Source organism: Pleurodeles waltl, chromosome 3_1, assembly GCF_031143425.1.
Source record: "Pleurodeles waltl isolate 20211129_DDA chromosome 3_1, aPleWal1.hap1.20221129, whole genome shotgun sequence".
NCBI lineage: Eukaryota > Metazoa > Chordata > Amphibia > Caudata > Salamandridae > Pleurodeles > Pleurodeles waltl.
This window is the reverse complement of record NC_090440.1, coordinates 664,956,815-665,100,993: the sequence shown is the minus strand read 5'-3', so window position 1 is coordinate 665,100,993 and position 144,179 is coordinate 664,956,815. Positions and strand designations below refer to the sequence as shown.

Sequence of the window (144,179 nt, the reverse complement as noted above, 5' to 3'; positions counted from 1 at the left end):
AAAATTAAAATATAAACGATGTTTGTATGTAAGCCTATGGCAAAGACACACTCGATGAATGCACAAAACGACTCTGAGCCACACGAAAAACAACAACAAGGAGCAAGGAGTCATGGCAAACAAAGAACATATGCAAGCCTATGGTGCAGGAACACTGGCTGGATGCACAAAATGGCTGCCAGCCACATGGTCAAACAACAAGAAGGAGCAAGGAGGCATGACAAACAAAAGCAGATGCAAGCCTATGGCAAAGGGACACTGGCTGGATGGACAAAATGGTTGCCAGCCACATGGTCAAACAACAAGAAGGAGCAAGGAGGCATGACAAACAAAAGCAGATGCAAGCCTATGGCAAAGGGACACTGGCTGGATGGACAAAATGGTCGCCAGCCACCTGGTCAAACAACAACAAGAAGGTGGAATGGGAAACAAAGAAAGAACACATGCAAGCCTATGGCAAAGGAATAATGGCTGCATGCACAAAAGGCCCGCCAGCCACACGGACACACAACAACATGGAGCAAGGAGGAATGAGGAACAAAGAAAGAACACGTGCAAGTCTATGACAAAGGAGCACTGGCTGCAAGCACAAAATAGCTGTCAGGCACATGGTCAAACAACAACACCAATGAGGCATGGGGAACAAAGAAAGAACACCTGCAAGCCTATGGCAAAGGAACACTGGTTGCAAGCACAAAATGGCTGCCAGCCGCATGGTCAAACAAAAACAGTAAGGAGGCATTGGGAACAAAGAAAGAAAACATGCAAGCCTATGCCAAAGTAACACTGGTTGCATGCACACAGTGGCTGCCAGCCACTTGGGCAAACAACAACAAGGACCAAGGAGGCATGACAAAAGAAGAACACATGCAAGCCTATGGACATAGACTACACAAAATGGCCCCTGGCCACATGGCATGGAGAACAAAGGCAATTGGTGGATGATGATAAACACACACACATTGGCCATAAGGAGGCATGGTGGTAACACTGAAGAAAATACTAACATTAATTCAGCAATGCAAAACATTTAAATTGACCGAGCTATATAAATTTCACAATAACAGTACACACATTCCGGGGTGTGGCTTGAGCAGCCAACATGGCGGGCATGCTCTAGATGAGCTCCGCACCGCACCCCAGTTTTCCTAACTTTATCCCACAGAGAGCCCAGCATCCGATATCCCAGTTGCCCCTCATTGTGTTTCCTGCCTACTAATTTGCAATTGCAAGAGCCACTGCCTAAACAGTCGCAGAGACGGTGTTGTGAGGCACGACCAAGTGGGTGGAGAGTTGGCCTTGTGTGCCACGAGGAGAGACTGATTGCTCAGACGCACTGGTTTAAGACACAAGTTGGTGGTGGGGCCGGTGAGGACCACTGGTGGCGAGCTGCTGGATGGGGCCGGGGTGCGCCTGTAATCTGCGGTGAGTTGAGGCATGCCATGGCCACCTCTCTGGCAGGTCTAGAAGAAGAGCGCGGCGTGGCTGAGGTAAAAAGTCAGGAAAGGCAGCTCCTGGATTTACGGTTAGCAGACCATCCTGGGGGTTTATCAGTGGTGACACAAAGTGGCTCCTGTGAATTTGGATTGCTGGCAGAACCTACCATGATTGAGATTTGACCTTGCAGACCTTGGGATGCTGTCTATGAGGGGGGTTATTTAGTCGCTGCTTGTGACCATCGGGCCTGGGTCCAAGACTGCTGCTGCTGACGCCCTTGTCACTGAGACGAGGCTGCTGGTACATGAACTTAGTCGGGTGGAGCCTAGAGGGGCTCACTCAACCATAAGCAGGTATATCACCGGGGAGAGGAGACTGTTCTTGGCGCATTATGGGGCATATTACGGTGCACCTATTGGACTACCCAGATCACTGCTGGGACCGGCGGAGTGGCTGCTTGGAAGCCTTTACATTTATTTGCCATGTTAGTACTACACTGACACTGCTGCTGCCCTTTCCTGCTCAGACTACAGGCAACATATATTTGGCCTGCCGTGCTCAATGATGCCAGGGCTGCTCATGCTACTGTGCTTGTGCTCTGGGTGCGGTGTGGGTAAATGGGCCCTCTACTGACTGTGATTCTGTGAACTTGTCACTTGGCGTTCTTTCCTTACGTGGCTGAAGGGGACCACTGAGTCTGCTATATACTGCAGGAGCTGCTTTTGCTGCTGCACTGCGGGAGCAGATATGGGGCACAAATAAGCAGGTACTCTCCTCATCTCATGCGCTGATGGCTGTGGCACTGGAGCTTCAGTGGCCATGCAGAACTCTCCTGCAGGAGGCCAGTCCACCCTCCCATATATGGGGCAACATTGCAGCCAATCTGATTCCTGTGCACTGCAGTAACGACTACACACTTGAAGAATAGAGGCTGCTCATGCTGCCATATTCTTTACCCTACTAGATATTGGCAAGCAGACCGTAGATCGTGGCGAAGAGTTACGCCACATTGGACTCTTGATTGCAGCGTAATGGGACGCCATTGCGCAGGTACACAGGGTGCTCCTCCAAAGTCATCTACTGACCACTGAGAAACGATTACCCTAATAATGGATCCACTCCGCCGTTGTCACTCATTAATAAACTGGATGCTGTACTTGCATTGGTAGACAGATTAGGTACTACATTGGAGACAATGCAGACATCCGTGGAAAACAAATAGATACCGTGACAATAGATCTGACGCTACTACATGCAACTACCACAAAGTGGCGGCCAAGGTGCACACTAGCGAATTGACTGTCAATGACTCATCAGCTTAACTCATCGATGCACCTAATGGTGGAATGTGTGGAGGTCCTGGAGCAACGTATCGGGGATGTGGAGGGTCGCTCACATGCAAAGACATACATGTGGTAGGCCTGCCAGAGGGAACGGAGGGCTCGGACGCAGTCGCTTATGTGGAACAGTGGTTACGTCAATTGCTGCCTCAGGATACTTTTTCAGGTTTCTTCTCAGTTGAGAGTGCCCATCGCGGCCTGCATGCCGACTGCCACCAGGCTCCAGCCCCAGGCCTTTCTTGTTCCGTCTGCTGCCCTACGAAAATAGAGATGCTGTCTTGCATGAGACACACAAACTACAAGAGATATCAGTGGATGACACAAAAATAATGTTTTTCCCAGACTATACACTGTAATAGTGCAGAGACAGTAAAGTTATTTTCTAGCTGTTAAACGCTGGTTCAGCAAACTTGACATTAGATATGCTCTTCTTTTCCCAGCACGACTGAGGGTGGTGGCACGGGGAAAGATGTTCTTTTTCAACTGCCCTAAGGATGCGTGTGACTGGCTGGAAGCCATTCAATGGTGTGTCGTCTGACACAGAGTGGTGCTGGGGTTCATGGCAAGACTGCTGTGCGGTGATGCAGCAGGCGTCACCGACCGCAACGAGCTCCACAGTCACAGGCCATACCTGACGTGGAACAGGTCATTATGGAGAGGGGACAGGCTATACAAGTGGCTGCAATGTTACAAGACAATGGTCGGGGCTCCAAACTGGATGAAGACACAGACAAATCAATGAGTGAAGATGGTTTCTCAACCACCTTGCCCTCTCGAGTGGACTCAGAGGCAGCGCCAGAGATCACTCCCCAAACAGATGAGGCTATTATCTGACTCCTAATGTGCCAAACTGCTCTCTTCTGACACTACTGCAGAGGATACGTTGAGTTGGGATTTTATCCATAATGTATAACACTTTTGACCTTCACTGATTATATGTGGGCACCATATGTACAAAATATTCCTACTATCTAGGCAGGGACACAGGGCACCTGAGATGGGTGACCATTTTGCCTGCGTTTAGGAAATCACGATTACACTGGTATATGCCACTGTCAATTTTAAGTGTAATGGCCACTATTAACAGGGCTCCCATTACTATCTCCTTAATTGTATGGGGTGCCTCCTTAGAGGCTGCCTAGCTTTCCCCCACCAGATACCCAACTGGTTAACCCCTGCTGGGTTTGATTATTTAGCTGTTTGGGCCGAAACAAGTTGTTCCTCTACTCTATTGGTATTTATGTTTTAATGTTATTATTTTATGTTTTTTTTGTTGTGACCCGCGTCTACACTGAACCCGGAATCCCCCTGCCGGCTCCCCTTAACTGCACTAAACATTGACCCATCCGGTCTAGCATTTCCATTATACCCAGGCTGTGGGAGACACCCCATTGTTTATGACACATAATATACTCACATGGAACATGAGGGGCCTGAATACTCCTTTGCATCACTACTCAGTCTATGCATACCTGAAATACCGCTCCACACACATTCCACTACTACAAGAGACTCATTTAATACATGCAGAAAGTGTCAAGCTGCAGCGACGATGGCGCAGACAGGTATTTGCCACCAATTATTCTACTTATGCCGAGGGGGTTCTCATATGGGTCAAGCCTGGGACACCATTTGCGGCAGAGGACACAATTATAGATCCGGAGGGTAGATATGTAATAGTAATGGGCCAACTGGATTCATTCTCTGGGCTCTATAAATGCCCTGAACTCGGAACAGGTCACTTTTTTTCCAAACGTTCTCAATCATGCTCTCAAGATGGACTGGCACACCATGACTCATTGGGATGGACTTTAATAGTGTTTTAAACACCACCCTTTACCGCTCCTTCCCTCCGTTGGCACGCACGGCAGTATCCCCCAACATGCAAATGCTAACAGATTGGCTTCAACAGTTGCAGCAGGTTGACATGTGGAGATGCCAAAACCTGCATACAAGGGTGTATTCTTTCTATTCTATACCTTATCAACTACATGTCTGTATTGTCAGATATGTTGGTTCACAATCAATGCTTCCCTCTATTGCTAACATGGAGTAACCCTCAAATCCTGCAAGTCCAATGGACAATTGATACACCTCCTATCTCTACCTGGCGATTCCAGCCTATGTTACTGGAAGACCCCCTATTCAGAATCTCTCTAGGGACTGAGATCAGAGACTATTTTGAACATAATGCTGTACTGCCCCTAGTAAAACATCCCTAAGATAGAACATAACTTAATGGAGCTAGAACTCAGAGCGGCCAGCGAACCCATTGCTGCAGGGGAGCTGGCAGAGGCAAGGAGGGAACACAGCACACTGTTAGAAAGATTGAGGTGCCTTTGTTAATCAGCTCACTCGGCTCGCACACATGAGTCAGCTGACAGAGCTGGGCGTCTGTTGATGTGGCCTAATCGGCAATACCAGCCACAGTGACCCAGAGTGGCATTGTGTGCTGATACAGGTTTCACACTATACACACAGCACGCTATACATGAGGAACTCACACAACAGTATACGCAGGTATACCAATTAACCACAGACACAGGAGTAGATGTTTCTAACCCCTTTTTCCTCTCGATCTGACAATACTTCACATCACCTCAGACCAACGTACGGCGCTAGAAAACCTTATCACACTGGAAGAAGTTAAGGATGCAATTACAGAGTTAGCTACGGGCATGTCCCCAGGCCCAGATGGTCTACCCGCTGATCTGCACAAATCTTATGCCTCGTAGCTAGCTCCATGAATATTGACAATGTACAAAGACACCCTGGCTATTGCCAGTCTTTCTGCCTCCCAAAAAGAAGCAATAATCATCTCGTTACCTAAACCCAACAAGGGCCCCCCTCTTGGTCAGTTCCTACAGACCACTGGCCCTGCTTAATACCAATTATAAAATTCTGGTGAAGCTATTAGCAGAGCGCCTTGCACCCCTGGTCCCATCATAGGTCCACCCAGATCACAATGGATTTGTCCCCACCGCAACACCTCCTTGAATTTGCATCTTTTTTTTTAGGGTCATGACTTATGCTCAGCGTGAGTGACCTCGGGCTGGATGTCTGGTCTTGGACCTCGAAAAGGCCTTTCATTCTTTGGAATGGAGATACCTCTTTGCTGTATTGTCCCTCTGTGGCTTCGGCCCCCCTTCCTCCGAATTAGTGAAACTGCTATACACTGACCCCCTAATTAGGGTGAAGACAGGGCCCCTTATTTTGGAAGCCGTCTCCATACATAGGAGGACGAAACAGGGCTGCCCACTTTCACCCCTATTGTTTTCACTGGCCATCGAGCCACTAGCACTGGAGATGGAATATATGCGGTATCTTTATTTGCTGATGAAATGCTGCTTTACATAAAGGAAACACATAACATACATGACATGGTTGCTCGCACTCTGGTCCAATTTGCAGACATCTCTGGACTGCACATCAACTGGACAAAATCCGGCCTGTTCTCCTTTGTCCCAGATACTCCCGCCTCCTGCTTTATTATTGACAGGGCACGATAGGATTGGCAAAGACACACATTCAGATAAATAGGGGTTCGCTTCTACCACTCCATGACTGACCTTCTTGAAGATAACATCACTAGGGCGGTAACTTCACTGCACGCACAGATGGCCTTCTGGAGCACCCTGTCACTGGCGGTGATGGAGTGAGTGGCACTGTTGAAGAATGGGAATGGGCTGCTATGCTGGAAGGACTGCAACATGTACCATGAAACACCCGATTTAAGAGTATTCAGCTTTAAAAATACACAATACTTACCTCACACCAACAAACATCAACAGATTTTACCACAGGGAGGATGCAGCTCGCTTACATTGTTCACATGTAGATGCTGACTTACTACATATGCTTTGGTTCTGCCCCCGCTTACACATATATTGGACACACGTTACCTCCAGCTAATCTGCCTGTACTGAACGACTGGACTTACATAAGTGGGAGGTATGCCTCATGGGATTGTACCGCAGGAGAAAGAGACATAGGGTGACCTCTCGTTTCCTAGATCTGGGTTTCATAGTGGCTAAGCGTCTTATTACCTGCAGATGGAAATCCCCGGAGCACCCACCGGTAGCAGCTTCGGAGCCCGCGAAGCTCCACTGGGCGCAAGCAGAAAATATAGCCCTACATAGGGAGTACGCATTGGGGCTGTGAAAATACTCTATAGCAGAGGTCTTCAAACTGGGAGGTGGGCCCCCCTAGGGGGGCCTCAAATGATCCCGGGGGTGGGGGGGTGCCAGACTCTAACCAAAAGAAGCATTAAACATATAACAGGCCTTTGTTTTAAGCAGAAGCATGTTATTGCATTTTTAAAAAGGTAACAGTACTTAACTGCAATGTTTAAATAGGTCTAGCCATATTTAAACATTGCCATCTTTATAAAATAATTGTGAAAAATTCTAAGGAGGGGCCCAATGATTTTTATTTTTCAACAGGGGGCGCAGCATTAAAACGTTTGGAGACCACTGCTCTATAGCTACATATTGGGACAATATTCTATCTGATAAGCTGTCTAACCACTTACTTACCATGGTCGGAAATCATGACACAGTAATGAAGACACTGGACGAGCGGGTGGGGGTCGTCGGCTGGTGTGACTTAAAGTGACCATTGGGATGCCTCTCACGTGCACCCCTAATTTATTGCATTAATGGTGAATGCCTCATACGGCGGTCGGTGGTGGTGGGGGGCAGGGGGAGGAGTGACAAGCAGTTACACTGGGGGGTCTGTTACGGAGTCTTGTTTGGGTTTATTGTTCAATGTTCATCAATTTATATGAATCTCTTCTCATTGACAGATACGAGTGTACAAATGTTTCGCTCGTGTCTGCTCACAGCTACGGGGGTAACTGCACGGACATTAATCCTTTGTGACAAACTATGCAAATTGGTCATATGCCCTAATATGGGAGTTACACTTTAGTATTTCTCAGTAATTGTGACAGATCGGTGGGCACATCCCATTGGGATTCATTAGTATTATTGTCACTACATGTATATCACACTGTGTTGCTAAGACCATATGTTATCATGATTATCTCCACATAAAGTGTCACTTGTCATTTGATATGCCATTGTATTGTACAAAGGAAAAATGTCAATAAACAGATTCAAATAAAAAAACAGTACACATATCCTCCTATGTCATCAAATACTACCACACTACACATACAAGTTTTGCAAAACAATGAAATGCAAAAAATAACCAGCATTTTTAATTTAATCCAATGGCATCCCTGACCTAAATGAAGTTTTATAAACATATATCATTGAAATATTTACTTCAGGTACTGATGACTACTAGTGGTAGGCCTACTGGCTTGATGACCCTTTGGAAGTCTAGGCCCCATAGTAAAATAATATTGCAGAGAAAAGGACAGATACTGAACTGTGCAACAATTTTCCTTTACAAAAGATGAAAAATCATTGAAATGCAAAATAAATTGTTAGGCCCATACTTAAAGTCCATGCCACCCACTGTTCTACATTTTTTAAATCAAATTAAAGTGCAAAGACGTATTGGTTCCTGCCCAAGCAGACAAACAACACCCTTATTCAATAGTATTGGAACTTACTTGTGTGATTTCACAAAAACAAAGTCCTTAAATCCGACGGTATTTCCACGAGACAAAGAGAGTGATCCTTCTACCTCGAAATCTAAGAGAACAGTGACAAGGAGATGGACAAAGCACTGGGAGGAGCCCACTAGACAGGAACAGGAAGTTAGAGTCTCTGGGGCACTTCCTCCATGTTTGAAAAAGAAAAGGCTTCTCAATCTAAAAAAACAACTTGAAGGGTCCATTGGAGAAGAAAATCACTTTTTGACTAGATATAGATGTGTCTGCAGTAGAAAATCCTGTGAGCTGGACTGTTTTGGCCACCTGCACGGCCGAAAGTAGGACAAGTAAACGTGAAGTCTTGCGTGCTCGGCCAGAAACAGTGTGATTGAATGCAAAGTCTTGCAAACGCTCGCTAGCGGCCCGGGAGAATCACAGCACTCACAAGAGAACATCAAAACCCAAACTCTCATGAACGAACAAACTCAGCTCCACACTGGATTGTGGAATTCAGGAACTCTGCATAGCATGAAGTGCCTGAACTGAATTCCGCAAACTTCACCAGCGGAGCGGAGTTCTACACCCGGGCCTACATTTGTCACATCACCACACGGCCACTCTAGTTGTGTTCACCATCTTATAGTCTCTGTCTCCTCCGTTCTCTTAACCTGAAAGATACCATGATTTGAGAACCCCAGGAAAAATGACATTTTGTCTTTCGGGTGCTCGCTTTCCCCTTGTAATAAATTCTTTCTGTTTTTCTCCTTTGGCCATTTGTGGTTGCTCCAGAAACCAGTAGCCGTCAAGGACTTAACACTATCTGGGCAAAGATTTAATCTCATTAGTACAAGAGTAACAGCCAAGTACAGTAATAAGCAACTTGCAGATCACCAGTGAAACTTTGTAAAGGGCCAAACCGGAACACATGGCCGTACATCATGGTCTGTGTCTCCTTCATTTTGTTGACCAGAAAAACATATTTTTAACCAGACACACCATTCCCTCTCACAGCCCCTTTCCTTGGACAAAAATGAAATTAAACAGTTACATGAAATATAGCTGTTGTTCAGTGGATGCAGCTGCTGTTATATGTATTTAATGGTACCTATGTGGTCAATTGGATGGCTGACCCCGGACTCTTTGTTGATTATTTAGTTTTTTAGTTTTTTGTATTACATATCAGGCAATGATTTCAGAACCCTAGAAAAAAATGACATTTTTTATTCGGGTGATTCCTTTCCCCTTGTTTTAAAGTGTTTCTGGTGTTCTCTTTTGTCCATTTGTGGTTGCTCCACAAACCAGTCACCTTCAATGGCTTTACCAGGGACAGCTCCTCCGTTAGGGTGGAGGAGCGTCGCCCCACCGCCAGCAGCGGTAGCTGCAAAACCTGTACAATGAAAACAATAATAAACTGTGTTTATTATCATTTTCTTGTAAAGGGGTGGGGCCATGGGGGTGACGAGCAGTGAGGGGGAATGCACAGCACTCCCCCTCAGTGCGCATGTATATTTGGCCAGCCGTCTCGGGCCCGCTAAACACACATGCGCAGTAGGCTCTCCAGCCTGGCAACACAGGCTGGAGAGAGCATGCACAAGCTCCCAGTCTGCCTGGGAGAGTCCTGGCTGAGCGCTCCCAGTCAATCCTAACGCTGCTCTAAGGAGCATCATGATTGGCCGCAGGGCAGGTTGGGAGCCTGTGTCTGCAGCAGAGGAGCAGCATGGTGGTGTCAGTGGCGGCGGCGGCAATCGAGGTAAGTGGTTTTTTTAAATGAATTTAATGTTTATTCCCCCCTCGCCCCTCTCCCCACCGCAAGCCGCGACTAGGCTTTACACTATCTGGGAAAAGATTTCAAAGCAGATTGTGTTGCTTTTGTCATGCTCTAAAGCATAGTGCATTATAATTGTTATTTTTTTAATTCGCAAAAGATTCCTTTAACAAACAGTACCTGTGTTTAAGACAGCATAGTTTAAGAGTAAATTGCACTTCTACTTAAAGTCAGGCACAAGAAGAGGATTTTTTAAATGGATACTGGAAGCAATTACAGTCCTTTCTACCTAGCTAGGTATTTTACTTTATTACAACCACTCAGGTGTTTGGTGTGATTTTGTTTATGTTACGGGCTATTACTTTTTTTAATTGATTAACACGGAGCATCTAACTTTAAATGTGAACCTAAGCACTTGTTTAAATACGAAAGCCATGTACTGTGGGTCTGTGTTGCATTCAGTTTTTAAGTGCTCTATATCAGTGGTTCCCAACCTTTTGACTTCTGTGGACACTCACTTTAGCATTACTGGAAACCAGGGACGCCCATGAAATCCTTATTGGAATATAGGGTTGTCACTACGGGAAGGCTGGGACCCCGGCCTGAACATTGTCAATGATTTGAAACGCAAAACAATACACAAAAAACACAGAAACAAACATTCATCAAACAAATACACAAATACTAATACATTTTAATTAATTTGAAAATATAGGTAAAAAAAAAAATTAATAGGAAGGTTGGAGCTTTTCTAAATTTAATTGAAGTCACACATCATCCATACTGTGTTCTGTTTGATGCACCTGCACAGCTCCCACAAATCAATCTGAGGATATTAATTTAATTTTTAGCCTCCATTTTCAAATTCCTTTACATTTACAATACATTTTCAAATTTTCAGTTGTACATTTGGCCGCTTTCTTTATATATACTTTATTAATCTGTTAATATTATGTAATTTTCTAAGCAGTCGCGGACCCCCTCAGGAGGCTTTGCGGACCCCCTGGGGTACCCAGATCACAGGTTGGGAACCACTGCTCTATATGAGTGCTTGTGTTTTCAACTATGTATTACGTTTACATACACAAATCAAAATACCTACATATTAGACAATTACAATCAGTCTATAGCACTTCGCTCTATACCACTCCACTCTATACCACCATGCTCTACTGCCCTCTTCATAATTGTATTCAGAATTTAAACTGTCAGCCATGCCTTAAAATAACACAAAGACATATCATAGCAGCCTATAAACAGTTTATAAAAAATTAGTTACAACCACAATGCAGTATAACATAGTTAACAAAATATTCTCACAGAGGCAATACCAATTGGCTTTGCCAATGCTTGTTTTTATAAGCCATTGCACATTGCAAATTGGGCACAGGTCGAATTGGATAATTTGGGGCATTTATCAAATAGAATTGAAATATTAAATGGTCTGCTTCAGGGCTGTGACCTGGCGCCTTAATCTTTTTAGTCTATATGTGTCAGATCTGCCCGTCGCTTTAGAATCAACCCAGTCTTTTTCACCAAAAATTGGTTGCAAAGCCTCCTTTACTTAAACAATCTGTTTCTTCTTGACTATAGGACAATCAACCTTCTGAGGGAACTAGACACATTATCATTATATAGCAAGGAAAACATTCAGAAAATAAGTTATAAAAACAAAGATCATGATCTTTGGAAAAAACATACCAAATTTTGAATAGTCAATGGATATAAATCAAGTTGAAGTGGTGAATTCATATGAAGATTTAGGTTTGATGTTCTTTAAGAACCAGAAATGGGCTGACCATAGCAGGACAGTGACTGCAAGAGTCATGCTGCAAACAGGGTCCCTAGTGAAATTCAGTCAGGTTTATGTTTTTTTTTACTGGTTTCCCTTATGAAAGATTATGAAAGTATAATCCCGCTGTTGGATCTGTATGGTAAGTGCAAAAACAACTGGGTGATGAATGGAATGCTTGAATTAATCTTAGCCACTGGCAATCTCTCAGGCTGTATCTCAATCCATTGTTTTTTGCCCACCTTGCCACCCCAGTTTGGACCCAGCCATATGCAAATCAGTCTTGACCCTGCTCCCTATGGGAATAGTCCAGTCCGAACTGCCAGACCAGATCCTCCCTGGACTGGAAACAAGCATCCTGGAATGGGTTTTGAGGTATAAGCCCTCATCAACAAGGCTAGCTTGAATCCAGTGGCACAGTAAGCCTGGGACCTGCGTCTTGGCATACATGGTGCACTTAAGGCGGCAAATACAAAAACAAACAAGGTGACGGATGGAATGCTTGAATTAATCTCAGCCACTAGCAATCGCTCAAGGCCACATCCCAATTCGCAATTTTTTGCCTACCATGCCACCCCAGTTTGGACACAGCCATATGCAAATGAGGGCCTGATTTAGAGTTTGGCAAACGGGTTACTCCGTCACAAACATGATAGATATGGAGATATTACTATTTCCATAGGATGTAATGGAATCATAAAATTATAATGCAACATGTGGGATATCCGTCATGTTTGTGATGGCGTGACTCCATCTGCCAAACTCTAAATCAGGCCCTTAGTCCAGACTCTGTTCCCCATAGGAACAGTCCACCCCGAACTACCAGGGCAGGTCCTCCATGGACTGAAAACAAACATCCTGGGATCAGTTTTCAGGTATCACTCCTCATCAGCCAGTCTAGCTTGAATCCAGCACCTCAGTGAGCCCCAACCCCACATCTGGGCATACCCGGTGCACTTAGGGCAGAAAGTGCAAAAACAACAATGTGATGGATGGGATGCTTGAATTAATCTCAGCCACTTGCAATCATTTGGGGCCGCATCCCAATCCATCATATTTTTGGCCACCATGCGACACCAGTTTGGACCCAGCCATATGCAAATCAGTCTTGACCCTGCTTTCCATGGGAAAAGTCCAGCTTGAATGGCCAGGCCACGGCTTCCCTGGACAGGAAACAGGCATCCTGGGATGGGTTTGGGGAATCACCCCTCATCAGCCAAGCTAGCTTGAATCCATTGGCACAGTGAGCCCGGGACCCACTTCTGGGCATACCCAGTGGACTTAGGGCAGCAAATATAGAAAAACCAAGGTGATGGATGGAATTTGGGAATTAATCTCAGCCACTGGCAATAGCTTAGGGCTACATCCCAAAGCACCGTTATTTTGCTGACCATGCCACCCCAGTTTGGACCCAGCCGTATGCAAATCATTTTTGACCCTGCTCCCCATAAAAATAGTCTAGCCTGAACTGCCAGGCAAGGTCCTACCTCGACCGGAGACATTCATTGTGGGACGGGCTTTGGGGTATCACCCCTCATCAGCCAGGCTAACTTGAATCGAGTGGCACAGTGAGCCCGGGACCCACTTCTGGGCATACCCGGCACACTTACAACACCAAATGCAAAAACAACAAAGTGATGGATGGATGGATGGAATGCTTGAATGAATCTCAGCCACTGTCAATCGCTCGGGAACACATCCCAATTCAATGTTTTTTTGCTCACTATCCCACACCAGGTGCGACCCAGCCATATGCAAATTAGGGCCTCATTTAGAGTTTGGCAGACAGGTTACTCTATCACCAATGTGATGGCTATCCTCTCTGCTGTATTACAATTTTCATAGGATATAATGGAATCCTAATACGGCAGACAGGATATTCATAGTATTTGTGACCCCTTGGCCAAAGTCTAAATCGGGCCTTTAGTCTTGACCCTGCTCCCCATGGGAACAGTCCAGCCCAAACTGCCTGACCAGACCCTCCCTTGACTGGAAACAGGCATCCTGGGACTAGTTTCAGGGTATAACCCTTTATCGGCAGGCTAGCTTGAATCCAGTATCACAGTGAGCCAGAGACCCACGTCTGGGCATACCCAATGCACTTGGGGGTAAAATGCAAAAACAACCTAGTGATGGGTGGAACGCTTGGATTAATCTGAACCACTGGCAATCGCTTGTGCCACATCCCAATCCATTGTTTTTTGGCCTCCTTGCCACCCTAGTTTGGACCCAGTCATATGCAAATCAGACTTGAATCTGCTCCCCATGGGAACAGTCCAGTCTGAACTGGCAGGCCAGGTCCTCCCTGGACTGAAACAAGCATCCTGGGACTGGTTTTGGGGTATCACCCCTCATTTGCCAGGCTAGCTTGAATCCAGTGGCACAGTGAGCCCGGAACCAACGTCTGAGAATGCACTTAGGGCAGCAAGTGCAAAAACAACAATGTGATGGATGGGATGCTTGAATTAATCTCATCCACAGGCAATCATTTGGGGCCGCATCCCAATCCATCATATTTTTGCCCACCATGCCACTCAAGTTTGGACCCAGCCATATGCAAATCAGTCTTGACCCTGCTTTCCATGGGAAAAGTCCAGCTTGAATGGCCAGGCCACGGCTTCCCTGGACAGGAAACAGGCATCCTGGGATGGGATGGGGAATCACCCCTCACCAGCCAAGCTAGATTGAATCCATTGGCACAGTAAACCCTGGACCCACTTCTGGGCATACCCAGTGGACTTAGGGCAGCAAATGTAGAAAGAACAAGGTGATGGATGGAATTTGGGAATTAATCTCAGCCACTGGCAATAGCCTAGGGCTACATCCCAATGCACTGTTATTTTGCTTACCATGCCACCCCAGTTTGGACCCAGCCGTATGCAAATCATTTTTGACCCTGCTCCCCATAAAAATAGTCTTGCCTGAACTGCCAGGCCAGGTCCTACCTGGAGACATTCATTGTGGGAAGGGCTTTGGGGTATCACCCCTCATCAGCCAGGCTAACTTGAATCCAGTGGCACAGTGAGCCCGGGGCCCACTTCTGGGAATACCCGGCACATTTACGACACCAAATGTGAAAACAACAAAGTGATGGATGGATGGAATGCTTGAATGAATCTCAGCCACTGTCAATCACTCAGGACCACATCCCAATAATTTTTTTTTTTTAGCTCACTATCCCACACTAGGTTCGGCCCAGCCATATGCAAATTAGGGCCTCATTTAGAGTTTGGCAGACAGGTTACTCCATCACCAATGTGATGGATATCCTCTCTGCTGTATTAGAATTTTCATAGGATATAATGGAATCCTAATACGGCAGACAGGATATTCATTATATTTGTGACCCCATAGTCCAAAGTCTAAATTGGGCCTTTTGTCTTGACCCGGCTCCCCGTGGGAACAGTCCAGCCCAAGCTGTCTGACCAGGCCTTCCCTTGACCGGAACCAAGCATCCTAGGACCGGTTTCAGGGTATAACCCTTTATCGGCGAGGAAAGCTTGAATCCAGTGTCACAGTGAGCCAGAGACCCATGTCTGGGCATACCCGGTGCACTCAGGCGAGAAAATGGAAAAACAACTTAGTGATGGATGGAACGCTTGGATTAATCTCAACCACTGGCAATCGCTTGCGCCGCATCCCAATCCATTGTTTTTTGGCCTCCTTGCCACCCTAGTTTGGACCCAGACATACGCAAATCAGACTTGGCCCTGCTCCCCATGGGAACAGTCCAGCCTGAACTGGCGGGCCAGGTCCTCCCTGGACTTAAACAAGCATCCTGGGACCGGTTTTGGAGTATCACCCCTCATTTGCCAGGCTAGCTTGAATCCAGTGGCACAGTGAACCTGGAACCAACATCTGAGAATACCCTGCGTACTTAGGACAGCAAATGCAAAAACAACAAGGTGATGGATGGAAGGCACTGTATGGAGCTGAGGTTCTGCTGTTAGAAAATGAGCACATTTGGGTACCTGTTTAGAATACAGCATTAGAACGTATTCTTGGCCAGCCTAAAGTTACCACGAACCAAAGTATTTGGTGAGAATTAAATCTCACTTTCTGATACCACATGGTAACAATACGACTCTTAAGCTTCCTAAATAAGCTGTTCGTAGGTAAATAGGCTTCAAAACAATCTACACTATGTTGGGAGGAAATTTCCACTAGAGAAAGGATATGGGCCACGGACCTGGTAAAAAAGCATTATTTAATTTAAAGCTATGTACTTAATTCTTTGGGTATGTAGTAACGTGGGTGCCCTTCCAACATAAACGTACTTTGAGAGAATCTGTCCTTCATGTTTCCAAAAGTATGGCTATGGAATATTGACTCAAGAAATCCTATACTGCATTTACAGTTAATACTTTAGGTTAAGTTTATCTTTATTCCTTACATGACTAATTTAAACGATCCCAAACTGTGTATAGTATTACTCAAAATACAGGTTGGTTGTAATCCGATCTTCTCAAGACTCAAATGATGTAAAACTCTCCGGGACAATAATGGTATGTGCCAATGCTTTTTAAAAATGAAATCTTCAGTATGTCATGTTCTTATTGATTGTCCTTTCTATACCCTTGCCAGTAGAACGTTTTTAAAACCAGTTGTTTTAAAATATCAGATGTGCTGAAGATACGAGGTAAATGGCTAAAATGCACCTTTACTTTGTTGCAGTAGGAATCGCACTTTTTTAGCAGTTTTATCAAACGGAATTTCAGATCTAGGCATCCAGAATTTGTAATCTTGTTGTACTACACATAGGTGTTTTGTGTTAGTTTTACACTTTATCTCTCTGTTTAATGGACAAAGTCACAATAATTCAATTGTCTCTCTCTCAGTCTCCCTATCCCCCTCTTTCTCTTAAACAGCTAGTTGCATAGCTGCTGAGAGTTAAGTTGGCTTGTATGTGACTGTTCCCTGTGTTTAGGGTATTTATGTGTGACATTTCAGTTCTTTCTGTGTTATACTTCAAGTGACGCCTTATAGAGAGTGTGAGAAAACAGGGCTGATTGCAGAGGCCCCCTAACTTTTTGCCCCCATTTTCCACTTTTTGCTGGTGTTTTCCTGACTCTGATGGTGCAATCTATATGTGATTTTATGTTGTAATTTCTACCACCAGTATCACAAAATTCTTTCTTGGCCTGCCATGCCCACCTGCACATAGCACAGCTGCCGCACTTATAAAACCCCAAGTTATCTAAACAAAGCCAACTAGGTTGGGTCGTGTCAGATAAGTAAATGGGACTAAGAATGCTACTGAGGGTGTTGCCCCATCTGTACGAAACGTCCGGTTTATTCCCAATATATCTCCTTAATATCAGATCATGGGTAAGTATAGCCCAATGCTTAATCATCAATCTTATCAACTTCTGAGAGTTCTCAGTATAGTCCAAAATAATTTGCACCTTATTATTGGTGTTCACTTCATCCTTCCTCTCTTTTACTCCAACGGACATTAAGGTCTGTGCACGAGAAATGTTTAAAACTTTACGTTTGGACTTTTGTATAACTGCCCCAGCGTAGCCTCTAGCACTAAATCTATGTCCCATGTCCTCAATTGTCTTGAAGAAATCACAATTCGTACTGCAATTCCTTCTCACTCTGACCATCTCTCCTAATGGTATAGCCTCTATTTGATGTTTCGGATGTGCACTTGTAGCATGTAATAAAGTGTTGCATGAGGTTGGCTTGCGGTATAAACTACTCTCTATCTTGTTATTTTCTACAAACAATTCAACATCTAAGAATTCTATACAGGTTGTGCTGTATTCGTGCGTAAATTTAATGTTTACCTCATTATTATTAAGATGACTGCAGAAATTTTCTAATGTCTCTATATCTCCTGTCCATAACATAAAACAGTCATCGATATATCTTCCCCAATAGAGAATATGTGTGTGCCATGCTGCTGCACCCGGACCCCATACCCATTTCTCCTCAAACCACCCCATAAACAGGTTCGCGTATGAGGGGGAAAATCTTGAGCCCATTGCGACTCCTTGTTTTTGTTTATACCAATGACTTTTGAAAAGAAAGTAGTTATTATTCAAAATCAGATCAATCATACATAATATATGGTGTGTTGCATTAAACTAGCTGATCTTCTGTTAAGAATATGTTCAATTGCTTTCATTCCACATTTGTGTTGTATACTGGTATATAGGGCTACAACATCCAAGGTTACCATAATCATCCCTGGTTCCCACTGAATATCTGATAATAGACTCAAAATGTGTTTTGTGTCCCTTATAAATGACAGTAAATTACATACAAAAGGTTGCAGAAATACATCCACAAATTCAGACAGTCTTTCAGTGGGACCCTACGCTTTAGGAATTTGTATTGTGATTTTTTTGGAACACTGACTCTGTTTAAAACATTTGAGATGGAATCTTTCCTTATGGAATAAACGTTTCTTCGATTTATTGAACAAATTATACTTTGGACTATACTTGATGTATATATTTTACATTGTATGTTGTGATTCATACGTGTGCCACTACACATTGTTACACATAAAGAAAGGAACCTGTGAAAAAGTATGCAAGAGCTGTCTAACTTATTTCAGGATGGTTATTAGAACCAACAGAGGGATAATTGCTATGTTACAAAATACTGACAATTTTGCAGAAGTTATTTTTTTCTCCTACCAGCTCTTGGCTTGTCAGGAATAACACAATGTGAACAAATGGCATTTTTTTTTATTCTAAGAAAGTGTATAACACGTTGCAGACAGGAAGACTGCCAACTCATCTCGTACACCCGCCTGAAAGAACAGGCGAACCACAAGACACTGCTTAGTTTTCCTAGTGGGCTGGTCTGCAAGGTGGAACAGGTGGAGGTCCGACCACAACGCCTCCCTAAGGTGGGGACGTGAAGCCACTGGGGGCGGCAAGCCCGCAAAAGAAGGTGCGCACAGGATTGGGCTGGAGTTTGTGAACTCTCCAATCCGGGGGGACCAATCAGGTTAAAAAAGGGGTAACCTGCAGGCACCGCACATTATGGTTACCAACAACTTTGTGGTGTGTGCTGTTGCCACCAGTTGGACTCGATGTGTGAGCTGGACCATTTCCATTGGAGGACACTATCATTGGAGCAGTATTCCCAAAGCCGGCCATACGCAGACACAGCCGCCCGGAGGAATCAGTGCCAGCACTGGAGTTGATGACCAGTAAAAGGAGTAAGGAGACCCACCTCAAGCGAAACCAAGGACACCTTAGGAGCTGGATTGGATGCCCGCTTGACGCGGGAATGTGAGCGGCGGCCTGGGCTGTGCAGTGGCAGTGTGGAAACAAGGTGACTGCAATTCAAAACGAACAGTTGGCCACCCACCAATCACGTGGGCAACGTGGCCAAGCAGATAAGGAGCTGTGTTCAGGTCGCCGCTTCCTCGGATGGCGCAGGTTTAGTTCCCACGCTGGGCAAGGTACCATGTCATGTAGTTAATAGTTAGCGCAGGAAAGTTAGGGCACATTTAACAGCGTCAAAACAAAAGGAATTCAACAGCAGAATCAACCCGCTGGTGACCAGCATTTGGTATTGCAGCCTGAGAAGGGTTGCACAGCTCAAAGAACTGCTGCAGGTGTTTGGTGCTGAACGTTAGAGATTTAGGCCCTCATTACGATCATGGTGGTTTGGCCCACCATGCCGGCAGTGGTGGCTGAAGCCGCCAGCCAGCATGGCGGGCCAAACCGCATAATGGACATGGTGACGGCCACCAGCGGCAGCCGTCACCCACCAACAGGCTCCCGCCGTCAGGGAGCCTGGCGGCGGGTTGAAACACTATCCGCCAGGGTAGCTGCGCTACCCTGCGGATAATGTTTCATTTCCCGCCAGCCTTTTCCTGGCAGGATATCCATGCTGGGGGCCCCTGCACTGCCCATGCATTTTGCATGGGCAGAGCAGGGGCCCCGGTGAAGAGCCCCGTCACGGAGGTCACTGCCATCTGAGCGACGGGTGCAACTGCACCTGCCGCACAGAGGCATTGACGGCGGCTCCATGTGGAGCCGCCGTCAATGTCCCGGCCGAGCCTTTCTGTGAGCCGGCGGGCGGAAACAAGGGTTCCGGGGTCTCTGGCGGTCAGTGTTTTGACTGCCAGCATGAACACGGCGGTTGTTTCCGCCGTGTTCATAATGACCACCTTAATTTCAATTGGTGAGTAACCTTGGAACTGAGCTATAGTTAATGGTGGAGCGGTAGTGACCATTATTACTCCAACTATTGTTGCCTAAGGCAGTAGGGCAAGTCGGTAGAATGAAGCAGTACAAGGCTATGCGGCGGGGAGAGGCAAAGCCCTGCCCACTTCAGAGATGATGGAGAGGACAGACCAACACCGAAAAAACAGGCACTGGTCACAGCCAGCTCAGGGCCTGAGTTGGATGCAGATTTGGAGGAGCTCCTTTCAAAGGCACGCAAATTACTTGCCCAACAAAGAAAGTCACTTTGTTGCTCATCACTAAAGGGCAAGCAGGGAGCTAAGGATGCCTCGCATGGTGCAAAGGTAATGAAAGGTGCCACAAGGAGACAGGTTCCCTACCCCGGGGCACAGGGTGCATGTGGCCAGAACGGCTGCTCCCTCCAATGCTCCGGGGGCCCAGGGCCTGGGATCAAAAAGGAACTCCACCAAGGCGCAGAGGATGGCCAGCGAACCACAGCGATACAGGGAGCAAGGTGGTGACAGGTGTACAATTTTTCTGGACAAAGAGGCTTGGTCTGAGGCTCCGAATGAGGACCACAGGGTGAGACACAGGACCAGCAAGAGAGGTGGGGGCCGCAAAGGGGGGGGAGGGGCAGCTGACAGGAGCATTACCAACTTCAGGACCCAGGTAGGGGTAGTCAACTCAAGACAATAGAATACTGCTGGGTCAGTAAAGGGCACAATCTATCGCAGAACCAGCAAGGGCATCCCTGGTTCAGGGGGGCGGATCCCTGGACCTAGCAACATCCCTCCCTACCCCCATTGGTGGCTAGCCCTTGTTGTGTTTGACTGGGTGCAGCGACTCATCTTGCCTCAGATTACCTGCCACATACGTGGCCTAACATGACACCCTGGGATTCCCCAGTGTTATGGGAAACGCCTGCTAACAAGGCAGATAGGGCAGGACTCTGGGCCAGCTGGGATTACAAGCAGCAAGATGCAGCCGATAGGTAGGAACCAGCCTAAGGAGAATGATGGAATCAGGGAAGAAGGACAATAAGGGCCAAAGGAGAAGGTCCCAGAGGAAGACGCAAAGGAGAAGGGGCAGGCAGCAGCAAATGCCAATATCCTGGAGGGAGGGCCACACCCCACAAAGGCTTGGTCTGCTGGGGTGACACAGAAAGGAGGAGTAGGCAAGCCAGTAAGTGAATATGTCAGGCCATCGCTAAGTGACCCACCCATAATGGTGAGGGAAACAGGCCTCGCTAGCCTGATGCCTCTAGCGGTTAAAGAAAATTTTGATGAAAGGAACTTATTTACATATTTTCACTGCTCGAGGTGTGACAGGCAGGTTTGGGTGGAGAGGTACATAGAAAACTGGTTCAAGGCATTTCACACTTTGACCAGTGAATTTGTAGAAAATTTTCCAGAAAGTACGGTGGTATTGTTCCTCCATGAAAAAAGAATACATGCCGCACAGCTAAAATACCAAGGTGACGCTTGACTGCGCTATGATGAAAGATTCAGGGAGAAGATGCAGACCTGGCCAGTAATTGAGTGGGATCAGCAGGATGTTGATGACTTTACCAACCACATGGTGGCCACCAGGGAAAGCATGGGTGGATGTGACCATAGCTTTCATTTTTCAGGGGGCAGTGGAAAGGCTGAGCGGTTCTCCACATACCAACAGGTCAAAAACATAGGCGGGGAGCAGACAGGGAAAGCCAGGATACACGACAGGCTGGAAACACAACAAGGATGAAAGGATGAGTGCAAGTGGGGACAGGATTGCAAATTTCAACATAGCTGTGGGTGGCACACCCGTCAATCAAATGTAAAAAAAAAAAGCTAAAGGGGCCTCCGAAGGCAAAGGCACAAGCAACAGAAAGTGACACACATGTAATTCAACCTGGTAAGAGGGGAATCCAGTTCCACATCACAGCCATCCCTACTCTTATTCACATAGGTCGACTGTTATGCCTACTGGTTAGTTTCCCCAAGAAGAAAGAAAGACATTTACTGACAGAAGGGATCAGTTACAGCTTCATTATCCCTTACAAAGGCCTCCGGGAGTTCGACTAGTGCAAAAACCTAAACTCAGTGAGGGACACTGAAGCAATCGCCAGGCAGAAAGCGGAGATGTAACTCTCGCTAGGGAGGGTAGCAGGTCCTTTTCCTGAAGCACCAATGGACAATTCTTTTAGTGTTCCCCTGGGGGTGGTCCACAAGCGGGAAGAAGGCAAGTTTAGGTTAATACATCACCTGTCATACCCCCCAGGCGAGCCTGGAGCAAGACAGCTGCTCAGTAGCCTAGCGTAGAGGATGCAGTTGTCACGGTTTCGGGAGGGTTTGATCAGGACTTTGGTTGGGACACCCCTTGAGGTCACCGAATATCCTAAAGAGGTAGTATACTGGGGCAGAAGAGCAGCTAAAGGCATACACGGAAAGGACAGCTATGGATAGACACAGAAAAGTAAAAGCAGAGCAACCCTTGTGTGAACAAACAGGAAACAGATTACTAATGGACAAACACGCTGGGATTGTACACAGAGTAAGGCGCAGAAACTCCCACAGTGACAGGGAATGTCAATGCCTCTGTGCAGTTTGCTCTTACAGATAGTCACCCTGCCAGCCCCATAGAAAGGAGGCAGCAGGAGTGATTCTGTATCTGGACCCTAGAGCACAAACAAGGACAATACTTACATACACAAGACACGCTCTTTTGGGTCCAGCTGGAAACACAGTGGCGATTCCTGGTAAAACAGCAATAGCACCCTGTCACTGTTAGGCACGAAAGACAACGTATAACACTAGACAAGGATGGGGGCTGGAATTGCCTCCTGGAAAACAGGAGCCAACCCCAGTACAAAGGAGGACACTTAAAACTGGTGAAGACTGATAGAACACTTACCAGACACAAATAACCAAGAAGAAATGGAAACAGAAGGGAATAAACTAAGAGGCAGAGGCAAGAACTGGGAACAGGCTCAGGCTGAAGCAAAGGCAGGACTAGGACTGGAAAACAGGGCACAAACTTCTGGCTGGAACAAACAGAGGCAGGACTGGGAAACAGAGAGCAGGCTCTGGCTTGAACAAGCAAGTTCAGGGCTGGAATACAGGGAGTAGGAATAAGCAGAAAACAGGACTGGGAAACAGAGAGCAGGTTCAGGCTGTAACAAGGCAGGAGCAGGACAGAGAAACAGGGAGCAGGCTCTGGAACAAACAAACAGGTACAAGGCTAAGAGGTAGGGAGTAGACTCTGGCTGGAGCAATCAGGAACAGGGCCGAGAAACAGGAAACAGGTTCAAGCTGGAACAGATCAGGAACAGGAACAAAACTGGAACACCATCCGATAAGGGGTCTGTAACACAAAGGAATCAAACTCCAATGCACAACGGGGAACTTGAGGAAATGGCTGTTTATAAGCAGTTCTAAGCTGCAGAAAACCCCAGGTGGAATCACATGACTGTGCTGCACAGGAGAGGTCTCAGGTGTGTGTAGTTTCAGACACACGCAAGTCCTGGAGCAGAGGATCCGGTGAAAAGGAGCAACTGGACTTCTCCCAAAGAAAACAATGGGAAACAGAATCCAGGCTTTCCTGACTACCAGGCTGTGCATTATGGGATTTGTAGTCCCAGGAAGCAAATGTAGTACTACACAAGTATACCATGGCCAAAAGAGAAACAAACCGGAGTCAGCAAGGGACTCTAGATAACTGTTCAAGGTCATTCCCATGCTTCCGACAGTCCCTGTACAGTGCCCCCTAGAGATGGGATGACCAAGTCATAACAGCAGTGGATTGCATCAAGGTAGCAGTGAGGGGAGCATTGTTAGCAAAAACATACATAGATTGTGCCTTTGGCCTACTACCTTATGCACCCAGACAGCTACCACTTGCTGAGTTTTCAATTAGATGGGGCATTCTACTATGAGAGCTGATGGGTTGCACCATCTCCTGGGTGTACTTCGAAACCTTTAGTTAATTTTTGGAATGGGCATTGGGCAAGAAATGTAGGAAGGACTGGACCACTCACTACTTTGCTTCCTGTTCATTGGGAAATAAGGCACCACGGAGTGCACAGAGCTGCTACATGCCTTCAAGGCACTAGCAGAAGATCTGGGGGTACCACTGGCAAGGGAGAAGGCTGATGGCCCAACAACATGGTTTGGGTCACACTCATTCCGAATTGAGGTCACCACAACAACAGAGGTAAACGAGTTGGGGAGGACCACATTAAGAGGCAGGGCGCTACATCCGGCCCACAGGCCCCTAAGTCATCTCGATTCTTCCCTCAGCAGGCTGTGCCAACAATATGTGCAGGGTTTGGCTGGTTGGCCACTCATACATCATGAGGGTGCAAAAGTGGGCAACAGCGCGTACATATTACAGAGGGCTTTGGCTGAAGAACACAGCTGTGACTTGGGTAGGAGGCTCAGCATGAGGTGTGCTCACCTTCTCCCAGACATAGAGCCTCCCATGCGACGAGAGGACAAGCCGGGCACCATGGTGATACACCTGAGGGTGTAACCACTCAGCCCATCTGGGAAGGAAGGACCTGCTCGTAGCGTTAGTGTCAGGTCTTACAACAGTGGCACAGCTGTTGTGCCCTGCTGAGGTCCAGTGGTCTGAGATCATAGCAAGGGAAGAATGAAGAGGGTGAAGAACCAAGGAGTGCTGCAGAGACCAAGAAGGAGGCTGAACATATCTATGGCAGGAATATGCAGGGCAAACGCCTGGGGTTTTGGTAGGCATGGTTTCATCAACCTCAAAATACTTGGGTATCATGGGGCAGACAGAGTGCACCTATCGGGGTGGCCATGGACATGTTTTTGTTAAAAATATAGTAGGAGCCTTGAGCAGTCTGTATTTTCCTAAGGCAAAAAAGGGAGAACACGCGGTTGGGAAACCACATAGCAGCTTGGCAGAGACAGACATGGACAGCCAGAAGCACGGGAGCCTAAAAAGAGGCCTGCTCCAACAGAGTCCTTGGGATGCCCTATGGCAGGGACATGGGGGAGTGGGTGGAGGGGCTGCCAAAGGGTCAGCAGCGGGCAGTCACAGCACTTGTAGCCCAGGGTGTCATAGGGGTCGCCCATCTATAACAAGGGGGAGGCGTCTAGTAGCCACAAACACTGGGTATTTGACCAGGAAGGCCATCATGGGAGGGAGGTAGTGCTCGACCAATGTCCAGAAGGAGGTTGGGACAAACATACAGAGGAGCAGCAAGATGACCTTGAGATAGGATGCGTACATGGGACATGTTTATGACCACTAGATGCAATGTTGGTGTCCCATGTAATGTCACTATAAATGCAATGTATTAAACTGATGATCTCAGCAATCCCAACAAAGGCTCCCTTGCATTTGTGGGGGGGAGGCAAGTGAAGGGATCCTGGAGGATCATGAGTAGTGGAATGTTTGGTGGCATGGATGAGTTGGGAGTCCCTCGCATGTATGAGAGGGCTTTGGTAGCGGGCCGGTCTGCAAGACAGACCAGATGGAGGCCCACACACAATGCCTTCCTAAGGTGGGGGCATGAAGATGCGGGAGGTGTGCCAGCCCATAAAAGAAGGGGCGCATACGGATTGGGCAGTGATTTTTGAACCCACCAATCTGGGGGCACTGAGCAGGGTTAAAAAAGGGTAAGCTGCAGGCACCCCACATTACGGTTACCCGCACCTTTGTCTCACCTACCAACACCACAAGAACGGGACATCGCAGCCACCTGGTGGAATGAGGCGGAGCGAGCAGAGACAGACATGGAGAGCCAGAAGCACGTAAGCATAAAAAGAGGCCTGCTCTAACAGAGTCCTTGGGATGTCTTACGACAGAGACATGGGAGAAGCAGGCGGGGGGCACCAAAGGGTCAGTTGCATGCGGCCACAGCACTTGTAGTCTGGGAGGTCATAGAGGCCGCCCATCGGTAAGAAGGGGGAGGAGCTTAGTAGCCACTAAACGCTGGGAATCTGACCAGGAAGGCCATCATGGAAAGGAGGTAGTATTTGACCAGTGGCCACAAGCAGGTTGGAAAAACCATACAATGGAGCAGCAAGATGACCTTGAGATAGGGCGCATACATGGGACATGTTTACGACCACTAGATGCAATGTTGATGTACCGTTTAACATCACTATAAATGTAATGTAATAAACTGTGGCCATCAGCAATCCCAACAAAGGCTCCCTTGCATTTGTGGGGCAAGGCAAGCAAAGGGATTCTGGAGGATCATGAGTGGTGGGATGTTTGGCTGCATGGATGAGCTGGGAGTTCCTTGCATGTGTGGGAGGAGTTGGAGGGGTGTTTACACTTGAACCTCACTGGAACTCAGTTTTAGGGACCAGGAAATATTTGCCCTCATGAAACTTTTACCTAGAACAAGAGAGAGAAAAATAATAAAGGATGAAAGAAGGAGTAAGACGAAAAACCCATAAACTGTGACAAAATGGAAAATCGGGGGCCTGCAAGATTGAGAGAAAGGGGCTAGGGGAGTGTTTAGTGGTGGATTAAAAGGCTTGAAATAGAATAAAGACTACACAGGACTTCGTATTGGCATGCCAATATTTAATAGCAATGGCTGCTGACTTCTTAGCAAAACCTTGGTCCTTGGCACTTATTCTTTGTTTTTTTCTGTATTTCAAGGCCTTATTTAGAGCGGCTGGGATAATCAGTCACAAACATGGCAGATGTTCCATCCTCCATATCATAAGTGCATTTGTAATATGGCTGGCAAGCTATCCACAGCGCTTTGCTTGAGTATCTTGTCTGACAAACTCCAAGTAAGGCACGAATCTTCCCAACAGGGAGACTCTCAACTCAACCCCTGTACATACCTCAATAAGAGCATCATGTAATAACCCACTGCCTGGACCCACCGAAAGGACAGCATTAACGGCAGTGTCCAGCCTGTCCTTGATGCATGTAAAGCATTAGGGAGACACTCAGCAGAGCACTTACATCTGCATGAAAGGGCTGGGAGACCTACCACAGGTTATCTGCTACCTGAAGAAGAGGACAATTCGGCGTAGCTGCTGAATGTGCCCATAGAAGAGGGAGCCACTGCCTACCTCATGTATTTATTACACAGGAACGAAATGTAGTTTATGGAGTGTAATCGCATGTAATTTTAAGTAATTTGCATTACAATTGCTATGCAAAATGCCCGAGATCATGCCACTGTGCCACATCATGCAATTGAGATTTTATTCAGCAAAGAACATATTGTGGGAGCAGAGGAACAGCGCAAACGTACCAAACACAGGCAACTTGTTGTTCGCTCTCACATGTGATTTTGTGCTCATTTTGACTGCAAAATGCATCCTCGAGCCCAATAGGCAATTAGTCCTCTGCCTTTAAGGGCCAATTTGTAGGTTACTGAGGAGTCTTCTGTCAATCTCAGAAAACGAATACATCTACAAATCTGTTTATTAGCATGTTCATTGTGAAAAAAAAGACACTGACGAATAATCATGTACAACCTATAAGTCAAACACACTTTACATATCTCACAGTAGCCTTGCCACGCAAGCTTGGCAGGCACCTAGGACAAAACAGCCATAAAACTGAAATATACCCTTCCATAACATAGAGATAAAACCAATAGGTCAGTGGCTCAAGAGGACGAAGGGGTAATAAGGATGCTGGATAGACATTCGGAGAAAAAATAGTAAGTTATGTAACAAGAATAAATCCTCTTTTACCCTTCCCACTCTGGAGAGATCATTACAAGGCCCACAACACTGTGAGGTGAACAAAGGTGCCACTGTCCTGGATTACCATGGAGCACTCATGGTTAATGTCTCAACTGAAGCTATTTACAGGGCTTGAGAATGAGCTTTGCAAGATGAACTAAGATGAGCTTAACATGAAACCCAAAGTCTCAGTTCATGTGGATTCACAATGAATGGTGATATCTATGGGCCTGATTTGGAGTTTGCAGACAGGTACTCCGTCAACTCTCTTGGTTCCTGTGCCTCATTTAGAGAGAGAGCACCCATTGACTCCACCAAAGGCTTCCTCCATGTGGCTCACAAGAGCAGGGGCCTTTGGAAGAGGGGCATTACACCACCCATGCTATTTAGGGTGGACGTGTGTCCTTTTTTTCTGTTCGGCACCCAGGAAAAACGTCAGTAAGGGAAACAAAAAGTAATGACAACCCTGCACCCCGACAACCAGAAATAAAGCTTTCAGAGTGTGGGGGTTATTAGTTTTTTTGTTTTTTAACACACTTCTACTATGGGAGTATTTGAAAAACAAGAAATGTTAAAAGTTTGGTGGACATCTTTGAAGTTAACCACAGTGATGGTTGTTCCTTTCAGTGTACAAAGATGACTGCTTTGCAGGTTGCCATCTCTAAAGGTGGCAGACAGTAATTCGTCAGGATGGCAGTGGTAATGTACTTTGCCCTCCCTTATGGACAAAGTACCATCCGCCAAAATCTAAGTCAGGCCCTTTCTATTCAAACTTTTGCATTTATATATTTGTCAAGAAAGTTATATAAATACAATGGAATGTTCAAACTCAGGGCCTCATTTACAAGAGTTCAATGCCACCAGAGCGTCACTTTTTATGATGCTCCAGTGGCACAGGCCTCTCAATCATATCTATGAGGCAACTCAAAGCCAAAGCCACCCTCCGTGGCTCTGCATGGCCTCATAGATAGGGAGTAAGGCAAGTCAGCGCAAAACTCTGCCTTGCCTTACTCTAGGTCAAGGAGGTGTTCCATGGGCATTACAATGGGTTTTCCCACGCAACACCCATGGGTTTTGACACATTCCCAGATTTACAAGGATCTGTAAACCTGGGAATGCGTCAAAACTGAGAGCCTCCCCATGAGAGGTGCAAAGAGGAGACATATCTTTATTTCTCCTCATTTTTATCTCTTTCTGCAGCACACACAGAAAGAGGAAACAACTCCATTGATTGTTTATATTCAGGAAGGTGTCCCTACCTGCGCAAAAACAATTGTGCCAACAATGCAGACACCCTTGCACCACTTTGTGTCCCGGCACAGGTAGAAAGGACAGGAATGCACCGTATGTCATTAATACAGAGCATTCCTGCCCTTTCTTTTTGATGCAGGGCAGCGCAACAAGAAGCCTTGCGACATTGCCCTGCACCAAAAAGTTGTAAATGAGGCCTTCAGCGTTTAGGAAACTCTTTGAGTTAGTGCGACTGTTGAGACTTCACACCAATAGGTAATGGGGAAGTGGAGGTATTTTGAGAAGTGTTAAAATGTGACATGACTTCTCACTGGGATTCATTATGTGCTAACATCAGCGCGCCCTCCCGGCCTGTGAATGGCGTCCCCTTCATGCACCACAAATCGTACCAAACCATGTATTAGAAATTCAAATCGTCTGTAGTTCATTGAGTTAATTACTTATCAATGAAGACTCTTAAGCTTTTATAAAGTTTTCATATCATTTATTTTCTCATGATGATGCATTGATTTCTGTCACTGAATGCATTAAATAGAGATGCATGAAATAGATTTTAGATATCTCTTTTGGTTCCAATAGTGAATGCATTACATTTAATTAATCCCAATCCATTCTCAGGTGGAGCCCTTCATCAGGGGATATTAGTCTAAGAAACAAAACATAACAAGCATTGGCAATGCTGGTAGGTCTTGCCTATGCAAGCGATATTGGCTTTGGCTATGTGTTTTGCCATGTTGTACACCAGTGTGAGTGCTGTCCAGCATGGCTAAAAGCTAGTGACATGGAGTGTCGTGGAGTGGGGGAGTAGAGTATCATAGAGTGGATTTCTACGAGTGTCATAGAGTGAGTAGAGTTTTGTAGACTTGAGTAGAGGGAAGTAGAGTTCAGTGGTTCAGTGGCAGAGGGTTTTGCAGAGTGGAGAGGGGTAAAATATGGCGGAGTGGGCTCCAATGGATTGTGGTAGTGTGGTGAATTGGATTGCAGTAGAGTGGCGTGGATTGAGTGGAATGGGGTGGATTGGTGTTAAATAGATTGGATTGGAATGGGGTGGGGGGATTGAAATGGGGTTAGGTGGATTAGGATGGATTCAAGTGGGGTGGATTAGACTGGATTGGGGTGGGTGGATTAGATTGAAGTGTAGTGGAATGGGATGGATTGGTTTGAATTGGACTAGAGTAGGGTGGACTGGATTGGAGAAGGTGGGGTGGATTGGATTCACTGCATTTGACTGGAGTGGGGTGGACTGGACTGGAGTAGGGTGGGTTAGATTGAAGTGGGGTGGATTGATTGGAATGGGGTGGATTGGAGAGGAGACTGTGATGGATTGGAGTGAGTGTGGTGGATTGGAGTGAGTGGGGTGGATTGGATTGGAGTGAGTGGATTGAAATGGGTTGGAGAGGGGTGAATTTGATTGGGGTGTAGTGGGCTGCAGTGGGATGGACTGGATTGCAGTGGAGTGGGGTGGGGTGGATTAGACTGGAGTGTATGTGTGTAGGATTGAAGTGGATTGTATTGGGGTTGATTGGAGCAGGGTAGATCGAAGTGGGGTGGATTGGATTGGAGTAGGGTGGGCTGGATGGATTGGGGGAGGGTGGGGGAGGGATGGAGTGGGGTTGAGTGGGATAGATTGGATTAGAGTGGGTTGGGGTGGATTGGATTGGTGTAAGGTGTGCTGGATTGTACTGAGGTGGATTGGAGTGGGGTAGATTGGAGTGGGGTGGATAGTATTGCGGTAGGGTGGATTGGAGTGAGGTGAGGTGGGTGGATTGGATTGGTGTGGGGTGGGTTGGACTGAACTGGGAAGGGTGGGATGATTGTAGTGTGGTGGGTTGGATTAGGGTAGATTGAATTGGCATGGGGTGGACTGGACTGGGGTGGAATGAATCGGAGTGGGGTGGATTGGAGTGAAGTAGGTTGGATGGATTGGATTGGAGTGCGGTGGACTAAACTGGAATGGGGTGGGGTGGATTGGATTGGGGTAGAGTGAAGTGGATTGGAGTATAGTGGGTTGTATTAGAATGGGTGGAGTGGAATGGATTGAAATTAGGTGGGGTGGATTGAGGTGGGTGGACTGCAGGGGTGGATTGGAGTGAGGTGGATTTGATTGGGGTGGGGTGGATCGGACTGGGATAGAACAGATTGAGGTGGATTAACTTGGGGTGGGGTAGACTGGAGTGAGGTAAATAGGACTGAAAGTGGTGGACTGGATTGAGGGTGGTTGATTGGATTGAGTGTGGTGAATTAGACTGGGAAGATTGGATAGGGTAGGGTGGGTTGGATTGGATTGGGAGGAATTAGAGTGGATTAGATTGGTTTGGAGTGGAGTGAATTGAGGTGGATTGGACTGGAGTGGATTGGGGTGGATTGGACTGGAGTACGTTTGACTGGATTGTAGTGGGACAGATTGAATAGTAGTGGATTGGTATGGTGTGGATCAATGGGAGAGGTGTGGACTGGATTGGAGTGGTGTAGATTAAGGTGGTTTGGAGTGGGGTGGATTGGACTGGAGTCGGGTAGATTAATGTGGATTGGGGTGGTATAAAGTGAATTGTATTGGAGTGGAATGGATTGGGGTGGTGAGGGTGGATTGGATTGGAGTGTGGTGGATTGGGTAGACGTGATTGGAGTGTGGTGGATTGGAGTGGGTGGATAGGTTAGATTGGATTGGAGTGGTGTGGGTTGTATTGGAGTAGGATAGGTTGGAATGGAGTGGGGAGAGATGAATTGGAGTGGAGTGGATTGGACTGGAGTGGGGTGGTTTGGACAGCAGTGGTGTGTATTGGGGTGGGATGGATTGGAATGGGGTGAGGTATAGTGGATAGGAGTGGGGTAGATTCGACTGGGCTGGATTGGGGTTGACTGGATTGGTGTGGGGTGGATTGGAGTGGGGTGAATGGGGATGGAGTGTGGTGGAGTAGATTGGAGTGGGCAAATTGGAGTGGGGCAAATTGTTTTGAATTGGAGTAGGTAGTTTGGGAGTGGAGTGGGGTAAAGTGGAGTGAGGCAGGTTGGAGTGGGGCAGATTGTTATGGATTAAAGTGGGGCAGATTGGTGAGGGGGAGACTGAAATGGATTGGAGTGGGGCAGATTGGAGTAGGGCAGAGTGGTAGAGATTGTTTTGAATTGGAGTAGGGCAGACTAGAGTGGGGCCGACTGTTTTGGATTGGAGTATGGCATATTGGAGTGGGGTAGATTGGGGTGGGACAGATTGTATTAGGGTGGATTGGAGTGGGGTGGATTGGACTGGAGAAGGGTGGATTGGATTGGGTTGGTGTAGTATAGATTGGATGGGAATGGGGTGGATTGGATAGAAGTGAGGTGGACTGGAATGGGGTGAATAGGGGTGGAGTGGGGTGGAATGGATTGGGGTGAGGTGAATTGGAATGGAGTGGGCCACATTGTTTTGGATTAAAGTGGGGCAGATTTAAGTGAGGAGGATTGGAGTGAGGGGGTGAGGCAGATTGTTTTGAATTGGAGTGGGGCAGATTGTTTTGTATTGCAGTGAGGCAGATTGTTTTGTATTGCAGTGAGGCAGATTGTTTTGAATTGAGTGCAGCAGATTGCAGTGGTGCAGACTGGAGTTGGGCATATTGTTTTCAATTGGAGTATGGCAGATTGGAGTGGGGTAGATTGTTTTGGATTGGAGTGGGCAGATTATTTTGGAGTGGTGTAGATTGTTTTGGATTGGAGTGGAGCGACCTAGAGTGGATTGGATTGGTGTGGGGTGGATTGGTGTGAGGTGGGGTGGATTGCACTGAGGCAAACTGGAGTGGGGTGGATTGGGGTGTACTGCACAACTACGTGTTAAAGCATAATTTAAGAAATTACACATAATAAAGAAACAATGTTGCTTTGCAATATTTAGAACAAGATAATTGTCATCTTTTGAGAATAGCACCCACAAGCAAAAACAAAAAAAACATGAGTGCAAAGTGTGAAAAGGCAACTTGTTAAAATAAAAGAAAGTTAGGTATAAAAAATGAAAGGTTGCAATTATTGTTTGCCCTGTTGGGCACGTTATTGAAAGTCTCACACTTTCTGTTTGCAGGGCACTAGAAGTAAAAAGAACTAAATATTACCTCAATCACATCAGAGCAGCAGATAGGCACTTATTAAGTCAAATCAATCAGTGCTTGGTTCCTGCTCCACACAGGGGAATAGAAATGTTTCCAGGCCTGCAGTAACAAATTATTGGTCTGTAAAGCAGAGTGCCATGCAATCCAACAAATGGTAAGCAACAGCTGGGCCCCAAGCACTTTATTGTACTCACCAGAGAATCGCAAGCAAGACACATGTGCTAGTACATGCACTCGCATACTCAACCCTAAAAAGCAAAGTAAAGTACATTGCTCATCAAGCACATGATCAGAATCATTTACATACAAAACACAGCAAGTATTGTGAACAAGTATATTGGCAATCCACCCTAAGGTCATAGAGTACAGATGTGGAACTGTGACTCAGATGCGCATGGACCCCGGTGTCCCATGCAAACATTATGCTGGAAACAAATGCAAAACATGCACATTTGAATCTGTGTAAGTCACAATTCAGTGAAAACAGTGGTCTGCATTTCAGACAGGCCAGGGTATAGAGGGTGGGCCAGGTGAGCTATGCCCAGCCAAGGAATACCCTGGCCAACACAAGGCCATTTAGAATAGACAATCACGATTTTGTTTTAAATATTCACATCATTAACATAGGCTACTTTTAGGCTTGGGGGCAAATGTGAAGTCGGCAGGGACGGTGCTGTAATAACGCATAAATGAACAGTATAGATATCCTGAACACTCTCACTCATCAAAAAGAGGCTGCAATCACCAAGTAGTTAGGAGATAAAAAATAGCACTATGAAAGAAGCAGCATGGAAAGGATTTTCCTTTTTTCTAGAAAAGTAAATGAAAATGTACATACCATCACTATATAGATGTACTCTAGTTTATTTTATTTTATTCCTGCTGTGAGGCCATTCCTAATTTGCAGCATTATGTGAAAAATAAATTAATGGAGAAAGTTAAAACAAATGTTTCATCCTATCTTTGTCTTAAAGAACAAACATTCTATGCATCATTACATTGATTCGCGCCACATTCATATGTATGGATATAGTTACAAGCAGTGCTTAGTTTGTAAAAGAATGAGTGCTGGTGCCCAAAGCTCTCCTTAGAAGCCCCCGGTCTGCCCTTTATCTCACTCTTGGAGGTACCTCCACCCTGGCCCCTTATACCTCTTTTCATTTTATTTTTCAGCCATGGGCTCTTTCCCGTTTCGGCCAGCCAATCACAGCATTTCTAGTGGAGTTTTCTATCCCTCCTTACACCTGTGTATCCTCTGCTGATTGTGGGGTTGACAGAAGTCGACCATGTCTCAATAGACGCAGCTGGCGTGGTCTCACTACTGGCGTTGTTGCAGGACTCAGTTGTGGATGTCCCTTATACCCCTCTTGTGATGCATGCAGTGGTGAAAAAAACAGCAATGGTGGTGTGGCTATGTGATGTGGAGGCTCCACTATAGATGTGAATTGGGTATTCCTTCTTCCTCATCCATGTGAGTTGCCTCACCTTCCTCTGACTCTGCCCCTTCAGTGTGCTGTACAGATACACTTGTGGTGCAGACAAAATGTAAATGACTTCTTTTGTCTATTTTTGTGAGCCACCTAACAAACATTTGTGGTTTAGTCACAATAACATTTGAAAACAATGTACTATGTTTCATGTACTACATGTCCTATAATGCACTAGTATAACTGTAGTAAGTGTTACCTTAACATGTCTGGATATACAGTTTAGATTAGACAGTACAATGCACATGCTACACTTACTTGGGTTGGGTCCTGGAGTCGAGGTGTCTATTTTGCGAAATCCAGCAACTGCCTGTGGGTCAAGGGTGTCTTCGACCAGTGTTTCATTATTTGTAGGTGGGGGTGTTGTTGAAGGTCCATGGCTCTCCTCTAGGCATTCTTTGGTACTTAGTCTGAAGTCATACCATCTTTTATGAATTTCCTTCATAGAGAGCTGAGTGACTCCAAGAGTGATTATTTTGGCCTGCATGTCAGTCCATATCTTTTTTTTGGAGCCTCCGGAACATTAATGAAAGCTTTACGAAACATCATGCCACGGTGAGTGCAGCATTTATCAGTGAGAATTTCTATCTGATTTTCACTAAATTTATATTTTCTTTTCCTGCCCCCACCTCCCTCTCTCCTTCCTGGCTTGCCATGTTGGTTGGGGCAGAGGGGGTGATTTCTCAAAGGTAACATAGTTTATCAGAGGCAGCCTGCTACACCTTCTCTCTGTCTCTCTCCTTCACTGGCAGCCACTGAGAAGAACTTCCTGGTTCAGTGCTTGAGCCTCAGGGTGTGGCATCTGTACCAGGAAGTGTCTCTCCTATTTTTTGAATTGCATTTGCTATTTGCGAATGCACTTGTAAAATAAGGAATAGCAAATTGCGCTTTCTGAAACTGCGACTTGTATGCTTTGTAAGTCGCAAACTCTTTCGCTGAAGCCTACACATATGCTTAATTGCGATTACCTATTTGCAAAACGCAAAATTTCACAAATAGATAATCGCAGTTCCTACCATATATACATGTGGTCCCTAAATTCCCTTATCAGCTCCACTCAGGTTCTAACCAGGCTCATAGAACGGCAGGGGCTTGCATGCTTTTTCTGGTACTCTGGAGATTGCTGTACTTTGAACAATTACCCAGAGAGCAGGCCCTTGCTGGCCATATCATGCAGTCTGTCTAGGGCAGGTCTTCAACACTGCCTGATGCTTGCTTCAGCACTACTTGCTGTCAGCCTCTTCTGGCTAAAAGCAGCAAAGACATCAACTCGCAGCGTTTTCTTTCACATGCAAAGCTAATTTGCTCCCAGCGACTATCTTAGAACTGTTCTCGCCGGTTCTGTGCTGCTGTTTCTCATTTAAATTCAAGGCTGCTGCTCCTTGAGTAGCCCTTCTTGGGGCTAGCCTACAGGGAGATTTAGCTGTCTTTGGTTAATAATAAACTGAGCAGCTTTTGGACCAGCCCATTGTTAAAACTTGAATGGTTTGATTGTTTAAATAATGAATCAAGGGCTTTCCTGTGTATTATTGTTTTAGTCGCGCACCTGGATCATAGATTCTTTGCCATCATTTGATGGGATGACTAGTTTATTTTCACTTCTGACATCAGGGAGCACTGTATTTTGTTTGTCCTTCAGCACTCTGCTGTGGTTTGGGCACAGACTTGAAAAGGTCATGAAAAATGCTAAGGACAGCCGAGTCAGTCATTTGAAGAAAGCAGCTGTCCTGTCTGGACCTCTGGGATGCTCTAAAAACCAATAAATACCTTCAACTTCAGCATCAATCTTTTGGTGCCTGTTTGTTGGGGAACCTAGGACTTAGCAAGTGGTGACAAGAACTTTGCTAAGGCAGGGACAAGCCTTTAGTTCCATGAATCCCTGGGGTACAAAGACTGAAATAAACTAATTCTATGCAGTGCTTAATAAAAACGTGCCGGTCCCCAAAGCGCTCCTCTGAAACACACGGCTGCTGCATTTTAATGTGTGCGCACAGAATACTGAGGCAGCATAATCCTGAAGCCATCTTGGGCCCTTTTAATCCATTTATAGCCACTCCATGCCCTTTCAGCTCACTCTTGCAGCTTTCTGCTTTCCCCCTTTCTGACGCTTTCTCTTTATTCTGTACCTTGGTCTTTCCAATATGTGTCTTTTGCTCTCAGTAAGTGCCTGAGGCAGAAAAATAAGTGCTGGCCCTCAAAAATAAGTTCTGTTACCAATATGTTGAAGTTACCAACACATAACCAGAACTAAGTTGCCCACCTGCAACGGCTGGCAGCTCATTGGCGGCATTTAAATAAAAAAACAGAGAGGTAACAGATAATTGTGTAAACATAAAAGCTTCATCCAAAATAGAATACAACTAGCAGATCTTTTTCCTGTGTTTATATCTTTTATTCAAATTCTTCATCCAAAAGCACAAGCTCAGCCTTGACAAAGGCTTCTTCAGGGCTGCAAACATTCAAAAGACAGACATATAACAAAATATTTCTGCCAAAGCCAGCGCATATTAATCTAAAAACAGAGAAGTGCAATAAAGACATGATTAAGGATTTCATTGCTTCCACATTAAGAACGTCAATCCATGTGTAATGAGAGCAACATTAAGTATCGCATTTCACCCACATTGCAGCCAAATACATGGACTGCTCCATAAAATTAAACAATCCAGACCCCCATAAATCAAACATATCATCGTTGGTCTAGAGACATATACACATACATTTATACAACTTAAGAGCAATACACCATATACAATCAATAAAATCATTTAAAAAACATTTCACATTCTACAAACCAAAACAACAACAAAATCAATAATCCAAGAAAAAAATTCCAAAAGAATAAAAAAGGAAAGAAGAAACAGAAAAAAGGCCACCACCAACCCGAATGTTTGGAACAATCACAAAGTGCAAAATGAATAAGAAACAAGTGAGGAGATGTGCCAACACGCATCGAGCCCCACATACCATTTTGTGATGATATGGTCAAGAACACTCCTGTGTAACGAATGTTTATAGTTCTTTGGCATCTTAAGTCCCCAAGGAGTATTAGTCAAACCTGACAAACAGCATCACTACGTATACTTTGATGTCCCAGGTATACTATAATATAAGTATGAAAACATAAACACAAACAAACACATTATGATTAAACAAAAAAAAAAAAAGTGCTGGCTAAAAACCATGATTTGAAAGATGTTGTTTCCAAAGTAGAGAGTTTTGAATACAGGAGTGGATTGGTAAATGATATGAGGGCAGATGTATGAATGTAGTATAAGTTGCAAAAGTGAAGGAACATATCAAAGACAACAAGTGTAATGTCACCTGCAGCAACACTAAAGATAATGTGATGGATTTACGTGAAAGCAAATACAGATACTACAGGCGTGGTAGTCTTCTGCATATGTCAAACAGAAATGCCTGTCACAGAAAACATTTATCCTGCAGCAAGAGTGGCAAGAATGGACACTGTGCAAGGGTTTGCAAGGACTTCAGAAATAAAAATCAAATTGGAGGAAATTCAGAAAACAGTTGAGCTGAAAATTTATAATACTGAAAATTGCATGCTTTTGAGATACAGGAACCATCAAACACAGTCATCAGAGACACATATTGGGATATTATCTTTGGCAGTGATAATATATAATTATGTGAACCTGATACTAATCCCAGTGGATGTGGGAGATCCAATATTGGTTACTCGTCAATACAGATTGTTTTCAGCGGTCAAGAAACTGTTGGAAGAGTCTCTGTGGTAAGGAGGGGGTGACAGTCTCCTATGCTGGAGCCATCACTGCTATTTAGGGACAACTTTGAACCTAAATTTCGCTCAACAGGTTGTCATAGCAGCATGTTTGAGAGAAAATGAGGACATAGTTCACAAGATTTCCAAGATTTTCAAAGATAGACTAGGACTTCTTACCAACTTGAAGCATACATTATACCTCCGAAGGCAGTGCTTGAAATGGAAAAATTAAAGTGCCGGTACTCTGTATCAGAGTACCTGCTTGTTTCTAAGAAGTGCCGGTACTCTCCAATTGAAAGTATTACGTTTTTCTTGAGATGTGCCGGTACTCTCCCTCTCAAAATAAAAAAGTGCCGGTACTCAGTACCGGACAGTACCGGCCCATTTAAAGCACTGTCCGAAGGGGGATAAACCTATATTGCAGAAGGTAAGAAAGGTACCCAATTTCATGCTGGAGCCCTTGAAGGTGGACCTGAAGAGGTTGAAGAGCCTGGGTGTGATTAAGGATATTGACAATGAAAAGATGGGATTGAGCTTGTATAGGGGGCATCTGTGTAAAAAGCAGAAAGTGGTACTTTTGTAAGTTCCCCTCACACTGAATGATATTTTCACATCCAATTGCAGGACAGTCACAGCAGCCTTTGTCCTGAAGAGACGTCCAAGAACAGAGGTCGAAACGCATCAACAGCTTTTGGGCCAAGAATCTTGGACTAAAGAATATCTTTTAAAAAACTTTTGTTGGAAGCAAAAGAAAACTGATTAGCTGGACCCTCCTTCGCTTCACTGTCCATATCTCACCCAATATATACATTCATAGAGGTCATTGCTAATGTGGTTGGAACTTGCTCTCACCAGTTATATGAATGGAATGGTGTTTCAACTTATTTTGACTATTGCTTTCAATGTATTTTAAGAATTCACTACTGGCATAGGATTTTATCACTTTTTTGGGATGGATCTACAAGGGTGTTTGTGTTTTTGGTATTTGTCAAAAACAGAATGTGGTGAGTCAAGTCCTTAGCTCAACCCTGAGTAGGTATGGCTTTCAGCAGTCAGGCTTTGTGAAAGGAACATGTGTGCAAAAAAAAAGGAACAAGTGTAAACCATTTAGGAGTACCAAAACAGCAGAATAAGAAAGAGGCACGACACAAAGGAAACCCAACACCAATTTTTAAAAATAGCTCATATTTTTTATAAATGTTTAGACACCAAGAAGAACAAAATCCACCTAAGGGTTCCAGAAATATAAATATCAAGCAAATAATAAATCATTGCTTTTCATTCAAATCACAAACAAGCACTACTGTGGTTAGCAGTTACTGTGAACACTTTTGAAAACTTTTGTGACGTTGTACTCGGGTTCTCCGGCCCCTTCGGCTGACCAACTCCAGCAGGGAGCAAGTCACAAGGTCCAGCGAGGCTTGCAGCCCAGTTACCTTGCAGTCAACGCAGTCTCAGTCCAGTTCCAGGCTCTATGCACAAACTGCCATAAACATTAATTCAGTGGTCCAGTGGGGTACAGGATGCTGAAGATGCTGCAGGATGCTGTGGATGCTGATCTTGTGACAGGGGTCTTCCTGAGGCTACCCCTCGGTCCATGAACACAGAGGGGCATTTTTGGCCACAGAGATCGATGTCCCTTGAAGCCCTGTTGAAGTCCAGCCAGAAACCAGTTGCCCCTGGTCTGCGGGTCTCTGGTTTACAGCAAAACCAATTCCATTTAACTGAAGCTAGTGTCCTTCTTGAGTGACCAAACTGCACTCCGACATTGGTCCCGTTCATACTTTTTCATATATACAGCACCCTGCCTTAAAGCTCGATAGGCCTACTTTAGGGGTGACATATATATTAAAAACCAAAGTTTGGACTCGGTCATTAGTTTAAATGGCAAAATCAAGTTAGCAGTTCGAAACTGCTCTTCAATCCAGAAGTTGCAGGCTGGGAGTCTTACTTTGCTTTGTCACACTCGTGATGGCATAATGAGAGCTGCAGTGCATGAGGGACACTTTAACTTACAAGCCCTGGGTACCCCCTGGTACCACATACATGGGACTTATAAGTAAGTCAACTCATGCCAATTATGAGTGAGCCCGTGAGCCAATCAGACATACACATTTCAAGGGTCAGAGCACTGGCACTGAGGTCCAGTTAGCAGATCTCAATGCTCTTTCAGAGTAAAAAAACAGCTGCATCAGTCCGAAGCTTTGGAAGTGATCATACAAAAAGAGGCATTTTCTTACAACTGCTTTCCAGAAATATTCTAACATATTGAGGTAAGGTAAATAAGGTAATAATTGTACTCTCTTCCTTTCTTGAAGAAAAGGTTGATCCGAGATAATTATGTTTAGGGAACATGAGATAACAGTGACCTTCAACTTGACTATACCAATATAGTATTTCTTATTTGTGTGATTATTTTAAACCATCACAAAAATTCACTAGATTCACAAGTTAAAAAAGATAAAGTACACCTTGACCTTACCACTATTAACCTGCCACAGAGGATCACCCATACTTGTCTTGTCTTCCTGTGCAACATCTGCATTAGATACTACCAGAATGCAATGCTGAGCAATCTCATGTAGACATTGTTCTTGTACCTTATTAATCCGAACATTTTTTGTCCCTTTTTACACACTTTACCAAAATGCCCACCCTTTCTACTTTTACTGCACTGCTTGTTGAAAGCAGGAAAATTGCAAAAGTTTTCAGAATTAAAGATGGATCCGCACAGAGAGTATCCCGTCTGTTTAAAACTTCCCTGATCTGTCTGCCTGTACTCCAGCCACTGTATGGATACTGAAGACACTGTCTGCTCTCAGCCAGGGTCACTACCAGGAGAAAGGATTGCATCTGCATACAACTCTATTCCATAACAAGCAGATGGTGAGTACGACAATGGAGTCCCCAACAGTGTCTTGAGGGCTCTGCGGGCACTTTTGCACATGCATAAAAGTGCCCAACCTTTGGCAAGAAGTGCCCAGCATATTCAAAATGAACCAATTCACAAAAGTATGCAGACATGTAAGAACCAAGGCATTCCCCAAAAGAAGTCATTGAATGCCATTGCACCTTTGACTGAAGAACAACCCAAAGATGAAATGGACAATGACCAAGGGGATGACATTGTGCATATTGTACATACCATTGAGCAGTTTTTGCACAAGAAAGGTCTCCACCCAAATGCTGAGTACTGATAGAGGGTTAACCAGCAACTGTCATTATTGACACTGGGTCCTCCATCATCATCATGGCCCAAGAACTGTACTGGTCCCAAGATGCTTGTTTCTAGTCCAGTCCAGCAGTTCGGGCTAGACTGTTCCCATGGGGAGCAGGTTCAAGACTGATTTGCATATGGTTGGGTCCAAACTGGAATGGCATGGCAAACAACAAAAACCGATGGATTAAATCCATATCTGTGACTGGGGTTGAATGTTTGATTTGTTCTGCATTCTATCCATCATCTGTTCTTTTTGCATTTGTTGGCCTAAGTGGGAAGGGTATGCCCAGATGTGGGTCATGTGCTCCCTATGCCACCAGAGTCAAGCTAGCCTGGCTGATGAGGGATGACACTCCGAAACCAGTCCCAGGATGTTCGTTTCTGGTCCAGGGAGGACATGTCCTGAAAGTTCGGACTGAACTGTTCCCATGGGGAGCAGGGACCAGGCTGATTTGCATATGGCTGCGCCAAACTGGAATGGCATGGTAAACAAAAAAACTGATGGACTGACCTCAGATCTGTGACTGGGGCTGAATGTTTGATTTGTTCTGTATTCTGTCCATCATCTGTTCTTTTTGCGTCTGTCGCCCTAAGTGGGAAGGATATGCCCAGATGTGGGTACTGAGCTCGCTATGCCACCAGCTTCAAGCTAGCCTGGCTGATGAGGGGTGATACCCCAAAACTGGCCCCAGGATGCTTGTTTCTGGTCCAGGGAGGACCTGGCCTGGACGTTTGGACTGAACTGTTCCCATGGGGAGCATGGACAAGGCTGATTTGCATATGACTGGGTCCAAGCTGGAATGGCATGGTGAACAAAAAAACAAATGGATTAAACCCATATCTGTGACTCGGGAAGAATGTTGATTTGTTATGCATTTCGTGCATTAACTTTTTTTTTTGCATTTGCCAAGAAGTGTATGAGACCACAGATGCACCCCCACCTCTTTACTACCAACATGCATGTGTATAACTATGAGCACAATTTGTTTTTTGCAGATATTACCCATAATGGCATGACCACTTAGGCCAAAATATATGTGCCCAAAATAGGGGTTGGCACATTGCTAAGCTGCAACACAACAGACAATCTACAACTAGCCCAGCTTGTGCTTAGCATGCATGCCATGGAACTAGTCAGCATACTAGAAGACATCAGGTAACTATTTCAGGGGATTCGGTGCCTGAAGGGAAAAATGGTGAAGCACCACATTGATCACTTAGTGTAACTTGTGGCCCTCAGGCACTGCAGAGTGGAATTCCATTTACAACTAAATGTGGAAAAACTCCAGAAACTGGATTAGACCAATATCATTGAGCAAAAAGAGGGTCCTACTGCATGCTTGTCACCAATTGTGACCTACAAAATATAAGAACCTCGGGAGGTGAGACTTTGCATAGACATGCACCTCTCACAATGAGCAATCCAAAGGGAGAGACATATCACCCCAGCAGTGTACAACTTGGTAAATGAGATAATGGGGGCTTGCTAGTTCTCAAAAAAAGACTTTTCCACTCATCTCAGCTTCTGCCAATACAAAAGGCTGAACTTTAGAATATCAAGTGCAGCAGAGGTCTTCCAGAACACCATATAGGACATCCTGCTAGGGTTGATGGGAGTAATAATCGTGAGTGGTGACATTTTGGTTCATGTCCCAAAACTAAAGGAGCACAATGCTCATCTTAGAAAAACCTTACAGAGACTCATTCTCTACAAGGAGAAATCTGAATTCCTAATACCCCACATTAACTTCTTTGAATATCAATTCTCCACCGTAAGGGTAGCCACTCATCCTGCCATGTACAGGGCATAAAATCAGATCCTGCCCCATCATCTGTGACTCCTGTGAGAAGTTTTGTGGGTGTGGTCAAATATCGTTGAAGTTTTATCAAATAAATCTGATAGCTCCTACTGCTCCTCTATGAGCGTTCATGTAATCTCCAGCCAGCTGGCTGTGGGAAAGAACATGAGACATCATTTCAAAAGACAAATATTGCCCTGTCAGAAGAGATGACACTGATTTATTTTGATTCAGCAAAGGTGTAGGAAAGTACCATCTTGCCTGGCATGTTACCCCCATATTTCACTGTATATATGTTGTTTTAGTCTATGTGTCACTGGGACCCTGCCAGGCAGGGACCCAGTGCTCATACGTATGTGCTCTGTTTGTGTTCCCTGTGTGATGCCTAACTGTCTCACTGAGGCTCTGCTAACCAGAACCTCAATGGTTATGCTCTCTCTGCTTTCCAAATTTGTCACTAACAGGCTAGTGACTAAATTTACCAATTCACATTGGCATACTGGTACACCCATATAATTCCCTTGTATATGGTACTGAGGTACCCAGAGTATTGGGGTTCCAGGAGATCCCTATGGGCTGCAGCATTTCTTTTGCCACCCATAGGGAGCTCTGACAATTCTTACACAGGCCTGCCACTGCAGCCTGCGTGAAATAACGTCCACGTTATTTCACAGCCATTTACCACTGCACATACGTAACTTATAAGTCACCTATATGTCTAACGTTCCCCTGGTGAAGGTTGGGTGCAAAGTTACTTAGTGTGTGGGCACCCTGGCACCAGCCAAGGTGCCCCCACATCATACAGGGCAAATTCCCCGGACCTTGTGAGTGCGGGGACACCATTACACGCATGCACTATACATAGGTCACTACCTATGTATAGCGTCACAATGGTAACTCCGAACATGGCCATGTAACATGTCTAAGATCATGGAATTGTCACCCCAATACCATTCTGGTATAGGGGGGACAATTCCATGATCCCCCGGGTCTCTAGCACAGAACCCGGGTGCTGCCAAACTGCCTCTCACGGGTCTCCACTGCAGCTGCTGCCAACCCCTCAGACAGGTTTCTGCCCTCCTGGGGTCCAGGCAGCCCTGGCCCAGGAAGGCAGAACAAAGGATTTCCTCTGAGAGAGGGTGTTACACCCTCTCCCTTTGGAAATAGGTGTGAAGGGCTGGGGAGGAGTAGCCTCCCCCAGCCTCTGGAAATGCTTTGATGGGCACATATGGTGCCCATCTCTGGATAAGCCAGTCTACACCGGTGCAAAACTGGACAAAGGAAAGGGGAGTGACCACTCCCCTGACCAGTACCTCCCAGGGGAGGTACCCAGAGCTCCTCCAGTGTGTCCCAGACCTCTGCCATCTTGGAAACAGAGGTGTTGGGGGCACATTGGACTGCTCTGAGTGGCCAGTGCCAGCAGGTGACGTCAGAGGCTCCTTCTGATAGGCTCTTACCTCTCTTGGTAGCCAATCCTCCTAACCTGGTAGCCAAACCTCCTTTTTTGGCTATTTAGGGTCTCTGCTTTGGAGAATTCTTCGGATAACGAATGCAAGAGCTCACCAGAGTTCCTCTGCATCTCCCTCTTCACCTTCTACCAAGGATCGACCGCTGACTGCTCCAGGACGCCTGCAAAACCGCAACAAAGTAGCAAGAGGGCTACCAGCAACAATGTAGCGCCTAATCCTGCCGGCTTACTCGACTGTTTCCTGGTGGTGCATGCTCTGGGGGTAGCCTGCCTTCACCCTGCACCAGAAGCTTCGAAGAAATCTCCCGTGGGCCGACGGAATCTTCCCCCTGCTAACGCAGGCACCAAAAGACTGCAACACTGGTCCTCTGGGTCCCCTCTCATCCTGACGAGCGTGGTCCCTGGAACACAGAAACTCTGTCCAAGTGACTCCCACAGTCCAGTGACTCTTCAGTCCAAGTGAGGTGGAGGTAAGTCCTTGCCTCCCCACGCTAAACTGCAAAGCTGTGTACTACGTGATTTGCAGCTGCTCCGGCTCCTGTGCACTCTTCCAGGATTTCCTTTGTGCACAGCCAAGCCTGGGTCCCCATCACTCTGTCCTGCAGTGCACAACCTTCTGAGTTGTCCTCTGGCATCGTGGGACTCCCTTTTGTGACTTCGAGTGGACTCCGGTTCACTTTTCTTCTAAGTGCCTGTTGGGGTACTTCTGTGGGTGCTACCTGCTTCTGTGAGGGCTCTCTGAGTTGCCGAGTGCCCCCTCTGTCTCCTCCTCCAAAAGGCAACATGGTCCTTCTGGTCCTTCCTGGTCCTCAGCAGCACCCAAAAACCTCTACTGCGACCCTTGCAGCTAGCAAGGCTTGTTTGCAGTCTTTCTGCGTGGGAACACCTCTGCAAGCTTCATCGCGACGCGGGACATCAGTCACCCAAAGGAGAAGTCCCTAGTCCTCTTCTTTCTTGAAGAACCCCCAGCTTCTTCCAACCGGTGGCAGCTTCCTTGCACCTTCAGCTGGGGTTTCCTGGGCTCCTGCCCCCCCCTGGACACTGTCGGGACTATTGGACTTGGTCCCCTTGTCCTACAGGTACTCAGGTCTGGAAATCCGTTGTCAGTGCACTGCTGGTGTTTGTTCTTCCTGCAGAATCCCCCTATCACGACTTCTGTGCTCTCTGGGGTAGTAGGTGTACTTTACTCCTACTTTTCAGGGTCTTGGGGTGGGGTATTTTTCGAACCCTCACTGTTTTCTTACAGTCCCAGCGACCCTCTACAAGCTCACATAGGTCTGGGGTCCATTCGTGGTTCGCATTCTACTTTTGGAGTATATGGGTTTGTGTTGCCCCTATACCTATGTGCTCCTATTGCAACCTACTGTAATTCTACACTGTTTGCATTACTTTTCTTGCTCTTACTTACCTAATTTTGGTTGGTGTACATATAACTTGTGTATAGTACTTACCCTTCTTACTGAGGGTACTCATTGAGATACTTTTAGCATATTGTCATAAAAATAAAGTACCTCTATTTTTAGTAGCTCTATGTATTGTGTTTTCTTATGATATTGTGCATATGATATAAGTGGTATAGTAGGAGCTTTACATGTCTCCTAGTTCAGCCTAAGCTGCTTTGCCATAGCTACCTTCTATCAGGCTAAGCTGCTAGAAACACCTCTTCTACACTAATAAGGGATAACTGGACCTGGCACAAGGTCTGTGTACCTCTGGTACCCACTACAAGCCAGGCCAGCCTCCTACAAAAGGTGTCTAAGCTGTTGTGGATGCCAGGCCAACTGAACTCAGAACGGTACTCTTGAAAAAGCAGGCCTGTGGGGAATGGGTTTCAGTAGCATATATTGGTAGAGCTATCACCCTCACCGAACAACGATACAAATAGAATGAGAAGTGATTGCCATCCACTGTGGGTTCCATCCCTCCCAGCTATATCTGTACCTTTACACTTTTGTGGTCCACACTGACAACCAGCCATTTATACCCCTGTTTCAAGGGTCTGCCTCCAAGCACCCACCACAAATCGAAAAGTTGATGTTGCATATGTAAGAGTACTTGTTCTCTGTGGAGTTCAAGCTGAGTTCTCAGAACTTGGCAGACTATTTATCTCAACATCCCCGGTCGGCCACTAGGGTAGAGGAAGTATAGATCCGTAAGATATATGGTTAGTAATAGAGTGGCCCCGGCCGATGTCACTTGAAGGAATCACAAATGCCATTGAATCAGATGACTGTCTACAGAGTTCCTAAAAGGAAACTGAGTTCTCTGATGTTGCATAAATCTAGAAGGACTCTGGAAGCCCAACAGATGTTCACATCACTGCATAACGTGAAGCACCATAGGAGGCACCATAGGAAGATTGGAAAGGAAGATTGTCGCTCTCATTTTGAAAAAATCCTCTTTGGATCCATCGGTCCTTAGTAACTACAGACCAAATTCACTGTTGCCTTTTCCAATAAAACTACTGGAACTTTAAACTAAGCAAAAAAACTATACCACCATCCAGAACATTACACCCTAACAGAGAAGGAGCAGTTTGGATTTAGACCAGGGCATGATATCAGCTCTACTCACTGCCATGGACGAGCTCCGAATGTTAATCGACAGCAGGCAGTCAGCGATCTTGAGCCTACTTGATCTATCTGCCGCTTTCAACATGGTAAAACACACATTTCTTTTGGACAGACTTGCTTCGTCTGGAGTAGGTGGAACAGCACAGAACTGGGTGCACACCTATATATCAGAGCACAGTCAGGCCATTTCCCTTCCCTCTTTTCTCTCTGCTTTTAAGGAAGTTAAACATGGAGTCCCCCAAGGGTCAGCAGCCCGTAGTCCAATGTTGTTTAATCTCTGTAGGAGGCCACTAGTGACTCTTATCAAAACTCACAACCTCAGATTAGTCAATTATGCTGACAGCACTCAGCTGCTTTTTGTCACTGGATATTGACTATCAGACAGCGGTCAATGTCTTTCACAAATGCATGAAGTACATCGCCTCCTGGCTGAACTGCAACTCCCTTAAATTTATTGGAGACAAAACTGAGTTCTTGTGCTGCTCAGCTAACAAAGTTCCCCTGAGTCTCCCTGGCAACGTTTGGCCACTACCAGCAAAAGATGAGCATTTACCATTTGATTCTGTCCGTATTCTGGGGATTAAGGTCACATCACTAAAGTAGTTGGGACTTGTTTCTTGCTTATCTGACGTCTGCTAAAAACCTCTTCACATGCTGCTGACAAATGCCAAAACGATTGCGCATAGTGTGATCCGGCATAGGCTTGACTATTGCAACTCTCTCCTCTTAGGAGCTCCCAACTTTCTAATAAATGGACTATGTAGAGTTCAAGCTGCATTGGCCAAACTGGCTCTGAATAGGCCTAGATTGTCTGCTTCGGATGCTATGAAGGAACTTCACTATCTACCAGTTAAACAGAAAATAGTCTTTAGATCATTATGCATTGTCTTTAAGGCTCTCCAGGGTGTAGGACCAATCCCCTTACAAAATTGTTTTCGAAGATATTTTTTTGGGAGATGCCTTCATTCTTCTTCTGCGAATCTTATCTTCATTCCTAAATTTAACATGTTGAGATAGGGGAGCATGTCTTCACAGTGAGAGCATCCCAGCTTTGAATCAGCCTACTGCCTCCCTTTGACTCTCAACTGATCTTTTGCATTTTAAAAAGGCTCTGAAAACTCATTAATTCTGGCATTCTCTTTTTACTTTCTGTACAGCTTGTTCTTATCCCATTTGGAGGCAACTAGAACCATGATACCATTTTGGGGATAATGTGCTCTATAAATATAAATAAATAAAAAAAAAAGGAGGCTGCCTGATAAGAGGACATAGATTGGGGGCACCATCAAATCTATCGACGTGGATCATTCACCTTGCCCACAGAGGGCATCAAGGAATGGTTAAAAGAAAGAGCAGGATAAGAAAGAAGGTGTTGTTCCCCCATCAAGATAAAATGGTGTGGCAGGTGGTCAGAGCAGGTGAAATGTGTGAGGCCACCAGGAGCCATTATCCACTGATGACTGTCACTACTGAAGACATTCTAAAATCACCCTAGCCCCAAATCAGTGCTGATTTTAGAAGTTTGATTGATGGTTTGTATATGTTAGTTGTAGTCGATGACTACTCCAAGTATCTGAAAGTTTAGAGTCTGCCCAGCACATCTGCATGGTAAGTGATTTCCCAACTTGAAAAGATAATTGCTCCCCGTGGCTTGGTGCAAGAAATCAGGGCTGAAAACAGGCCCCCGTTCCATGGACAACAGAAAACTGACTAATTTCAATCTCTCAGATTCAAGCATTGGAAAATAATCCTAGTGGCCACAGGCCAATGGCGAAGTGAACTCTGTTGAAGGTGATTAAAATACTCAAACCAGTGATTAGAAGCTTGAATAAACAATGCACTCTTTCCTGCTAGAGTACCAAAGGACTCCTCATGTGAGCACAGTCCATGCCCAAGCCGAGTCTGTATAGGCGAGTGGTGTCAGGTACAATACTACATCACCCTGAGTGGGCTCGAGCTCTGCTAAACAATGAGCTTACACTACAAAGTAGAATACATGGAATGCCACATCAAGCCAGTGTCACAGAGGAAAAGTAAGTGAGCTGCAAGGGTAAGACCTTGTTATTACCAAGTATCTTAATCCGGATAGCATTTTCCGACTACTGTTTAAGCTGGCTCTCTGGAAAGCAGTCCAAGTAGAGGCTACCATGGTGACTGCCTGGAGGGGAAGAAAAGACGTCACCCTGAGCATCTAGGCCCATACTCACAAAGAGCTTGCGCTGCCCGTGTGTCACTTTTATTGATGAACCGGTGGCACTTTCTTTGCTACATATTTACAAAGTGAGGCATCTAGGGCCAGATGTAGGAAAGCTTTATCGACTCGCAAATGGCGAAAAATGCCGTTTGCGAGTCGCTAAAGCCCATCTGGTATGTAGAAATGCATTTTGCGAGTCGGAACCGACTCGCAAAATGCATTTCAGAGTCGCAAATAGGAAGGGGTGTTCCCTTCCTATTTGCGAGTCGCACTGGTATGCAATTCCATTTGCGACCGCGAAAGCGGTCGCAAATGGACTCGCAGTTACCATCCACTTGAAGTGGATGGTAACCCAGTCGCAATGGGACCCCTACCCCTTTGTGACTGGACCATAAAATAATTTTTCAGAGCAGGCAGTGGTCCAATGGACCACTATCTGGCCTGAAAAATACCGAAACAAAAGGTTTCGGTTTATTTTTCAAAGTGTAGCTCGTTTTCCTTTAAGGAAAACGGGTTGCACTTTGAAAAAAAAAAACTCCTTTATTTTAAAGCAGTCACGGACATGGAGGTCTGCTGACTACAGCAGGCTTCCATCCCCGTGAGTGCCCTAACTCGCTATGGGGTCGCAAATTGCGACCCACCTCATTAATATTAATGAGGTGGGTCTTTGCGACCCCATAGCGACTCGCAGAAGGTGTCTGAGACACCTTTCTGCATCCCAAATTGCGACTTGCAGGGACTCGCAAATTGCAAGTCGCAATTTGGGAAGTTGCTACATCTGGCCCTTAGACAGATACGCCACATTTCGTTTGGATGCGTCAGTTAGAATTTATATATGCAAGGTAGACATTCCTTCATACAATCCAACACAGAACAGACACATCCACATTTATACGTTTTCAGGGAAGTGACACATCATTGGCAAATTACACAGAGTCTAAAATACATCAAAATTCCTGCGCCTCCTAAAAATGACGCATTGGGCTTGCAATAGGGATCTGACTAGCTGAAGTCACTTTACACACTGAAATATTTCACTTTCCCTCTACTAGTAGTGGGTCTACATATGTGCCAATCATGTTGTAGGACCCCGTGACCAAGCTGGAACCATGGCACCTGTGACTTCATCATGCACTGCAGCAAGGCTATGTGAGGTTGTGTATTGTTTGCTAGGGACAGGCCAGAATTGTCACTTATCAATGGAGGAATGGGTCAGGTCTGCGTACTCTGAAAGGACAATAGGTAAGTACACACATAAGGTAGGTAATACATGTACTTCCACTACACATTCGTATTCAATATGTGTATTCCCTTACATCACACTATCACTCACTATGTCACACCTACTCAGGTCTCTGCATACACATATGTAGACTATGCCAACTGTAATGAGACACATAGACACCCTGCATGCATACCCTCTTACATCCAGGACCAATGTAAAAGTGTAGATGGTGATGTTCTACTATTTTACAGTCTTACACAGGTCCTAAAACATTAGGCTACTTGCATCAATTAAAACTGTTGCAGTGCCTCTAAATTTTGATGCATCGCTGAAGTTGAGTCAGTTGTGAGACCAACTTCAGAGATGTGCCACTTTTGGAGCAGAATCATAACGGTAAAGTTTCCACATACGTCAGAATTTCTGACGCACCTTGGGTCCTTGCGCCATGGTGCCCCGTATTTTAAATACGGCGCATCCATGGTGTCGTAACAGATTACTGCACATTGTAAATAATTTTGATGGTTTGCTCCCGCAACACAGTGATGCGTCATTTCTTGTAAATTTGATCCCCAGTTATTCAAATGGTTCTGGACTATGGCAGTGACTGCTCAAAGTCAGCAGACCAGGGAATCCCAGAACACATTGAAGAGATCCCTCTCAGTAGCTGTCAAGGATGGCTCAGGGAAAGACCATGGTGCGGCATGAAGAGGACCCTACCTCATAGAATGCAAGCATCCTTTATTCTAAGGTGCCACTAGCGATGCGACTGAGTGACAACCATCCTTAATACAACTTCAAAGAGAATCCTTCTCCATCGCAGAGATATGAGAACTTAGTACAGTGATTTTGAGAATCATTCTTATTTGTAGCAGTGGTAGGGGTGAGGGTTGCAAGTTGGAGTGTGTTTGGGTGTTTGTTATTTTTTGTGTTTTGTGAAGGAATTTTACTGTTTTTCTTGAGCAATAGGCATTCCCAATATGTGGGGCACCCAAACTTTGATTCAGTGGACCAGCTGGTTCAGACCAGATGACGTGCATCGTGAGGGCATTTCCAGTTAGTTATCACATTTAGGAGCTCATTTAAAGTCCTGTGTGCCACTGATACATCACTTTTTGTGACGCACTGGTAACGCATAATGCAGACCCATATCTTTAAGGCCATACAAAGCTACTTTGCATGACTTTATGTGGCCTTGTAGCTATGGTGTAAGACACGCACCGCAAGTCGCTGCGTTGCTTTACACCCATGGGTTTTGATGCATTCCCAGATTGACAAAATCTGTAAAGGCCACACTGCCTGTCCACTTACATCAGCATCCTAACAGTTACTCTTGCCAGCAGCCCCAAAAAGCTCCTAAACCTGGTTGTGTAGGATCACAGGTGGATGAAATTCCTCGCCTCTACAGTTACAAAGTGACCCTGTGAGCAAGATGTACAAAAGATTATCGGTTTATTCCAGTTGTAAGAGTGAACATAGGACTGTGCAACACACCTCTCAGTAGCTTCTGTTTTTCAGCTCCCCAACTCCGAACAGGTTCATAGAACACGTACTCACTGCACTCCATGACATGATAATGTAGCTGCACAATATTATCAAACATCACATCAGATTATAGCTCCAATGTGTCCTCCTGATATAATTAGCAACAGAACCAGGGAACACCTTCACTGGGGTAACAGTACACCTTATAAATAGCATTCATTCATTCATCTTCCCATTCTGACTGCACTGACACAAGGAATTTGAAAGCATGTACCCAATCTTTGGGTTAATCTCCACGTGTCATTCTCTGTTACGTTACCTTCACTTCTATCCTCATCTTCCAACCAGTCAAACCTTTTCTCAAGTGATTCATTAACACCAAGACCAGGGTGGCAACAATGTTTAAAATTTTACAGTAACCATTCCTCACCTTACCACCTCTCTTAACTCTTACCCAGTCATCAACCACCAGCCCAACATCCTGCACACCATGTTTTGTATAATATCTTGAATTACACGTTGACTGAGCACAAGCAATACTTTTCCTGACCACCTCTGGGGACTATTCCACTTGTCTCACTTTTGGAATCTACCCCAGATAATTCTTTAAAAATTGTGTTATTCCTTTCATCAAAACAAACAAACAGTAACCTCTGATCTCACACAATGTAATGCTATGCGCCCACACCATCTCATTTACATCCTTCACCTAACTCAGACTATTACTCTTTGTCAGTTGAATAACACCATTAATTACTCAGATGATCTTCTCTACATTCCCATTTCCTTCTGGGTAGTAAACTTATGTGGTTTTGTGAATTACTCAATTTCTCTTAAAAAACACTCAGGAAACTTTCAGACAAGAAATATGACTCTTTATCACTAACAATACATTTGGGTAGGTCTTTTCTAAGGAATCCTCTGTCAAAAATTTTAACAATTGTTCAGGCATCTGCTTTGTGCATCATGCCAAGTTTAGCCCAGCTAAAGAAATTATCACAATGACATATTTTAATTCACTGTTTTCCTCCACAATGGGAACCAGTTTGTCCATACCAATCCTCTCCCACAGCATGCATGGGATGATAATGGGGCATAAAAAGAATTCTCAATTTTTCTTGAGACTTTTCAGAATTTTCACATTACACACACTTTCGGACTTTCCAGACTATTCATTCCCGACCAAAAGTAAAGGTTTTTAAATCTATTCTTGTTTTTTTAATTCCTAAATGGCCCTCATGGCAGAACCCTTTTCCTAATCCTTCTTGGAGGACACACTTGTTCCTACCTCATCAATAGGTCTTCCTCACTCCTCACTTCGCAAAGTGCATAGAAATTATTAGTAATGCCAGTTTCTTTAGCCAACCTTAAGTCTTATGTTTCATGACGTAACATTTCACAACATACAACCAGTCGTCCACTTCTATCTCTTTTCCCTTTCCAATCTTCAGTGATACCATCTTCTTCTTTGTTCCACAAATTTGCTATACAACAACCATCCCAATCATTTACTGGCATTTCCATGGTCAAAAGCAGGATATGTCTCAAGAAATGAACCACTTCATTGTTTAGCCCAGGTATATATTGTACATCATAGATGTAATGCAGTAATCTGATTTACATCCTTGATAATCTTGGAGATGCATGAGGCATGCCATCAGTTGTATATACCTTGGTGAAGGGCTTGTGATCACACCTCAGAATCACTGGTATTCCCCATACAAATTGGCAAAAGAGTTTGAGTCCTCAGACATGTTAGTTTCTCCCTTTCTATTACAGAATACCTCTGTGAAGTGGGACACAATGAGTAGAATGAAAACACAATACCAACCCTTTACTAATATTTTCAAGCTCTGTCAGAACCAACCCATAACCATTATCACTGCCATCTATAGTAACAACGCCTGTACTCTCTGGGCCTATTTCTTGTAACAGTGGTACAGTGCAGATATCCTTTTTAATATTGTAAAATGCTTTGTACCAATTAGTTAATTTAAATTTTGTTTTGTTTTAACAATTTCCTTTGATCTTCATTGCAAAATGATTTATAAATGTATCATTGAACTCTAAGCCCTAAAAAAGATCTCACATCGTCTTTGCTTTTAGTGATGGTGCATCTCTAAAACTTTTGATCAATTCTTTCTTTGGTTTGATCCCTGCACTTCTTACTTTATGGCCCAAAGTAAGTCACACTCTAGTTCGAGAATTTGCATTTGCTGTCCTCAACTGTGAGTCCTTTGCTCTTCGAAATTTCCAAGACTTCTTTCAACTTTGCATCTTGTTCTGATAAGAAAAACATAACACAGGAGAGAGCTGTATCACATTGGTGGTTTCCCTCGAATCTTGTAGATAATGTTTGTACACCCTTTCATCGGTCCATAGTGGTGTGAGTGGGAAAAGACATAAACATGGAACAAATAAGCATTGCCCAGAGACACCTGGGGAGCTTAAACATATTGCTGCAGAATTCCGAAATAATCTGCACTACTGCAACTCTGTTGATACCCAGCTTTACGTCCTACAAATGAAAGCAATATGTAGACTTCAGCAAAGGGATCCTCCTGCAGGGAATCATATCAGAGAATACAGGCCTGAGATGCTCAGACATAGAAGACATCACAAAGTCCTACAGTCAGGGTTTGAAACCAAAGAAATTGGAGCACAGGAGCCTAGGTCTGGGAGAAATCAGGCTGGAAAAACTAAAAAATTCATGGACTTGGAACAAGCAAGAGAGAGCTAGACTGGTGCCGATTGTAGCTATAGTGGTGCCCTTGTTATGACTCTGCCGTCCCATCTCCAGGGGGTGCTGTAAACAGACTCTCTGTAGCCTGGGATTCATCATTAACACACACCCAGAGTCCTTTTCTGACTCCTGTCTGCTTCCCTTTTCAATATGGCATGCTATAGAAGAACTACATTTGCCCCCATGGACTTCAGGTCCCATAATGTGCTGCCTGGTAGTCAGTAAGACCTGTAATTTTCTGTCCATTGCTTCCTATGGGAAAAGTCCAGTTGTTCCTTTATACTGGATTCTCTCCTCCAGGACTTGTGAGAGACTGAAGCTGCACACACTTGTGACTTCTCTTGTGCAGCCCAGCCATGTGACTCCACCCTGGGCTTGCTGCTGCCTGGAACTGCTTATCAGCTGCCATTTCCTGAAGCTCCTCGTCGTGCATTGGAGTTAGATTCCTTTGTGTTCCAGACCCCTTGTTGGATTGTGTTCCAGTCCTGTTCCTGTTCTGCTTCAGCCTGAACCTACTCTGTTTCCCAGTCCTGTTCCTGCTTGTTCCAGCCAAAGTCTGCTCCTTCTTTCTTAGCCTTCTTCCTGCTTGTTTCAGCCAGAGCCTGCTCCCTGTTTTCCAGTCCTGTTCCTGCCTTTATTCAGCCTGAACCTGCTCTGTGTTTCCCAGTCCTGTTCCTGCTTATTCCAGCCAGAGTCTGCTCCCTGTTTCTTAGCCTTGTTCCTGCTTGTTTCAGCTAGACCCTGCTCCCTGTTTTCCAGTCCTGTTCTTTCCTTGTTTCACCCTGAACCTGCTCTGTTTCCCAGTCCTGTTCCTGCTTGTTCCAGCTCCCTGTATTCCAGTCCTGATCTTGCTTGTTCCAGCCAGAGCCTGCTCTCTGTTTCCCAGTCCTGTTCCTATTTGTTCCAGCCAGAGCCTACTCCCTGTTTTTTCAGCCCTGTTCCTGCCTGTGCTTCAGCCTGAGCCTGTTCCCTGCCCCTTCCTTTGCCTCCTAGTTTGTTCCTTCTGTTTCTGTTTCCTCTTGGATTATCATGTCTGGTAAGTGTACTATCAGTCCTCACCTGTGTATAAGTGTTTTCCTTTGTACTGGGGTTTGCTCCTGGTTTCCAGGAGGCATTTCCAGCCCCCATCCTTTGTCTAGTGCTGTATGTAGTCTTTATAGTCTTTAGTGCCGAACAGTGACAGTGTGCTGTTGCTGATTTCCAAGAATTGCCACTGTGTTTCAAGGTGGACCCACAAGGGCTACTCACTTGTATGTAAGTACAATCCTTGTTTGTGCCCTAAGGGTCCAGAGACAGAATCACTTCTCCTGCCTCCTTTCTATGGGGCGTGCTGGGTGACGATCTGCAAGAGTAATCTGCACAATGGCATTGACGTTCCCTGTTTCAGCTGGGGGAAATTCTGAGCCCTACCCTGTGTACAACCTTAGTGATAACCCCAGCGTGTTTGTCCATTACTGATCCGTTCCTTGTTTGATCACACTAAGGTTGCTCTGCCTTCACATTCCTGTTTTCTCTGCCTTACCATAGCTGTCCTTTCCCCGTGTAAGCCTTTATCTGCTCTTCTGCTTCGGTACACTACCTCCTTGGGAGATGTTCTGTGAACTCAAGGGGTGCCCCAATCAGAGTCCTGACAAGACCCGCCTGAAACTGTGACAGCCCGGTGTGAATTTCTTTTTTGGTGTCACCCCATGAGCTTCTCCACAAATTCCCTCACTACCACTCTCCAACAATGCCCCTCATCTTTCCATAGACCCTCTCTGACATGCCTTTAATTTTTTTATGGTGTTACTCATAGTTCACTCACTGGTACACGTATTTTGCAGCAAACATATTAACCCTCTGCCCTACTTTATGATGAGCCAAAACTGCCACTAGACAAAATACAGATCTCTCACCAATGGGAACATTAATCACAAAGTTATCTTGACATTTTTATTATTGCCCGATAACTGCTGGGCACACAAGGACCTTCATGAAGTTCACATGCTTATAAACCCATAAGTTATTTTTAAACCCAGTGTCCCCTCACCAAAGTCAGCGCCCGATAGAGCTGCACCAGTCGCACCACCCTAAAGCTGGTCCTGGAGTCTTGTCTGTGATAAACTATAGAGTGCTAATGCAAAGTGTAGAAGAAGTTAGACAGCAATGGAGCCAGATGTGAGAGACATCAGAATGATATAGCCAGGTGTTATAGAAATAACGACGTGCTGGGATCGAGCTTGGAATCAGTCACAAAACATGGATCCGCTGGGACACATCACATGAATTTGAAGCTTCGAGTGGTCAAATTGACAGAGTGCTGGATCAAAGTGCTGGATAAATCAAAGAGCATTGCAGGTGACTGTATGAAAAATTGCAGAGTACTAGAGATGGGAAGGAAAGAAATCACAGAGCACTGGCATCAGGTAAGGGCAAAGTCATTGAGCGGTAGTGGAGAAGTGACCACTGTCTGCCTCATTATCACCTGGAATTGAGCCCCAGATGTCACTTTGTTGGCCTTGCTGATGATTTACGCCTGCCATGGCCATTGCCCCCGTGGCTGCCAGGAGAATAATGAGAACCAATGTAAAGAGGCTCAGCACCAAGGCTGTGATGTTCAGGCTCTTTGCAGTGCATCCGTAACTGATGGCACCATCCATGTCGCCCACAAGCTTTCGATCCCGTGCCTGTGAAAGAAGAGGGAAATAATTAGAGAAGCAAATACAAAAAAACAAAGTAAAATGAGAATAGTAGTAATGACAGAAATGAAACAAAAAGAATCCTAGCAAATATGGGACTGGATTTGTGTCTGATTTGCCGGTGTGTGATTTCTGTCACTAGTGTTAGCGCGTCTGACCTTAGTAAGTCAACTTACAAGGGGACGCAAATAGGTTGATGAAGCTTTGGACTTGCAATTAAGATGATCTCACCATAACTCCAGTACATACAGATCAATAATCCATAATCAATCAATAACCAATGATAGTCAATGACATTAGTAATCAATGGAGTCAGTCATTTTCACACACCATGACCTTTCAGTCACGAATAACCACACCTTTAGTAAAAAGTTAGAATATTTATTTCCCTATATTAACAATGCTAATGCATGTAAATTAATCTCAAAATCAAATGATACACATACAGTAACAATATTGGCTGTCAAAATCTGCAAAGGAAGCACAATCTAATCAAAGCTTGAACCAAAACACATTCTAAGTTTACAGTGTAAATTAATAACAAGAACAATTTCGCATACAATATCACATACATTTAGGTTCTGCAAAGAAATTCATCAAACGTTATTCCCGATTGGCAGACTTTTCATTAGTGAGAATCCTTATCTAACATCAGATTAGCATCAGCACTTTGAGCTTCATCCAAAACAATTTAGTAAACATAAATTTGGAAAACATCTAACTATGGCTCTATCAAAACAGTGCGGTTGGTACCTAGAAAGAAAAAGCAAATATGCATAGCATACACATGGGTACAATATTACCTCTCCTCAATTGGATCGGCAAGCTAAGATAGTCCTCAGGACATCAGTCGATCAGCAAGGCATCAGGATTCAGCATCAAAGTTCAGAAATGAAAAGTTTTTAAACAATAAAGTCAAGCACGTCTCTTGTCACAAGAAGCACAAGAAAATAATGACCTTTCAGCCAGCAAGAAAATAGGCAATAGGCAAATGCAGAATGCAGGTTTCTTCTCAGTGCAGTCCCGTTAAGTTAAATTTCCTAAAACTACTTCCCAAGTCCCTATTGGTCAAGGAATCACATGTTCACACTTTGTCCAATAAAACTAAAACTTGAAATCTATGAATTCTACCACTATGCCGTTCACATGTCGCTGTTTGGTTTTTCCCTCAATGTTCTCATCATCCGGCTCGTCAGGTAACAATATTGTTGCAGCTTCTACTCCAGTCAGTATCTCCATTGTTCTCCTCCTGAGAAAGTCAGTCTCACACACATTACACACATAGGGGGTCATTCCGACCCTGGCGGTCCATGACCGCCAGGGCCGGGGACCGTGGAAGCACCGCCAACAGGCTGGCGGTGCTTCCTGGCCAATTCGGACCGCGGCGGTAAAGCCGCGGTCAGAAAAGGGGAACCAGCGGTTTCCCGACGGTTTTCCCCTGGCCAAAGGAATCCTCCATGGCGGGGATTCCGACCCCCTTCCCGCCAGCCTGCTCCTGGCGGTGGGAACGGGTGTCGTGGGGCCCCCTAACAGGGCCCCATAAAGATTTTCAGTGTCTGCTTGGCAGACACTGAAAATCGCGACGGGTGCCACTGCACCCGTCGCACCGCAGCAAATCCGCCGGCTCCATTCGGAGCCGGCTTCATCTTTGCTGGGGCTTTCCCGCTGGGCCGGCGGGCGATCTTTTGCAGATCGCCCGCCGGCCCAGCGGGAAAGTCGGAATGTCCCCCGCGGTCATCTGACCGCCGGGCGGTGTTTGGGCGGTTTCCGCCCGGCGGGCGGTGCCCGCCGCCCGCCGGGGTCAGAATGACCCCCATAATGTTACATTTAGCAAGAGCAGCATCCTCTAGCAATCGGTTCTCATGTGAAAAGATTCTCAGCTACGCACACATTTACACAATACAATAGAAAATCACAGTTTAACTCTCTAGGACAGCCATTTATTAAATGTCAAGAAATACAGCTTGACATGAGGCTGGGCAACTAGGCCAAGACTTTTGCTAAGTTAAGGCCTACAATTAACCCCTTCTCTGCCTTGGACGAGATGATCTCGTCCAAGGCTACAGTTCCCCTGTGCCTTGGACGAGATCAACTCGTCCTAGGCACAGGGGAACTTGGGGGCGCGCTTCCCTTCCCTTGCACCCCCCTTCCCCCCCCAAGTCGGGATGGAAGGGGAAGACCTTCCCCTTCCACCCCTGACCCCCCCCCACCCCCCCCTGTGACGTCAGCGCGCGAGCGCGTGCTGATTTGTCACAGGGGCCTCCGCGATTGAAAAAGAAATGCAAAAGCATTTCTTTTTCAATCACTTGGGAGGCCCGGAGGGGCTTCAAAGGGAAGGAAAAGTATTTCCTTCCCTTTGAAGTCCCTCCGAGGGTTTCAAAAGCCAGATTGCTTGCAATCCGGCTTTTGAAACCCCACTAGACACCAGGGATTTTTTTTTTTTTTATTGAAACACACAAAAGGGAGCGACCCCTTGGGCAAGGGTCGCTCCCAGGGGGGGCATTTTTTTGAGAAGGCCTTTTCTGCCCCCCCTGGGGGCAGAAACCTCTAGGCACCAGGGACCATTTTTTTATTTTTTTATTTTTTTATGTTTCATTTCTTTTTTTTTGGTGGGGAGCGACCCCTTAGGCAAGGGTCGCTCCCCTTGGGGGAAAATTATATTTTGGGCCTATTTTGATGAGGCCAATCTGCCCCCAAGGGGGGTAGAAACCACTAGACACCAGGGAATTTTTTGTTTGCGTGAATTTCACGCAAAGGGAGCGACCCCTTAGGCAAGGGTCGCTCCCTGGGGGGGAGGGCAATTTATTTTAGGCCATTTCTGCCCCCCCTGGGGGCAGATCGGCCTATTATTAGGCCGATCTGCCCCCAGGGGGGGCAGAAACCTCTAGGCGCCAGGGCAATTTTTTTTTTTGTGTTTTGTTTTTTTTTTGTTTCTTTTTTTAGAGATGGGGAGCGACCCATCAGGCAAGGGTCGCTCCCCTGGGGGGCAAATTGTATTTAGACCATTTCTGCCCCCCTGGGGGCAGATTGGCCGATTTTAGGTGGGGGCAGAAACCACTAGGCACCGGGGATTTGTTTTGTGGCGCCAATGTCACGCAGGGGGAGCGACCCCGTAGGCAAGGGTCGCTCCCGGGTGGGGTGGGGGTTAGGGGGGGCAAATTTATTTTAGGCCATTTCTGCCTAATATTAGGCTGATCTGCCCCCGGGGGGGGGCAGAAACCTCTAGGCGCCAGGGCAATTTTTTTTTTGTTTGTTTGTTTGTTTTTTTAGAGATGGGGAGCGACCCATCAGGCAAGGGTCGCTCCCCTGGGGGGCAAATTGTATTTAGGCATTTCTGCCCCCCTGGGGGCAGATTGGCCGATTTTAGGTCAATCTGCCCCCAAGGGGGCAGAAACCACTAGGCACCGGGGATTTGTTTTTTGGCGCCAATGTCACGCAGGGGGAGCGACCCCGTAGGCAAGGGTCGCTCCCGGGGGGGGCTGGGGGGAGGGAATTTATTTGAGGCCATTTCTGCACCCCCTGGGGGCAGATCGGCCTATTATTAGGCCGAACTGCCCCCGGGGGGGGGGGGGGCAGAACCCTCAGGGCACCAGGGCCAATTTTTTTGTTGTGTTTTTTTTTTTGTTTGTTTGTTTTTTTCGAGATGGGGAGCGACCCATCAGGCAAGGGTCGCTCCCCTGGGGGGCAAATTGTATTTAGGCCATTTCTGCCCCCCTTGGGGGCAGATTGGCCAATTTTAGGTCAATCTGCCCCCAAGGGGGCAGAAACCACTAGGCACCGGGGATTTGTTTTTTAGCGCCAATGTCACGCAGGGGGAGCGACCCCGTAGGCAAGGGTCGCTCTCGGGGGGGTGGGGGCTGGGGGGGCAAATGTATTTTAGGCCATTATTAGGCCGAACTGCCTCCAGGGGGGGCAGAACCCTCTAGGCACCAGGGAATTATTTTTTGTTGTGTTGTTTTTTTTTTGTTTGTTTGTTTTTTTCGAGATGGGGAGCGACCCATCAGGCAAGGGTCGCTTCCCTGGGGGGCAAATTGTATTTAGGCCATTTCTGCCCCCCTTGGGGGCAGATTGGCCGATTTTAGGTCAATCTGCCCCCAAGGGGGCAGAAACCACTAGGCACCGGGGATTTGTTTTTTGGCGCCAATGTCACGCAGGGGGAGCGACCCCGTAGGCAAGGGTCGCTCCCGGGGGGGGTGGGGGCTGGGGGGGAAAATTTATTTTAGGCCATTTCTGCCCCCCCTGGGGGCAGATCGGCCTATTATTAGGCCGAACTGCCCCCAGGGGGGGCAGAACCCTCTAGGCACCAGGGCAAATTTTTTTGTTGTGTTTTTTTTTTTGTTTGTTTGTTTTTTTCGAAATGGGGAGCGACCCATCAGGCAAGGGTCGCTCCCCTGGGGGGCAAATTGTATTTAGGCCATTTCTGCCCCCCTTGGGGCAGATTGGCCAATTTTAGGTCAATCTGCCCCCAAGGGGGCAGAAACCACTAGGCACCGGGGATTTGTTTTTTGGCGCCAATGTCACGCAGGGGGAGCGACCCCGTAGGCTAGGGTCGCTCCCGGGGGAGGGTGGGGGCTGGGGGGGGCAAATTTATTTTAGGCCATTTCTGTCCCCCCTGGGGGCAGATCGGCCTATTATTAGGCCGAACTGCCCCCAGGGGGGGGCAGAACCCTGAGGGCACCAGGGCAAATTTTTTTGTTGTGTTTTTTTTTTTGTTTGTTTGTTTTTTTCGAGATGGGGAGCGACCCATCAGGCAAGGGTCGCTCCCCTGGGGGGCAAATTGTATTTAGGCCATTTCTGCCCCCCTTGGGGGCAGATTGGCCGATTTTAGGTCAATCTGCCCCCAAGGGGGCAGAAACCACTAGGCACCGGGGATTTGTTTTTTGGCGCCAATGTCACGCAGGGGGAGCGACCCCGTAGGCAAGGGTCGCTCCCGGGGGGGAGGGGGCTGGGGGGGCAAATTTATTTTAGGCAATTTCTGCCCCCCCTGGGGGCAGATCGGCCTATTATTAGGCCGAACTGCCCCCAGGGGGGGCAGAACCCTCTAGGCACCAGGGAATTTTTTTTTGTTGTGTTGTTTTTTTTTTTTTGTTTTTTTTTTCGAGATGGGGAGCGACCCATCAGGCAAGGGTCGCTCCCCTGGGGGGCAAATTGTATTTAGGCCATTTCTGCCCCCCTTGGGGGCAGATTGGCCGATTTTAGGTCAATCTGCCCCCAAGGGGGCAGAAACCACTAGGCACTGGGGATTTGTTTTTTGGCGCCAATGTCACACAGGGGGAACGACCCCGTAGGCAAGGGTCGCTCCCAGGGGGGGTGGGGGCTGGGGGGGGGAAATTTATTTTAGGGCATTTCTGCCCCCTCCTCCCGGGGCCGGCTGAGCTAGAGGCCAAACTCCACAGGTAGGCACTTTGCAAAAAACACCTCTGTATTCTGTGAAAAAATATGTTCTGTCCACGTTGTGTTTTGGGCCATTTCCTTTCGTGGGCGCTAGGCCTACCCACAGAAGTGAGGTACCATTTTTATTGAGAGACATAGGGGAACGCTGGGTGGAAGGAAATTTGTGGCTCCTCTCAGATTCCAGAACTTTCTGCCACAGAAATGTGAGGAACATGTGTTTTTTTAGCCACATTTTGAGGTTTGCAAAGGATTCTGGGTAACAGAACCTGGTCCGAGCCCTGCAAGTCACCCCATCTTGGATTCCCCTAGGTCTCTAGTTTTCAGAAATGCACAGGTTTGGTAGGTTTCCCTAGGTGCTGGGTGAGCTACAGGCCAAAATCCACAGGTAGGCACTGTTTTCTTTAAAAAAATGGGATGTGTCCACGTTGCGTTTTGGGGCGTTTCCTGTTGCGGGCGCTAGGCCTACCCACGCAAGTGAGGTATCATTTTTATCGGGAGACTTGGGGGAACGCTGGGTGGAAGGAAATTTGTAGCTCCTCTCAGATTCCAGAACTTTCTGCCACAAAAATATGAGGAGCATGTGTTTTTTTAGCCAAATTTTGAGGTTTGCAAAGGATTCTGGGTAACAGAACCTGGTCCGAGCCCCGCAAGTCACCCCTCCTTGGATTCCCCTAGGTCTCTAGTTTTCAGAAATGCACAGGTTTGGTAGGTTTCCCTAGGTGCCGGCTGAGCTAGAGGCCAAAATCTACAGGTAGGCACTTCGCAAAAAACACGTCTGTTTTCTCCCAAAATTTAGGATGTGTCCACGTTGCGCTTTGGGGTGTTTCCTGTCGCCGGCGCTAGGCCTACCCACGCAAGTAAGGTATCATTTTTATCGGGAGACTTGGGGGAACGCTGGGTGGAAGGAAATTTGTAGCTCCTCTCAGATTCCAGAACTTTCTGCCACAGAAATGTGAGAAACATGTGTTTTTTTAGCCAAATTTTGAGGTTTGCAAAGGATTCTGGGTAACAGAACCTGGTCCGAGCCCCGCAAGTCACCCCTCCTTGGATTCCCCTAGGTCTCTAGTTTTAAGAAATGCACAGGTTTGGTAGGTTTACCTAGGTGCCGGCTGAGCTAGAGGCCAAAATCTACAGGTAGGCACTTCGCAAAAAACACCTCTGTTTTTTTCCAAAATTTAGGATGTGTCCACGTTGCGCTTTGGGGTGTTTCCTGTCGCCGCGCTAGGCCTACCCACGCAAGTGAGGTATCATTTTTATCGGGAGACTTGGGGGAACGCTGGGTGGAAGGAAATTTGTAGCTCCTCTCATATTCCAGAACTTTCTGCCACTGAAATGTGAGGGACATGTGTTTTTTTAGCCAAATTTTGAGGTTTGCAAAGGATTCTGGATAACAGAACCTGGTCCGAGCCCCGCAAGTCACCCCTCCTTGGATTCCCCTAGGTCTCTAGTTTTCAGAAATGCACAGGTTTGGTAGGTTTCCCTAGGTGCCGGCTGAGCTAGAGGCCAAAATCTACGGGTAGGCACTTCGCAAAAAACACCTCTGTTTTTATCCCAAATTTAGGATGTGTCCACGTTGCGCTTTGGGGTGTTTCCTGTCGCCGGCGCTAGGCCTACCCACGCAAGTGAGGTATCATTTTTATCGGGAGACTTGGGGGAACACTGGGTGGGAGGAAATTTGTAGCTCCTCTCAGATTCCAGAACTTTCTGCCACAGAAATGTGAGGAACATGTGTTTTTTTAGCCAAATTTTGAGGTTTGCAAAGGATTCTGGGTAACAGAACCTGGTCCGAGCCCCGCAAGTCACCCCTCCTTGGATTCCCCTAGCTCTCTAGTTTTCAGAAATGCACAGGTTTGGTAGGTTTCCCTAGGTGCCGGCTAAGCTAGAGGCCAAAATCTACAGGTAGGCACTTCGCAAAAAACACCTCTGTTTTTTTCCAAAATTTAGGATGTGTCCACGTTGCGCTTTGGGGTGTTTCCTGTCGCCGGCGCTAGGCCTACCCACGCAAGTGAGGTATCATTATTATCGGGAGACTTGGGGGAACGCTGGGTGGAAGGAAATTTGTAGCTCCTCTCAGATTCCAGATCTTTCTGCCACAGAAATGTGAGGAACATGTGTTTTTTTAGCCAAATTTTGAGGTTTGCAAAGGATTCTGGGTAACAGAACCTGGTCCGAGCCCCGCAAGTCACCCCTCCTTGGATTCCCCTAGGTCTCTAGTTTTCAGAAATGCACAGGTTTGGTAGGTTTCCCTAGGTGCCGGCTGAGCTAGAGGCCATGGTCTACAGGTAGGCACTTCGCAAAAAACACCTCTGTTTTTTTCCAAAATTTAGGATGTGTCCACGTTGCGCTTTGGGGTGTTTCCTGTCGCCGGCGCTAGGCCTACCCACGCAAGTGAGGTATCATTTTTATCGGGAGACTTGGGGGAACGCTGGGTGGAAGGGAATTCGTAGTTCCTCTCAGATTCCAGAACTTTCTGCCACAGAAATGTGAGAAACATGTGTTTTTTTAGCCAAATTTTGAGGTTTGCAAAGGATTCTGGGTAACAGAACCTGGTCCGAGCCCCGCAAGTCACCCCTCCTTGGATTCCCCTAGGTCTCTAGTTTTCAGAAATGCACAGGTTTGGTAGGTTTCCCTAGGTGCCGGCTGAGCTAGAGGCCAAAATCTACAGGTAGGCACTTCGCAAAAAACACCTCTGTTTTTTTCCAAAATTTAGGATGTGTCCACGTTGCGCTTTGGGGTGTTTCCTGTCGCCGGCGCTAGGCCTACCCACGCAAGTGAGGTATCATTTTTATCGGGAGACTTGGGGGAACGCTGGGTGGAAGGAAATTCGTAGCTCCTTTCAGATTCCAGAACTTTCTGCCACAGAAATGTGAGGAACATGTGTTTTTTTAGCCAAATTTTGAGGTTTGCAAAGGATTCTGGGTAACAGAACCTGGTCCGAGCCCCGCAAGTCACCCCTCCTTGGATTCCCCTAGGTCTCTAGTTTTCAGAAATCCACAGGTTTGGTAGGTTTCCCTAGGTGCCGGCTGAGCTAGAGGCCAAAATCTACAGGTAGGCACTTCGCAAAAAACACCTCTGTTTTTTTCCAAAATTTAGGATGTGTCCACGTTGCGCTTCGGGGTGTTTCCTGTCGCCGCGCTAGGCCTACCCACGCAAGTGAGGTATCATTTTTATCGGGAGACTTGGGGGAACGCTGGGTGGAAGGAAATTTGTAGCTCCTCTCATATTCCAGAACTTTCTGCCACAGAAATGTGAGGGACATGTGTTTTTTTAGCCAAATTTTGAGGTTTGCAAAGGATTCTGGGTAACAGAACCTGGTCCGAGCCCCGCAAGTCACCCCTCCTTGGATTCCCCTAGGTCTCTAGTTTTCAGAAATGCACAGGTTTGGTAGGTTTCCCTAGGTGCCGGCTGAGCTAGAGGCCAAAATCTACGGGTAGGCACTTCGCAAAAAACACCTCTGTTTTTTTCCCAAATTTAGGATGTGTCCACGTTGCGCTTTGGGGTGTTTCCTGTCGCCGGCGCTAGGCCTACCCACGCAAGTGAGGTATCATTTTTATCGGGAGACTTGGGGGAACACTGGGTGGAAGGAAATTTGTAGCTCCTCTCAGATTCCAGAACTTTCTGCCACAGAAATGTGAGGAACATGTGTTTTTTTAGCCAAATTTTGAGGTTTGCAAAGGATTCTGGGTAACAGAACCTGGTCCGAGCCCCGCAAGTCACCCCTCCTTGGATTCCCCTAGGTCTCTAGTTTTCAGAAATGCACAGGTTTGGTAGGTTTCCCTAGGTGCCGGCTGAGCTAGAGGCCAAAGTCTACAGGTAGGCACTTCGCAAAAAACACCTCTGTTTTTTTCCAAAATTTAGGATGTGTCCACGTTGCGCTTTGGGGTGTTTCCTGTCGCCGGCGCTAGGCCTACCCACGCAAGTGAGGTATCATTTTTATCGGGAGACTTGGGGGAACGCTGGGTGGAAGGAAATTCGTAGCTCCTCTCAGATTCCAGAACTTTCTGCCACAGAAATGTGAGGAACATGTGTTCTTTTAGCCAAATTTTGAGGTTTGCAAAGGATTCTGGGTAACAGAACCTGGTCCGAGCCCCGCAAGTCACCCCTCCTTGGATTCCCCTAGGTCTCTAGTTTTCAGAAATGCACAGGTTTGGTAGGTTTCCCTAGGTGCCGGCTGAGCTAGAGGCCAAAATCTACAGGTAGGCACTTCGCAAAAAACACCTCTGTTTTTTTCCAAAATTTAGGATGTGTCCACGTTGCGCTTTGGGGTGTTTCCTGTCGCCGGCGCTAGGCCTACCCACGCAAGTGAGGTATCATTTTTATCGGGAGACTTGGGGGAACGCTGGGTGGAAGGAAATTTGTAGCTCCTCTCATATTCCAGAACTTTCTGCCACAGAAATGTGAGGGACATGTGTTTTTTAGCCAAATTTTGAGGTTTGCAAAGGATTCTGGGTAACAGAACCTGGTCCGAGCCCCGCAAGTCACCCCTCCTTGGATTCCCCTAGGTCTCTAGTTTTCAGAAATGCACAGGTTTGGTAGGTTTCCCTAGGTGCCGGCTGAGCTAGAGGCCAAAATCTACGGGTAGGCACTTCGCAAAAAACACCTCTGTTTTTTTCCAAAACATAGGATGTGTCCACGTTGCGCTTTGGGGTGTTTCCTGTCGCCGGCGCTAGGCCTACCCACGCAAGTGAGGTATCATTTTTATCGGGAGACTTGGGGGAACGCTGGGTGGAAGGAAATTTGTAGCTCCTCTCAGATTCCAGAACTTTCTGCCACAGAAATGTGAGGAACATGTGTTTTTTTAGCCAAATTTTGAGGTTTGCAAAGGATTCTGGGTAACAGAACCTGGTCCGAGCCCCGCAAGTCACCCCTCTTTGGATTCCCCTAGGTCTCTAGTTTTCAGAAATGCACAGGTTTGGTAGGTTTCCCTAGGTGCCGGCTGAGCTAGAGGCCAAAATCTACAGGTAGGCACTTCGCAAAAAACACCTCTGTTTTCTCCCAAAATTTAGGATGTGTCCACGTTGCGCTTTGGGGTGTTTCCTGTCGCCGGCGCTAGGCCTACCCACGCAAGTGAGGTATCATTTTTATCGGGAGACTTGGGGGAACGCTGGGTGGAAGGAAATTTGTAGCTCCTCTCAGATTCCAGAACTTTCTGCCACAGAAATGTGAGGAACATGTGTTTTTTTAGCCAAATTTTGAGGTTTGCAAAGGATTCTGGGTAACAGAACCTGGTCCGAGCCCCGCAAGTCACCCCTCCTTGGATTCCCCTAGGTCTCTAGTTTTCAGAAATGCACAGGTTTGGTAGGTTTCCCTAGGTGCCGGCTAAGCTAGAGGCCAAAATCTACAGGTAGGCACTTCGCAAAAAACACCTCTGTTTTTTTCCAAAATTTAGGATGTGTCCACGTTGCGCTTTGGGGTGTTTCCTGTCGCCGGCGCTAGGCCTACCCACAGAAGTGAGGTATCATTTTTATCGGGAGACTTGGGGGAACGCTGGGTGGAAGGAAATTTGGAGCTCCTCTCAGATTCCAGAACTTTCTGCCACAGAAATGTGAGGAACATGTGTTTTTTTAGCCAAATTTTGAGGTTTGCAAAGGATTCTGGGTAACAGAACCTGGTCCGAGCCCCGCAAGTCACCCCTCCTTGGATTCCCCTAGGTCTCTAGTTTTCAGAAATGCACAGGTTTGGTAGGTTTCCCTAGGTGCCGGCTGAGCTAGAGGCCAAAATCTACAGGTAGGCACTTCGCAAAAAACACCTCTGTTTTCTCCCAAAATTTAGGATGTGTCCACGTTGCGCTTTGGGGTGTTTCCTGTCGCCGGCGCTAGGCCTACCCACGCAAGTGAGGTATCATTTTTATCGGGAGACTTGGGGGAACGCTGGGTGGAAGGAAATTTGTAGCTCCTCTCATATTCCAGAACTTTCTGCCACAGAAATGTGAGGGACATGTGTTTTTTTAGCCAAATTTTGAGGTTTGCAAAGGATTCTGGGTAACAGAACCTGGTCCGAGCCCCGCAAGTCACCCCTCCTTGGATTCCCCTAGGTCTCTAGTTTTCAGAAATGCACAGGTTTGGTAGGTTTCCCTAGGTGCCGGCTGAGCTAGAGGCCAAAATCTACGGGTAGGCACTTCGCAAAAAACACCTCTGTTTTCTCCCAAAATTTAGGATGTGTCCACGTTGCGCTTTGGGGTGTTTCCTGTCGCCGGCGCTAGGCCTACCCACGCAAGTGAGGTATCATTTTTATCGGGAGACTTGGGGGAACGCTGGGTGGAAGGAAATTTGTAGCTCCTCTCAGATTCCAGAACTTTCTGCCACAGAAATGTGAGGAACATGTGTTTTTTTAGCCAAATTTTGAGGTTTGCAAAGGATTCTGGGTAACAGAACCTGGTCCGAGCCCCGCAAGTCACCCCTCCTTGGATTCCCCTAGGTCTCTAGTTTTCAGAAATGCACAGGTTTGGTAGGTTTCCCTAGGTGCCGGCTAAGCTAGAGGCCAAAATCTACAGGTAGGCACTTCGCAAAAAACACCTCTGTTTTTTTCCAAAATTTAGGATGTGTACACGTTGCGCTTTGGGGTGTTTCCTGTCGCCGGCGCTAGGCCTACCCACAGAAGTGAGGTATCATTTTTATCGGGAGACTTGGGGGAACGCTGGGTGGAAGGAAATTTGTAGCTCCTCTCAGATTCCAGAACTTTCTGCCACAGAAATGTGAGGAACATGTGTTTTTTTAGCCAAATTTTGAGGTTTGCATAGGATTCTGGGTAACAGAACCTGGTCCGAGCCCCGCAAGTCACCCCTCCTTGGATTCCCCTAGGTCTCTAGTTTTCAGAAATGCACAGGTTTGGTAGGTTTCCCTAGGTGCCGGCTGAGCTAGAGGCCAAAATCTACAGGTAGGCACTTCGCAAAAAACACCTCTGTTTTCTCCCAAAATTTAGGATGTGTCCACGTTGCGCTTTGGGGTGTTTCCTGTCGCCGGCGCTAGGCCTACCCACGCAAGTGAGGTATCATTTTTATCGGGAGACTTGGGGGAACGCTGGGTGGAAGGAAATTTGTAGCTCCTCTCAGATTCCAGAACTTTCTGCCACAGAAATGTGAGGAACATGTGTTTTTTTAGCCAAATTTTGAGGTTTGCAAAGGATTCTGGGTAACAGAACCTGGTCCGAGCCCCGCAAGTCACCCCTCCTTGGATTCCCCTAGGTCTCTAGTTTTCAGAAATGCACAGGTTTGGTAGGTTTCCCTAGGTGCCGGCTAAGCTAGAGGCCAAAATCTACAGGTAGGCACTTCGCAAAAAACACCTCTGTTTTTTTCCAAAATTTAGGATGTGTCCACGTTGCGCTTTGGGGTGTTTCCTGTCGCCGGCGCTAGGCCTACCCACGGAAGTGAGGTATCATTTTTATCGGGAGACTTGGGGGAACGCTGGGTGGAAGGAAATTTGTAGCTCCTCTCAGATTCCAGAACTTTCTGCCACAGAAATGTGAGGAACATGTGTTTTTTTAGCCAAATTTTGAGGTTTGCAAAGGATTCTGGGTAACAGAACCTGGTCCGAGCCCCGCAAGTCACCCCTCCTTGGATTCCCCTAGGTCTCTAGTTTTCAGAAATGCACAGGTTTGGTAGGTTTCCCTAGGTGCCGGCTGAGCTAGAGGCCAAAATCTACAGGTAGGCACTTCGCAATAAACACCTCTGTTTTCTCCCAAAATTTAGGATGTGTCCACGTTGCGCTTTGGGGTGTTTCCTGTCGCCGGCGCTAGGCCTACCCACGCAAGTGAGGTATCATTTTTATAGGGAGACTTGGGGGAACGCTGGGTGGAAGGAAATTTGTAGCTCCTCTCAGATTCCAGAACTTTCTGCCACAGAAATGTGAGGAACATGTGTTTTTTTAGCCAAATTTTGAGGTTTGCAAAGAATTCTGGGTAACAGAACCTGGTCCGAGCCCCGCAAGTCACCCCTCCTTGGATTCCCCTAGGTCTCTAGTTTTCAGAAATGCACAGGTTTGGTAGGTTTCCCTAGGTGCCGGCTAAGCTAGAGGCCAAAATCTACAGGTAGGCACTTCGCAAAAAATACCTCTGTTTTTTTCCAAAATTTAGGATGTGTCCACGTTGCGCTTTGGGGTGTTTCCTGTCGCCGGCGCTAGGCCTACCCACGCAAGTGAGGTATCATTTTTATCGGGAGACTTGGGGGAACGCTGGGTGGAAGGAAATTTGTAGCTCCTCTCAGATTCCAGAACTTTCTGCCACAGAAATGTGAGGAACATGTGTTTTTTTTGCCAAATTTTGAGGTTTGCAAAGGATTCTGGGTAACAGAACCTGGTCCGAGCCCCGCAAGTCACCCCTCCTTGGATTCCCCTAGGTCTCTAGTTTTCAGAAATGCACAGGTTTGGTAGGTTTCCCTAGGTGCCGGCTGAGCTAGAGGCCAAAATCTACAGGTAGGCACTTCGCAATAAACACCTCTGTTTTCTCCCAAAATTTAGGATGTGTCCACGTTGCGCTTTGGGGTGTTTCCTGTCGCCGGCGCTAGGCCTACCCACGCAAGTGAGGTATCATTTTTATAGGGAGACTTGGGGGAACGCTGGGTGGAAGGAAATTTGTAGCTCCTCTCAGATTCCAGAACTTTCTGCCACAGAAATGTGAGGAACATGTGTTTTTTTAGCCAAATTTTGAGGTTTGCAAAGAATTCTGGGTAACAGAACCTGGTCCGAGCCCCGCAAGTCACCCCTCCTTGGATTCCCCTAGGTCTCTAGTTTTCAGAAATGCACAGGTTTGGTAGGTTTCCCTAGGTGCCGGCTAAGCTAGAGGCCAAAATCTACAGGTAGGCACTTCGCAAAAAATACCTCTGTTTTTTTCCAAAATTTAGGATGTGTCCACGTTGCGCTTTGGGGTGTTTCCTGTCGCCGGCGCTAGGCCTACCCACGCAAGTGAGGTATCATTTTTATCGGGAGACTTGGGGGAACGCTGGGTGGAAGGAAATTTGTAGCTCCTCTCAGATTCCAGAACTTTCTGCCACAGAAATGTGAGGAACATGTGTTTTTTTTGCCAAATTTTGAGGTTTGCAAAGGATTCTGGGTAACAGAACCTGGTCCGAGCCCCGCAAGTCACCCCTCCTTGGATTCCCCTAGGTCTCTAGTTTTCAGAAATGCACAGGTTTGGTAGGTTTCCCTAGGTGCCGGCTGAGCTAGAGGCCAAAATCTACAGTTAGGCACTTCGCAAAAAACACCTCTGTTTTTTTCCAAAATTTAGGATGTGTCCACGTTGCGCTTTGGGGTGTTTCCTGTCGCCGGCGCTAGGCCTACCCACGCAAGTGAGGTCTCATTTTTATCGGGAGACTTGGGGGAATGCTGGGTGGAAGGAAATTTGTAGCTCCTCTCAGATTCCAGAACTTTCTGCCACAGAAATGTGAGGAACATGTGTTTTTTTAACCAAATTTTGAGGTTTGCAAAGGATTCTGGGTAACAGAACCTGGTCCGAGCCCCGCAAGTCACCCCTCCTTGGATTCCCCTAGGTCTCTAGTTTTCAGAAATGCACAGGTTTGTAGGTTTCCCTAGGTGCCGGCTGAGCTAGAGGACAAAATCTACAGGTAGGCACTTCGCAAAAAACACCTCTGTTTTCTCCCAAAATTTTGGATGTGTCCACGTTGCGCTTTGGGACGTTTCCTGTCGCGGGCGCTAGGCCTACCCACACAAGTGAGGTATCATTTTTATCGGGAGACTTGGGGGAACATAGATTAGCAAAACAAGTGCTATTGCCCCTTGTCTTTCTCTACATTTTTTTCTTCCAAATATAGGAGAGTGTGTAAAAAAAACATCTATTTGAGAAATTCCCTATAATTCACATGCTTGTATGGTCACCCCGGAATTCAGAGATGTGCAAATAACCACTGCTCCTCAGCACCTTATCTTGTGCCCTTTTTGGAAATGCAAAGGTTTTCTTGATAGCAATTTTTTACTCTTTATATTTCAGCAAATGAATTGCTGTATACCCGGTATAGAGTGAAAACGCACTGCAGGGTGCAGCTCATTTATTGGCTCTGGGTTCCTCGGGTTCTTGAGGAACCTACAATCCCTATATATCCCCGCAACCAGAGGAGTCCAGCAGACGTAACAGTATATTGCTTTCCATAATCTGACATTGCAGGGAAAAGTTACAGAGTAAAACGTAGAGAAAAATTGATGTTTTTTTCACCTCAATTTCAATATTTTTCTTTTTCAGCTGTTATTTTCTGTAGGAAACCCTTGTAGGATCTACACAAATGACCCCTTGCTGAATTCAGAATTTTGTCTACTTTTCAGAAATGGTTAGGTTTCTGGGATCCAGCATTGGTTTCATGCCCATTCCTGTCACTGACTGGAAGGAGGCTGAAAGCACAAAAAATTGCAAAAATGGGGTATGCCCCAGTAAAATGCCAAAATTGTGTTGAAAAATTGGGTTTTCTGATTCAAGTCTGCCTGTTCCTGAAAGCTAGGAAGCTGCTGAGTTTAGCACTGCAAACCCTTTGTTGATGCCATTTTCAGGGGGAAATCCACAAGCCTTCTTCTGCAGCCACTTTTTCCAATTTTTTTGAAAAAAACGAAATTTTCACTGTATTTTGGCCAATTTCTTGGCCTCCTTCAAGGGAACCCACAAAGTCTGGGTACCTCTAGAATCCCTAGGATGTTGGAAAAAAAGGACGCAAATTTGGCTTGGTTAGCTTATGTGGACAAAAAGTTATGAGGGCCTAAGCGCGAACTGCCCCAAATAGGCAAAAAAAGGCCTGGCACAGGAGGGGGAAAAGGCCTGGCAGCGAAGGGGTTAATAAAGCTAATACATAATGCATAACCCTTAATATGACATATTACTACATTAGTTCAAACATATATTCAACATTTCATATTAATAACTATTAGTAAGTACACTCCGTGAACATTGGCAGACACACATAGTGATCACAATTTCAAATGTGTGCATTATTTTTCTATGTTATTATATTTTCTACACAAATCCATTACTCATAATACATGAACTCTTGTTAATAATTTTTATTAAAACACCTGCGCTAGCACTAGAACGCAGGTGTCAGTGTATTACTACCACCATCTTGGAGCAAGATAATTGACACATGTATGCTGGATTTTGGGTCCTGGCACTAAAGCCCTAGGGAGTAAATCCTGGCACTCCGAAGTTGAAGCTATGGAGCCTGGTAGGACAGCGCTGGGGAACGTGAAAGATCACATTTGTACTTTGATATTTCTCAGTCTGGAAAACAAATTGCCTAGTACCGTCTGTGGAGAGCTTCTGCTGTCTGAAGGATGGAGCCTAGTGTTATTAAAAATGAACATAGTATCTCATATTTACACATGGGGTAGCTCAGAAATAGTAAGCCTATGCATTTGACCATAAACTGCTAAAGGGCACTCTGTATTCAATTGCTCTGTTTTTCTTCATATTCAGCACCAAACAGATTTTCTGTAACAGATATTTCTATTTTAAAAAAAATCCCACTTCCTGAGCTCAGTTCTAAACAAGATAGTGACACGAGTGTGAAAAATGTGGTGGTGAACTTTATGTAATTGACAAATTGAATAACCAATTATCAGAGGCTCATGTTTAAACTGCTTTAATGGAATGGTTTAGAGCCAATATGTGTTAAAGGTAGGTGGGAGTCAACCTTTTTAACATCTACTGCCTTAGCCAAACAAGAATCACAATGAGCACCCGTTTGTGATGTGATATCCAGGTGTACTTTATGCAAAATGCATAGGTAAAATTCACTGTGGCCGTCTTTACATCTGCTTTGAGCAGGTGTTAAAAGTGGCAAAACAAATTACACAAAGAAAGATTTATTTGCACCATTTTTTCGTCCCCCATAACGGCGGCACGCCTCCTCTGCATACATTATGCTTAGCACAGGTGTAATGAAGCACAAAGAGTTATCAAGTGGCGCAATGCATGCATGGTGCCACTTTGTAAATTTTGCATTGCAATTTTGGCCTCGTTGGGCCACATTAGCATTAAAAAAATGACACTTATGTGGAGCAATAAAGGGGCTAGGGGCTCTTAAATCTGCCCCTGTATATTCAAATGGCTGTGTTCTGACAAGGTCTTTAAGCATTGGATTACCAAATTATCATCTACTGAAAGCTTGACAATAACATACTCATTTACCATTGCAGGTAAAGTATCAAGTTTCTGGGTTAGTAAAACACCACTGAGTACTACAGTCCCAGATGGAATACAGGAAAAGCAACTGCTGCTCTTCAGAATAGGAATTCTTCCGACACTGCTTCTGCGAAAATAGCAACTTAGCCCAGTCTCACGCATTCTATAAAGTGGCCACTTAAAATTTCTACTTTTCTTTATTTTTTCCCAATACATAATATTTCTTGTTTATTGTTTTCCTTGTATGATTACCTTTTTTCAACATTCTTTTAAATATAGGGCATTTTCTATCTTGTCACTGTAAATACTCTATGGTCATGAGTCTGTTTTTACTAGAAATCTGTAAGAAACATGGGGTCAGATTTAAGAAAAGTGGCACTGCACCTAGTGCAGCATCACTTTCCTTGTGCGCCTTAGGACCCCTCTAACCACCACCATGTGTGCACTGTATTTAGAATACGGCACACCATGGTGCAGGGTAGTGGCCAATAGAGTCAGAATTTTTGAAGCTATTGATGTACTGTTCAGGGTTAGCGCCAAACGTTTGGTGCTAACCGTGAACAGTACATAGGGGTCCATTGTAAGTAACGGTGTGCCCCCTTTTAACGCTTGCTCTTTTACATTTCTTTGCGCCATTTTTTCAGCCCCCTGATGGGGGAACACCTCATTGCATATGTTATGTCTGGCGCAGGCATAATGTGGCGCAAAGTGTTACAAAGTGGTGCAATGCATGCATTGCGCCACTCTGTACACCTGGCTTGGTGATTTTGGCCTCGTTGGGCCACATCAGCATAAACAAATGAAGCTAATATGGCGCAAAGAGGCGCTAGGCCCTCTTAAATCTGGGCCAGGGTGTTCTTTTCCAAAGGCACAGATCCTGAGGCCACAGGGCCCGTATCTGAATTAAGGTATGCAGTAAACACAAAGGGAGAATGGATAGGTCCATAGAACGTTTCATCCATTATAACTCTGTGCTTAGAGCCAATTTTCTTTCTGACCAGGGGGTTGAGTAAGTCGTTTATCCCTTCAGAACATAAGACTGAAAATCCGTAAACCAACTGAAGTCCTCGAGGGAAACACTGGTACAGCACTTTAGCTTATTACATGAGTGGAATAAGGGCCTTTGTTGAAACCCAACCACTGCATCTTGTTTTTTTTACATTCCTCAAAGAACTTAGCTTTGGAAGTGTCTTCCATGTCATCATCCTCCTGATAGGGATATGTGTCTAGGGCTAGCAGGAAGATGAGTAGGCATGCAAGGCAGAAGAACTGAAACCTCGGATCCTCAACTACATGTGTAGGACATTGGAGTAGAGTGTGTGCTAGTGATGAAAGGCTCAGGCCACAAATATGAATGAGGGCCTACAACAGGTTCTACTAAGGCCTTAGCACAACTGTCTTGGGAATGCACCCTACCATTTTAACTTTCTAATTGTCCATTCTTACATGCCAGGGAAGCAGAGAATCCCAAGTAGGGGGTATGGACCCATCGGCCAGCAACTTTCTCCAGTCACCTCAGTGTACTGCCTGTCAGCAATGGGGTCTGCAGGGTGTACAGCAATAACTGTAGATCATGTAGAGTGGCACTCCAGAGGAGAGACAGACCACAGCCCCAAAAAGGCTATCTTTAGGACTCTTTCTGATGGAGACATCTGGACTGAGTCCACTTGTCCAAAAACATCGGAAGAGTCTTCTCCTCTGGACTTTGGCATGTGGCTACCCCTTAAGAAAGGATGACATCAAAATAATCTACCCAGAAGAAGATAAGTGATCTACTGTCATGTGATGAGCAAATTGACTCTCAGTGACATCCACTGTGGAAGGCAGAAATGAGGGCCACATCTTGGGAATCTTCTAGGGATGAATACTCGTCTACCATCTGGTCAGAACACAGACTACTGAGTGGGAAAGGGAATTTCAAGCAGAAGAATCAGAAGGCCGAAGACACATGCATGAACTTTGTTTTGCAGTGTCTTTTGACTGATTGCTATGTCTATTACAGACCATTGGGCTGTACTGGGGCCCTTGGCAATTCTGTCTGGTCGAATAAGCCAAGACCCTGATTTTTTAAGTGTATGGAGTGTCTTTTGCTTTAGTATCGCTGGATCCTTTTGATATGTTCCAAGAAAATTACCTTCTTAAGTACCTCAGAAAAATACATTCAACTAGAGTTGGGGTGTTATTTACAGGATGGTGGGAGGTCTGACGGGACAGCAGAGGGCATTGCCTCTGCCTTCACGTGGAAGATTGCCTTCCTTACTTGGAGATTCCTGCCAAGGAGGCGGGGACTATGTTTGATGCATCAATTTTTTTATCTTAAGGAATAAACTCTTAAGCAACAGATTTTTACACAACATAAAAACAATGCCCTCCACACAGGAAACCTTCTCTGTTCTTGCATGGTAGTCCACTTTATGGAAATCTAGTGGCAGTTGCTCACCATAAATAAGAGGTGATGACTCTCAGCATGACAGGCTATCAACAAAGAGGTTTCTGACAGCAGAGCCAACCGTGGCTCCTTTGTCAGAAACCCAACACTCCCTACAACTCTAAATAAAGTGGGGGGGGCACAGGTTTTGCTGTGTGGGACCGATTTATGGTGGGTCTCCTACTGCACAAAACTCTAAATGACACCCAGCCTGTCAGTTCTTGAAGGACAGATAAAGCCAACTATGTTTGTATATGGATTTTATTGTATGACAATTAAGATCTTGCTAATGAATCTCAGGGCTTCTGTTCCTGTGTTTTCTCCCTTCTAGGTGCCTGAAGGTCCAACCTGTTGCTGGTGTTGTCCATGCCCCTTGGAATAACAGAAAGTGCCACAGGTTAGTTATATTGGCTTTTAAGAACCTCCCAAACAAAACTTGTCACCCCTTTTATTAGTTTATGGATAGAAGGGAGAGAGTTGTATTAGCCACTAGTTTTTAGTGTCATCACCACTAGGGTAAGGTACAATACAAGAAAGAAACAAGACAAAAAATAAGAATAGACCCAAATGATAGTGCTGGTTCCCCGAGTGCTCCTGCCCTACTGGGGTCCGAAGGCCTTTGGGTCCTTCACCTCAGTCCCCACCCCAGCCTCGACACGGATCCCTCCCACCGCCAGGACTGTGGGAAGAAACAAGAGCGTACCTGGCTAAGCCACTTTCCTCCTGGAGTATGCCAGAGCAATACTTCGTGCCGGAGGCCTCCTGGCTCTCGATTCACATCAGTGACCTCAGTTTCCAGTGCAGGTTCCACTTAGTGGACGATTTTGGCGTCTTTAACCTGCGACACTTATTCCGATGGCCACGCTCCTGGTTCTTGATCAGCATGGTGATTCTCCATTTGGGATAAAAGCTTTGCTCTCCTCAATCTCGCGTTTCTCCAGTGGCTTCATTTCATGAATCTCGTGTTCCCTGTTTCCACACTCTCCTTTAAAGGGGCCAGGCAGTGATGTTCCACTTACAGGTTCTTCTAATTTCTAGTCAGCATAGAAAGGAAAAACATGACTTCCAGCTGTCCCTGTCGGAAATGCCTGACCTTGGTCCCATGGGGTATCCGCTTCTGCCTGCAAGTAACAAATAGGTTTATGTAGCATTTTGGAAATTTTGTCCATTATTGTCCATGGATTCTCTTCTTGTAACCCCTGCTTACTATCCTCATTCCCTGGACCCCCCTATACACACCTTCAGAACAGGAAGACACTAACCACCAATAAATGTAGGTTGGGTGTGCATATGTAAGGATCAGACAAATTAGGCCACAGAAGTAATTAATTGAAGCTTGCTTTGGCATTAGGTGTGTATATATATATATATATATATATATATATATATATATATATATATATCAGGGTTTTTACTGATGTTACAAATGCCACATGATGAGTGGCTCAATGTCTGCTGACCAATGGGTATGTTTTCAATGTCTGGAAAGAACAAATCTCCGGATCGGGGTCTGTGAAAATAAGGGGCTGCCAGCCTGAAACTAAAAAGTCCTTCTCCTAAAATTTGGTGGAGTGTCCAATCCAAATGTGGACATCCACTGTTAAAGCTTCTTCATAATGACTTTTAGTAGAGAGAATCTGATAGTGTGCAATTACTTCAGGATTGCTAGCCTGAGGAGCACAAGCACAAAACACAATTGACGTTGCATTAAAGTACAGGTATTCCAGAGAATAAAAACGCGATTTGCTCTAGGGTTTATGTATAAAAGATGACAAGGGTATCTAACAAAAATTGAGAGTCGTGAGGAAACAAAAAAGTGATGTGGCCTAAAACCAGATGCAGAATCCCTGTCTAAAAAACACTCATGGAGAGAACAGCAAGGCTCCATATTCATTTTTCAGTTCCACAGAATGCTCCAACCCCTGCAGAAAAAGGTTGTGATTTCTAAAATCAAACATAATCTATAATTCTATGAATATTAAAACAGAAGAAAATAATCCTAGCAAATATATATGAACAAATATAAAGTGGTAGGTTTACCCAAGGATATGCCAGTGTAGCACAAAAGGATAGGAACCTGGGTTTGGAGAAAAACAGATGGGCAGCAGTGATTATAAAGATATTCCTAGATACCAGATAATAGAGTCCATTTAGAGTTTGGATGAGCTGATGAGCAGCAGCCATAAACTGGGTTTTCACATGGCCCACCTATCTTGGGCTCCACCACCCAATTTAGAGGTGGTGGAACTCCGGCATTTATGGTTACAGAGACTAAGCTGATTCCATCCATGGACTGCCTGGTCATAATGCTTGTTAACTCTTCTTATTTATGGCGAGAGACTGTCCCTAGATTTCTCTACTCTGGGCCACCATGGAGGCATGGCTTTCCCAGACAAGATAAATCAGTTAATGGCCCTGATGGCCAGGGAAAAAAACATCTCTGTATGTCAGGTAATTGATTAATAAATTTTCAAAAACAAGTTCCCTCTTTGGGAGTCTCTTTTTGAAAAACACAGAGAAATACTAAGTAGGGGCTAAACAACATGGCACACAATCTTGATTTCCTCAGCCAAACAGATGAGACTTTCTAAATGGAGCAGGTGACCTTTTGCCAGTAGATTAGTGGCCCTGCCATCTACTGAACTTGCAGGCTGGTGGGCCAACTGCCAAGGGCCAAATGAGGGATGCCTTCTAATTTACTAGATTAACCCAGTGCAGGTAGGCTATAAACGTTTGAAAATAGGAGTGACCAGGAGCCTGAGGGCCTCATGTAACTTGCCTGGGTAAACAATACGTTTGAGCAATTATGGATATGACAAAGATCACTTAAAGCTCTGTTCCGGGCCAATAACTATACAAGTTAGAGGTTGGCAATGAGGTTTTTGCTAGGTATGCAATACTAAATTTATCTGTGCTGCCAACGTGCTGGTGTGCAGGTGAGATACAATACAATACAGTGTGAGCAGCTACTGGCTCCGAAGGACAAGCAACGGCTCACAGATCTAATTTATGTGAATAGACAGAAGATCGTTTTTGTTCCATAAGAAAGCAAGATCTACAGATATTTCCCAGGCTACAGAGCACATTTGGTATGTTTAAGCACTGAGTTACACAAATTAAAACATGTATATGATAATGTGCCCGACAACCAAACTGTCCTGACTACCAAGTCTACAATGCATGCAGATGTTAGTTATGTCTATGCTTTGCAATCAATATCCATGATGCTGACCTCCATAACATTTGTCAATAATTTCTACGCTGGCTAACCAAAATATAATACTAGTACTGAGTAGCAAGACTCAACCAGTATTATTATCTGTTTCTAACAAAAAGTCAGAAAAAATTAACCAACACAAACGTGATCAAGCATTCATGTGAGATTCTGGCCGGTCCTCATAATAATAGCTATACCATGTTTTGTGTGTGTGTGTGTGTGTGTGTGCGTGTGTAGCAGTTTGCAGGTTAGAATCCTAACAGGATTGCTTCATATAAGATCATTGTCCATAAGCTGCTTACTGCATATAAAATTGTTTGTTAATTGCAAAAGTATATTTGTTTTTTTCAGTAGTTTTCTTGAATCTTGAATACTTCTACCTCATCTTCTTTTTCAACCTCGTCAATACCGTTAAAGTGGTACGGCATGTCACATAACCAATGTACTCAAAGGCCACATGATCACCTTTGTCTTCTCAGCATCACCAACATTCCACTGCAAACTACCCATACCCCTGGATTTTACTGATCAATTTGCCATCCCCGTCTCCCTACTCAACATCTTACCAACAAACCAAGACCATCACAAAAAAAGACAAACCTTTAGACACTTCAAAGCCTTCCCCACAAACAACTTAAATGCTTGAATTCTCTTAAACTATCAGCTACATGTCCGAAGCCAACACCCTTCTAAACAACTTCAACAAGTTTTTGGAAAAGTATATGAGCATTCACAACCCAGTTACAACATGCAAGTGCAAGCCAAAGGCTTCAGTAACCTGGTACTCTAAATACCTTGTGACAATACAATATCCATCTGCAGACAGGAAAGAAAATGGGAAAAAAACAGAAATCATAAGAACCTTTTGACACTGAGATCCCTCCGCAAGCAGCTCATCACATCATCAAAAGCAAAGTATTATCCCAGCACCATCAGTGAAGCCTCCAGCAGAAGCAGAACACTGTTCAAGGCAAGCAAGTACTGTATCAATCCCATGACCGACGCACCTAATGCTTACTCCACAGGAAAGTGCAGTGCCATCAACCTATTCTTAAAAAATACAGAAGATCTGACAGCACATCAACAATATCAAGCCTGCTTCACTAGTTAAACCCATCTCTTCATCTCGCAATCCTGCAGTGGTCAACCTTCAATGCTCTCTTCTCGCTGGCACACTCCCTAAAATTATCCCTCCCTTCTTCTTATGAATATATATATATATATATATATACATACATGTGAATATATACATATATATATATATATACATATATATATATATATATATATATATATATATATATATATATATATATACACACATATAGGTACATACATGTGAATATATATATATATATATATATATATATATATATATATATATATATATATATATATGTATATATTCACATGTATGTACCTTTAGATATGATACTTTAGTTCCAGTTCTCTCCTCCATTATCTGAATCCCAGTAAGCTATTTATTATTTTCGCTTACCAAGATGCTTGCTCCTCTTATTCACAGGTTGGCTCCACACATACGCATTACTATTTTAGCACTGTCCTAAGACTTCCCTGCTGACTTCTCTGACACCACGTTGTTAAGTTTAGCTCCGTCTCACACTTTAAGTTCAGCCAGTCAGTAACCCAGCCCCCTTTTTCTTAGGGTCCACCTGTTGTCTGTTCACTTGTTCATGCTCACACTGCATTATGTATATTTTTACTCTGTGTGCTTGAAGTTTTGTATATGCAGCATTTCTTTTGTATATGCGTGCCCATGTTTGGACTATATCCCCTTTTGGGTTTTTGCTGTGACAGCACTTAGGGCCAGATGTACGAAGCCGTTTGCATGGTGCAAACTGCGAAAATCGCAGTTTGCGCCACGCAAACGGCCTAGCGCGATGCTCATTCACAAATTGCGAGTCAGTACCGACTTGCAATTTGTGAATGTGACTCGCAAATAGGAAGGGGTGTTCCCTTCCGTTTTGCGACTCGCATCGCAATTCAGAATTGCTTTGTGATGCGAATGCGGTCGCAAAGCAACTCGCAGTTACCACCAGTGTCACACTGGTGGTAACACATTCGCAAAATTCAGAATTGCTTTGTGACCGCGAATGCGGTCGCAAAGCAACTCGCAGTTACCACCAGTGTCACACTGGTGGTAACACATTCGCCATGGGACCCCTTCCCCTTTGTGAATGTCGCCAGAAATATTTTTTCAGAGCAGGCAGTGGTCCTATGGACCACTGCCTGCTCTGAAAAAAGAAACCAAATGGTTTCGGAAGTTTTTTCATTTTGCAACTCATTTTCCTTTAAGGAAAACGGGCTGCAAAATGAAAAAAGAAACTGCTTTATTTAAAAAGCAGTCACAGACATGGAGGTCTGCTGACTTCAGCAGGCCACCATCCCTGTGAGTGCAGGGAATCGCTATGGGGTCGCAAAATGCGACACACCTCATTAAAATTAATGAGGTGGGTCTTTGCGACCCCATAGCGATTCGCAGAAGGTGTCTGAGACACCATTCTGCATATGCTTTTGCGATTCTGAAATTGCGAGTCGCACCGACTCGCAATTTCAGAATCACAAAAGCATATCTTGCTACATCTGGCCCTTCGTAACATATATAACTGCATGGCATATATGGTTCAGGGCAAAAGATGCCAGCTTGTAAGACGTAACACTGGAATGTGCGTCTGCCTTCTGCCTTGGCCTGCCAATAAACCTTGGTACCTCAACAAACATTTCATCTGTTCCGGAGCCTTGCCTGGTGTTTGTGTTTTCTTTGCTTCACTCTGAGGAGGGTTAAAAAAGCAGTTTCTCTAGCAATTATATCTTACCATCATCCTTAAAGTTGTCTCTGGTGATGCTCTTTTGCCCCTACTTATCATTTTCAATGCCTCTCTCACTCAAGAAATTTTCCCAGGCACTCTCAAGACAGGAACGTTTCTAACCTACACCAGACACTGGTAACATCACCAACTACTGTCCCATCACTCACATACCATTCCTTGACAGAATCATTGAAAAGCAGCCGATGTTCAGGTCCAAGATCACATCAGTGGTAATCATCTCCTGCCTGACTACCACTTTGGCTTCAGATAATATTGCAGCACTGAGACCTCTAACTTACACACCACAGATAATTTCCTTTTGACCACAGATAAAGATGACCCCTACCTCCTGACATTGCTGGACCTCTCAACTACCTTTCACACAGTCACCATCTCACTCTTATATGCACCCTTAAGTCTTGAATGTGATATACCGACAATATCCTTCATTGGTTCTACTTTTCCAACCAACACCAGTTTGTTCACATGGGCACCTCCAGGTCACAAAAGATCCCTAGCTCCAGTGGAGTTCCCCAGGGTTCCATACTGTCTCCTTTCATCTTCAACCTTTATGTAGATATGCTTGGTGCCCTACTAACAAATAACAGCATCAAGATTTACGATATGCCGATAATACACAACTCTATTTCATTTAAAAGTCTCTTCTGCTTCAGACATTCATATCCTCAAACACTGCTTGCACATCATACAAATGTCCAGCGCCATAAAATGACCTTATCAGACAGAGCAACATCACTGTTATTCAGCTAAGGTATGTGGAGAAGAGGCCACCTTAGCAACTTATACAGGGCCATTTGGTACTAGACAGCCTAGCTAGGAGCAAGAAGGGAAGGGTTATTTCATGCAAGGAAATTCTGTAAACATCATCAGTGTTGCAATTTGTTTTAATGTGTTTATTAATTGCTTTCATTACCCCTATTTTGTTTATTTTCATATTTACAACTATATACGTTCTGTGCATGTTGATTTCAATAAAATCATAAAATCTATTCATATTGTGTATTCTTGAGTGTGTCTATTCTTAGTGAAAAGAGTTTGGAGCCTACTAACAAAAAATACTCCTGTAAGTCTCATAGGACTGATCAGTGCCCAGAATGCACCATTCTTATGTAATGCTTTGGTGGCTTGCGGGTTACGGTACAGTAGGTTACCTGTCTCAAGCTGGTAAGTTGGTATGGTGCTTGCACTTTGTCAGAGAGTCTAGAAAACCTAATCACCTGATATATTTTGCTTAAAATTTTAAAAATGGATAGTGACGTTTTCAGACATATTTCAAATGCAAAACAGTTATTTTGATGCTTCACTTGAGTGTGGAGTGAAGGTGTGAGAGTCATAGTTATTGTTTCATGTAAACACACAATCCATATTTTGTGAATGGTTGGTAAACTGATAATTTTTACAGTGGTCTATATGGAAACATTTTGGTGTCATGCTCTAAGGAACTTGCTGCTGCACTTAATCATGGAGTGATGTTGAGAGATTTATGAGAGACAGTGTTTGCATACACATCTACTTTGAGTAAAACGTTCTGCAGCTTAGCTTTCTAAGCTCTTGAAATGCTAAGGCATCAGACCTCTGGTAGAGTCCAATGCAAGGATTCCTATTTGTAAAATTGGAGGGTCTGGGATAATACCAACCTGAAAGGGTAAAAAATGGAGAACTGAATTTATTTAAGTAATTTCGGCAGTTTTACGTACCACAAACGTAACCTGCAGGTTTTAAAGCATTTTAAAAAGACCTAACCAAGAGATTACAAAGTGAATAAAAAAGTATTCACAGTCGGTGTGACCTTCAAACAATCAGTTAAATATTGGTGAACATTACAGTATACGAAATATATCCAGTTATGAAAAATAAACCTATGCCAGTTCACTAACTATTCCAGATTGAGCAGGAGATTAGGGGCCAGAAAAAGAAGGGGAGAAAACAGCAGATAAAGAGCAGATGAGAAGAGAATAATGAAGAAATGAGATTAGCTTCAAGAAGAATGGAAGTATCTTTCGAAGAGGAGAAACTTCAGCTCTTTCTTAAATTTCCCAAAGACGGGTGGTGCATAAACTTGAAGGAATAGAATTCCAAGGTTTTGGAACACTACCTGAGACGGACTGTCATATGGTGTGCTACGGTGTTTTTGTTTTTTTAAAAGCCGGTGATTTCATTACAAGACTGCAAGCTATCATTGTGCAAATGTTTTAATGCTACAAACCCGGTGATTTCATTAGAAGACCGCAAGCTATCATTATGCATTAAACATTTTAATGCTACACCTGTTTCACTTTAAAGAACTACATAACATCATAAAAACTTAGCAGTCTAAAATTAGAATCTTCTCAACACACAAATACACCCCTCTTGGAATGCTCTTCCTCTTTTAAATGCTGCCCCTGTGACAGGTAAGTAACATTATTTATACCCTGTGCTGGTTTTCTGAGGGACTTAGTTATATGCAGAATTGTTTTATTTTTAACTTGTTTGTAATTTATGGAAGCAGCATGTGTACATTTGATTTAATATGCTAAATGTAATGTCCTGGTATTTTTTTATAGCGTGCTACAGTGAGAAGATATTTTTTTTAAGATGCTAGTGTGCAGGAGGCACTTTGGAATGTTTTTGTGTTTAGTTTGATAGTCCCATGGAACTGTCTATTTTGTTTCTTGCTTACTGCCCTGGTTCCAGTTTCAAGCTTAAGGATTAGGTCCTGTGAATTCTGTTTAGTTTGTTTGATTGGGCGCTTGTCTGACAACAAAAGATATTTTGGCACATAACATACCTCACACTAAGGGGTTGGTTTGGCTAGCACTCATCTTTTTTTTTCTTGAGTTGAGCGTGCAACAATCTTCTCTCTCGAGCCCTTGGTTAATGTCCCTGGGTGAGGGGCGTAATTGTATGACACGTTCTCTCGTCTTTAATCTCAGCAGCCATTTTGGCTAGGGGTACATCCAAGGCATTGGACATATGGTGACGCATTGTTTCAGTTCGTCTGTTTTGACGGATTCATATGGGAATGATGTATGGAGGTAGAAGTCTGGCAGATAGGAGACAGACTAGTCTTTGTTGCAGTGCATTTCTGTTTGAATAGGGACTGAAGTATTTTTTGTTAAAATATGTCTTCAGATAAGGTTATAGAAGAGTTTTTTGGGGGAAAATTAAATCACAAAATTATAAAGAGACTGATAAAACATCAATGAAAACGTCTGTACAAGAAGCAATTGGGACTATTACAGACAAAAGGAAAGGGGATCTAGGATCTTATAATGATTATTGGTCGTCATCTGATGAAGAGATAGGTTGTAAGGAGAAGAAGACAAAATAGAAAAGAAAGACAAAACATATTGAGAAAAGGCAGTTAAGCTTTAAGGAGAAAGTGGGTCAGAGCACCAATATGGGAAAAGGTGTCTTTAGCGGCAAGCTGGAGAGAGGTGACCTTAGTGGCACGCAAGGCTTGATAGATGATGATTTGGAAGAGGAGTTCTTTTAAAGTGATAACTGAAAGGAAGAAGACCTGAATATAGATGCGTATGTGCTGGATTTACAGTAGGATGATGATTTAGGGGAAGATCCGTTTGATAAGGTTGAGAAAGTGTCATATTCTAAGGAGGTGATTAAAACTTATCTGGGAGAAGAGAGATCTTTATTCCGTACAATTAAAGACATCAAAGAAATGCATCCGGTGGCCCTTTGCACATGTGGTGAGGTTTATTGTTAAAGGTGGATAAGGAAGCCTTTGGAGAAGGAAGTAAGGAGTGTTTTACGACCAGAGTGCTCTAGACCTGTTATAGATGATAAGGTCTGCACTAAGTGGCAGTTTGTACTCTTTGAAAGTGGTGGGGCAAGTGAAGTGCCACACCACCTCTCCAAAAATAAAAATACCCCCCCCCCAAAATCCCAAAGTGAACCACTCCTCCCTCCAAAGGCCCATATAAAACCATAACATTAACTACAAAATAAACACAACCACTACTCTTACATGCATTACATACTTGCATGCATTACACACACACATGCATTACACATTTAAAATGAAAAAAATGGCCCTTGCCCACACGCTGTGCATCCTCCTTGGTGCTATTCTCCGATGCTGGAAGAGCTTCCATAAGCAATCTAGAACTGCTGTCATGCTGTTAACCAGCATGACAGAAGCACCTGGATTGGATGAGTGACCTGGCTGGATGCTCATTCAGGCCCTAGAGTCCTGTGCTTGGTCTCCATCCAGCTGTCTTAAAACAGCCGAGCGGAGAGCTTCTAATTGCGCATGTCACTTTGGCCGGTGCAAAACAGCTTCCAAAGTGACTCGCGCACTTTGGAGCATCCAGTCAAGCAACTACTCCAGTCCCCTACTGCCATTCAGCAGCAGAGGACACATCCAGCATGTCGCTGGGCTGGTGCATGCTGTGCGGTAAAAATAAAATGGCAATGACATTTTTTCATTGCCATTTTATTTTTGCCTGTATGGTTTGCAGCGGGTGGGGTAGCACCACCCCCCGCCTTTTGAGAAAGAACTGCTGCTGGTTACACTCCAAATTTATATCCCAAATTAATAAAATTTTGGTACAAGATGGGAAGAGATCCGCATAAAGGTTTCGAAAGATCTTTTAAGCAATGTCAAGATAAGCTCTTAGATGTTTTGGCCCATTAGAATCTATATTGGATATGGCAGAGTAAGAGTATTTGAAGTGACTTCCAGTGGGTTTGTATATATTGAGGGGATGGAGCCAGAGGGTTTTAGTGCTTTTGGGCAATGCTAATGCTGGGCTGGATGCAAAGAGAAGAAAAGGAGTGCTAATGAAAATACATCCAAAGTTGGGTGACTTGGCTGGGAAAGAGGCAAGTAAGAATCCCAAAGGTTTATTTTTAGGAGAGGATATGGTTGAGTCTGAGTAAATAAGTTTCGATCTTCACTGCCTTAGATAAGACTAAAAATAATATTAGAAGTTTCAACCAAAGGGGATATGAAAGAGGTTTCCAGACTGGAACAGGTTTCTATCCCCAGAGGGAAAGGACTTTGAGGTCTAGAGGAGGACAAGCTAAAGGAAGTCCAGGATTCCAAGGTGAGTACACTTGCCTCTTTCCCAGCTGGGTCACCCAACTTTGGATTTTTTTATTTTTTTACAAAGAAAAGTATGTGGTCATTTAATATGTTTTATCCACCTATGTCAGAGTATTACTCGAAATCCGTGGGTTCTGGAGATGATTCAGGGCTTCAATACAGAATTTCTGGAAGTGCCAAAACAAGTGCGAGAACCAAGAGAATTGATTTTGAGCAGAGATCAGCAATCTGTGGTGGATGGAATGATATAGCTAACGTTGGCGAATGGAGCACTTTTGACACTGGGGGAGGAGAGAAAGGGATTTTTAAGTACCCTGTTTCTGGTGGAGAATAAAGACAAGGGTTGGAGTCTTGTGATACATCTCTGAGAATTGAACAGATTCTTAGTTTACAGGCATTTCAAGATGGAAGGTATCCATCTTTTAAGAGATATATTGTTGAAGGACGATTGACTCGTAAAACTGCATCTAAAAGATGTGTATTTTATGATTTCAATGGAGATAAATCATTTTTTCAGTTCAAATGGCAGAACCAACTATACGAGTTTCAGTGTCTACCCTATGGCCTGTCAACTGCTACATGGTGTTTCACCGAGGTAATCAGGGCAGTAGTGTCTTACTTGAGAGAGAGAGAGGTTTTTGGATGATTATTTACCTGGACAACATGTTAGTGATGTTGCAGTGTATGGAGCAGTTGCAGAAACATTGGGGTTGGTAAGGAATTTATTGGAAAGTCTTGGTTTTGCTGTGAACAAGAAGTGAGTTATAAAGCCGGCTCAGACATTGGAGTTTCTGGGTTTCAGCATAGATACGGTCAATGTAATGTTAATATTACCTAGAAAAAAGGTAAAGAGAATAAAGAAGGAGATAAGGTATATATAAGGGAAGAAATTGTTTATTTTAAGAGATTTATGGGGTTATTACAACCCTGGTGGTTGGTGATAAAGATAATACCGCCAACAGGATGGTGGTAAGTACCGCCAAATTATGACCATGGCGGAGAGAGCTCAGACAGACAGCCACTCTAACACACCTACCACCAGGGTGGAATCAACAGACACCACAGCGGTAACCACCTACAGCCAGGCGGAAGACAATGTTCCGCCCACTGCATTAAGACAGTCCAATCTGCCCCTTTTTCCGGGGCAGTACCAATGACATCAAAAGCCTGGTGGAAACAGAGCCCAGAAGTTAAAGGACTCACCTGTGGAGGCTCAGAGAAGAACCACGCCGCCATGGAGTCCGAGCTGCATATCTTCCCCATGATCTTCTACATGCTGCTCCACAACGAACACCAACGATGGTGAAGACGATGATGGTGAGTGCAGATGCCTAGCACACGGAGGGGGGGAAGGAAAAGGAGAGTGACACGACACGCAACACCCCCAACACCATACACACAAGTAGATGCAGCAACATAACATATGTGCCCGTACTCCTCAGGAATAATGCAAGGACAACTAAATAGATTAAAAAGAGTGTAATAAGATAAAATAGTAGCAATACGCGCATCCAAATAAAAAAGTATATAAATATTTACAAATGTAGGGACACTGCCCAGTCCCCAATGTTCGTGGGCCACAGGGACACATTACAAAGTCCAAGGTCCCACTTTACTCCTGCAACAACACGGAGAGAACACTGCAGGGGCATCAGTTCGAAAATAGGCAGGCACCTCAGGGGGACGGGGAACGGGAGGGCACCTCAGCCGGAAGATGGTACAACGCCACTGGTCCTGGAGGGGGCAACATGCCCTGTGCTTGGTCCTGGGGAGTGCAAGGCCACAGTCTCTCTAGTGGGTGACTTGCGCACATGCTCTGGAGGGGGCAACATGCCCTGTGCTTGGTCCTGGGGAGTGCAAGGCCACAGTCTCTCAAGTGGGTATCTTTCCCTCTGGTTCTGGAGGGGGCATTGTGCCCACTGAGCATCATTCTGGGGAGGATGGGGTGAGTGGATGGCATCTCCACTGGTTCTGGAGGGGCATCGTGCCCAGTGAGCTTCATCCTGGGGAGGATGGGGTGAGTGGAAGGCATCTCCTCTGGTTCTAGAGGGGGCATCGTGCCCAGTGAGCTTTATCCTGGGGAGGATGGGGTGAGTGGATGGCATGTCCACTGGTTCTGGAGGGGGGCATCGTGCCCAGTGAGCTTCATCCTGGGGAGAATAGGGTGTGTGGATGGCATCTCCACTGGTTCTGGAGGGGGCATTGTGCCCTGTGATGCAGATCTTGGGGAGTGCAAGGTCACAGACTCTCAGGTGGCTGCCATACCTACTGGATTTGCAGGGGGCAGGGCGCACAACAGCCCATGGACGCAGGTCTACAGAATGCCCACCGCCGGTGACGGCTGTTCAGTGGTGGCAGTGGTGGTGCTGCTGCTCGTGGGGGAGGCTCCAGCCCATCCCCTGCAGCCTCAGACGGCTGCCCACTGGTGCTGCTGCTGCTGGGTGTAGTGGGGGGAAGCTCCATTCCACCCCTGCAACCTCGGACGGCTGCTCCACCATAGTTGGTGGTGGGGTCCCCAACTGAGTCCCAGCACCAGGCCCCTTGCCCTTCCTTCCTGCAGCTGGGGCTGGCTCCTTGCCTTTCCTTTCTGCAGCTCAGGGTGGCTCCTTGCCCTTCCTTCCTGCAGCACTTGGGGCTGGCTCCTTGCCCTTCCTTCCTGCAGCACTTGGGGCTGGCTTCTTGCCCTTCCTTCCTGCAACACTTGGGGCAGGCACCCTTTCCGTCTGGCTGGCTGGTGGCCAGGATCCTTTCTCATCTGGAGTTGCTGGGGACACTACTGTGCCCGTGGACAGGGTGGCTGAGGTGCACCCTGGCCTGACGTGAAAGACGGGGGCAGGAAGAGGGGTAGGGAAGAGGTCAGTGGTGTAGAGGAAAAGCTTCTTAGGGACATTGGGGCGGGAATAGGGAGATGTTTTGGGAGTGGAGGAAGAGGGAGTGGTTGTAGGAGGTGTCAGTCTGCTGTGTTTGGGTGCAGGTGCATGGGCTGGATGCTGTTGTGAGGTGGATGGCTGTTGGGTGTCTAAGTGCTTGCGGTTGTGTACTTTGGGAGGAGGGGCACAGACACAGTGGGAGAGGACACAGGGGACGTGTGCATGGATGTGGGGGTGGTGACTGCCAGTGAGGTGTCTGTTCTCATAGGTGTGCTGGTGATGGGGGTATTGGATGAGTATGTGGTGCATGCAGCTGTGAGTGTAGACGCAACTTGGAGGGAGGTGGAGGAGCAGGGGGCCACAGTGAAGGAAGTGGATATTGGTATGACTGCATCTGGATTGTATTTGTGTGAGTGCCTGTGGGATGAAGTGTGGTGCTTGTGTTTGCCATGTCCACTCTTGTGTGTTGCCCTGTGTGTATGCTCGTCTTCCTGTGTGCTTGGGATAGGTTGGGGTTGGGGTTGAGGGGAATTGGATTGGGTAGAGGAAGTTGGAGGGGGAGGGTGGAAATAGGGACAATGGCTGCCATCAGAGAGGAGGCCAGAGCCTGAATCGATCTCTGTTGGGCCGCGAAGCTAGTGTGAATGCCCTCCAGAAATGCATTGGACTGTTGCATTTGGGCTGCCAACCCCTGGATGGCATTCACAATGGTTGACTGCCCAACAGAGATGGATCGCAGGAGGTCAATAGCCTCCTCACTCAGGGCAGCAGGGCTAATTGGGGCAGGGCATGAGGTGCCTGGGGCGAAGGAGATGCCCACCCTCCTGGGCGAGCAGGCACGGGAAACTCACTGAGGGGCTGCTGGGAAGGCAGTGCTGGTACGGGGGTGGCGGCTGTACCTGTAGCTGAGGTGGTCACAGAGGTGTCCGCCACCACCAGGGAGCTTCCATCGGAGGAGGTATCTGTGTCCGAACTGTCCCCCCCCAGTCTCCGCCATGGTGCTCCCCTCACCCTCCGTTCCACTGGTGCCCTCACCGTCGGTGGACTCTGCCTCCTGGGTCCTGTGGGATGCAGCTCCCTCCGTTGCTGGTGCCTCCGCTCCTCCGCCAGATGATGCTAATGCACATAAGGACAGGATGACAAAACAAAAAGGGGGGGAGACAAAGGATATACTTGGCAGCACCAACACCACTGTTGACATACACACCACACCCACACACAGGGAACAGCCCTACGCACTAGGCAATGCACTACCAGTTACAATGCTAGTCACCAGGCCATGGGTAGGGACACATACTGCCAACTGCAGCATACCTGAGACCCACACACCCCTGCCCAGTAGTGGATGCCTACTAGCTAGGTTGGAGGAATTTCACATCAGAACCCTGCCCAACATGGGACCTACTCGGCAATTTCAGGCCTCGCCTAGGGGCACCCACAATCCCACATCCCCCACCCGGATACCACCCCACCAGGCATAAGTAGTAATGAAGGGCACTGTACTAACCCCCTTGTTTCTGCTGTGATGCCCCCAAGCACCCATGCAGCTCCGGATAGGCCACCGCCAGTATGTGGGCCATCAGGGGGGGTCAGGGTTTGACAGGCACCCCTTCCTCGTTGGGAAGCCATCCCCAGCTGGGCCTCCACGGTCTTCCGTGCCCAGCATCTCAGGTCCTCCCACCATTTCTGACAGTGGGTGCTCCACCTACCGTAGACCCCTAGGTTCTGCACGTCCTTGGCGATGGCACGTCATATACCCTTCTTTTGATGGGCGCTGACCTCCAGAGAACTACACAGGGGAAGGTATTAGTCAGACCGTCCTGCCTGTTGCACTCATGGCCCACCATGCCCCTTCCATACCCATAAGCACAGGCATGGCCCAGCATACATGCTGCATGCTGCCCAAGGCCCATCCACCAACCCCCCCACACGAGGCCTTCACAGACAGCACTCCATGCATCCATGCCCCATGCATTGTACTCACAGTGTACTCACCTGTTGGTCTGAAGGCCCATACAGCAGTCGGTACTGGGGTAGAACCCCATCCACTAATCGCTCCAACTCTGCCGAGGGGAAGGCAGAGGCCCTTTTCTCAGTCACATGCGCCATGGTAGGTTCCACGCACAGGTCACAGCAGCACATTCAGTGTAGGTCCTCTCCTGTTGAAGGCCAGGTAGCGAGGGAGTAAACAGATAGAAAATGGCGGTCACGTCCGCGGAGGTGCATACCGTCACCGCCGGCATACATCACCATTGGCCACTGTACCCCATAGGGCCCAATGATAACCAATGAGGAGTTGCGCGGCGGTTCCCGACCGCCTCCCGCAAAGGCGCACAACGTCAGCAGGATTACCTTTCCCTCCATACTGGACAGGTGGACGACATTTCGGGGGGGGCATGCCATGGATTCTAACTGCGTCACAGTTCACAATTTTACACACTAGACACATGCCACCAAAATATTGTAAAAATCACAATATGCATTGAACTGTAGTGGTTACAATGTACAGATAATGACCAGCTGCTCACTCTTTTACCCCATAAATTGCAACCTCTGCGGATGAATAGGAGATGGATACATCCCTCCGTGTACAGACCCCTGGTGGATTTGGCAACAATGGAGAACAGGCATATTATCCTCACCTATAGACTTGGCAGGGCCACAATCACCGAGCTGTACCCAATTGGAGCCTGACCTGATATCTGCTCTCTGTCACCCCACTGGGATCCCCCCTCTTGTGCAACTGCTATCAGTGCTCCATTTTTTGGCAACAGGTTCTTTCCAAGTGACAGTGGGCTTGGCAGCAGGAATGTCACAGCCAATGTTCTCAATAGTGCTGACCAGAGTGTTGTCTGCCCTGATTAAACACATGTGCAGCTACATTGTTTTCCCCCAGGTGGAGGATTTGGCCACAGTGAAGGCTGACTTCTATGCAATGGGACATATCCCCAACATCATTGGTGCGATTGATGGAACACATATTGCATTTGTCCCCCCTGGCAAAATGAATAGGTCTTCAGAAATCGTAAAAGTTATCACTCGATGAATGTGCAGATGTTGTGTTTGGCAGACAGGTACATCTCCCATGTCTCCAGGCTCAGTGCATGATGCTTTTATCCTGAGGAATAGCAGCCTTCCAAATGTGATGGCCCAACTCCAGAGGCACAGGGTGTGGCCAATAGGTGAGCCCTGGTTCCCACCCAGTGGATGTTGGTGTATGGGTATGGTGTGGGCCATACGGCATAGTGTGTGGCTAACAGTTGTCCCTCGATATTTGCAGGTGACTGGTTACCCCAACCTTTCATGGCTACTGACCCCTGTGAGGAATCCCAGGACAAGGGCAGAGTTATGTTACAATGCGGCACATAGCGAACAAGAAAGATTATTGAACGTACCTTCGGCCTTCTGAAGGACAGGTTTCGGTGCCTCCATCTAACAGGTGAATCCCTGTGCTATTCCCCCAAGAAAGTCTGCCAGATCATCGTGGCATGCTGTATGTTGCACAACCTTGCCTTGCGACCCCAGGTGCCTTTTCTGCAGGAGGAGGAGGTTGGAGATGGCTCTGTGGCAGCAGTGGACCCTCTGGACAGTGAAGATGAGGAGGCAGAGGATGAGGATGAGGACAACAGAAGTGCAGTCATTCGTTAATACTTCCAATGACACCCAGGTAAGACAGTGTTATTTCACATTTCCTTGACAGTTTGATGTGTGACATTGTCACTGACAGGCTGTGTATTTCTACTTCTATGCTTACTCACTGTACCCATTGGCATCTCTTTTTGCAGATGTTGGTGCCCCACTATTGCTCTAGGTGTGTTCACTGCAGCCAACTACAGGTCTTTCCTATGTAAACATTACTGAACAGTTGAATTGCATTTTTTGAACCTTGTTAAAAGAATACATTTTGAAATCATTTGACATACTCCATATTTTTTCAAAGTGTGTTTATTGCAGTACTCTGAAGAAAAGGGGGAAGTGCAATGGGCTGGGGTGATGATGAAGGAAAGTCCAGGTTAGAGTCCAGTCCATTTGTAGCACATGTGCATTGTCCAAGAAGGCATAGAAAGGGGAGCAATGGCAGTTCAAGGTGGACAGGGTGACAGAGTGGGACACAAGAGTGACAATCAGGAGAGTCTTATTTCTTGGCAGGGGTCTTGGCAATAGTCTCTGGCTTCTGCTTGGATCGCAGGGAACGTTTGCGGGGTGGTTCTCCTTCTGCAGGGGGAGGGGTGCTGGTGGCCTGTTGGTCCTGTGGCAGGGCCTCCTGTCCACTAGCGGCAGCGGAGGTGGAGGGCTGTTCAGTAGTCTGGCTAGTGTCAGGGGCCCGCTGGTGTGCAACTGCCTCCCTCATACAGTTGGCCATGTCTGCCAGCACCCCTGCAATGGAGACCAGGGTGGTGTTACTGGCCTTCAATCCTCCCTGATCCCCAGGTACTGTCCCTCCTGCAGCCGCATCTTCTCCTGCATCTTGTCCAGGATCTGGCCCAGAGTATCATGGGAATGTTGGTATGCTCCCAGGATCACGGTGAGTGCCTCCTGGAGAGTCGGTTCCCTGGGCCTGTCCTCCCCCTGACGCACTGCAGTCCTCCCAGCTTCCCTGTTGTCCTGTGCCCACTGCCACTGACCCCAGGTCCCTGATTGTCCTGGGGTTGTTGTGTGCCCTGGGGTCCCTGTAGTGGTGGACACACTGCTGATTGATGTGTCCTGGGGACAGAGGTATGGGTTCGCTGGGTGGGTGCAGTGGTGGTGTTTCCTGAGGGGAAGGCTCTGTGGTGGTGTGAGACTGTGCCTGGGTAATCGACTGTCCGGAGGTCCCTGATGGGCCAGGTTGGTCATCCAGATCCAGGCGAGCAGAGCAGCTGTCATCACTGTCGGCCTCTTCTGTGGGGGGACTGGATGTTGCTGGCACGTCTTCTTTGGTGACATTGGCTAGGGTACCTATGGGGATGTAAATACAGTGTTCTTGTTTCTGTGTGTGACATATTGTGCATGGGTGGGTTGCCCTCTATGGTTGTTATTGCTCTGGCAGCTTTGCCTTGTGTGAGTTGTTATTTGGTGGGCTAGTTGATTGTCTCTAATGTGCATGCTTTAGTGATAGGTGTCCATGAAGGTCTGTGAGTGGTGTCAAGGCATTGGTATGGCATGCAGGGCTTGGCATTAGGATGAGCGGGTTGTGATGGTGGGGTGTGTGGGAGGTGGTGAATTGATAGGATGAGGGTAAGGGTGGGGGTATGTGATGGCATGCAGGTAGGGGGGGTGATAGTAATAGAGAGTTGACTTACCAGAGTCCAATCCTCCTGCTACTCCTGCCAGTCCCTCAGGATGCATGATTGCAAAGACCTGCTCCTCCCATGTTGTTAGTTGTGGGGGAGGAGGTGGGGGTCCACCGCCAGTCCTCTGTACTGCGAGCTGGTGTCTTGCTGCAATGGACGTACCTTCCCTCGTAGGTCATTCCACCTCTTCCTGATGTCATCCCTTGTTCTGCGGTGCTGTCCCACGGCATTGACCCTGTCCACAATTCTCCGCCATAACTCCATCTTCCTGGCAATGGATATCTGCTGCACCTGTGATCCAAATAGCTGTGGCTCTACCCGGATGATTTTCTCCACCATGACTCTTAGCTCCTCCTCAGAGAATCTGGAGTGTCGTTGTGGTGCCATGGGTGTAGTGTGAGTGGTGTGGGAGAGGATGTGTAGGGTGATGTGTCGGGGTGTGTGATGTAAGGTGCGTGGGTGGTGTATAGGTGATGGTGGTATGTGGCTCTGGTTGTGGGAGTGCTCTTGCTGTCTCTCTCTGCTGGCAATTATTGGTATTCGTAAAGGGTTGTGGGTAGTGTGGGTGTGTGTTTTATAGTGGTGTGGTTGCGTGGGTGTGGTGTGTGTATGGGTGTCAGGTGTGTGTAGTTTAACTGTTCAATGTGGTGTTGTTTTGTTTGTGTGTGTGTATTTTGAGCGCAGCAGAATGTACCGTCAATGGTTTAGCGCCATTGAATGTCCGCAGTGGTGATTTGTGGGTCATAATGTTGTAGGCGTCGTTCTGTTGGCGTAACGGTGTGGGTTTTGATACCGCCAGTTTATCACTGACCTTTGGGCTGGCGGATTTGTGTGTGTGGCTGACTAGTAACGGATTCATGTGTGTGTGTCATAATATGGTTAGCGGATATCTGCTGCGGCGGCGGTATGTTGGCGGCAGTCAGCATGGCGGTAAGTGGGATTTACTACCAATTTCATAATGAGGGCCTTAGTGAGAGTGATAGGATTGTTATCCTCTTCAATACAGACTGTTTTCCAAGATGTTTATATTACTAGGATCTTCAGAGAGGGAAGGTAGAAGCCTTGAGACGAGGCTCATGAGATAAAATAAGTTTAGATCAATAAGCAAAGAAAGAGTTATTTTGGTAGTTGGAGAATCTGTAGGCTTAAAATGGGCGAGCTATTTTTGGATGCGCACCAGATTTTTCATTGGAGGCGGAGGCAAGTTTGTCTGGATGGGGTGCACATTTGGGTGTTTAGGAGACTGGTGGATTGTGCTTAGGCATGGATGGAAATCAGCACATAAATTGTTTAGAGTTGATGGCAGGTCTATATGTGCTTATGAGTTTCAAAGACATTTTGAAAGACAGTGCAGTATTGTTAAAAATGGACAGTGCTTCTCCAGTAGCTTATATAAATCCATTAGGTGGCAGCAGGTCCAGTTGGTTGTCAGAATTGGCAAAGCAGCTTTGGGTATTTTGTTTGGAACACAGAATAAGTCAGAGAGCAGAGTATTTGCCTGGGAAGGAGAATGTTACTGCAGATTGGAATTCGAAGATTTTTAGGAGACTTCAGCAATTGGAAGTTGAATCAGGATTGTTGGGGTCCTCTGGATGGCGATCTTTCTGTGAGCAGACTGACATATCGAACGGAGAGGTAGTACAGTTGGATGCCAGATCTGGGTGCAGTAGCGGTGGATGCTTTTCAAAAGAACTAGAAGGATGGAAGAGCTTTTGCGCTTCCTTTTTTTGCAATGATTCAGAGGGTCTTGCAGAAAGTAAGGAAAGTGAAGTGTCTGGTAGTGTTTCTGACTCGATATTGGGGTCCTCAAACATGGTTTCAAACGGTCATGGAACTGGCTTGTGATGTGCCTTTCTTGATTCCAGCGAGAGAAGGACTATTAAGCAATGGAAATAAAGGAGAACATTTGTTAGTTCTGTCAAGGGAATTGAACCTTCTTGGTTGGAAATTGTCAGGATATCTTCATGCTTCTCAGGTCTTTCAAGGAAGGCTGCTGAGCTACTCAAGGAGCCATGGATGCCATGTAGAAGGTGTAGCTATAGTAGAAATTGAAGAGTTTGGGTATGCTGGTGCATGTAGAGGAGTTTTAACCCGGTGGAGGCTCCTGTTGTAGAGGTAATGAATTTTCTGGTGAAACAATTTGTTGAGAGGACTTAGCTACAGTATTAATAATTGTTATAGGTCTGCAATATCTACAGGTTGCAAAATGTAATAGGCACAACTATGAAAAGTATGAGGTTGAGAAGGCTGCCTAGAGCGAGGTATGATGTGCTGTGGGATGTAAATTTGATTTTGTCTTTGTTGTGTTCCTAGCCAAGTTGTAAATGTTTTAGATTTGAAAATACCTTATGAAGTTTGCTTCTCTGCTGTATTAGATCTCATGTCACATAGTTTTGGATGTGAAAACGGAGTAGGTTTTATGGTATGGACAAGGTGAAGTCTGAGACACAAAAGAGAACAGGGACTAATGGCCTCGTTATGAGTTTGGCAGTCATGAGAGCACCAAAATTGTGGTGGCAGTCGGACCACTGTGGATTTGGCAGTCTGACCTCCAAATTACGACTTTGGCAGTCGGATCACCAAAGGACTGCCACCCCTGTCGGGAACATGGTTCCCGACGGCATGACGGTGGTCAGGCTTGCAACCAGCCATGGTGGGGATGAACTCTGCACCACCTGGCTGATTACAACCCCTCTTTCCACCAGCCTTTTATGGCCATAGCGCACCATGAAAAGGCTGGTGGAAAGGAAGTGCCGGGAGCCACAGGGGGGCCACTGCACTGCCAGGAAAATGTAATGGACAGTGCAGGGGCACCCCTGCCAAGCACCGTCGGAATGCGCACTGTCTGATTTACAGACAGTGCACATTCTGAGGGAGCTGGAGTGTTAGGATTTTGGCCTTAGCTCCCTTAGAGGAGTTGATGCGAATATCTTAACACTTCCTGATGGTCAGCCAGGCGGGAACGAGTATTACAATGTTCCCGCCAGGCAGCTCAGCAGGAACATAATAATACGCTTGTAGGGAATGTCCCAGCTTTGGCGGTGGTGTCCTCCCTATGAGATTGGCGGTCCTGTGGTGGGTCTGCCAAACTCATAATGAGGCCCTATGCCAGAATTGTTTTTTTATCCAAAATTTGACCAATGCAAGAAACTTTGTGTGTTGGATTTATTGAAAGAGTATGAGATCAAAATTGTAGAGTATAGATCGAATTCTGTGAACCAGTTATTGATTTCTTTTGTGTAGCCGTTTAAGGCAGTGACATCTGCAACTACTACAAGATGGATCAGATGGACTAAGGATCACACAGAAATTGACTTAGAAAGGTTTAAGGCTCATTCTATGAGGGGAAGAATGTCAAGCAAGGGTTTTTGGTATTGTGAGAGATTGGAGTCAATTATAAAGGAAACGAACTGGTCGAATTCAAGTGTTTTTGCACAAGATTATTGTAGACCGATTGAGCATAAGGCAAATGTGGTGGTGGGGCACTACCAATCAGCCATAATGATAGACTTCAGTCTTGTAATGCAAGGACAATTCCACAGTTGTAATAAAGAGAGAATCTGGATTTCATTAAAGACACGGAGGCTAGCATTATCTCACTCGCCTCCTCGTCTGGAGGTTGAATTTTGGAGGAATGAATTTATCTTAAAAAGAAAGAAAATAACCAATAGTGATTTGAGATTGTTATAGAGTTGTTTTGGGATGTGTTTTTGTTAAAAAAATACTGTTATGTTTTTCTTGTAGGAAAAAAGGTTATTGTGTTTATAATTTGTTCGAGAGAGTCTTCAGTGATGTTGCAGATATCAGAGTTTGGAATTGCTTCTGGTTTGTAAGAATAAGAAGATGATGAAAGTTAATTGAAGGATGTTGCACTTCTAAGAGGAAGAACATTCCAAGATGGGTGTATTTATTTGCTGAGAAGATTCTAATTCCAGACTGCTGGGTTTTTATTATGTTATGTAGTTCTTTAAGGTACTACAGGAGGAGCATTAAAGGTTTAATGCATAATGCTAGCTTCCATCTCTTTAATGAAATCCAGATTATCTCTTTATTAAAATCGGAGAATAGTCATTTTAAAATAAGTGCTTCCGAACTACCTAGGTATCTGTGACCACCTGAGCATTTGAGTTTCAAAGCTAAGTATTGGGGATGGAAGTGTGTTGTACCTTTTTCACAATACATGCCATCTTTTAGATTTATCTCACATCAATAGGTAGCCACTTTAACATTAGTAGCACTAGCATAATATAGCCAGATTGTACGGAACCTAAATCATGCAGGCCTATTCTATACCATTTTCAGAGTCGTAACGTGAACTCTGGGGGGACCAGTCAGAAAAGAGAAAGCAGTAAGGATTGGACCAGTGTATTAGTGTCTTATTCTTGCAGGGAGTGCTAGATCTCCTGCATTAGTCTGAGTTGCTAGCAAGTACTCTTTGCCATCAGATTGGTTTGTGTATGTAGGTTAAGCCTCTTCTAGGGGATGAGGCCTGGTGATTTAGGCTTGTAGACAATGACAGGTTTACAATCGAGAATTTCACAGGAATGAACCCAGGATTGTACTGGAGGCACTGTGATGAAGAAGTAAGGACAATTTCAGTTTTTAGAGAATTAATGTGAAGAAATAAGGAACATTTCAGTTTTCAGAGAATTACGTTTCAAATGGTGCAACATCTCCCAACCTTGAACTTTTGGCAGAGTTTGTGCAAGAAGTGAGACATCTTTGGCGGAGGAACTCTTAAGACATATCAGGGTATCATCCACATATTGATGGTAAATGAAATTCAGAATGTTTAAGGAAGACACTGAGAGGTTAAATATTGAGGTTGGAAAGATATGGGTCAGTATCAGGCCTTTGGGGACTACAAGGTAAAGCAATTGCATCAGAGAAGCAATCTCCAATTTTGAACTGGATTGTTAGCTAGGTGAGAACCATCTGAGAAATGTCATCCTTTCACATTAATTCCTGGCGGATCCAGATAAGTACTGTACTGTTCACTGAATCTAATACAGCAATTTGATTAAGAGTTACAAGAAGAGAAGAGATTTAAGTGCAGCACCCCTTTCTGATGTCTGACTGGGATTCATCCAGATGGTTGCTATTCGTGGTATGCTATGAAAGTGGTAGAGACACACAGTTTTCAATAACTTTAGCCAGGAAAGACAAACAGGAAAACATGCTTAAATCCTGCAAGTCTGCTGAAGGTGTCTATAGTTGCAAATTAACTTGACTGATTTTGAGGCAATCTAGAAACACAATTTGTTCAAGAGAGGCATTCATTAAATAAGTGTAGTTAGATAATGACTGGTAAGACAAGCCTTTGGCAATATCCCTTCTTTTGGATAGGGTCTTTGAAATGGGATGAAGCTTAGTTTTTAGTAGTGTCATTCAGAACTTTATTTACAGATAGTGTCAAAATCCGGCCAGTTCCTGTTGGATATGTTGAGGACAATTGAGTTATTTTTAGCGTCAGGTTGGAGTGGCACTGAACTTTCAATTGAGTTGACTTTCTCAACAAATAACTTGGCAAATTCTTCTGATTTAACAGCATAATCCTCAAACGTAATGGAGACAGAATGAATGTTCACTGTTCTGACATGTAGAAAATGTTTTCTTTGTACTGTCTTCTAGCTCTATGGGGGTGTACAATGCAATTGTTTTCACTTCTTTTCAAGCCCTTTTCGGGATTTTCTTTCTTCGAAGAGATATTTGGAGAAATAGTGTGCAAAAGGTTTAAGTCTTTTTTCTTCTTTTGAGAGGAGCTATCTCATCAAGAAACTCAGAAACACCGTTATATGTTGTGATATTCACATTGTCATTGGAACTAATGGATGAGAGTTTGCTTATTCCCAGACCAGCAATCTTTTTAAGATCAGCATCTTTTAGGTTTCCAAACCAACTTAGTCCCTTTATAGACTGCCCAATATTTTTGATATTTGAGAAAAACAAGAAAAGAGGATTGGTAATGGTCAGATCTGTCAACGGGTATCTTTTGTAACTATCAGATTTCCTTCAGATATTATAAAATCCAGATTAGAGCCTTTGATAAACGTTGCCATGATGAAGCACGCGCATTTGCTGAGAGAAATGGTATGGCTGTTAAACTGGTGAATTAATGAGATCACTCAAATGGAGATTGAAATCTCCTAAGAAGACGTTCATTTCAGAATGAACAAGTTGGTTAGTTATTTGTTCTAGGCTCTCCTCAATGAAGGTCAGGTTGTCACAGTGGGGTTTGATAGAAAACATTAAATCTAACGGGAGCCGAAAATGATGATGAATGTCAATTCCTGCATCCTATCTCAGGGGCAGAAAATAGTTATTGGGAGCAGTGGTTGATCACACATAAACAAGAGTCAGGAGCTCTCACATGGACAGCTCCAAAAGTGGCAGCATTTTTTACAAAATTATTTTGAAGTCCTATGTTTCAATATTTACAATTCCCAACCTCTTGGGAAGCATGGGAAGCAAGACTCCAGTACTATTCTAGGACAGGATCAAAGATCAGATATATACACAAGAGTACATGGACACAACTGGTCTTCGGACATAGGGATCCTGGAAGCACCACAGTGGAATCTCACAACATTGAGATCGACATTGAATGGAGAAATAGGAGGAGTCAATAAACAGATATCCTTGAGGTGAATAGGATAAGCCATGTTCTGGTTGGGTGATAAACCCAAATCAAAGCGTTAAACAAAAACAAGGTAAGAGCACACTGCTTTGACATCCCAGCACCCAGTTCACTCAGATGCATTCTGTTAAGTGTGGTGCATGGTAACACTTACTGCTATCAAACCATGGTTGGTGCAGCAATGAGGAGTATCTCTAGACATATGGTCATGTTTCGGGATAGCTGTCCTTCATCAGTAGAGAGAAACAGATGCTGTTAGAGGTGCTGGAAATGCTGATTAACAGACTTTTCAGATTACAGCAGCACTCCTTGAACATAGGAGCATTACTCAGAGCGCGTCAGCTGAACCAGCTCACGGGAGCCTTATCAAACAAAAACCACGTTTCATATAATATAATATCAACCTGCCACTATCTCAAGCACTGGCAGAGCCCATAGGTCTGGCCTTGGTAACATGGTGCAATAATTATTTATTTTGTGTATTTGTACGAATATACTACATAAATACAAGGAAGACTAAAGTGGAACACATGTTGCTGCCTAAATGTGGCAGCCATATACTTGCAATAAAAAATGTAAATAGAAAAATAATCATCGAATATATAATTTCAGTAGAACAGTGGGTATACTTGGGTAAGGCACACAACCCTTTTTTGATTTCAGCAAACACATGAAAAAGACGATTCTTGCTGAGAAAAAGAAAATATAAAACTACTTTCAATTACTGTGACCAGAAAATATATTAGAAACTAGGATGACTTAATTAAACAAACATGATAAAGAATAGAAAGATAAAAGAAAAAACGGACAAGGTATTGCATTAACCAACAACATGTCACTGAAGTGCAGTTCTTTTAGGCGGATGAACAAGGGAACCAATCGCTGAAGTGAGCTCATCCGAAAGGAAGCAAAATTTGCATGACAGTCCAACAGACTAATAATGCGTGAAGAGTGATAATCCAAAGTTTCTCAATTTATGTACGTACACATATTTAGTTTCTATTTATGATTTGTTTTTAGAATATGAGGTTGACGAAACAGCTAGAGCATACGTCAGACCTAAAAAGAGCTGCACATGGAAAAAGCATACCAATGTACATGATACACTGCAGATTCCAAAGCTACAGCTATGCCCAGACATGGCCACAGGGAGGCAGCAAAATCCCAGCTATTGGAAATTAACGTTCAATTCGACTGGGGCCGCTGCACAAATAATAAGAAGTGCAATACTGATAAGTATAGCAGCCATACACTACACAATTGTGTTAAAATAAGCACTTTATCAAGAAACAGCTATTACAAAATTAACAAAGCAATACACAATGACCTGCATACAACTACCAAATAAACTAGCTAAAGTACTCATGAACAATCTGAGTAGTCTCTGAGTCTCCCGTAAATGTTCCATTGAGTCTTTCCTCATTGCTGAAACGTGTCTCTTGCGTTTTAGGATACGCTCCACGTGATTGCATCGAACATTCATGTAAAAGGGTACAGTTACACAATATAATATGGAATTTTGTTTTTCTTGGCTCTCGCCAAAAATAGATTACCTAAAGGTGTCCCACTGACTCACTCTCTTCTGCAATACCGATCAGACAACTAACCATAATGTTTCTAAATATTTTTGAAAAGTATTTACCTGTTGACTAGAAACTGGTATTTTCTCACAAAGACCCAACTCTACAGGGATCACACTTTTCCGAACAAAAGTCAATGCTGTGTTCAAAGTACCTACAAAACATTTGACCAATTTTCAAACTAGGTTTTTCAGCTAAATTGCCTGTACAGATAGTGAACTCTTGAATTTAAACTCACACCGAAGATAACCTTCTAGGCCAGGCTTTTCCAACAAGTAGCTCGTGAGCTGCTGGTAGCTCTCCAGCTACCTGAATATAGCTCTCCTGTGTGCAACCCAGCCTACTAAATTAGAAGCATTTGCATGGTTGCATTAATATGTGTAAACCAAAACTGAAAAGTGTGTATGAAGGACAGACATAGATGATGTGTGGAGAAAAATGGTTTGGGTTTTCAAGCTACATTTAAAGTTATTTGAGTGATAAATCAAGCGGTTTGGGGGAAACCTGTTACTAATATTGTTGACGTGGTTCCACTGGCATTACAGCTATGGCTGTGGTATGTTACCCATGTAGAGGCATTCCACATTTCCCATTGAGAATTTTTTTCATGTAATGTTGGCAACCGTGCCTGATGCGCTGAGGTGATTACTGCTGGGACTCATGCAAAATGTGGGCGCTAATGTAATCTTGTTTGATGTGGTCACTATTCCTACTCTAATAAAATTAGTATCTCAGGATGCTTTCTTTGAACATAAGTAGCTCTTATTACTGAAAAGATTGGAGAATCCTGCTCTAGAGACTTTTTAAACAGGCTTACCCTCTGGTTTAAGTGTGAAACAGATGGGCTTGACCACGTAGGAAAAGCGAAACAGGAGGAGGTTGGCAATGTTGTCCAATTTGAATTCCAGCTGGAATTGTAGCTTATCAAATTAGACAATTGAGCTTTTACGTCCAATATGTCATCTCATGAATATGGGCTGTGTAAATCAAAAACATCAGAAATGTACAAAGCATAGTGTTCTCAAAAGTCCACGTTCGTGATTCCATCAGTACTTAACTGCCTATCCCTTTCCTTTTTACCCACTACACATAATGCGGTGCAACTGCATTTCTCAAGAAAGACATTCACCAGAGTGAAGAAAAAAACCATTGCCAAACCCAATTATATTCGCTATTGTGTGGTGAATGATTTTCATGTTTTTTTTTTGTTGGTGCACACAGAACAAGTAAAATATAACCAAAACCATAAAGGCCCCAATTCATAAAGACAAATATGAGTATATCTCACAGTACTCCTATAGTACTACTTCACATACTCTTAAATGCAATCCATATAGGTATGGGCGTAAAGCTTTCTTATGCTGGTCTCTCTTATGTGCAGAGTTCCCACTGGCTATTCGTAAACCTTAGCACACGTCATCCTACATTTTACATGTAACTATGGGAGTAGCCAGGGAGACTGGCTGGAAATGGGGAAGCAAGGGTAGATGAAAGAGAGGCACATGCAAATGCAAAAGCATACTTAAACAAGCATTGCAATGCAGCGGGTCTCGGACTTACTCCAGTTAAAGCTATTAGCGTTGTAAACTCCTAACCGGACTTTTCTTGTCACATAAAATTGAAAAGTAAAATAGTTTCACACAAGCGAGCTGACTGCCGCCATGAGCGTAAAGCAAACACACAAAAGGAAACAAAATTTTGCTCACAGTGAAACATATCAGTAAAAGTGCAATTATCCTTGTAACCGGCAAAAGTGCAATTATCCATGCAACCGGCAAAAGTGCAAATATCCATGTAACAAATTCGATGTCATGCAAAGCGCTCTACTACTGCCCAGAGAGATCACGCTGCCTACGAAATAAAGAGAAAAAATAGTGCAGAAACCATATGGAAAACATGGAGCCTTGTATGTTTTCAGTAGTTGGCCGGTGCGCTCGAGGCGGGCTAAACACTGGAAAAAGTATGACATATGCATGCCTTTCACTAATTAAATCAAGCTAATTTTAAAAGTCAAGCCCACGAACCAACCAAACTGATGGGCTTGACATGCGTGTGGTTACAAGCCCATAGGGAGATTACACCAGGGACAGAGCGCTTTGCGTTCAACCCTAAAAAGGGTATGTCAGCTCCAATACAATAAAGCTGCACCCATATCTACTCCAGTAGTACTCTGGCTTAAACCTACTCCAGCCAAGCCTTGTAGTAAATCACACAACACACATAGCCATTCACAGGTACTGCAAAGGTATCCCATAGAAATCAGTGAAGGTAGGAAATAGCAAAACAAGCACAAAACCCAACACTTAAATGAAAAATGAAATAAAGAAAGAAATGGTCATAAACATTTAGGCATTGCACACAACAATACATATATGTAAAAAATGGTCATGTACTTGTGTATACTATAGTTACCATTACAAATCATATGTAAAATTGCACATTTTAACATTTTAACAAACTAATACAGTGACTCATGTCAATCTAATACTACTTGACACACACTAAAAGACACACTGTACCCACACTGAATGCCCCTAACACACACACATACAAACACACATTCACCCGACACACAGTACAATTACAGCTGAAGTCTTTCTTTGCTATGACTTGAAAACAAGGTGAAGCCCAGTATGTGGCTTCTATTCATGTGTCCCCAGAAGAAATGTTTGTCAGGAAGGTGTAAGTTTTCTCAGGTGATTTCTGCTCAACTACTCTTTTCAACTTGTACTTTTAACAGCGTTAATGGAGATCATCTCCTATGCTTTTAAGCACCACATTTGCTGGATTTATGTCAACTTAATGGATGCATATTCAAATGTTAGGTTGTACCTATCCTAACCCCCTTCTGCAAGCAGGTGGGGCCACATACTCCTACTAATAGGTGTACATTTTCACCTGGAGTTGCTGAATTTCGTTTCGGTGCCGATTTATGCCTACATGTAAATATACATGCCTGGAAATGTATGTCTGTAGATTTACCTTTATGAATTGGGCTCAATGTATCTTTGTTCCTCCTGATGGTTCATAAGTCTGATCACAAGTGATGAAAACCCACAGGACTTCATGTGACATCATACAACCGCTCTACGCGAGGACACAATCTTAAAAAAAGGAATTTCTGGTTATCCTCTAAGTGAGCAATTTGCAGTCGGCCAGTGTCCGGAAGAGGAAAGAAGTCTCACGTGGCCCCAGTCCTGCAAGCAGTTCACCCACTTCAGATGCTGAATGCATACAGGAGCTGCTGCTGTTGACACAGTGTACTGGGACAATTGACTCGAGCTCACCTGGGACCCAGGTCTGATTTAACAACACTTGCTGGAACCAGGATTCAGTCAGTACCCGCTCTCTTCGTAGACAGGGTCAGCAAAGATTCAGCATCTTTCTCTCTTAGTACACCACCAATGCAATTTTTCTTCAGAGCAGAAGCCTTGCAAGCATTATCAATGCTCCGGTCAAAATAGCATTTTGTCTCCTTTGAAGCGCTCCTTGTATGCTGACAAAAAAAAGCCATATTTTGGTCTTTCTTGTAATTCATAAATCGCACAGTGGGAAACAGAAAGGGTGCCCTGCAGACAGGAGTGCAAATAGGATAAGGGAAAAGATCACCCACACTGCATACATACACATCATATACACACAGATACATACAAGAAAGAGAAAGGTAATGCGGATGACATTTGTTTTCTTGGATTAAATATCCATCAGTTGGTTAAAATATTTACTTATTGATCTCAAGAGTTTTAGAAGTTCTTCATGGGATAGCAGAAGGTCTCTGGTCCAAAGCCATGTTGCAGTCAATGAGGTGGTTCTTCCTTCAGCCAAAGACATTTATCCCCAGTCCAATCACCCGGCTAGGTGCTGATTGGCACTACACCAGCTACTTCAGCCTGTACCTACATAAGGGTCTCTAACACTGCTTACATTTAATGTTAGAAATTGACTTAGATTTCTGTTGAAGCTCTTATTAGTGGGTTGTTTGAGTGGCTAGCAGCCTCTGCTCCATGGCCATGTGTCAGTCAGTGAAGTTGTCCCCCCCCTGTCAGCCAGCAACATTAACAGCTAAATCCCTTATCCCTCTGCTAGTCACTCTATGTCAGTGCACCAACACCTAGAGGAACTGATGCGGGCCCCACAAAGGGATCTATAAAACTGTTTCCATGTGTTGTGAACGACTCCTCATTTACTTTCCAGCCAGTGGGTTGACTGAGCAATAGGTTTCTGCTCCATGGTTTTGTTGTATTCTGTGAGACTGTTTCTCTTCCAGCCAGTGGCGTCTATAGCCCTGCTTACCAACACACTGATAGGTGCCTTTAGTTGCACATTGAAGCCCAGAAGGACTGATTCCCATAGGACACACAACCTTCCCATCCAGGATGTCCATCTTCTTGGCCTCTATGAAAGGGCATTGTTTAAATTGTTGATAGAGCTGAGTTAAGTCACCCATCTATCTGTCAGAACATGGCCCGCAACAAAAGTATTAGCCTCCTGAGTCCTAATGCTGAAGGCTGGCTAACAGAAGAAGACCAAAGGCCTCGGTTCGCTCTAATGGATGCCCGGCTGGTCACTAAAAACTTATATTAGAGATCTGGGTCTCTGGCACTCACAGTTAATTCTAAACACTAGATTGCCCACATCCTACAAGCCATATGCAGAACCGTATTAACAGAAAGGATGGTGAGGATGTTTTTTTTTCATTCAAATCAGTTCAAAAGTACTCAAATTATCACGATCCCTACACTTCTTTTGAACATCCGAATATCAGATGTGCTGCTCAAAGCAATTTTCAATGTTTTGCTATGGTATATAGACCATCATAGTAAACACGTCTTCCCTAAAAGATTTCAACAACGTTTGCATTACATTATTACATTTGGCCAATTAATATTCAACTTAATAACAACTACATGCAGCCATCCATCTTTTAGACTTGATCAGGAATTTATTTTCTTTTTATAACCGATTTTAATCTCCATAGTCAATCCATTACACCTCTTTCCTGGATATATTATACCCTGGCAAAATTATTACTTTGTCTTCTTTAGACAAATCAGGACAATTTTCTTTCGGCCAAACAAACAAAATGCAAACCAGAAGCGTTGAATGATGTAATAAGCCTTGTATAGTTCTTAGTCAGTAATCCACTTGACATGAGCAAGTCTGCCATATTAGAGCGTTTTCATGTTAAATGTCAAACAACATAGACACATTAGGCCCGGGAAACCAATTGAACCTACCAAGCACCACACTCTATGGTTCAGTAGTGCATTAATGCAATTGAAACAAAAGTGTCACTAACTGGACAGGCGTTGGCTGAGTCCAGCAAAGATGCTGAAAGACTAGTGATGGTAGAGTGGCCTTTAAAAACACTATTATGTCTAGAAAAGAGGTACAACAGCAGCTTAAAGTTTATTATTATAATGGATGTAATAACGAGCACGTTGTTCCACCAAGAAACCTTTTAAGGTATAGATGTTAATAAATTAACATCCTCTAAGTGTGACATCTTCTGATCTGATTATTTAGGAATTTTGCAATAACCTGAGTCTTTATTTCCAACAAAAAAACTGAAGACGTAAAGGCTACAATTATAACTGAAAAACTGTATTTATATATCCTCTCGTTTAAACGTGAGCAACATATTTCTTAATCACAGGATTATATAAATTTCGTTTTGCTTTCTCCAAGTGATGTTAAATATGTAGTAGCCTCACTGTAATATTGAGGCTCTAATGGAGAGTCTTTCCTGATACACAGATCAAGAAATGCATTGGTTTCTGAGATAAGGATAGTACTAATTTGATTCACGCATTTCTGCAATGGGGGTCTTATCCTTCTAGTGTAAACAAATCCCATGCAACAGAAAAAAACACCCTTGATGCTGCACTGCCAGTAAATTACGTAACAGATGTAGTTCCTCTGTAATAGCCCTATTAGAATTATCCACAGCATTCTATTCCATCCACAAGCTGCTGTGTGAAAGGTTGTAATCAGTTGTGGTTATGAGAGGCAGCGCTTTACAGTGGATCGGCTCTTTCTTGACAGATCAAGTACACTCTGTTGTGATCCTCTGTTTTGCTCCATTACCCGGGATTCTCTTGTGTAGTCCAAAATGCTCTGGTTCGTCGCCCTTCCTCTTTAACATCTCTATGATTCTCTTCACACATCTGATTACAGCCTATATCAAGATCACATAATGTGATCACCCCAGCCCAGGTTGTTAGGGACACTGTTTCAAGTACTGACATTTTCATTTACTAATCACTGATTTCAGGTGTGCTAGTCTAATCAAGTCACTGTAAGCAAAGGAAGACTACAACACCCAGAATGCATTAGGTCAACATGCAAAAGCCAGGACTGGTGGGAGGGAGGTGGTCGCCCTACGATGGCATGCCGAACCTTGTTAGTTTGCATTTAGATTTCCCCTTTGCCGCAGCAGCAATGGCTCATTAAAAAGAGATCGGCCTCTCGATGAATATGAACAAACTTTTTTCGACAGCCCACAGCTTTCCCATTTCTAAGTTCTGTAAGTATAAGATGTTAGTAACAGCCAGTTTATGGTTATAAATTTACCGACCTGTGAAAGATGCTGCATCCTTGAACACAAAGTGTGACATACTAGGTCCCATTGTAATCCTTCATTCATTCCCAGGTCGGTGGCAGAAGGAGATGCTTGGAGCAGTGCACTGCACTCATAGATTGTGAGCAACACTCTCATTTCATCAAATAAATTCATGATCTCCTTGACATTAATTTAGCCCTTTCACCTTACTGGCTTGTTTGTATTCTTCCAATAGTAAAACTTTAATACAAAACTTCAAAATAGAGTGACCAGAGCTCGGGTCCTCGTCTGCAGGTGAAACATAATTCACCACTTACGAAGCACCTCTAATGGCAGCAATAAACTGAAGCCTATGTGTACGTTTCACAAAACACTGCAGATGTCAGGAAAGAGACTTCTCTTTCTATACTAGTACTACTGCACAAAATAAGTAATGGTTTATTCTCCGAGACAGAAACTGTGCTAGCTGTCTCTCTATTCTACCTCAGATACGGACAGGAGGGCAATTCTTCTCTTTTCAAGCCATCTCCGCCTGGTATTTTCAGGCATTCTTCTGAGCCTCTGTCAATCAAGAAATCACTCAATTTGTAGAGAGTGTCAATATCACCCCTGGGGGTATCTGAGCCCTGGGGTGCAAAGTCTATGTCAAAGAGCCAGGTCTTGAGTCTCTTTCTGAAGTCTGCCAGTGAGGGTGCAGTTTGGAGGGAGAGGGGTAGGTCATTCCAGGCCTTGGCAGAGATGTAGGGAAAATAGTGGCTGCTGCCGTGGCTGTGCCAGATTCTGTGTGTGTGTGTGTGTGTGTGTGTGTGAAGGCCAGAGAGGAAGAGAGCAGATGTCTGGTGGGTTGGTGGAAGTGTACACAGTGGTTGATGTAGTCCAGTCCTTGATGGTGTAAGCGTGTGTGAGGAGCCTGAAATGACATCTCTTCTGGATGGGAGCCAGTGGAGGTTTCTGAGGTGGTGATGTGGGTGCACCTGGGAAGGTCCAGGATGAGTTTGGTAGTGGTGTTCTGTATTTCCTGGAGTCTCTTTAGGAGCTTGGAAGACATGCCTGCATAGAGACGTTACCATAGTTGAGGCAGCTGATGATGAGGGCCTGGGTGACGTTTTTCCTGGTGTTGGCTGCGATCCATCTGAAGATTCTGTGGAGCACGTGGAGGGTGTGGAAGCAGGAGGAGGAGACGGCATTGATCTGCTGCTTCATACCCACCTCACTGTCGAGCATGATGCCTAGGTTGTAGGTGTGGTCTGTAGGCTTTTGAGTGAGCGAGTTAGGCTGGCCTCCATCTAAGTCCCACGTGGAGGTGTTTTTCCTGAAGATCAGGACTTCCATCTTGTCAGAGTTGAGCTTCAGGTAGTTAGTTTTCATCCACTTGACTACGTTGGTCATGGCATTGCAGAAGTTGGTTCTGATGGTGGAGGAGTCTTCAGTAGGCAAGAGGACCAGTTGAGTATTATCTATGTAGGAGATGATGTTGAGTCTGTGGGATCTAACGATGTCGGCCAATGGGTCATGTAGGTCACACTTTTAAGCATAATATTGCAGATAGATATCCTAAGTCTCGCAGCTGGAAATGAGAGTAGTTCTGTTAAAACTAACTTTTGTCCAACTAATACTTGTAGGCATCTGGATCCAACAGCCTTTGTGGATGTCACACTTGGGAAAAATACATTTCAGTGTAAGTGTTATTATCTATTACAAAACCCTCCACACGCTCTCATGTGGCCTCTTGGAACTTCAATTCTATATTTATTGTTAAATAATATTTAAAGACAGTCTGTTGAGGATGATATGTTTGGAGAGGATAATTTTTGTTTCACTCTTAAAAATAATATTGAGTGGAAGTCATAAACAAAGATAACTTTGGACCAGGCCGTTGCAGGGCCTCGTTGGTTAGCCATGCATCCTCCACAGCCACACTTTCTCGCTTATGCAGATTCTCGGAATTGGGCAATCTACAGCCTTTATGCCCTGCCTCCAGCACTTTAAGATTCTGACACATGGTAAGGGCCAATTACTGGGCCGAGCATGCTTTTACTGGAGCAGGCACAGGAACAGCGGAAGCAGGGGCAGTGATCAAAGAGCATGGGCTTGCTGTGACAACCACCTGGGTTTAGGGGAAAGCAGATGAGTTACCCGGATGTTTTAGAAGTTGCTGGGACAGACACTGGAGCTAGTACTTTCATGGTCTGCCAAGACTGAGGATTCAGAGCCAGGTACACTATTTATCAAGCAATCCCAGTGGTGAAAGAGGCATGTACAGGGATTGAAGGATGTGTAGGATTGTGTAGTAAGGTAGAGTTCTCTATGTCATTCCATGCACTATGTTCTCTGTATTAATTGGTGGGGTAAGAATGCTGAAAGGGTCTTTGCTAGCTGAGAAGCAGTTGCATCACCTGTGCTACGGCGGTTGGAATAAAAGAAGATAATTTCAAGATCCCAGCTGTTTAGACATTTATTACCACAAATAAATAGTACACGTTGAATGTTGCAAAGAACAGAGGTCACAGTCGGCTGCATTATTCAGCCATCTTTAAAAAGCGCTAATAAAAGGAAGAGGAATAAATAATTTCCAGGGAAATGGGAAACTAAAAAAAGGAAGCCAGGTGAGAGAAAAACACACCTGGAGGATAGAAGAGTGATTGTCAGGTACAAAGAAACAAGACATTCAGCGAGGCGGAAATAAGAGTCAGAAAGGCATAGAGACAAGCACGGAGGCATGGACGGCCATCAATCAGCCAAGAAGAGCCATAGACAGAGACAGAAAATGAGACAATCAAGAAAGTAACTACAGATGGACTACAAATCATACAATAAAACAAATATGAAGGCAGACGGGTTGAGAGACAAATAAGAGGCAGGTAGGCAAGCCAACAGACAAAAGTACACATACTCTGATATGCAGACATGCGTAAAGGTGGGCGACAGAGAGGCAAACATATACAGGAGCAAGTAGTCATGCACAAGCTCAGAACTAGGCTCACCTTGACAGAGAACACCAGCGCCATGAAGCCTAGGCAGCAGAAGTTCATATAGATGGCGCTGAAGAGGGACCAGATGAGGTGGTCCCGAGGTGGGGGCTGGTAGGTGTTCACATTCACTATGGTGGAGGTGACAGCAGGCTGGTGGGGGCGGCGCGGAAAGACCCCAACCTCCATCTCCTCCTTCACAGACTCGTAGGTGCTGATGGTGTACGAGTAGTCCCCGCTATTTGTCATCTGGAGGTCACCGCTATCCATGATCCACCCTTGTCCTCAGATGGGTGGCCTGTCCTCCCTTGGATCCTGAGGTCTGACAGTGCCAGGAGCGCCTAGAATTCTGGTGACACACAAGCTCGAGCAGTCGCTCAGATCCTAACGGGTGTCACACTGTCTCTGCTCAGGTACTGGATTCTCACAGTGCAAGGGTGGACGTCTCAGTCTTAGAGAATGTCAGTGCTGAACAAGAGAGTGAAATCCAAGCTCAGAGAGAGGAGTGGGAGCTGCTTCCAGAAACAGGTGGGGGTTTACCGACAAGGAGTCCTGCCCCCAGAAGAATGGAAGGCAGTGGCTGGGAGCGGCTAACAAGCTGAGAAACAACTGGTAGAGGTGCTTGAGCAGACACAAGCGCCTCTGGCAAGCGAAAGAGGAGCCTGGCAAGGAAGCAAGGTGGAGGGAAAGGTATAGTTGTTGCCCGCCTGTACGTGAGCCTGCGTGGCAGAGGACAATATTTAATTGTAGAACAGAGCAGTATTCAGCAAACAAAAGAAATGAGGACAGCAGCCGTCTCTGGACTTGCTTAACTTGATAGGGCTGGATTGGATCACACCGCGCCTCCAGGCACTGCAGAACGTCAGAAGAAACAAAAGCACAAACGCTTTGTGTTTTTCTAGGATTTTTATTTAAATGTGCGTTACATTACCACCAGGACAAGTGAAGGAGGAGAGAGAACAGAATAGGTTATGCCTTGTTTTGAACATAGGCAACGAAGGGAGCACGGTCATTTAGTGCAGATTAGATTCAAATGTAGTATATGTATGTAGGTACCAGTAAATAATAAAGCAGTCACTTAAATAGTTCACAATACAGATATCATTTTTTTGTCACTGTGTAAGACGTGTTAATTACTGCACAAATCAATGGCACTCCTTTTATCAACCTCAGAAGAATGACCCGCAGGTTACACGAGGCTATCTCCCAAAAAACATTGCAACATTATGCTCTATTTTATTAGGACTCAAGCACGCGGTTTGCAGGTCACACAAATCGCTCTGAAAGATGCATGTTTAGCCCATTTGATATTTTGTAATGATTTAAACGTATGACCAGCTGATAACACACAAATCTCAGTTGCAAGTGCGCTGACGACCTGAGCTACTGCATTATTGTTCCTGAGTTAACAGAGTTATATTCATCTTCGCAACCACCCAAAGGCGTCCTGACGGCATAAACATGTGGCCAGCAGCCATATTAAGCCGATAATTAGTAAGACTGCTCTGTGGTTAATGTCCCTACTGTGGCCACAGAGTCATCGGTCACAACAGCCACTCTTTTCGCTCGACTTCTAATGTTCTTATTTGTGAGTGACACAGAAGGTCTAGTGGTTCCAAAAAGGAAATAAGAGAAATTACCCCACAGGCCTGGAGAAGGCTGTCAGATTGCCGGGGCCATTACTTTATTGTTTTGGAATAACAAACTCGCAGTTGGGAGTTTGTTATTGGAAAAACACAACTTTGCTGAACGGGTATATAAAACTTGGCACCCGCGCAGCAATGCTTCAGTCCTGTCAGCAGCACAGCCACCTCAGGAGCAGCTCCGCTGGAAGCAGAGAGGTCCCCGCACTCCAGGGGGTGATCTCTAAAGACGGTGGGTGGATGGGCTTAAACCAGGAGAGCAGAGGCCCGTGCCCTGATGACCTGGTGGCCGCCGGCCAAAACTGTAAATGATTGCCTAGATTCGTCTGCCAACGTGCATCTAACCAGGATTCCTGCACATGCTCTTTAAATGCCATCCTATATTTCCGATGCAGAAGTTATTAGGGCCCACTCTTGCCAGAGAGTTCTGCAGATCTCCAACAATTTTCAAAATGGAGGTGCTGTCCATTAAAGTCACTTCAGAAAAGGAACGCAGGTTGTAAAAAATTCTACTGCAAGGTAAACAGCGTGTGTGCCAAATGGACCAAACACATTTAACTCCATAGAGGGGGACAGTGGAGAGTCTAATAATGCATTTTGTCTCGCAGAGTCTAATAATGCATTTTGTCATGCATTTTCATAAACATAGATCTAAACGTGGTTTGGCAGGTTAGGTTGAACACATTTTGTATTCATTTTCTGACAAACCTGTCCAACACCCGCCCTCCCTGGAGCCCTCCCTCCCCATCAGAATATCCCCCTCTCTCCCACAGTCGGTCCACAACAGACACGGCGCATCTCTGTCTGCCATATCCTTGCTGCCTATTAAAACAGGTGGCATAGATGTTCACTCAGTCAATTTGGCAGTTCCATAATCATCAGCTTTTGAATAATCCAAGATTTGCAAGGCTTGTAGCCTTTTCAGGCTTGTAAATGCCTTATAGTTGTTTAGCAAATTCTTTAATTACTCCTTTTGCCCCTTTAGAAAGCTTTTCCGTCCCCACAAGCAACCAAAATCGTTCAATCTATTTTGCCTCTGAGAGTTGTGTGATTTGTCCCCAGAGGGCCAGCCACTAGCAGTAATAGGGATACGAGTTGTCCTCTCCTACCCACCAGTGTGTAGCTTTTATCATCCAGATGGCCCAACAGTATCCTCTGGACAGCAAGTCAGCTTTGGCCCCTTAATCTGGTGTATCACAGACAAGACCCCGTCCCAGAATTCCTGGATCTTTGGGCAGGACCGAAGGATGTGAATTAGTGAATATTCCCTCCACCCCCTCCAACACTCTGCACTTTGCTTGTTATTCATCTGGGTCAAACGCAATGGTGCATAGTGCGATCTATACATGAGTTTGGCTGTAATTTCCCTCCTGGCCATAGGTGAAGCCCCTTTCGTCGAGCGCTGAAGTATTTCTTTCCGCTGATCCATGCTAAGGGTAATGGGCCGTTCTCTCTCCCATGCTGTCTGACAAGCGAGTTTGTCTCTATCATGGCATGTATTAAGCTTGCAATACTTTCTAGATATCGCATGGGGGTCACTGGGGGCACAAAAGGTGTCAAGTGTGGTCTCTCCCAGCTTGTCTGCTAACTTGTACAGTCAGGGATGCAGCTGCTAAATTGGAATATTTTCCTCTCTGGGAGCCCATAATCCTTCCTAAGATGGTGAAAGAGTTTGATCTGGGTCCAATCAAACAAATCTCGTAGGGTGTTCTCTGCCCACCTCTGTCAGAGCTGATTCAGCTTTCTGGTGGAGTGTGAATGGAGAGGGGAAAGGCATGAGCCCTGTTACGGGGTAGGCAAATGCTCCTAACTCAAATAACCACGCAGACTCTTCTTGGCAATCCAAAGACAGTATTTACTAACTGTTGCAACAGAGAGAAAAACCCTACAGACTGAACCTCAGCCCTGCGTTTTTTCTCAAAAGCCTGTTGGCAGGCAGGCTTTCTTATACAAATCAATAAAATGCTTCATTACACAGAGTAAATATTAGGTAATTTGCAAGTTACAGATTTAAGATGGAAAAACACTTAAAGTCATGTGACCCCATAACCCTGAATACGTGAACTAAATCATTACACATTCTTCATTATACTTTTGACAATGCTTTATGAGAGGACTTTCTTAGGCCTAAGAATGCGTTGGTGCTTCATCGTAAATGTAATTTTCTTGGAGTGTGTGCTGGCAGCTTTGTGCGCCTGAGGCCTCCTTGTGGTCAGAATTTAGTTTCTTTCCTGCACCTATTCTTTAAACAAGCACTTGTGTGCACTGGGCTAATTTGATTATGAACCCGTTGTCTAATCGGACCACAATCTGTCTGAAGGCATGGAGTGTGTGCTGGGGGACGTGTGTGCAGTTGTTGTAAATGCTTTTGGGTCAGTTAGACATGAGTTGGCCTTTAACTAAGAACCCTATCAAGTTTCCTATTCTACTACACTCTTGAGTGTACTTTTCACCTTATTCGAGTCAGAGTGGGAGTTGGGCCTAAACTGGATTTTAACTATGAACAGCTCTGTGGTTTCTGCTTGGGCTTGATGTTTGCCCAATATTTTTGTGTTTCATATTTTCTATATTGTGTTTATTTTTGACATTTCCTACAAGATTCCCCCTCTCTATCTGATATTTCAACTACTTCATTTAGATCTTGGTCTGTCTTTGGCACCAGGTGATACAGGTTGCCCTGGAAATCGACTACCTGCGTTGGTGTCCTAACTGAAAACATCCCTCCCGCCGTAGCGCGTATTATCTGAAAACATGCAAAAATTACTTGTATGATACAATATATCAGTAACCAGATCACAGTCATTGGTAGCAAAGCCCCCAACATTTCAGACATCCAGGTTGGTAGTGACACAAACCAACCCCTGAACCAAATATCTGGGGCACCTCCTTCACCTATCCTTCGAGTTTCTAAATTATGCAGTGTCTGTAGTGCTTCTGACAAAGTTCCATTTCTGCATCATTTGTTGGAATAAACGTGCAGTTTGTAAATTATGCAGTGTCTGTAGTGCTTCTGACAAAGTTCCATTTCTGCATCATTTGCTGGAATAAACGTGCAGCACACAGTTACTATCTTCCTGCACACCCCGTCTTGCATGGCTGTCATAAGATCCCGTACATAATGATGTTGCAGCACCATCATTCTTAGTGCACGCAGTTCCTCTTTTATGGCATTGAAGACATAATTGGTGATGTTGATGACCTTGAGAAATTCCCATCCTGTGATTTGGAGCCAATGAGCTGTTGCCTTAGCTTGGACAAATGGCAAGATGCCCCCAAAGAAAAGTTCAGCATTGTTGAACAGGTGATACTCTTGGGGAACTTCATTCCAGGTGCTTGTGCCATGATACTCTGCGGTTCTCTTCCTTCGGCTGTGATGTAGTAAGGTTGTTGGACGGCTCATGGGGTGTTTATGCAAAGCATATATGTTTACTCCAGGGATCAGCAAAACTGGAGTGTGCAAAGCCACTACAGAACAGATCCCTCCCCAACTGGGTGGTAACTCTGCATACAGCAGTTCTCCACAATGCCAGAAGAAATCCATAAGGCCGGAGGGGCTGCCCTGCATGTCGGCATGGAAGACTGTGACCTTGCAATCAATATTTCGACCTGTATAAATGGGGCCATTTCCCCTGAAACATAAGGAAACAGAAGTTAGTTTCATGACAGTCTGGAGACTTACAGTACTATCTATCCAAGTATAGCGCTGAATATTGTCGTTGCAGGTGGGTGTACATTTCTCTATTGAATCCTGGCTGACATCAGTGTCATTCCATAATGACATAGCCCTACAGGAAAATTGATTGTTGAGATACCATTGATCAAGGGCAAAGACTGACCCTGTCACTCTAAACCATGGTCTTCAGACACAATCTGGGGGTAAAGCGTTCAAAAAATAGTTGTTACATTCAGTTGATGGATGTGTTACCCATAGAAATACTAGTTCTATAGTGGTGGGGCGACCTGTTTTTCTCATAAATTATATTTCTTCCCTGATGCCCTGCCTATCTGTGAGAATGTATTGCACTTCTAGCAAAGCGTCATATTTTGTAGCATTAACTAGGAAGCTGATACCACATCTTATCTGACAATGGAGCGTGGGCATTACGATTCACATTGCTATTAGGGAGCTCTCTCAAGAAGTGAAAGACATTAGATCTATAGGGTACTTTGCTAGCAAAGAGAAAAAGGAAAGCATAAAAACAAAAATACATATCTTTTGTGCTGTCTTTTCAAAAAATAGTCCAAAAACACATTTGCAGGGGGTGCTTTTGGGGTGACAATCTTCACCCCCCCCCTCTTGTTCCATTTGCATTGTTCATTACTTTTGGAGAAAAACTGGGTCGAGATGCACATCGCTGCGATGAATCCTAGGTTTTCTGCCGTCCACCTTGAGGGCAGATAGTATGACCGTGGTGACTGTGTAGGGGCCCTTGAAATGTTTCTCCTTCTATCTATGGACCCAATTGTGTATAAACACTTGATCGCCTACAATCACAGCTGAGAGGTTGACCTCAGTGTTTCCACACTTTTCTTTTCCCTTAGTTACCTGTTTGGAGACTTCATCAGTTCACGCAGGTACACATGCATTTCATCACTCAGTGCCTGTGGGGCACTTTCTCACTGAAGTTTGCTTCTAGTGGCAGGGACTTGGACATTGATAGACCTTCCAGTCGCTATTTGAGGGGGTGTCAATTGATGGTCTGAACTTGGTGTATTCCTACGGAAAAACAGTGCTATTGGCAAACAGTGTAACCATTCTTTGTTTAAAGTAGCGCATGGCTTGCTGACTTGCTCTTCAAGAAGTCATTTGGGTGCTCTACCACACCATTACCTTGAAGATGGTACACAGAGAACAATTTGTGTTTTATGCCTAACAGTGTAGTGGTATGTTCAAATATTGCATTGGAAAAATGGGTGTGCTGTCGGATCTTATCCCTTCTGGGATTCCCCATCATGGAATCACTTCCCAAACTAGGAATGTGGCTGCTGACTTGGCATCACAATGGATGCATGGTCCCACTTCGACCTATCAGGAGAAGGGGCAGACCACCACAATGAGATACCTGTAGGAACGGCATCTATTGATCATATCCACAAAGTCCAAATGAAAGGCTTTAAGGGGCCCTTGTGGTCGGGAATGGTGGAACTTATCCCTTTTAAGATGGGATTAAGGGAGTAATGCTGGCAGATCCTACAGCTGTGCTGATACATAGTAATTATGTTGTGTAAATTTGGGACAAACCAGTCTTGTTGTATTTGTGTTGCCAAATAGTCCCTGGAGGAGTAGGCTGGCAAAAGGATGTGACCCAGGGCAATTGCAAGCAAAGCCTGTGGCATTACTGGTTTTCCTGTAGATAGCTGTCTATTCACTGGGTCATTCCCTGACTGGATACACCCTCTCTCTTCCCATAACTACTTTATGTGCGAAAAAGCAGCTTCTTGCAGTCCTCTCATGTGTAATCTTGCTGTCACAGTGTAATGAGGTATGTCCTTGTCTGTGGTAGTCTTGGATCCAGTTTTCATTGGTGAGGCAGTCGGAGCCACCAGAACAGGGGCAGGTTGTGGGTCTGATGGTACCTTTGGGGGTGTACACCTAGCTGCAGCTGCATCCTTAGCTGTCTGATCTATTAGTGCATTACCCCGAGACACAAAATCCTGTCTACTTGTGTGCACTGCACACTTCACAACTGCCAAAGCCTGTGGTAACACAAGTGCCTCTATTAGAACCTCTTGGAGGTTTTATGCATCACAGGGCTATCATCTGACATAAGAAACCCTCTCCTGCTCCATGTCATGATGCTTGAGTGCACAGTGGTTGTTACCTACACTGAATCTGAGTATATGGTAAGTACTTCTCCTGCTCCTGACTTAAGGGCCGCTATTAATGCTGGTAATTCTGCTCAATGGGCTGAAGAATTTGCAGGCAGTGTTAATTGTTCTATGACCTGCAGTGTCTCAGAGGAACTGTGCTCCTGAGCTTTGACTACTGCTGACCCTGTATATCTAATTCCTGTCTCTTGGTCAATTGTGGAGGAACCATCAACAAAGTAGACAATACTACCTAATGTAGGGTCCTCTGTGGCTTGACTGCAATCGTTGGGTCTATATGTTGCACAGTTATGCGCATCCTCCTCAGGGTTTAATATTGGGTGGACAAAGAATGTCACAGGATTCACTGTATGACACCTCACAACCTTTACAGATAGTAGTGATAGTATCATCACACATCTTGACACTCCCTGAGGAGTCAGCATGGTCTTGGCTTTCCATATAATAGCAAATACTGCATGTTCCGTATAGAGCATCAAGGGTTTCCCCATAACTATGGGGGTGCTCTATGAGGTGCTCTTCTATATTGCAAAGGCTGCAGTGGCCAGAGCCTGCTCACTCACAGGAATGGTGTCCTTTCATGACTGAGTCCAGCAGCCTACTGAGGTATGCAATCTGTTTGTGCCCTAGTGGATACTTCTGTGTGAGGACAGCTGTCATCACCTGACTGTTGCAGTGGCAACATAAATAGAACTCCTAGGTGTAATCTGGAGTTCTGAAGACTGAAGCATTTGTTATTTCACTTTTCAACTTCTGAAACGTTTCCTTCATCTCTGGTGTCAATACTATCCTGTACCCTGTCTTTTGCCTGTTTGATAGCAGGTAACAAGGGGGCTACTAGTGTGATATGGTCAAATACCCACTGTCTCACATAGTTACAGGGACCCAGAAACTTCTGCATTCCTTTGACAGTTTCTGGCTCTATAATTTGCCGAATGGAGGCTGCCCTTTCAGGTGTTACACGCCTACGAGATGCCAACAGTAAATATTGGACTTCTTCCTGGCAGTATTGAATGTTCTCTGTCTCTGCTTGGTATTCTCTCTGAGCAAGAGTGCTCAGAAGAGACATAGGGGCATATTTACAAGCCCCTGCTTGCCCAGCCGTAGCTTCATTCTTCTTTACACTAAGGAGGCGTTAAGGATGCCTCCACATGCACCATATTTACAATGTGTTGATATGTATGCATTGTGTCACTTTGTAACCCTGTGCGCCACGTTATACCTGCACCATGTATAATGTATGCTAGGGGGCGTTCCCACGCAGAGAGCCCCCAAAAAATGGTGCAGTGAAATTTACAAGATTTTACTGAGCCATTTTTTCTGTCATTTTTAATGCCTGCTCAGGGCAGGCATTAAAGTGACGCTCCCATAACCACCTATGGCCCTCTCTGTGCTTTGCTGAACTAGCGCCATAATCCAGCAAAGTGGCACAATAGCATCTTAAATTATGATGCTATTGTGCTACCATGGTGACGTTAGGGGGACACAGGACGATGTAAGAAAAGTGGAGCATCAGAGCTGTTTTGCCACTTTCTTGTACATATTCCCCCTAGTTTATTTTCTGCACTATTGTTTAGTAGGACTACAAACTAATGTGTCATTGACATATTGCAACAGAGTGATGTCACATTACAAATTTGACATATCATTCTATATTGCTCTGTTGAAGACGCTGTGGGGGCTCACAATAACCCTGAGGCCAAGGAGAGTACAAGTACCGAGTTCTGCGATATGTGAACACTGTCAGATAGTGGCTGTCTGGATGGAGGGAGATGCTGAAGAAGGCGTTCTTAAGATCAGTACCTGAGGAATACCTCACATCTTGAGTGATATTCCTCAAGATAATGCAGGGGTCAGGGGCAATTGGGAATTCTAGTAATACTATGTTTTTCATAGGGCGCAGTTCTTGAATCATGCACCAAATATTGTCCTTTGCTTTCTTGACCAGGTAAATATGGGTGTTGCAAGGAGACACTCCAGGGTAAATTACTTCCTGTTTTAGCAATGCCTGTATAGTAGGGGTGATGCCCTCATCTGCCTCCTTGGTCAGGGGATATTGCTTCACTCAGGGTAAGATTGCACCTTCCTTCAATGTAATCCGGAATGGTGCAGCAGTGCGGATAAGGGCAAAATCGTGGGGACCCTTAGTCCACAAGGTGTCTGGTACTAGTGACAGGTCTGCTTCTTTTCCGAATCAAACGCTCTGCTTGGTGTGGGTGTTCTGACTTCTAACATAGTCCTTAGTAGTAGGTCTTCCTGTAAAACTACAACCCTTTTCTTGGGGTCATCATCAAACAATTGGTCATCTAGTCGCTCCCTAGCCATCTTTCCTGGCTCAAGGAAAATGACACATGCCCATAAAATATTATTATGGTCGCTGGCTATTAGAGCGCCATAGGTTGGTGTTAATTCCAAAGCCTCTATCTGTAGTCACCTCAGTATCTGTCAGCCCAGAGTCCTGTCCCTGTTTTCTAACTAGGAATTCGTTGGGAAATGTAATCTTCTTTCCTAGTAACTCTGGTGTTTCTGCTATGATGGTGTATACCACTGTTGTAAATGCTGCCATATCAGTGGGTTGTGCTCTAATTTCCTCTCTGCCAGAGGAATCTACCATTGGTGCCATTATTCTAGAATGTGGAATTCCAGGTGTGAAACAAATCATGATATTGTTCAAAATGAATGGTCACATTTAATTTGGCCATCAGATCTCTTCCTAACAAATTTGCTGGGGCAGCTGGAGAAAACAGTAAATAGCCATCAATGTGCCTCCCTCCTACTTCCATCTCTGCTGGTTTGGTAAAAGGAACCATTATAACTTCCCCAGAGAATCCCTGCGTGTCCCTGGATCTGTTGGAAATGGAAAAGCCTCCCTCTCTAATACATCATTTTGTTGCTCCTGAATCTCTTGCATATAAATGAATATCTCTTGTCATTGATGGCTACCATAACAGTGGGTTCCTCATCTGGCCTGAGCATTACTGACAAAACTGGACACATAGAAATACTCTGTGGGCATCCTCATTGTGGGTATTCTCCCACAGGGTTCACCTGGAAAGGATTTCCCCCCGTCATAACTATGCCTCCTTGTCCACTTTGGAGTTGAATTTCCGTAGTGGGTGCTTGGTAACTCTGCTCAGGCTGTCCCGGCTGTGCTTGGGGCACTGATGGCAGCTGCATGTTTTGCGAGGGTGACTGGAGCACATATATTATTTTTGGACTTTGCTGTAACTGTACTGTCACATCTCTTGATTGACCATAAATTCTCATTCTTCCATTTTGCTCATCCCATCTCTTCATATTGCAGTCTTTATTAAGATGCCGAAACCTCTGACAATAATAACATGCCTGATCCCTTCTTGGAGGACCCGTCCCACCTCTCCCTACTCCTCCTCGTCCTCCTCTACTACTTCCCTGTGTCCTTACATCATTCTGCTGTTGCAGGTACTGTCGATGGGTGTCCCCTTTGACTGTAACAGCAGACATTACAGTCATCTGAGTGGTTGCTACCACTACAGCACCTTCCATTGCTCCTTTCTTTGCTAATTTCTGCTGGACCAACTTTGCTGCTGCTTTCTCTGCTACTTCCTGTTTACCTATCTCTTTTTCTTTCAAAAATGGATTATATGTGCTTGAATTTCGGTCCCCGGCTTGGACTCCAATGCCACTGTGTTACCCAAGCTGTCCTATATGTCAGGGGGCAACCCTACATTATAAAACAGTACTGTATTACCTCCTGTCACTTCCCAGCCCTGACCCCCTTCCTGGGACAGTTTTTCTTTCATCTTCTTGATGTATTGTCCTGGATCCTTATTTGGTTGCATAGATTGAGTCATGAGGGATCTAATGTTTGGCCTATCAGGGTACATTTTCATCAGCTGATCCCACACTACAGATATGACCAGATTAAATGGAGACTCATGACACCTGGTATCTGTGAGGGTCACATTCTTAACTCCAGCCTTTTGAAATACTGTGTCCTTTTCATCTCCTCAGAGGGAACTAAGTAGGCTTTTTATATCTCCTACTGCCAGGGAAATACCTGCAGTTTGTTTTTCAAATGCCCGATCCATTTCTAACCTCTCTCTGTAAGCAGTGGCAGCTGTTTTCTGAGGCTTTCCTTGTCCATTTGTGGCCAAGCAACATAATATGGTGCCCCAGGTCCCTTCCGTATCAGGGGCATCTGATGCAAAGAGGTACTTGGGCACTCATTTGCTGTGCTGGTCTATTGTGAAGTGTCACCCATCCCCTGACCTCGCTGGATCCCATTCTGTAGTCTGGCTGGCCACGGGTCCTTTGGAACTGTAACCGCTCAAGCTCTGTAGCTCAGGATTTTCTAATTCCAGTGAGCACATCCTGCTCTCTTTCACTTGCACTAGTTAGTTTTGGCAGTCTCCACGCACCCCCTGTGTGGTCTAAGTCAATGAAAGGTCTCTCTTAGATATCATAAGAAGGGTGACCTACTTCTTGGGTTTGAAGCATTTCACACATGCTCTCCACACGCTGGTGTATGGATTCTATCCTGTCCATTAATTTCCCAAAACGTCTCTCAGTTTGTTCTGTAAAATCATCGTCATACCCTTTTTTCCCTTACTACACTTGTCTCTCTCCTACTCTCACTGCGTGATAGCCAGCTTTGCACATTCTCTGGTGAGACTACAGCACCCCTTCTCCTTCTGCCAAGGGGGTAGACTACCTTCAGTCCTTCTATGCTCCTACCCCCTTCCTTGAGATATTGGCTGTCATGTCGTATCTACAGTCCTATGCACATAGTCACGCCACCCTACATTACCGATATCCCTTTGCTGTGGGGTGGACATATTACTCTTCCTAAGTATCTCTTTTCCGAAGCAACCACAACATTGTTGATGAAATAAGTGATTGGTCATCACAGTCCCCTGAATTCTGTTCTTTACTCTTATCCTGATGGGGGGAAGGTTGGATCTAGACGCAACACAAACTGTGTCTCTACTTGCCCTAAAAATTGGGGGACCCCTACCATAGTTTTCTGCCTAGGAGTGCTTGCACTCTTTGGCTTCAGTATTTGTGGGGTTACCTTTAGGGTCATTGTCAGAGAGTGTGGAGGGATTCCAATTTCAGGATTCTCAAACCCTATTGTGGATTCTTGCAGCTGCACTACTGGGCAGATGCTAGGCACTGTGGGTGTGGTGCTCATACGGTCATATGGGTGTGGGGGAACAGTATCTCCTTGTGAGGAGTCTTGTGACTTCTCACAAAATATTCTCCATAAGGCTATTGTGGATTCCCTTTTTTTTTATTTGGCTCCTGCATACTTACTTACGAGGTATGTGACAACATGCTCAATTATTTTATCGTTGAAAGTTCCTTTTTTTGGCCAAGGACAGGTATACTTTTGCGTGGCTTTACACTACTCCAGGCTATACTTTTGTAATTTCTTCTTGTCACTGGGGAATACCTTATGCATATGCTCTAAAGGGGTCTCCATAATCAGGCGTGTTTAATACTTTATAGTTTATTTATTCTGCCACCAGAGTAAATAATCTTGCAAAACTCTTATAGTGGTAATATTTTGTCAATTTCTCTACTTGTATCAAAATATACATTCAACTTTTAACTTTGCTTCACCAATTCCACAGGGCACATTACACAATAAACTTTTAATTTCATGCAATGTATATTCAAAACAACAGTTTGAGTATTATATAATACTACACAAAATTACACTGTGGCCACATTTCATTAAAATATGCACGCATTCACCTTCAGTCATACAGGCAAATACAACACAAAATTCTATTCTAGGGTGACAATCACATCTCTAATAGACTTTTCAGAAAGCTAGCAACCCCTGGCCACCTTACTCCACACACCAAAGGAGATTCTTTTCAGACTGTGCATTTTAGAAACCAGGAAAAGACTGTCGGACATTAGGTCCAGGATTGGGAATTTGAGTGTTCAGGTTTTAACTGGAAGTTACATTTATCAACACTAGCTATTCAGTTGTCACTCGGTGTCTAATGGAACACATCTCAGTGCCTTCCCATTTCAAAGTTCCCACATAGGCCACTTCCAACCCGTTGTTTGGAATCACAGGTTAACTAGTTATCTAGGCACCTTGTTGATTGAGCAACACATGTACAGAAGCCTCAAAAATCATAAAAACCGCATGCAGTACCCTTCTGACTCTTACCACCTTAAATCTTATATTTACCTCATATTTACATCAGCATTTAATATTGCTAAGAAGAACAGGCTAATTTTTAAACATGGATCGTGATCCCCTTTTTCCTCACCTTAAAAATACGTCAGTCCCCGGATCCTTCCCAATCCCCATGCACAGGCAGAACTTCAGATTAAACCTGGCTTCTGCTTATCTCATCAAAATGTGTGCACTGGTCTCTCTGCAGCAAGAGGTAAGCGGTCTTCTGATGCCAGCAGTCAGGTGGGGGCAAAGGAATCTCCTGGAATCTGGCTCGCCAATTGTTAAGGGGTTGACAAATGCTCCCAACTCAATTAACCATGCACACTCTTCTTTGTAATCTAAAGACAGTATTTAGGAACTGTGGCGACAGGGGAAAAAACACTACAGAGTGCACCTCATCCCTGCTCCAACTACCGCTGCATTTATTCTCAAATGCCTGTTCTCAGGCAAGCCTTTTTATACAAATCAATACAATGCTTTATTATACATAATAAATAATAGGTAATTTGCAAGTTACAGATTTAAGATGGAAAACACCTAAATACATGTGACCCTATAACCCTGAATTCCTGAACTAAACCATTACATATTCTTCATTATATTTTTGACAATGCTTAAGACAGGGCGTTCTTTGGCCCAAGAATGCATGGGTGTTTCATGGTAAATATAATTTCCTTGGAGTGTGTGCTGGCAGCATTGTCTGCCTGAGGCCTCTGTGTGCTCACACTTTAGTTTCTTCCCTGCACCCGTTGTTATATCAAGCACCTGTGTGCTCTGGGCTAATTTGGCTATTAACCTATTGTCTAATCAGGCCACAATCTGTATGAAGCACAGAGTGTGTGCCGGGGGACTTGTTTGCTGATGTTGTAAATGCTTTTGGGTCAGTTAGACATAAGTTTACCTTTACCTAAAAACCCTCTCTAGTTTCCTATTCCACTACATTCTTACGTGTACCTTTCACCTTGATCGTGTCAGTGTGGGAGTTGGGCCTAAACTGGTTTTAAACTATGAACAACTGTGTGGTTTCTGTTTGGGGTTAATGTTAAGCAATATTCTTGTGTTTCATATTTTCTACATCATGTTTAATTTTTACATTTCCTACAACAGCCCCTTTCTCACTGCCCATCTATCTCAGACCTCAAGTGTCACTCTTATACCTGGGGATTTATGTAATGTATGATTTCTCTGTGTTTTTCTACACAACTGTGCTTCCCACTGGGGACCTGCTGCCATTGTATGGTCTACTGGGGACCAGCTGCCATTGTATGGTCTTCCATGCACCCTCCTTTTTTGGCCTTCAGATGTGTCCGCGGCCACATCACTGATGTTGCGGAGCCATTAGCAGGGCCCATGATTTTATTGCTTTCCCCACCCCTTGGTTATCTCATTCGGGGTGAGGCAAGGTGGTGTAATGTAGTAGGTGTTGCGTCCAGTCATGCAAAGTTTAGGGCCTCCCCAGGGTAGCAGATTCCTCTTTGTGTAGTATGCCCTGGTTCCCTGTCTCTAAAATGGCAGCCATCTGTGGATTTTAGGGCTTACCTCCAGCATGGATCTGGGTGGCATTGGCAGACTGGGTGCTCCCCCTCGCAGGCCTCTCCCACAGACCCAGATGCTCTTCCGCTCTCACAGTGAGAAAGAGCCGCCAAACCCCCAGCTGCCCTTGCAGTCCCTCTGGCTTGCCGTCAGCGGCGGGGTGGTCACCGGCCGCTGTCCTCTCCGGTTTGGTCTCCTCCCAACCTCTTCCCCGCTTGCTCACAGGTTGCAGTCTTAATCCCCCTGCTAACACAGGCGGCAGGAGCTAGCACCTGTTCCGGGGAGCGAAGCTTCCACATTATATCACCTTCACCATCTTGGGCTTGGCCATGACCCCCTGTTTGGCAGGTTAAAGCTGTTTATAAATAGTGAACATATGCTCCATCACAAGTGCCTCTTTATGCTACTAAATCAATAGAAAGACCCAGTGGATCATCAAGCACAGTTCTCTTTTACAAAGACCAGTTTGAAGTGAAGAAAAATAAATAAGCTTTAATTGCTTTTCACAACCTATCATGATTGTCTGTTATAAAGGCAAACCTGGAGAACAGTGTTGCTTCACCCTGAATGGTCACTGTATTATGACCATTCCACCTCAGTCTAACCAGATTCTGCTCTATCAATTAATTTATGTAAATATGTTGATTTAGATGGTCTCAAGTTTGACTCCTGGTTAGTGTGAGTTGCCTGTTTTGGGTGTTAATGCAGTACATGACAAAAACACCTTCACCAGCTTTGCACATTCAGAAAACTCAATTGAGACTCAATTGAGACAGTGCAAATTCTGAGGGTGCTGGGAAAGGGGGCCCTGCCCCCAACATGGTTATGGGTAGTGCAAGGGCCTTCCTGCACTGTGTTTCCACCAGCCTTTTTATGGTGGGTCCCTGCTATGAAAAGGCTGGCAGAACCTAGACTCCTGAACTCAACACTGCCGTAGCTGACCACAACTGTGAGTGCTGTCAGCCCGCCGGGAACCATGGGCCGGATGTATCAAAGGATTTTGCATTCGCAAAGGGTGCGAACCGGTAAATTCCACTGTTTGAGAACGGAAAATAGCCTTTCACAATGCATGAAAGGCATCGCAGTCCCGTTTTAGGGAATCACCATTTTTTGTGATTCCCTAAAATTGCAACTCCGAATAGGGAATTGCAATTTGTGATTCCCTAAATAGGAAATTGCAAATAGGGACTTGCTATTTGCAATTCATTATGCTCATGTATCAAGCACTTCTTAAATGCAAACTGAGCATTTAGGAAATGCAATTACCACCAACCCCAAGTTGGTGGTAACCATGTGCATTAAAATGCTTTTTTAAATTGCCATGTAGTGCACACATGCCCACAGGGCATGTGTGCGCTTTATATGTGCACAATATTTTTGGGGGGAAGGGGTGCATCAAAGGGGGCCTTAGACATCAGCACCCTTGGTTTAGCTAAAAGGAATTTCCAAATTAGGAAATGCAAAACCATTGAATGGAGTCTCATTCCCTAACAGCGATTCCCTCATAGCAATTTGTGAATTTTAAGTAATTGCTATTAGGGAATTGTTATTTTGTCACATTCCATTTTGTGTTACCTAAATAGCGATTACCTAAAATTTGCTATTTAGGTAATGCAGGATGGAACTTTGATACATCTGACCCTATGTCCCTGGCAGGGACAGTGGTCCCCTGGTGGTCCGACCTCCAGGTTCATAATGTGGCGGTCCAACGGGCTAGAGTGCTGTCTGACCGTCACCTTAGTATTTGAAGTCCTAGGAACACAAATGTCGTAATTAGGCCCTAATGGCACACTACAAAATTTAGTGGTCGGACAAGCCGACTGCCAAACTCGCTGGGATGTGGCAGCCATCAACCCAGCAGCCTCACCCACCGCCGTATCATGAAGTTCCCACCAGGCTGACCAGTGCTAAAGTATTGGTCTTGGCTCCCTTAGGGGAGCTGAGGCCAATACGGTAGCACACCAGCACCCTCAGAATGCATACTGTCTGCAAAGCAGACAGTGCGCATTCCGAGGGTGCTGGGCAGGGGCCCCCATGTGGCCCCCTGCACTGTGTTTCTGCCAGCCTTTTCATGCAGGGTCCCTGCCATGAAAAGGCTGGTGGAGATTGGACTTGTGATCAGCGCTGCAGCGCTGAACTCAGCGCCGCCGTGGCTGACCATGACTCTGACCGCCTTCAGCCGTTCAGGAACCTATTCCAGGTGGGGTCCGACCGCCAGGGTTATAATGCGGCAGTCAGACCGCCTGGAGTGCGGTGGTCCGACCGCCAATGCAGCATTGGCAGTCATAGGATCGCCAATGTCGTAATTAGGCCTTATGTTTCCAATTCTTTCCTTTCCCAAATCACTGTTATTGAGTATTTTATTTCTATTTTTTCATAGAAAACAAGTGCACATAATTCAGAGAATGCACTCACTTGTTAAATATCTGGATACACGGTGTTCTGCTGACACGTACTTATCTCTCAGCCTTATCCAAAACACTCCCAAATGTCAGGATCATATCACCTTAGACACAGGGCACTTGCAGATGACGGTCAGACTGCCGAAAATGCGGAGGTCCGACCACCAAATTACAACCTTGACATTCTGGCCACCAGGGAACCACCAACTCTGCCAGAATAAGAGATCCTGGGGTGCTGGAGGTGGCAGCGGTCCTAAACCGACAGGACAGCGCTGAAATCAGCACTGCCCTGCGGATTACCTCCCTTCTCTGTCAGTGGTTTCATGGCAGTACCACTGCCATGAAAAGGCTGGCAGAGAATGGGTGCAGAGGGCCCCAGGGGGCCTCTGCACTGCCCATGCACTTGGCATAGGCAGTGCATGGGCCCCCCTGGCCAGCACCATCAGAATGTGCACCCTGCACTTCACAGCATTGCCGCTGGCTAGATTATGAGCCGGAGACAATGCTGTAGGCTGTTTCCCACTATGCCAGCGGGCGGAAACTGAGTTTTCCGCCTGCTGACCTAGCGGAAAACTCTTAATGGGGCCGGCGGGAAGGTAGCCAGAATGGCACCAACCTACCCGTTGAAAGTTGGAACCCATACACAGTCCCACAATCACTTAACTGTCCCCACTCCTCAATAATCAGGATTGATACCTAGAAATGTCAAGATTAGTATCTAGAATGGGAAAGACTCCAAAAACTGCAACTTCAGTTAAACCTAGCTTTCCTGATGAAACCTTCTGATCTTCAATGTGAGTTGTGATAAATGTATATCAACTGTCTATATCTGTTTCTGTATCTCCATCTGTATTATATTTATACTTGACTTTTATTGTGCTATCATACCTTTGGGAATTTGTTGATACCCTACATTTGTGTCTGACAGCGCTACTTATCAAAATGTAAACGAAGTGTAAAAATTGAGGCATTTGCTTTATTTTTTGCAGCACATTTTGTAGAGACTACTAAGCACAGTGCTTTTGAAATCCCCACTTTAGACAAAGGATACTAGCCATCTAAAGAGCCGACTGAAAAATCAAAAGCCAACATCTATTCAGCAGTTGAGGGCACAGTGGTGGGCCAGTAGTTCAGTGGGTCAATTCACCTGTATAATATGTCAAACAAGGAAAAAATACAAATACCAAGGAGTAGAAAATAACATAACATACAATACACACACATAATATTAAGCATCCACAAAAACAAAGTTAAAAAACACACATTGTTATACCACAATACTGACTTTCAAATTTGGACCCCAAAAATATTGGCTGCAAGATATAAACTTGAACTATATTGTTAAGGTAGCTAGATGTTAAGATATAATAGTAAATCAACCCTTCCTTAGGTATACTTACTTTGACAATATTGTCAAAGTCATATAACTTGCAGTCTATTTTTTGCAAGTCGATATTTTAGTATTGAATATTTTCACTTAAAACATGCTTAGTGAACCTCTTTTAGACTGTAGTGCTAAACCAGGAGTTACAAACTTTTAGAAGAAATAGCTTTTCTGTTGCATTTTATCTCCCAATGTAGAATTTCTGGGAGGTAAAAATACTGCATGACAAGCAGGAGCATCATTACTGAGAGGTATTACATATGGTAACGTGAGGCAGCTTTGTGTGCTGCAATGCAGTTTTCTATTGTTATGGATGTCATAATAACTCACTGTACGTATAGCTTTACCATTGTGCTCATATTGTGCAGCACTGTAAATACGTCAAAATAACTATGATAGAATATGCACAGCATTATACGCCAACAGTACATTGGAATGTCCTGTTGTAGCAAACGTTCAGTGACTTTGAGTTTAGAATTGTTTCAAATTTAAATGAAAAAGGACAGAATTTAAACATAGGGATTGTCACAGTGCCCTTTCCTCGGGATCTGCACGCTGCTGACCAAAAGGCCCACCTCCCTGCGTCACCAACTCAGAAACCTATCAGAGCGCAGAATATTGATGAAGCCAGGCGGGGGGAAGGGAATTAGGGTAGGGAACTGCAGGGAGAGAGATCTGAAAAGAAAACGGTTAGGACAAATATGCATATACTCTTTCATAACAGTATAAACTCACCAATAGACTCTGGAACAAAGGCGTCTCCGTGATATCAAATTGAGACCCTTTGTGAACTGGGCGTAGCCTCTTCTTTGAATCATGGAACAAGAACGAACTGCAATCTCTGTACCTGTAGATGGCAAGAGCTTTGGACTATGATCATACTAACCATGTAACAATTATGCTTTCATAACATAAACGTTTGATCTCAGCCTAGAAATGCACAAAGATTTAAATATGTATCTCACATATTGTACTTCCCAAAAAATAATGAAACTACAGCTTGCTTTTCTCAAGCGCGTTCACATTTGCAACTGAGGCCTGAAAAGTTTTACTAATTAAACTTGAAGTGCTTTGATCTTCATGCATGAAGCGCTTTACTCATTATGCCAGGGGCGCTTCTACTTGTTTTGCCTGAAGCGCTTTGATTGTCGTGCCAAGGACGCTTTACACATGTGGCCTGAAGCGCTTTGATTGTCATGCCAAGGGTGCTTTCCTTGTGTGGCCTGAAGCGCTTTGATTATCGTGCCAAGGGCACTTTACTCGTTTAGCCTTAAGTGCTTTGAATGTCGTGCCAAGGTCACTTTACTCGTTTAGCCTGAAGCGCTTTGATTGTCACGGCAAGGGCACTTTACTCATTTATCCTGAAGCGCTTTGCTCGTTGTGCTAAGGGGCGCTTTACTCATGTGGCCTGAAGCGCTTTGATTGTAGTGCCAAGGACGCTTTACTCGTGTGGCCTGAAGCGCTTTGGTTGTTGTGCCAAGGGCGCTTTACATGTGTGGCCTGAAGCGCTTTGATTGTCGTGCCAAGGGTGCTTTCCTCATGTGGCCTGAAGTGCTTTGATTATCGTGCCAAGGAGCGCTTTACTTTTGGTCTAAAGCGTTTTGCTCGTTTTGCTAAGGGGCGCTTTACTTTTGGGAGCAAACAACCCCCTTCAAGATTTGACTCATCAAGACCTTACCGATACGAGTACGACCTACTTGTTTTTTAATTCACCATGGAAACAAGGATACTCTGACATGCTGCCACTCTGCCATGCAGGAAATCCGCTTTCTTCAGAGGAACTCCCCACGAGGTCCGACTGCATCGAAGTCTTCAAAATAGTGAGCAATGTGCTGGGGTGTGGCTGGGCTTTATAGGCCTGCCACACCCCAAGATGGCCGCTGCCTCTAAAAACTTGGGAGTTGTAGTCTATTCATAGAATGGCATTGATAAGTGCATCTTGTCCACCAATGTCCTGACCCTGAAGCTACATGAGCTTTACCACAGGGCAGGCGAACGCTGATGACCACTTCTGGAGCAAGCGGGGATGACAAGCGGCGCGCATGACGCGCCGCAAAGACGCAAAGCAGAGGTCAGGGCGGGTCCTGGACTGCGCACAGCCTTATTCCTGACCGGGATGATAAATCAAAGGAGTTTTTGTTTGTATGGCATGAACTAAAACTAATGTGTTGTGCTTTGTGCTGATCACACTGAAATCTATGCTCCCATCATCCATCAGGATTAAGAGCCAGTGATCCCCCTGCATACTTTGCGTGAACCTGGAATAGTTGAAAATACGTGTAAATGTTAGACTGTAAAGTAAACACATTTCTGTTTTGACATGCATGTTAGAATATCTATGTCATACAGTGGACTTCTCCTTTAATATACTCCTGTACTCTAATGACAGTGTACCCAGGTTCGAGGTTTCAAGTTACAAAATCTCCTCATTTTGCAATCAGAAAGATATAACATAGACCTTTGCGTATTTAGTGGACAATTTGTCATTGGTTGGGGGATATGGTTTTGCAAACAGCAAACTGCCAGAAATAAACACCACTTGGGCCTCTTTATTTGCTCATTCTCAAAGGGTACGCATTGCAGATCCTCCAGCACCACTAGTTCCAAAGACGGTAGGAAAGGTTCAAACAATACTACAGTCAGTAGCATGTTAGCCATTCCTGCTACCCCAATATTGCACTTGATATTTAAGCAGAAAAGCTGATGAGGTTCAAATTCAAAATCTTAAAATATTTAAAAATCTTCATTTTCTGAATTGTGCCACAGTGTTTAAGCACACAAATGTATCACATTTATCTAATCAGAAAAGGGAATCATCTTTGAAATCCAACTGCACGATCAAGGCAGGGTACAGAGCTAACCAAATACCTGGCTAAAGTGCCAGTTTATTTTATTATGTGAAATGATTCTGAACTCCATGTGAGTATGACCTTACAACAAATATAATAAAATACAGATAACAATTAAAATCAAATATATAAATGGAGAGATTTTTATATATGTAAACTGTTGGCTTTAAACCAGTGAGAAAAACCTGAATACCAAGAGCTACTGATTAGGAACTCTTTATGATTGTACTACGATACAGGGGCCACAACAATATTGTAGTATAAAAATATAGAATCAAAAATATCAAAAACCACAATATAATCTTCACATTAACTCTATGTAAAACAGTGAAAGATCAAAAACATATCATTGAGCAAAGGTCAAAATATAGAAACACAATATCAGCAAACCTATCTCCAAAATAACACCATACTATTGTGGTCATTACAACCCTTGCGGTCGGTGTTAAAGCGGCGGTAAAACCGCCAACAGGCCGGTGGTAAATAAAATGGAATTACGACCGTGGCGGAAACCGTCAACATAGACAGCCACTTTAACACTCCGACCGTCACGGCGGTAGAAACAAACACTGCGGTGGTCACTGCCAACAGACAGGCGGAAGACAAGGTTCTGCCCACTGTATTACAACAGTCCAATCCGCCACCTTTTCTAGGGTGGATTCACCCCGAACAAAAACACGGCGGAAACAGGACTTGGAAGGGAAAACGCTCACCTCTACACACCCCACGAGGAACCAGGACGCCACTGAACCCGAGCTCCAGATTCCTCCTGTCTTTGTCTTCCTGATCCTCTACCAGGAACATCAAAGACGGCGGCGAAGACCACAGTGAGTACTGCACCTACGACACAGGGGAGGGGAGAGGGAAAAAAGAGTGACACACACAAGCAACACGCAACACTCCCACCCCCACCCTCATCCACTACAACACACACACAAGTACATGTTGATACATTACATTTACAACCCCCAACTCCCCCCCTGGAAGAATGCAAGGACAAAAGGAAATGAGTTGAACGTTTGTAATCTATTAAAATAAAGTAATAAAAAAAATATATATATATTTACACTATAAACAAATATATACACCAAGAATACAAGTCCAAGGTATTCCACCATTAAACTCCGTGGACCACTGGGCCCAAAATGCATGGGCGAGGCCCACACTCAATACCCGATCAAAACGGAGAGAACACTGCAGGGGCATCAGATAGAAATACAAGAGGTACCTCAGGGGGAAGGGAAGCTGGGGCACCTCAGCCGGATGAGTGCACGATGCCAGATCCACGAGGGGGCTCCATGCCCATTGATGTATCCTGGGGAGTGCAAAGCCACAGTCTCACAAGTCTTTACAGTGGGTGGTTTGCCCACTGCTGCCTCCTGCGGAGTGCAAAGCCACAGTCTCTCAAGTGGGTGGTTTGCCCACTGCTGCATCCTGGGGAGTGCAAAGCCACAGTCTCACAAGTCTTTACAGTGGGTGGTTTGCCCACTGCTGCATCCTGGGGAGTGCAAAGCCACAGTCTCACAAGTCTCTCAAGTGGGTGGTTTGCCCACTGCTGAATCCTGGGAGTGCAAAGCCACAGTCTCACAAGTATTTACAGTGGGTGGTTTGCCCACTGCTGCATCCTGGGGAGTGCAAAGCCACAGTCTCACAAGTCTTTCAAGTGGGTGGTTTGCCCACTGCTGCATCCTGGGGAGTGCCAAGCCACAGTCTCACAAGTGGATGCCTTTCTCCACTGGTTCTGGAGGGGGCTTTGTGCCCAAAGTGCTTCATCCTGCCAAGGACTGAGGTAGTGGATGTGAAACTCCACTGGTTCTTGAGGGGGCTTTGTGCCCAGAGTGCTTCATCCTGCCAAGGACTGAGATAGTGGATGTGATTCTCCAATGGTTCTGGAGGGGGCTTTGTGCCCAGAGTGCTTCATCCTGCTCGTGGCAGCCTCAGTAGTGTCTGAGCTTTTGGTGCTCATTGGCCTGCGGTGCTTGTGGCGGCGGTGTACTGTTCAGTGGTGCTGGTGGCGGCAGTGTCCTTGGTGCGGTGCTTGTGGCGGCGGTGTCCTGTGCAGCGGTGCTGGTGGCGGCTGTGTCCTTGGCAGCGGTGCTTGGCGGCGGTGTCCTTGGCAGCGGTGCTTGTGGCGGCGGTGCCCTTGGCTGCGGTGTCCTGTTCAGCGGTGCTGGTGGCGGCGGGGTCCTGTTCAGCGGTGCTGGTGGCGGCGGTGTCCTTGGCAGCGGTGCTTGTGGCAGCGGTGTCCTTGGCAGCGGTGCATGTGGCGGCGGTGTCCTTGACAGCGGTGCTGGTGGCGGCGGTGTTCTGTTCAGCGGTGCTGGTGGTGGCGATGTCCTTGGCAGCGGTGCTGGTGGCGGCGATGTCCTTGGCAGTGGTGCTGGTGGCGGCGGTGTCCTATTCAGCATTGCTGGTGGCGGTCTTGTCCACCGTGCAGGTTTTCGGCGACTTGCCTGTTTTTCTGTGCCCCTTCCCCACCTTGGATGGTGGCGCAGCTGTCTTCCCACTCCCAACTGTACTCCTGGGAGAGGCTTTGGTGGTAGATGTTTTGCCTCTCTCCCGCCGGGCACTAGCCAACTTTTTGTGCTTTTGAGGTGGTGGACTGTCCGTGGTCTGGCTCCTTGGCACACTGGCTGCCCTGCTGCCTGGCGCACTCCAGAAGCCGGTTACTACTGGCACCACTGTTCCCGCAGATGTTGTGGCTGAGGTGCCGGGTTGGGACCTGGAAAGGCGGGCCCTAGGGGACTGAAGGGGTGAGGGAGGTGAGGGGAAGAGGTCAAGGTTGGACAGGAAAAGTTTTTGGGACACACTGGGATGGGTAGATGGAGGGGGTTTGGGAGTGGAGGAAGAGGTAGTGGTTGTAGGAGGTGTACGTTTGCTGACTTTGGGTGAAGGTGCATGGGCTGGAGGCTGTCGTGAGGTGGATGGCTGTTGGGTGGGTGTGTGGCTGTGTTTGTGTACCTTGGGAGGTGGGCTCACAGACACACTGGGAGAGGACACAGGGGATGTGTGCATGGTAGTGGGGGTGGTGAGTGCAAGTGGGCGGGGTGTGGTGGTGGTTGTGCTGGTGATGGACGTAGTGGATGAAGATGTAGTGCATGCAGGTGTGAGAGTGGAGACGAGACTGGGAGGGAGGAGGGAGACGAGGAGGAGAGGGACACAGTGGAGGCAGTGGATGTTGCTATGTCTGCATGTGTATGATGCTTGCGTGAGTGCCTGTGGGATGTGTGGTGCTTATGTTTGCCTGAGCTTCCCTTGTGTGTTGAGGTGTGTGCATGCTGGTCTGATGGTGTGCTTGGGATAGGCTTAGGTACAGGGGTTTGGGTCTGGGTGGAGGAAGTTGGAGGGGGAGGCTGGACACAGGGACAATGGCTGCCATCAGTGCTGAGGCCAGAGTCTGAAAAGCTCGCTGTTGGGCTGCCTGACCAGAATTAATGCCCTCCAGGTATGCATTGGTCTGTTGCAACTGCCTCTCTACACCCTGGATGGCATTCAAAATGGTAGACTGGCCAACAGTGAGGGACCTGAGGAGGTCAATAGCCTCCTCACTGAGGGCAGCAGGGCTGGCAGGGGCTGAGGTGCCTGGGGCGAAGGAGATGCCCACCCTCCTCAGTGAGCGGCCACGGGGCACACACTGAGGGGCTGCTGGGAGGGCGGTGCTGGTAGGGGGGGTGGCGGCTGTACCTGTAGATGCGGGGGCACAGAGGGGCCCGCCACCGCAAGGGAGCTCCCATCAGAGGAGGAGTCCGTGTTGCAGGTTTCAGCTCCTGTCCCCACCGTGGAGCTCCCCTCGCCCTCCGTCCCACTGGTGGCTTCTGACTCCATTGTGTCGCCCTCCAGTGCCATGTGGGATGCAGCTCCCTCCTGCTCCGGTGCCACTGCTCCTCCGCCTGATGATGCTAATGCACACAAGAACAGGGAGACCCCAAAAAGGGGGGGAAGACAGATGAAAGACATGTTCAGTGCATGCAATACCGCTACCGTTGGCAGACACTACAGACACAGAAGCCCCCTGCACTACGCCGTGCACTTTGAGTTCCCTCATTAATCACAGGGACATGGGGTACAAGGCCTATGCCCGATTGCTGCACACAGTCACAGGAGCCTGACTAGGTGAAGGTGCCTCTGAACACAGGTGGGGTGGGGTGCCACATGGCCTGCCTTAAGAAGGGACCTTGCCTACTAAACTCGCCCTGGCCTAGGGGAACCCACAGCCCACCTCCCCACCCAGACACCTCCACTGCTCGCTGAATCTGCAGAATGAGAGTGTACTCACCCCCTTGTGGCTGCTGGGATGCTCTCAAGCGCCCATCTAACTCTGGATACGCCACCGCCAGGATCTAGAACATCAGGGGGGTCATGGTGTGACGGGCACCCCTCCCACGTTGGGAGGCCATCCCCAGCTGGGCCTCCACCGTCTTCTTGCTCCAGCGGTGAATGTCCTCCCATCTTTTCCGGCAGTGGGTGCTCCGTCTGTGGTGGACCCCCAGGGTCCGGACTTCCTTGGCGATGGCACGCCAAATATCCTTCTTCTGGTGGGCGCTGTCCTAAAGGAATAGTGTAGGGGAAAAGGAGAAGATATAAACGTCCGCACCGTCACAGTCATTGGCCCGCACCGTCACAGTCATTGGCCCGCATCACTACCCTTGCCATGACGCACATGCACTCACCGTCGTTTCATGCACGCCTCATTCCCCCCCCAATCTTTCATCCACACCACTCCACATAGGCATTGCCCATTCGGCATGCTCACAGTGTACTTACCTGTTTGTCTGGAGGAGCGTAGAGTAGCGTGTACTGGGGGAGGACCCAATCCACAGGTTTCTCCAACTCCACTGTGCTGAAGGCAGGGGCCCTTTCCCCAGACACATGAGCCATTGTCTCTTCCAGACTGAGGTCACAGCAGCATTTGCAGTGTAGGTCCTCTCCTGTCGAAGATCAGGTATCAAGTGAGTGAACAGACAGAAAATGGCGGTAACGTCCGCTGCGATGCATGCCGTCACCACTGGCGTACATCGTCATTGGCTCCTGGAACCCATAGGGTCCAATGTTAACCAATGCAGGATTGCGCCGCGGTCTTCGACCGCCTACCGTGTACAACGCCAGCGCAGTTACATCATATCCCCTTGTCCCACCTTACAGGTCAGGCAGCCGCCATTTCAGGGGGCCACATGGCATTAATTTTGACTGAGTCACACATATCTAGGCCTTGCATAAACACTAATACAGGCATATATCACTTTAAAAACATTATGGAATAAAGTTGTGTTTACGTACCTCAGTGTTGGTTGACTCTCTGCTCGCTGTTCTCCTCCATAGAGCACGTCCGCTGGGGCAGGTGAGGAGATGGCGGCCTCCTCCAGTGTACAGACCGTTGGTGGACCTATCGACAATGGAGGAGCGACATGTAATTGTCACATACAGACTTGATCGTACCACAATCCTGGAACTGTGTGCCCAGTTGGAGCCAGACCTGATGTCAGCTATCCGCCATCCCACAGGAATCCCCCTTCTAGTGCAGGTCCCTGTCAGTACTTCATTTCCTGGCAAGTGGGTCTTTTCAAACAACAGTGGCCATAGCATCAGGGATGTCCCAGCCTATGTTCTGAAACGTGTTGTCCAGAGTGTTGTCTGCCCTGCTGAAACACATGCGCAGCTACATCGTGTTCCCTCAGGTGGAGGATTTGCCTACAATGAAAGGTGACTTCTATGCCCTGGGACATATCCCCAACATCATAGGTGCCATTGATGGGACACATGTGGCATTGGTCCCCCCCGCAGGAGTGAATAGGTGTACAGAAACCGAAAGAGTTACCATTCTATGAATGTGCAGATGGTGTGTTTGGCCGACCAGTACATCTCCCATGTGAACGCCAAGTTTCCTGGCTCAGTGCATGACGCTTACATTCTGCAGAATAGCAGCATCCCTTTTGTGATGGGGCAGCTCCAGAGGCACTGTGTGTGGCTATTAGGTGAGGACATGGACCCAATACAGTGTGACTAGGTGTCTGGGTTTGGGGATGTCCCTAAGAGTTAGTGTGTGTCTAACAGTTGTCCCTCGACATTTGCAGGTGACTCTGGCTACCCCAACTTGTCATGGCTCCTGACCCCAGTGAGGAATCCCAGGACAAGGGCAGAGGAACGCTACAATAAGGTCCATGGGCGAACTAGGAGGATTATAGAGAGGACCTTCGGCCTCCTGAAGGCCAGGTTCAGGTGCCTCCATATGACAGGTGGTTCCCTATTCTACTCTACAAAGAAGGTGTGCCAGATCATCGTGGCCTGCTGTATGCTTCACAACTTGGCTTTGCGACGACAGGTGCCTTTTCTGCAGGAGGATGGTCCAGATGGAGGTGTTGTGGCAGGTGTGGAGCCTGAGGACAGTGAAGACGAGGAAGCAGAAGAAGAGGACATAGACAAAAGGAACACAGTGATTCATCAATACTTCCAGTGAGACACAGGTAAGAAGACAACACTGCCTGCTACATCTGATTTAATTCTTCTACCTCTCATCTGTCTGTCACTTTCACCCAGTGTATGGACCCTAATTTGTCACTTTCCCTTTCAGTTTCACAGATGTGGGTCCCACTGTGTGATATCTGCTTTGTTTCCGCATGGACTAGAGCTGTGTGACACAGGTATGCTGACAATACATTGGATATAGCATTTTTCCACAGTTATTGCAAATACACATTTTCGAAAGCACAGACTGACTCCAGATTGTTTTGTGATTTAAGGATGTTTATTTAAGTGCAAAATAGTGGAGGGGGTTGTAAATTCGTCAGGGCTGATGGTGGAGGAATGTCCATGGCAGAGTCCAGTCTATTAGTCTCACAGGTGCATTGTCCAAAGGGGCATAGGAAGTGGAGCTAGGGTAGTTTGAGTATGGACAGGGTGACAAAGTGGGACAGAAGGATGACATTCAGGGTGGTCTCATTTTTTGGCGGGGGTCTTGGCATTGTTCTCTGTCTTTGTCCTGGATCTCAGGGACTGCTTGCGGGGTGGTTCTCCATCTACCGAGGGTAGGGTGCTGGTGTCGTGGTCCTGTGGCGGTGCCTCCTGTCCACTAGCGCCAGCGGAGGTGGTGGGCAGTTCATCGTCCAGGCTAGTGTCAGGGGCCCCTTGTTGTGCCACAGTGTCCCTCCTGATGTTGACGAGTTCCTTCAGCACCCCTACAATGGTGCCCAGGGTGGTGTTGATGGATTTGAGTTCCTCCCTGAACCCCAAATACTGTTCCTCCTGCAGCCGCTGGGTCTCCTGAAACTTGGCCAGTACCGTTGCCATCGTCTCCTGGGAATGGTGGTAGGCTCCCATGATGTTGGAGAGAGCCTCGTGGAGAGTGGGTTCCCTGGGCCTGTCCTCCCTCTGTCGCACAGCAGCCCTCCCAGTTCCCCTGGGCCTCTGTCCCCTGAACCGTGTGCCCACTACCACTACCCCCAGGTTCCTGGGGTTGTTGGGGTGGTGGGTTGGCCTGGGTTCCCTGTAGTGGTAGACACACTGCTGCTTGACTTGTCCTGGGGTCAGAGGTATGGGCCCTCTGGGTGGGTGCTGTGCTGGTGTTTCCAGAGGGGGAAAGCTCTGTAGTGGCCTGTGCCAGTGTGAGGGGAACCGAGGTCCAAGATGGGCCGAGGTCCAAGATGGGCCGGGCTGGTCATCTAGATCCAGTTGGACAGAGCTGCTGTCATCACTGTGGGCCTCTTCTGTGGGGGGAGTGGACATGTCTGGACCCTCCTGTCCGGTGACGTTGGGTA

At 45.6% G+C, this 144,179-nt stretch overlaps 1 protein-coding gene across 1 annotated transcript; it reads right to left on the bottom strand.

Annotated features, from left to right (window-relative positions):
- Positions 1-56,769: 56,769 nt before the first annotated feature.
- LOC138283246 (interferon-induced transmembrane protein 1-like) lies at positions 56,770-115,123 on the bottom strand. The gene is made up of 2 exons (XM_069221279.1): positions 114,623-115,123; positions 56,770-57,652 (listed from the first exon to the last, which is right to left on the bottom strand). Exons 1-2 carry the CDS (start codon positions 114,875-114,877, stop codon positions 57,404-57,406), a joined length of 504 nt encoding a protein of 167 aa, XP_069077380.1. The 5' UTR covers positions 114,878-115,123; the 3' UTR covers positions 56,770-57,403.
- Positions 115,124-144,179: the final 29,056 nt, after the last annotated feature.

Excerpts from the sequence above, each read along its gene's own strand:
- LOC138283246 (XM_069221279.1), bottom strand. The coding sequence starts at position 114,877 with ATGGATAGCGGTGACCTCCAGATGACAAATAGCGGGGACTACTCGTAC. Across the intron at positions 57,653-114,622 it reads CGCTGGTGTTCTCTGTCAAG|GCACGGGATCGAAAGCTTGT; the intron begins GTGAGCCTAGTT and ends CTTCTTTCACAG.